The sequence below is a fragment of the Rhinopithecus roxellana genome, chromosome 5 (assembly GCF_007565055.1).
Source record: "Rhinopithecus roxellana isolate Shanxi Qingling chromosome 5, ASM756505v1, whole genome shotgun sequence".
In the NCBI taxonomy this organism is placed as follows: Eukaryota; Metazoa; Chordata; class Mammalia; order Primates; family Cercopithecidae; genus Rhinopithecus; species Rhinopithecus roxellana.
Window position 1 is genome coordinate 59,428,502 of NC_044553.1, and position 133,823 is coordinate 59,562,324.

A 133,823-nucleotide genomic window follows, 5' to 3' on the forward strand; every position below is an offset into this window, starting at 1 on the left:
TAATATAATGCAATGTTGAGGCAAAGAAAAAAAATGTATATGTACCATATCTCCAACAATATGATAATAGGTGCACACTTGTTTGTGAGATTAGAAGTGACTGGGTTTTTTTTAATTAATTTTAAAGTTATTACCTTGATTTTTTTACAATAGACATAAGTAAACATAAAACACAAAGGAGCAAAAGACTTTGCTGAAATATCTTCATAGGAGTCCAGAATGTAAACTTAAACAGAGCACATACAGCAGAAAGACCTTCCCAGAAGATTGTGGAAACAGGTCCCCAGAGCAAAAAGTACAGGAGAGACTCATAACTCTCCAGGCCCAGTGCTAGGGGAACCCTTCATGGGAGCAGCTGAAATGAGGCCTGGAAACTGGACACTGCTGAGCCCTGACATCCAGGCTTCAATGCCCTGACTCAGCCCATGGCAGTGACCCCTTCAAATAAGCTCCATGTGGGCCTGTAATCAGGAAAGACTAGAGCATCCAGCAGTGGAGATTTGATTCTGAGATGCTGGGAGTTGTTCCCGGTGCTTGCTCCTGTCTGGCTGGTGCTAAGAGCCAAAAGTGGGGAGTTGTGTGAGCTTTCTCGTTCAGTGCTAGAGGCTTCACCCAACCCATGAGAAGGGGATGCCCCAGGTTTGCCCAACACAAGCACTGGCCAACTTGAGTCCCCTCTGCTGAGGGAAACAGAAAGAAGCCAACACTGCTCAAGTCAAAACACGCTGCTGGTCAGGCCCAGTAGTGTGGGTCTGTAATCCTAGATACACAGGAGGCCAAGGCAGGAAGATGGCTTGAGCCCAGGATTTTGAGGCTACAGTGAGCTGTGATTGTGCCACTGTATTCCAGCCTGGGCAACAGAGCGAGACTCTGTCTCTAAAGACAAAAAAAGCAAAAAACAACTCCATAAAAACACTGAATACTGACTACATGTCAATATACAGCACAATATATGTAATTAAAGGGTGTGTCAGTATGAAGGTTCTAAGGCAAGCCTGGTTTTTCTGGGAAAAGCCCTGGACTTTTCCTCTTCTCCTTTTGAATATCCCAAGACTAAGCACTCCCCACGCAAACCATCTGAGGCTGCCCTTCTGTGCACTGGATCTCTCAGCCTGCCAGGCCAGAGAGAGACAGAGAAAAAGCTCATAGATCTCTCTCTAGATTACATGATTTGTGGCTGGGGTTATTATTTAGTGAGTCTATGTTTTGGATTAGATGATGAAAGGCTTCTGTCCTCACTCAACTTTTCAACACTTTCAATTTGTTTGGATGGTTTAAGTGTTTGGGTGTTTTGCTGTTGTTTTTGTTACGTGGCTTTAGTGCAATTAAATGCTCCCACTCCCCAGAAGAGGAGTTGGCAGCATTACTTTGGGTTCATTTTCTCATCAATAATATCATTAGGTAGGGGTAGCCAGGAAGCTAAGATCTTTGTTAATTTTCATGGTAGTTTTCCTGATGAAAATCTTCTCTGATTTTCATCTAGTATATGACCATATCTTTGCTGGGCCCCCTGGCTCTGAAAAGTGCACCGTGACCAGCTGTGAATTTTCTGTAATCAACCCCACCTCAGGCTCTGAAATAATCACACTGACCTGTTCTTTGGTCCTTTATCTTCAAATGGCCTTTCTGTCACATCCCAGTAGTAGCCGATGGCACAATCACACAGGGTAATGTGGGGAAAGTTCAACAGAGGGAATATTTGCAAAAGAAACAGAGTTACAGGAAACCAGTAGGGCATGGTGATGTGCCCCAGAGCTAGCAAGAGTGAGAAGCCACCACTGCCTAGCAGCAGGAAGGGGCCTGGAGAAGAAGTGGTTCTTGAAACCTGGGAAGAGAGTTGAAGTTCTACCTCTATGGTGCCAGTTGCAGCTATAAGGCAGGAGCTGTGGGCTGCAATAGAGGAAGGACCCACAGCCAACTGGTGGTCTGGCAGGAAGAGACTGTGTGAACAAATTCCATCACCTCACTCTCCTCCTGCCTCCACCTCCTGCCAGTGCTTCCACTGGCCAACTCCAACTGCCAGCCAGAGCACAGAATGGCTTTTGAAGTCACCCACAAAAGTAGGACCCAGAGCAGGGTGAGGAGCTGTCCTGGAGGGGTAAGTGGAGAATAATGACCTGGAGCCTTTTTCCTGCCAGATCCCAGTCCTGAGGTAACCTTCCTTACAGTCCTTTGGCCTGTTCTCCTCTCCCGTGCCTTTGGTTGAAGTCCTAAAATAAGCTATACCCCTTCTATCCAAGGAGGTTCCTCAACTCTTCCTCTTCAAGGACAGAAGAAAAAGGAAAAAGTCAAATCACTGAGCCTTAGATATTCTCAAGCTTTCTCTAAAATAATTTTTGGTAAAGAAAAACAAGCAGGCCAAAAACTATACTGTTATGTCTCCAGTTCCTGGAGATAGGAAATGTTCTTTTTTGAAGTCACACCCCTCAAGAGGGAGTCTTCCAATCCCTATGTAACAGAGGCCACCAAGGGGGTCGGAGGTATTGCAGGAGCCAGAGAAACATCTTTTGATCACTCCGTAACAATTAACTCCTAACCCTGGCTCCTAGGAACAAGGATGTAACCTGGATCCCACCATCCTTTCACAGAGAGGGAACCCTCACCTACACAAGGAGACATGGAGTGACACTCATCAAAGCTCAGCCAACAGCTTCAGGAGAGCAAACATTTGACATCTCTTCTGCCTTGTGTGTTGCCCCTATTTGTATACCATTTTATAAATATTTTCTTTAGTTTCTCACTGCCCCAGTTGCATCTGAGAGAACTGGTGACTTTGGGTCCTTCCATTACACTTCATCTGACCTTCAGAAGATACTGTTCCAATCCTTTGCCAAAGGAACCTACAAAATATGCAGCACTTTTGAGGGGTCTTGTGTATAGGATCTGAGCTGGTACTAATACTAGGGAACCCAAAATATGTTGTGGTCCATCTGTTAGAGTTGCACTTGAAAGGCGCCAAATGATAAAAGCAGCCCTATCCTAAATCCATCCCACAGTGGGCCAGTTGGGTCCTTGAACCTACCCTTTGGTAAATACCATGGTCCCTGAGTGCATACTTTTAATGTATAGGCAGCACTTAAACACTGATGGAACTCTCATGATTCCCTGACTTATAAAATAAGAGGTATTATGGTAACAAAAAAAAACAAAAGTTGTAGTTGTCCACAACCTACCCAACATGACAAATCAGAAACAATACAACATTCTGGGTAAAATGGCAGAATTTGGTGGTAGCCTCAAAGATTTAAATGATGCAGATATGGTCACCTGGAAAACCAAATACACCCTGGCAGATAATAGCAGACTACTCTACCAAGTGGTGGCCCAGCGGTTACTGCAGTTTTGTATGTTGTGTCTTCACTAGAATAGAGCAACACAGCCTCTAGTATTTGATATGTGACTTTTGATAAGGCAAATATGTTCTTTTAGTTCCCATCAGGAGGAAGGATCAGAACAGTTTGCATTCACCCAGGATGGAAAGCAGTCTCATCTCAGCACTATATTAAACCTCTGGTTCTCTCTCAACACAGTCCAGAGACCTTTGCATCTGGACATTCTACAGAACATCAGACAGATCCACTATATTGATGACATGGACCACAAAGAGGCGCAGTGCCAGGCAGGCCTCTTTGGATTTTGCAGATAACATATAACACTCTTGGGAATACTGCTCCAGCCCATTTATTGGGTTTCTCAGAAGGCTGCTGTCAGCATTTTAGAGGATCTCCCAAAACAAGAGAGTCCTGCAGCACGTTCAGACTGCTGTATGAGTAGCCCTGGCACTTAATCATATGACCCAGCAGATTTCATGGGTGCTAAAGGTAGCCATGACAGATAAGGGTGGGCACCTGTGAAATGACTGAGAAGCCCTCATAAATGAATTATAGCACAGACCTCTAGGGTTCCATAGTAAGGTTATCCCATATGTAGCAGAGAACTATTTACCCTATTTACCAGAGAACTGGGCCCTAGCAGACAATGAGTATCTGATCATGGGACATAAGGGTGACTGTGTGATCACAGCTGTCCATCATGAGCTGAATCATATCAGAACCACCAAGTCATAGTATAAGGCAAGCACTCCTATTGACCAACCTGGTGAGTTTGGCTTTTCTGTCCCCACAACTTTAGGTGCCACTTAATTAAAGGTCCTTGTTTCCAATCACAGAGTGGGGGATTTGCTTTCACCAGGGCCAGGAATACAATAACGGTTTCACTAAAAAATAGAGTTATGGCTGCCAACTGTCATGTCAAGCTTCCCTTGACAGTAGATCTCTAGGCAACAGTGAAGTTACCAAATGACCCTGGTTACCATGAAGAGATCAAGTTGTTGCCGCACAACAATGCAATCATGGCCCAGGAAGCAGTACAAGACACTTCTTGATGCTTCTACCCAGTGATAACTATAACACACAATTGCAGCAATCCTACTTTAACAATGGCATGTTAACCTTAGAGATAAAGATCTGAGTTGCCTTATTGAATAAACAACCTAAACCATCAGAAGTGCTTGCCAGGGAGTTAGGGTGGGGAAAGCAGAAAATGTGCTAAAGGAAGATAATGACTGTTAATAATGACCTCAGGACTGACTGTAAAAGTATGGACTGTAGTGAATGGAAGAAAATGTTTGCAATCTACCCATCTGACAAAGAGCTAATATCCAGAATCTACAAAGAACTTAAACAAATTTACAAGAAAAAAACAAACAACCCCATCAAAAAAGTGGGCAAAGGATATGAACAGACACTTCTCAAAAGAAGACATTTATGCAGTCAACACATGAAAAAATATTCATCATCACTGGTCATCAGAAAAATGCAAATCAAAACCACAATGAGATTCCATCTCGCACCAATTAGAATGGCAATCATTAAAAAGTCAGGAAACAACAGATGCTAGAGAGGATGTGGAGAAATAGGAACGCCTTTACACTGTTGGTGGGAGCCAAAACTAGTTCAACCTTTGTGGAAGATAGTGTGGCGATTCCTCAAGGATCTAGAACTAGAAATACCATTTGACCCAGTGATCCCATTACTGGGTATATACCCAAAGGATTATGAATCATGCTACTATAAAGACACATGCACACGTGTGTTTATTGCAGCACTTCATAATAGCAAAAACTTGGAACCAATCCAAATGTCCATCAATGATAGACTGAATTAAGAAAATGTGGCATGTATACACCATGGAACACTACGCAGCCATAAAAAAGGATGAGTTCGTGTCCTTTTGCAGGGACATGGATGAAGCTGGAAACCGTCATTCTCAGCAAACTATCACAAGGACAGAAAACCAAACACCGCATGTTCTCACTCATAGGTGGGAATTGAACAATGAGAACACCTGGACACAGGGCAGGGAACATCACACACGGGGGCCTGTCATGGGGTGAGGAGCATGGGGAGGGATAGGATTAGGAGAAATAACTAATGTAAATGACCAATTAATTGGTGCAGCAAACCAACATGGCACATGTATACCTACGTAACAAACCTACACATTGCGCACATGTACCCTAGAACTTAAAGTATAATAAAAATAAAATAAAATTATGAAAAACAGTATGGACTATAGCTTGTCCCTATAAAAATATTTTAAGAGGTTATTAATATTTGTATGACATTTTCATTTTTAAATTTTGCTATTGATATAAAATTATACATATTTATGGAGTACATACATAGTGATGTTTTGATGCATAAAATGTATAGTGATCAGGTCAGGGTAATTAGCATATCCATCATCTAAAACATCATTTCTTTGTGTCGAGGACAGTCAATATCCTCCTTCTAGTTGTTTGAAACTATATATTATTGTTTACTATAGTCATCCTACAGTGCTATAGAACCCTAGAATTCATTCTTGCTATCTAGCTCTAATTTTGTATCCTTTAACAAATCTCCTCCTCTCCCCACCCCCTTCTCTAGTATCTAGTATCCTCTTGTTCTGCTTTTTACTTCTTTGAGATCAACTTTTCTTTAGCTTCCCATATGAGTGAGAACGTGTGGTGTTTAATTTTCTATTCCTGGCTTATTTCACTTAACATAATGTCCTCTAGTTCCATCCATGCCATTGCAAATGAAAGGATTTCATTCTTTGTTATGGCTGAGTGTGGCTGGATGAATTTATTCCATTGTGTACATACACCACATTTTCTTTATCCATTCATCTGTTGTTGGACACCTAGGTTGATTATATATCTTGGCTTATTGTGAATAGTGCTGCAATAAACTTGGGGGTGCACATGTTTCTTCAATATATTGATTTCCTTTCCTTGGATAAATGCCCAGTAGTGAGATTGTTAGATCATGTGGTAGTTCTGTTTGTAGTTTCTTGAGGAACCTCCATACTTTTCTCCATAGTGGCTGTACTAGTTCACATTCCCACCGACAGTGTATATGAGTTCCCTTTTCTCCACATCCTCACCAGCATTTGTTAGTTTTTGTCTTTTTGGTAATAGCCATTCTAACTGGGGTGAGATGATACCTCTTTGTGGTTTTGATTTGCCTTTCCCTGGTGACCAGTAATGTTGACTATTTTTTAAATATTTGTTGACCATTTGTTTGTCTTCTTTTAAGAAATGTCTGTTCAGATCATTTGCCCATGTTTTAATCATTTTTGAGTGGGTTTTTTTTTTATGCTGTTGAGCTTTTTAGTTCCTTGTATATTCTGGATATTACTTCTCTGTCAGATGAATTGTTTACAAAAATTTCCCCCCATGCTGTAGGATGTATTTTTATTCTGTTGTCTTTTCCTTTTGTGTAGGATTCCCTTTGCTGTACAGAAGCTTTTTAGTTTGATATAATCCCACTTGTTTATTTTGCTTTTGTTGTCTGTGCTTTTGAGGTCTTATTCATAAAATCTTTTCACAGACCAATGTCCTGAAGTGTTTCCACTATGTTTTCTTCTAGTAGTTTTGCAGTTTCATGTCTTATATTTAGATCTTTGATCCACTCTGAGTTGATTTTTTTTTTTTTTTTTTTTTTTTTTTTTTTTTGAGACGGAGTCTTGCTCTGCCACCCAGGCTGGAGTGCAGTGGCCGGATCTCAGCTCACTGCAAGCTCCGCCTCCCGGGTTCACGCCATTCTCCTGTCTCAGCCTCCCGAGTAGCTGGGACTACAGGCGCCCGCCTCGTCGCCCGGCTAGTTTTTTTTTGTATTTTTTAGTAGAGACGGGGTTTCACCGTATTAGCCAGGATGGTCTCGATCTCCTGACCTCGTGATCCGCCCGTCTCGGCCTCCCAAAGTGCTGGGATTACAGGCTTGAGCCACCGCGCCCGGCCTCTGAGTTGATTTTTATATAGGGTGAGAGGTGGGAGTCTATTTTCATTCTTCTGCATATGGATATTGGGTTTTTTGAGCACCATTTATTGAAGAGGTTGTCCTTTCACTAATGAGTGTTCTTGATGCCTTTGTCAAAAATTAGTTGGCTGTAGTTATGTGGATTAATTTCTTGGCTCTCATTGCTGTTCCATCAGTCAATGTGTCTGTTGTTTATGCCAGTACCATGCTATTTTGGTTGCTTCAACTTTGCAGTATATTTTGAAGTCTAGTAGTGTGATGCCTCCACCTTTGTGCTTTTGTTCAGGATTACTTTGGCTATTTGAGGTCTTTTGTGGTTCCATACAAATTTTAGGATTTTTTTCTATTTGTGTGAAAAATGTCACTGGCATTTTTGTAGGGATTGCATTGAAACTGTGTGATTAACATTTAAATTGGTAGACTTTAAGTAAAGCAAATTATCCTCCAAAATGTAAACGGGCCTTATCCAATCAGTTGAGGACCTGAAAAGCAAAGACTGAGGTTCCCCAAAGTAGAAAGAATTCTCCTCAAGACTGCAACATAGAAATACTTCCTGAGTTTCCAGCCTGCTGCCCTGAGCTATTCAGACTCAAGACTCCAGCATCAACTCTTGAACTCTTATCTGAATTTCCAACCTGCTGGTTTGCCCTACAGATTTCAGACTTGCTAGCTTTTACAGCATGAGCCAATTCTTTAATCTCTCTCTCTTCCTCTCTCTCTCTCTCTCTCTCTCTCTCTCTCTCTCCTCTCTCTCCTCTCTCTCTCTCTCTCTCTCAGTCTCTCTGTCTCTCAATTACAAATAATATCTATCTTATTGGGTCGGTTTCTCTAGAGAACCTGAGTAATACACTTCCCTTTATAAGACTTTTTTATTATAAATTGAAATGGCTACTCCCTTGAACGATCAGTGACAAGATGAAATGAACTCAATGTGAGGTACTGGATCAGACCATTTTAAAAGGTGGAGGGTAGCTGATACTGTTGGTGTCCTGCCAATGCATCATCAATGCTCACCAAAGTGAGCCTCTACAGAAGGCTGCTTATGCCAATCATCCACAACTCTCCCCAAAAGCTTTCTCAGACCACAGGAGCATGCTTAGCCAGAGTACAACAGTAGACCAGAAACGTCAGGGAGTTAATGACTCTAAAGTTGCCTTAACCCATTGTGGATGAGAATTGCTGGATAAATAACCCAGTTTCATTATTTCATTCATGTTCCTTCTGGTGGAACAGTGCTGAGACATGTACCACACCATCTTCCAAAAGTCCTGGATGAGATAAATCCCCAGGTGCCCACAGAGGTAATTTGCTCATTAAAACACCCTGTATTTTCTTTCCTTCTTTCCTTCTCTGTTTCACTTCTTCACTCACCCATCAGTGCTTCCAGGAATCACTTCACAAATAAACTATTTGCACTCAAATTTTTGTATCAGGGTCTGTTTCTGAGGAAATCCAGTCAAGATACTCCCGTGATGATAAATTACTTAATGGGTACAATGTAGGTTATTAGGGTACTGGATACCCTAAAAGCTCTGAGTTGGCCATTATGCAATTTATGCATGCAATGAAATGCACTTGCACCCCAGACATTTATATAAATGTTTTAAAGACCAAAAAAAGATACTTTCAGATACCAAGATTTATTTAAAACTACTATAATCAGTAAAATATGGTGTGAATGCAAACACAATCAATTAAAGCAATACAACAGAATAGAGATCAGAAACAAACACCTTTATCCACAAACACTTGGTTTATGACAAAGGAGGAACTGTAGAGAAGTGGGAAGGATGGTCATTTCAATCAATATTGCTGGGTCAAGTGAATATCTGGAAGGAAAAATGAAATTTGACCCCTATCTCATAGACACACAAAAATTAATTCCAGGTGATACACATGGGAAAGGCAAAACAATAAAACTTTGAGATGATACAACAGAAAAATATATTTAATACTTTGGAGTTTAGATAGATTTCTTCAAGGCACATAAAAAAGCACTAATTTTAAAGCAAGCTTCTCAACCTCGCATTATTGACATTTCAAACTGAATACAATTTTGGTGTGGGGAGCTGTTCTGTGCATTGTAGGATGTTCAGCAGCATCTCTGACCTCTACCCACGAGATGTCAATAGATTCCCCACCACCACTCTCCAGTTATGACAACCAAAGTTTCTGCAATACATTCTCCAATGTGCCCTGGGGGTATGGTTACCAGATTTAGGAGGAAAAAAGCAAGATGCCAAATTCAATTAGAATCTCAGATAAACAACAAGGAAAAAACCATATAAATAGATAGATATCTTAGATAGATTAGATAGATAGGCAGATATCATAGATAGATAGATGATAGATACTCAGTATGTCCCAAATACTGCCTGAAAAATACTCACCCCATCGTTGAGAATCATTGCCTTGAAGGAAAAATGATTTTAAAAATGAGACTACAAGAAGGACTTTTGCTCATGAAAAGACACCTTAAAGAGAGCGAAAAAGGCAAACCGTAGAATGAGAGAAGATCCTTGCATCACATATATCAACAAAGGGCTCACAGGCAGAACTTACAAGTTGTGCCTATCAATCAATAAGAAAAAAAATTCAGACAACTTAATGAAACACAGATAAGAGACTTGAACAGAAAGTTAACAAAAGTAAGATAACCAACTGACCTATAAATATATGAAAGGTACTAACCTCATTAGTAACTAGAAAAATATAAATTAAAACCACAGAGCAAGAGCAGCATGCACTCATTAGAATAGCTAAAATTAGAAAGATTGATAATATCAAATATTGACAAGCAGAGCAACTGGAACTCGCCTACACTATTAGAGGAAGTGCCAGTTAACAGCTCCATCACTTTTCACTTTCTCAGTATCAGCTGAGAAACTGAAAATGCACATATCCTATGACATCAATTCAATGCCTAAGAATACACTCAAAAGAAATCTCTGCATCATAAAGCATGAACAAGAATGTTCATTACAACGTGATATGTGAAACAGCCCAAAAGTCCTTCAACAGCAGAATGAATAAATACAATTATGGAACAGTCATACAATGGGATACTCCCCAGCAACGAAAATTAACTGCTATTACAATGACACCGATGAATCTCACAAGCATAATGTTAAGGGGAGCAAAAGCTAAATTTAAAAAGAGACCTATTGTGTCAGTACACCTATAAAAAGAACAGAAACAAACAAAACCAATCTTTGGTGTTAAAAGTCAAGATGGCAGTCACATTTGGTGAGGGTGGAGATGGTAAGAATTAGGATAAGGCACGTGGTTGTTGGGGGGGCCTCTGAAGTGTTGGTGATGTCCTATTTCCTGATTAGGGTGGTGGTAACAAGGACATGTTCGCTTTGTGATTGCTGAGTTATATTAGTAGAGCACCATGCTGCAATTAAAAGTTTGGTTTGGGCTGGGCATGGTAGCTCATGCCCGGAGTTCCAGCACCTTGCCAGGCCGAAGAGGATAGATTGTTTGAGACCAGGTGTTTGAGACCAGCCTGGGCAACATGGTGAAACCCCATCTCTACAAAAAAAAAATACAAAAATTAGCCGGCCATGCTGGGGTGCATCTGTAGTCCCAGGCACTCAGAAGGCTGAGGTGGGAGGGTCGACTGAGCCCAGGAGGTCAAGGTTGCAGTGAGCTGTGATCTTGCCACTGCACTCTAGCCTAGGCAATAGAGACCTTGTCTCAAAAAAAATAAAAATAAAAAAGTTTGGTATGTTGGGTCTGTTTTTGTTTTAAGTTGGCTTTCAGTCCCTGTGAGAACTTTTGGTTTCCTAATTTACAATTAACACTTTTCAGTGACCTCATTTTTTCCTCACCTTCTCAATTTTACCATATATTAGGAGGCATATTTTTATCCATAACAGCCTCTTTGATTACGCTATTAATCACCAAGGAAAAAATATTAAATACACGAAAATACTGATCCAGAAATTGTTATTTCTTGAACTTCCACTGTGTCTCTAATTTTCCTGGCTCTTAGGGGTTATTACCTTTTCATATTCTATCTTTCAATTTTTCACTAACTAATTTTCCTATTTTATCTCCGTTTTCTCCCTTTTCCCATGAGGATATTGAATTTAATTGGGCATAAACACTATTGCTAAAAGAATTATAGCCAGGCAGGGCGCGGTGGCTCACGCCTGTAATCCCAGTACTTTGGAAGGCTGAGGCGGGTGGATCACGAGGTCAGGCGATCGAGAGCATCCTGGCTGACACAGTGAAACCCTGTCTCTACTAAAAATACAAAAAAATTAGCCGGGCGCGGTGGTGGTGGGTGCCTGTAGTCCCAGCTACTCGGGAGGCTGAGGCAGGAGAATGGCCTGAACCCGGGAGGCGGAGCTTGCAGTGAGCCGAGATTGCGCCACTGCACTCCAGCCTGGGCTACAGAGCGAGACTCCGTCTCAAAAAAAAAAAAAAAAAAAAAAAAAAAAAAAAAGAATTATAGCCAACACCTGACCTGGTTTATATGCCAGTCTATTTTTATATCCCCAAATCTTAAAAACATCACCTTTAATTTCCATCATAATAAGGCATTTTCCACCATTTGTTTCATCAAGTAGTACTGTTTGTATTCAATTAACAGCTTCTAAAATCTCATTTTTTACTCAGTCTTTTGGACAAGTCAGGTGATCTACAAGAAGGAGTACCTCTACTTTCTGTTCACCACGTGTGAAAAAGAAAAAGGAAAAAAAAAGATACATATATATGAAGAGAAAAAAGAAAAAAAGAGTGCCTCCACTTTTTTACACTCATGTTTCACTGTTTTATCCATTCAATCTTGAAAAATAAAAGTATACTTTACCACCCCATTCACTCACTCAGTGGTTCCCAAAAAGGATGCGAAATATGTTCTAGTAAGCCAATAAATACATAAGTTTAATTCATCCGACAATCTGCCTTTTCAAGCAACCTCCAAGAGTATATTGCATCATAAAGTCACAAATGTTTTATTATATGTGAGTGTGATTTTCAGATTCACATGAAAATGTAATTTCCTCCCATAGATATTTTATAAAGTTTTGCTTTAAAATTACTTGTGCCTTCCTCACATACGGGACCACTTTACCCTCATCTGCCTGTTCACATATCTTTCTTTTACTCTGGAATTGCGTTCCAGTCATCTTCTCCCCATTAAACCCCTGCTGATCAGATATGCTGTTAAGGGTTTCAAATCTCCTGTTTAGTAATCCGTGACCCAGCAATGAAATAGGACCACTTCTCGCACCTGCTTTTGTGTGGCTTTCTTGCCTGTTATCTATTTGCTACACTGTTGACTGGTCTCTTGACAGTTGAACCTGTGTACCCTATTGCTGTTGCTGCACTACAAACTGCTCCATAATTTAGTGCCATAAAACAACCATAGGATTATTCTCATGGATTGCCTGGTCCAGGAATTTCAGAGCACAGCAGAGACACCTGGTCTATGCTCCATGAAGCCTGGTGCTTCATGTGGGAATACTTGAAGACTGCGGGGGACTCAACAGGGACTGAAGTCATCTAGAGGTATCTTCATTCACACATCTGGCAATTGTTGCTGGCTGTTAGCAAGGACCTCAGCTGGGCTATCAGCAGGAACACCCATATGGCCTCTCTATGTAGTCTGTCTACATGAGCTAGTTTGGACTTTCTCATAGCATGATGGGTGGTTCTAAAAGTGAACATTTCAAGAAAATAAGGTTGAAGTGTGTGGCATTTTTATAACCTAGTCTTGGAAGTTACATCACTTGAGGCAGTCATAAATACCCATCTGGACTTGAAGGGAAAGTACATACACTCTACCTTTTGATGGGGAGTGAAAACTTTCCAGAATAGCATGTGAAACTGAGATATTGTTGCGGCCATCTCTGAAAAATACAATCTGCCACACAAAGCTTCCACCAATCCCATCCGTATGTTCCGCATCCTCTCACTTCTCCCAGATTTTCAAAATTCTGTCTTTTCTTATATTTCTAACGCCCCAGCTAATAATTTCATGTGATGATGATGATGATGATGATGATGATGATCTATCAGATCTATGTGCTGTGGACTGATCTGAGATTTAAATGTATTAACTTAGTCTTCACAGCAATTATATGAGGCAGGTACTTGTTATCCTCAATTACTGTAAGGAAACTAAGGTACAGAGAGGTTAAGAAACTTCCCCAAAGTCATACAGTTGTTAAAGAGAAGATCTGGAATTTGAACTCAGGGAACCTTTTTCCAGGACCTGCACTCTCAACCACATTGTTTCATTTACTCAATAAATACTAATTGAGCATCTACAAAATGAAGGTACTCTCCAAAATTCAGGGGTGAAGAGTGAATAAAGCAGATAAAATCCCTGCTCTTGTGGAGTCTGAATTCTAGTGAGAGGAGACAGGTGAGAAACAAACAAGTAAATATACAATACATCAGATGGTAATAAGTGATATGAAACATAAGACAGGATGAAGGCAAAAGGAAGTTCCCAAGGTGAGGAAGAAAACTGATTTTAAATATGCTGGTGAAATAATGTCTAATAAGACATTTGATTCGTGACCTGAAGGAAGTGAGGTCTGGGAGAGCCATGTGGCTATTTGGAGGCATGGCATTTCAAGCAGGGGACTAGCAAAGAGGCCCTGGGGCAGAAGCAAGTTTGTCGCTATACTGAAAAGCCAGTGTGACTTGGGCAGGACAGGCAGGAGGTGAAGTCATATAGACAAGTGAGAACCAAATCGCTGGGGGTCTCAACGGTCCCCAAGATCTTGAAAGATCTTTGGTTTTTACTCTGAAACCAGAATCCATTGGAAGACTTTGAGCAGAGGAGTGGCATGATTGATTTAAGTTTTTATAGGGATAACTCCATCTACCAAGTGAAGAATAAATTGTAAGGGAGTAAGAATTAGAGCAGAAAAACCAGTAAGGAGGCCCTTATGATGATCCAGACAAAGATGAAATTAACTTGAACCAGATGGTAGCTGTGGTGGATATGGTGAGATACCTAATTATGGGTTTATTGCATGTATGGATTTCTTCTAGAGATAAATCCAACCATTCCTGCTCATGGATTAGGGGAGTTAATGATGACTTCAAGTTTTTTATTTTGCCCTGAGCAAATGGGAAAACTACACTGCCATTAGATGAGACTGGGAGAACCAGCAAAGGGACAAGTTTGGGGCCATGGAAATCAAGAGAGTGGTATGGGGCGTGTTAAGTTTAGATGGCTGTTAGTCATCCACATACAAACATTGAGTAGGTAGTTTGATATTTAAACCTAGAATTCAGGAAAAATGTTCAGGCTGGAGTCAGAAACTTGGGATTCATTAGATACTATTCAAAAACCTGAGATTCATACTAAGGAGACAGCCTACATGGAGAAGAGGCCCAAAGACAAAGATTGCAGTGTGCCAATGTTCAGAGATTAGGTGACAGTCAAAGCCAGCCAAAGGGACTGAGCAGTGGCTAGTGAGGTAAGAGGAGGACAAATCATGTCCTGGAAACCAGTGGAGAAAGTGTTTTCACTGACACAAATGTTGCAGAGAGGCAAAGTATGTGGTGATCTGAGATCAGTGAATTTAGCAACATAGAGGTCACTGACAGGAGCTGTTTCAACAGAATGGAGAAGAGGCACTAAGCCATGCTGCCTCTGTAGATGGAACCTAGCTTCTTTTCAGAGATTTTATTTCCCCTCAAAGTTCTTCAATCTCAAAAAAATGAAGTCCCCATGCTGTGTAACAGCATTTCATCTAAGAATCAATACTCTGGCCTTTGCCTGGATGTGGAGTCCTGTGAACAGTCCATAAAAGATCCTAGTTGTAACCTTCTTCCCCACAATCCACACCAGGCACACTGAACCTCTCAACTCCACCTTCAAGCCAGTAGTTACATCTTCAACTTCAGTGCCCTAGGGATCCTACACAGATCTAAACTGGATACTGAGCCCAGGGCTGTCTCTTAATTATTTAGAGTCTAAGCTTTGGGGACACCCTCTGAGTCCTCTCTCTTCCTCTGTTGTCATGGCCACCTCTTTCTCTTCTCCTGTCATCTTTCTTTCTTCTCCATCATCTCCTCTATCTAATCAAGTCTTCAGTGAGATACCTCAGTGACATAGTGACCTTCTCTCTAAACTCAGTAAAAATTCCATGTTGGTTATGGTCGAGCCTCCTGTAGCTGGGTCTGGCCTATGTTGATCCATGGAGGAGAAGATAGACTAGCCTACATCTCCCTCCCTAGAAACCCCTCAGGTTGCCAACTGCTGAACTGTATAACGAAATGTGAGCTGAATGGGCAGAAGATGCATGAGCACAAAGATAAAGCCAGCTCTGGTGATCACTGCCTCAACCCCCCAGGGCCACAGACAACAGACTTTATCCTGTATCCTCATGACACACACACGCATCCACATGCACATGTGCCTGAGGATTTCCAAGCTGCCTGGTCTCTACATTTACTACCATGAGTGTCTTATTTAATAGGTCCTAGTGACAACACCTTTATTATATCAGAGTGCAGGGAGAAAAGCAGGCCCAGCCCTCATCATCTCTGCTGTGCAGAGGGGTATGAGAAGTAGCATTCTGCCAGCACAGAGCTATCCAGCACCTGGGAGGCCCTCTAATTGAGTGTCTGCCATGAGAAAGGAGTTGGAGAAAACTGACCTTCCCTGCAAGTACCTTATCATGTCTCCCTGGGTCCCTTCCCCAGGGCCCAGCCTCCCACTACCCCCATCTCATGTAGTGCTGAGTAGACTGTAGGGAAAGGGCCACAGCCACACTGGAGATGGGGAAATACATTCTCCATAGATTAATTTCAGAGGGGCCTGTGCTGGGGCCAGGGGAAAACAGACCCAGGAGAAGCCTCCCAATGGCCATTTTACAGCACAGAGCCAGACAGTGGCAAGAGCCTGCAGCCAGTAGCCCTTCCTCTGAGTGAGTAGGAAATGGAATTTCTGGGCTGGTGAAGCCTCTGGTGGTGCAAGAAGAGCTGCTCATGCTAAATAGTTCCCCTCAGGTCTGGCCTCGCCAAAAACTAACATCATTCTCTATCTATCTATCAATCTATCCATCTATCTTTCTCTACCCAGCACTGTCAAAGTGTGTAAGAGGGTATTTCTCATTCACTGCCCTGGAAACTAAGAGCAGAGAGATCTCAAGGGACTTGTTCTCCATAGCAGGTCCTGGCCAACAATGGAGGGTATGGAGCTGATGCTGGAGGCTGGTCAGCTCCTACAAAAGGTCCCACTGGGAACAGATGTCTGGTTAGGGTTCAGACTAGCGATGGGGGCATCTAAAAGTCTTAGCGGAAGGGAGAAAGGAGAAGACAAGGTGCAGCCCCTGGAGCAGACCTGGCATCTCCACAGATGCCGAGGCTCAGGAATGTTGTTCCTATGGCCCCAGACCCTGAGGTCAGAACAGAGTATCTTATAAAAAGGAAGGGAGAGTTTTAGGATCCTTTATCTAATGTGTCTCCAGAATTAGGACTTTGGTCTGTTGGTTGGTTGGTTGGTTGGTTCTACCATGTAGTAATAGAAACATATAAAATGGTTATGTGAATAGCATTTAGCAAGTAACATCTCAGAGCCTGAGAGAAGTCACAAAAATCTATTCAAACAAAATGAAGCAGGGAACATTCACACAGGTGGCATTGGGAAGGAGCAGGGCACTTGTCACCAGCAAATCCCCCATCCCGCTCTGCCTCTGCCTAAGCTGAGGAAGCAGCCAGGATCCCTCTCTGACTTTTTATCCTGCCCTGCAGGGCTGGCCGGATGTCCCAGACATTGACTGAGCTCAGCTCCTTTTGTTGTTTCAGGAAGCAGCTGTGAGGAAAACAGTCCTGTTTCAATGAACAAAGTCCTTGTGATTGCTGCAGACCCAGGAAGAAGTCTTTTCTTCCCAAAGGGAAAGCCAGCTGCACTCACCCCTATGCCCAGATGTGCAGATGAAAATTTCTCATGTCTTGTTGTCTAAGGTTTGAATGTTTTACCTCCAAAGTGACAGATGAACTCTGAGAGCTGCAAAAAGTTTAACTAAAATAGTTCAGTTGCTAAAGGAGATGCTGAGGAGGATAAGAGAAGTTGACCCACCTATCCCCAGAACCCAGAAGAACAACAACTTTAAGGAGGCTGGAGGGAAAGATGGAACACACTCAGACAGAGCCTACTCTCCATCAGCCTCCCTGGAGATGAGGGTCTGGCTGCTGCAATCAGAGCTCTGCCCCTATGTACCTCCTCTTCACAAGAGGTGTAAAGCTCTGCAGGAGGTTTCCATCTCATCTCCTTGAGGATATTGATGGACATCCACCCTCCTAAATCTATACACTAAAAGGTATCTAATTTAGTGGAACCCTCCCACTCACCTCTCACCTTCTATACTGCAACCCTCAGCTCACTGGAAGGAAAGACATAGCCAGGAGAGAAAGGAAGGATTGTCAACGTTGTTGAAGAGATGAGGAGTTCCTTAACACCTCAGGGGCTCAGCTGGGTTTCCACAGTGGAGGACAGTGAGTGGGGCTACCCCACCCCTGGTCCAGCAGTAGACACATGACTCAGGCCTGGCCAGGCAGAACACTCCACACTTGGTCACAATAGTTGGTTCAGAGATGGCACAAGACCCATAACAGTCCAAGGAGAGTTAGTTCTGATATTCTTTATGGAACTAAGAGAAACAGTTTTTCTGCTGGAAATAGAAGCCAAGAATTCATCCTCACTCTAAAAGGAGAAAATCTTCCTAAGAATGAAGTCAACCATCAAAAAATAAAAGCTGAGAATTAAAAAGATGTGGATTCTTGATGACATTATGTAAGCACCTGGATCTAGCCATGTATGAAGCCAGTTTGCTTTGCAGTATTACCCAATGTATTTTCCCTCTCAGTACTTCCTTTTCTCTTTGCTGTGTAAGGGAACAAATCCAGCAAGCCTTAGTTTTGACTCTCAAAAGCAAGTTGTTTTATTACATATCTAATAGCCTGGAAAGGAGGAAATTCAAGAGCAAGGGTTTTGTTCAGAGAAGTCCAAGCATGGAATTTGTTCTATAAATCAGAGGGTAGGAAAGAAACTGGCTATGATGTCAGAGCAGTTGCCCATTACCTAGCTTTCCCTGGGCTTAGGGAAGAAGCTAAAAGATTTGGAGAGAACATAACTAGATTATAAATGCTGCCTGAACCCTCTGAGAAGGAGCCTATTTAGGCAGGTAAGGAGAGATGCTTGAAAACCTAGAGAGGTAAAAGAGGCATCTGAAAATAACAGGGATCGTACCACAATTCCCAGGCACAATTGAGAGAGTCTACAAGGATCTCAGAGAAGCCACCCTAAATTCAACACAGAGCTTGTGTTGGTTTTAAAATGTGCAAACAAATTATTTGACTCTCTTCCCTTTAAAAGTTTTAGAGCTAAATTTCTCTCCCCTTGGACTCAGTGACTCACATATAACAAATAGATTGTGATAAAATTAACTGTATGTTACACTGAGATTAGATTAGTCATTAAAGGTATTGAAGCTTTCTCCTCCTTCTCACTCTCTTGAATCACTCACTCCAGGGAAGTCAGCTGCCATGTCATAAGGATACTCAAGCAGCAATGTGAAGAGGTCCACATGGCAAGAAACAATCAGCAAGGAATGAAGCCTCCTGCAACAGTGTGTATGAGCCTTCTTGAAAGAGAATCTTCCAGCCCCAGTCTTCAGATGATTGCAGCCCTAGGTGATATCTTGAGCATAACCTCAGGAGAGACCCTGAGCCACACCCCACAATCACCGAGCTAAACTGCTACCATATTCCGAACCCACAAGACTGTATAAGATAATAAACACTATTGAGGTTTTCAAACCACTAAGTTTTAAGATAATTTGTTAACAGCAACATATAACTGACTCAGTGCTAGATCACAATAAGGTGATTGAGCAGTAAGGACTGTGAAAAATTACCAAGAGATGAGCCTGAAGGGACACTCAGCAAGGCCCATGCATTCCATTCTGTTGGCCAGGGGCAAGCCAAGTGTTTCTTCATCCTCCAGCAGATGCTGTGGAACCCTGATATCAAGGCAAGAGCCATGGGTATCAGAAGCAGTGACCAAAATACTGCCCAGAGGTCTGGCCTAACCAGCTGCACCTTAGCCGATCTCAGGAGGCAAGATCCAAAGGCCAAAAGAGATGAGACCCTTCCAAGCAGGCAATGAGGACTAGATAATAGTGCCTGCCAAAGGGCCTGCTACACCCGGATGTCTAGCTAGGAGAAGGAAAGGAGAAAAGGGACAAGGCACGCTGAAAGACTAAGAATTTATCCAAAGAAAATTGAGTATGTGAGCAGTTTTAAACTAGAAATGATAATTAATTTTGTTGGGTGAGTTTAAGTTTATACCACTTCCAAGGAGAAATGTTTATGAGCAAGTTCTGTTCAATTACAGAAAATAGTTATCTTTCCATACATCTGAAATATGACAGCACGTCTTAAATCCACTACACATTTTTGTATATTGTAAAATATTTCAGATATACAAAAGATAAAATGAATACAGCCTAAGAAATAAGAAGTTAAATTTCCCTGGGTACTCCTCCCTGATCACAGTACTTTTATCATCATCATTCCCTTGCATTTCTTTTTACTTTAACTGCAAATATATTTAGCCCCTCAATGTAAAAAAAGTATTATTTTGCATACTTTTAATCTGTAGGTAAATAGCATTGCATTGTAGGTACTTTTCTGCAACTTCTTTTTTGTTTAACATTATAGTTGTGAGATTCGCTTCTCTTGAAATTTGTAATTCCAGTTACATCTAGTTAATTTAATTTCTTACTCCATTTAAATTTATTATGGTTACTGATTATTTCTATTATCTTATTTTGGCCTTTCTAGTTTTTTCTAAGCATCCTCTTTTTATCTTTTCCTAATAACTTTTAAATTGATTAGATTATCTTATTCAATTGTTTCCCTCTACTGATTTAGAAGTGCACACTTTACTTCTAATATGCAAGATTTAGCCTTTTTAAATTTACATTTAACAAAGTTTAACATTATTCAGTATTGCTATATTTTTCATAACAATTCAACTCCAATCAAATATTTCTCTTACTACCTATTACTTGTGACTAATATTTTTAATTTTTACCCACAAATTAAACATTTTTGTTGTTGCTTAACATAGTAAATATTTATATTTATCAACTTTATCAATGCCTTTGATCACTATTTTCCTGTATCTTACATTTTCCTTTTGAGATCCTTTTTTCCTGACAAGGTATATTAAGTCTGATGATGGCAGATGCTCTCAGTTTTTGCTTGTCTAAAAAGTATCCTTGTTTTACCTTCATGTTGGGAACAAGCTTCCAAATCATCATAAACAGTTCATGATGGCCATGACACCCACGCTGCAGGTTGTGGGTTTACCGGAATTAGGGCAAGGAACCCCTGGCCCACCCAGGGCAGAAAACCGCTTAAAGGCATTCCTAAACCACAAAAAATAGCATGAGCGATCTGTGCCTTAAGGACATGTTTCTGCTGCATAACTAGCTAGACAGCTAGCCAGAGCCCATCTCTTTGTTTCAGCCCATCCCTTTGTTTCCCATAAGGAATACTTTTAGTAAATCTATAATCTATAGAAACAATGCTTATCACTGGCTTGTTGTCAATAAATATGAGGGTAAATCTCTGTTCAGGGCTCTCAGCTCTGAAGGCTGTGAGACCCCTGATTTCCCACTATTTCTGTGTGTGTGTCTTTAATTCCTCTAGTGCCCGCTGGGTTAGGGTCTCCATGACCCAGCTGGTTCCAACACCTTCACTCTTGAATAATTTGTTGATAAGCAGTTCTAGGTTGGTAATTATTTTCTGTTCACGCTTGAGATATTATTCCACTAGATTGTGTTGTTGCAGCTGAGGTGTCAGGTGTCTTTCTAATGGTCATTTCTTAGGTCGGGCACAGTAGCTCACGCCTATAACCTCAGCACTTTGGAAGGCCAAGGTGGGTGGACCAATTGAGGTCAGGAGTTGGAGACCATACTGGCCAACATGGCAAAACCCATCTCTACTAAAAATATAAAAATTAGCTGGCTGTGGTGGCACACGCCCATAATCCCAGGTACTCAGGAAGCTGAGGCAGGAGAATCTCTTGAATCCAGGAGGTGGAGGTTGCAGTGAGCTGAGATCCTGCCACTGCACTCCACCCTAAGCGACAGAGAGACTCCATCTTAAAAAAAAAAAAAAAAAAAAAAAAAAAAAGGCATTTCTTTATAGATAATCTGTCTTCTTTCTGACTACTTTTAATAGTTCTCTTTGTTTTTCTAGTTTTACTATGATGAAACTAGGTATAGTTTTGTTTTTATTTATCCTACTTGAAACTCATTTTGTTTACTGAATCTGAGGATTCATATCTTTCTTTAATTCTAGAAAACAATCAGCTATTGTTTCATCAAATATTTTCTCTGTCCTCTTCTCTGACTCCTCTCTTCTGGGACACTAGAATCTACAAAGAACTAAAACAAATTTACAAGAAAAAAAACAACCCCACCAAAAAGTGGGCGAAGGATATAAACAGACGCTTCTCAAAAGAATACATTTATGCAGCCAACAGACCCATGAAAAAATGCTCATCATCACTGGCCATCAGAGAAATGCAAATCAAAACCACAATGAGATACCATCTCACACCAGTTAGAATGGCGATCATTAAAAAGTCAGGAAACCACAGATGCTGGAGAGGATGTGGAGAAATAGGAACACTTTTACACTGTTGGTGGGAGTGTAAACTAGTTCAATCATTGTAGAAAACAGTGTGGTGATTCCTCAAGGATCTAGAACTAGAAATACCATGTGACCCAGCCATCCCATTACTAGGTATATACCCAAAGAATTATAAATCATGCTACTATAAAGACACATGCACACGTATGTTTATTGCAGCACTATTCACAATAGCAAAAACTTGGAACCAACCCAAATGTCCATCAACAATAGACTGGATTAAGAAAATGTGGCATGGCCAGGCGCAGTGGTTCATGCCTGTAATCCCAGCACTTTGGGAAGCTGACACAGGCAGATCATGAGGTCAGGAGATCAAGACCATCCTGGCTAACACGGTGAAACACTGTCTCTACTAAAAATACAATAAATTAGCCAGGCATAGTGGCGGGTGCCTGTAGTCCCAGCTACATGGGAGGCTGAGGCAGGAGAATGGTATGAGCCCAGGGGACAGAGTTTGCAGTGAGCCGAGATCACGCCACTGCACTCCAACCTGGGCGACAGTGTGAGACTCTGTCTCAAAAAAAATAAAGAGAAAAAAAAAAGAAAATATGGCACACATACACCATGGAATACTATGCAGCCATAAAAAAGGATGAGTACATGTCCTTTGTAGGGACATGGATGAAGCTGGTAACCATCATTCTGAGCAAACTACTGCAAGGACAGAAAACCAAACACCGCATGTTCTCACTCATAGGTAGGAACTGAACAATGAGAACACTTGGACACAGGGTGGGGAACATCACACACCAGGGCCTGTCATGGAGTGGGGGGAGGGGAGAGGGATAGCATTAGAAGGAATACCTAATGTAAATGATGAGTTAATGGGTGCAGCACCCCAACATGGCACTTGTATACATATGTAACAAACCTGCACGTTATGCTCACGTACTCTAGAACTTGAAGTATAATAAAAAAATTTGAATTGTCACATTTTTATTTTTCAAAGTTCAGGTTGGTTCTTTATCAATTCTGCTGGTATTTTTTGATAGCATCTTGTCCCTTTCTCATGTTTTTAATTTCTTCTCTTTCTTAAACATTTGAAACTTAGTAATTTTATATTCTATATCTCTAAATTCTAACATTTTAAATCCTTGATTGTGTAATTCTGCTGTTTGTTGTTGTTGTTGTTTTGACACTTCTTCAGAGTGCTTTGTTTACTTGTGTGTTTTGTAATTTTGGATTGTATGTTTATGTTTGACAGGACTTTATCTATTGAAATCCTGTGAAACCAAACCAAGGGAAGATTTATGTCTTCTATCTGGGACACTTAATTTAAATTTTTGGGTTAGAGCCTCCTAGGCCAAGTAGGTAACAATTAATGCAAACCACAAATATGATGGAGGAGAGGAAATAGATAAAACTTCTCATAGAATAGTAATTTTTTTTTTACAACCAATCCTAGACAAGAGCAAAGCCTAGAGAAACAAGTTTCCAGGCCATGTTCTTTGATACCAGGTGGACTTCTAAAGTTTACTTTTTCTCTGAGAACACAGCCCAAGGGCTTTACGCAAGGGCCTCAGTCCCAAATTTGCTTCAATCTCAGGCATTGTCTCCTGCCACCCAAGCCTCTGGGTTACTGAAATTAAAAGCCACAAAATACCTGTTAAAGACAATTATTCAGTGACATTTCATAGAGTAAGGTAAGGAAGATTTTCCATCACAATAAGTATAGGTACCACTACAATGTGGTCTTGCAGTGGGAGAGATTGGGCTCAACTCTGTAGATGAACAATAAATAAGAGAAAAATATCAAGGGTAAGAGTGATTCTGGCTAACCCAAACTAATAGGATTCATGTGAAGATTGTGAAGATAGGCCAAGGTGATCAGACATCACCTAGGGGATGGTGAAGGATGAGGGACCTGATCAGAGATTGAGAATGATCAGATATCAAGGGTGAGGGGGTTCTTGCTAAACTGACTTAGCAAGGCTCTTTGCGAAAACTGGATTTTACAAAGAGGTGTACAAATAAGCCTAGAAGGTTCAGAAGCCTGACTAAAGTTTGGCCAAGCAAATAATCTTTGTCTTAACCTCAGTCCCAAGACACATTTCATTTTTTGGCCTCTGGGATTTTTTTATTTTTCTAGCTAAATTGGCAATACATTTAAATGGAGGTATGTTTAATTTTATCCAGCATATCCAGGAATTTTAAACTGGGAGTTTTTTAAACTATATGTGCCACTATAATGTTCCCCTCATATGGTTTTCAAAGGTCACTCAGCTTGCAATGTGTGAAATAGTTTGGAAAGGAGAAACATGCAAAAGCAGGACGACCTACTAGGAGACTATTGCAGATATTTACACAAGACAGAATAACTCATAAGAGGATTGTGATGGCAGAGACAGAGGGAAATATGAGGAAATTTCAAAATGTTTGTGGAAAAAATGAATTAAAAGATAAAAAATATAAAATATAAACTATTTCTCAACATAAGTTCCACCAAGTTCAAGACACTTTTGTAAGAAATGACACCAGCCATTTAGTACACCCTAAAGAACTGAGAGTCCTGGAGACTTAACCATGTCAATACAGTCCTTTTTACATTATTAACTGAAGAAAACTGTGTGCCCTTCACAGATGTTTTTAAGATTAGGAAACAAAAAGAAGTCAGAAGGGGCCAAATCAGGTGGATGCCTAATGATTTCCCATTGAAACACTAACAAAATTGTTCTTGTTTGATGAGAGACATGAGCAGAAGCATTGTCACAGTGGAGAAGAACTGTCTGGTGAAGCTTTCTCAGGTGTTTTTCTGCTAAAGCTTTGGCTAACTTTCTCAAAACACTCTCAATAGGCAAATTAATGTTATCATTCTTTGGTCCTCCACAAAGTCAACAAGAAAAATACCTTGACTATCCCAAAAAAAACTGTTGCCACTACCTTTGCTCTTGACTGGTCTGCTTTGCTTTGACTTCCTCCTCTTGATAGCCATTGCTTTGCTTGCGCTTTTTCTTCAGGATCATACTAGTGAAGCTATGTTTCATCTCCTGCTACAATTCTTTGATGAAATGCTTCAGGATTGTATTAGTCTGTTTTCACACTGCTATAAAGAACTGCCAGGAACTGAGTAATTTATAAACAAAATAGGTTTAATTGAGTCACGGTTCTGCATGTCTCAGGAGGCCTCAGGAAACTTAAAATCATGGTGGAAGGCAAAGGGGAAGCAAAGCCCTTCTTCACATGGTGGTAGCAAAGAGTGAGTGAAAAGCCCAGAGGAAACTGCTGTTTATAAAACCATCAGATCTCATGGGAACACCCTCACTATCATGAAGACAGCATGGGGGAAACTGCCCCGATGATCCAATCAGCTCCCACCAGGTCTTTCCCTCAATAGCTGGGGATTACAATTAAAGATGAGATTTGGGTGAGATCACAAAGTCATATCAAGGATCTTGACCCCACTTGTTTAAACTTTCCACTGAAAGCTCTGCTCTTATCTGTAGCAGATCTGAGTACAACAGTTTTGTCACCCATCGAGTGGAAAGTTTGCTCCACTGTAATTTTTCAGTCAGGATTGTGTAAACTGAACCAAATGAGATGTTTCTTGTGCTGGCTATTGTTTCTGCTGTTCTCTTCAATTAGGGCACAAACAAGATGAATTTTTTTCCTCACAAAGTGATGTGGATACTCTGCCACTATCTATATCTTCAACATCATCTCCTCCCCATTTTGTTGAGATGGGGTCTCACTCTGTTGCCCAGGCTGGACCACAGTGGCTCAATCATAGCTCACTGCAACCTTGAACTGCTGGGCTCAAGCAATCCTCCTGCCTCAGCCTCCCAAGACACTGGGACTACAGGTGTACACCACCACACCTGGCTAATTTTTAAATTTTTAGTACAGATGAGGTCTTGCTATGTTACCCAGGCTGGTCTCAAACTCCTGGACTTGAGAGAGCCTCATGCATAATCCTCCCAAAGTGCTGGGATTACAGGCATGAGCCACCATGCTTGGACGTCTCCTCGTTTCTTAAAATGAGTTATGCACTTGTAGACTGCTGATTTATTTGGGGCATTGTCCTCATAAATTTTTCATAAAGCATCAATTTCATCATTCTTCACCACAAATTCCGTGTTTGTTCTTGCTTCAATCTTGGCAGAATTCAGATTGCTTTAATAGGGGCTCTTTTCAAACTGTCTTAACCGTCTTAGTGCCTCAGATCCTGTTCAGACATGTTATATAACAAGTCAATACAAGTTTATTTTGGTGTACAAAAATTTGGAAACCTATGTAGTTTTTAGCATAATACACATTTTCCATGAACTTTTCAAAGACCCCTCTTAGATAAACCTGGGAGAGATTCCGTATTTAAAATCAATAGGGTTTCAGATGTCCAAGAAGAGATGTGTAGTGAAAAGTTTTTATAGGGGTTAGGAGCTCAGATGAGAGATCCGAGTTGCATAGGAGATTTGGGATGTCTTCTGTTAAAGCCTGGTAACTGAATTCAAGGCATAGATGCCTGGTGTAAAGTGCGGAGTGGGAAGAGAAGGTCCTAGGACCCAGCTCTGAGGAATACCAATATTTTAAGAACTTAGCAGAGGTGGAGCAAGCATCAGAGACTGAAAAAAGGTAGGAGAAAGACCCAGAAGAGAATGTCTTTCACCGAGGCCAAACATTTTCAAAGGGAGGACAGAATCATCAGCTGCCCAATGATACAGAGAGGTCAAGAAAACTAACTGAAAACTAGGGATTAGATTTGTTGACACATGGGAAACTTGTTCTTGGAGAGTGAGGAAATGAATGATAAAGGCACAAACCCTATAGGAGTGAAGTAAGAAGTAGAAAATGGCAACCACACTTTTGGGAAGTTTGGCTATGAAGGCAAAAAAAAAAAAAAAAAGAGTATTAGCTGGAGGAAAAACAGGTCTGGAGAAGGGTTATTTTAATATGAAGGGACCTTTGGAATGTTTAAATGCGGATAGAAAGGAGCCAGCGGGAAGAGAGAGAAGAAAAAACTGGCCGAGTGGAAAGAAATCCAGACTACCAGTGGAAGGGTTCTCTTGCATTACCGACCCGCCAACTTAATAGACATCCAGAATTCTGAGGTCTGGGTAGCTTCGGGTTTTAAGTGAAGGGTTTTGTTGGTTGAGTTTGGTTTGGCTAGTTTTCTACACTAAAGCCTTTCCTCCTCCGCCCTTTCTGGGTCCATCGGTCTAATCCCTCCCACCTCGCTTGCTAGAGAAACACACAGCCTATATTTACAAGTTTTACCAGGTCGCCGAGAAGGGCCACGCACTGGATTGCGACCTCGATTGGAACCCGCTTCCCGAAAGGCACATGCGCAGAGAGGTCGTAGTCGCGTTTGAAGTGAGGTAAACTCTAAACCTTACGCAGGCGCGTTAGGTCCTAGTCGCTATGCGTGTGCTTGTGGGTGAGGGACCACAGAAAGGGAGAGTGCCGGGCGGGCTTAGTCGGAGATTGAGGGCTGGAAATCCGCTTCCGGGAGGGCACTGTCTAGTGCACTGGTAACCTGGCCTTGGCCTCCTAGCCCGAGAAGCCGAATCTCCCTAATCCCTGTGACCTGTGTCACCTCTGCATCGCGGGGAGGGGGAGAAGTGGGGAGCAGTCTGGTGTCAGATGGGCTGGCGCCGGAAGAGGGGGGCCACACCCTCTTCGAAAGGCATCCCCACCCCGACTTCCCGGGAATGTAAGCAATTTGTATTTTCCGATCAGGTGGCGGGACTGGCTTCATTGGGACAGCCCTAAGCCAGCTGCTGAATGCCAGAGGCCACGAAGTGACGTTGGTCTCCCGACAGCCTGGGCCCGGCCGGATCACGTGGGTAAGTCCATCCTCTGGAAGCGGGTGGGAGGGCAGAGTTGGGCGGTGCAGGGCGGGGCAGGGGCACTGTGTGCTCTCTCCAACAGGATGAGCTCGCTGCATCTGGGCTGCCGAGCTGCGATGCCGCCGTCAACCTGGCCGGAGAGAACATCCTCAACCCTCTCCGAAGGTCAGCCTGGGCCTAAAGCTGATACCCACTAGAGCACAGGGAGGACAGTGTACCACTGATGAGAATCTGTGAGCTAGGGGTAATGGAGCTCCCAGATTCTGAACTAAACCGATATCCCAGACTACTCATTCTGCTCCACTCTTCCACCCAGTCAGCCAATTGGCTTAAGTCCTCAGGTATAACTCAGGATGCCCAGAAAATGTATGCCCTTTCCCTCTATAGGAGACATTGACTGTTTCTGTTAAGCCAAAATTCAGGGCTTTACTAGAAATGGGTATGAAATAGTTCCCAGGAAAAGATAGAGGGATATGTGCACCTATGTATTTAGCGGCTTTTTATTTCCCATGTTTCTCCTGCAGATGGAATGAAACCTTCCAAAAAGAGGTTCTCCGCAGCCGCCTAGAGACCACCCAATTGCTGGCTAAAGCCATCACCAAAGCCCTACAACCCCCCAAGGCGTGGGTCTTAGTCACAGGTGTAGGTATGCCCCCTAAATCACCAGCCCCTCATATTAGCTATGGGAAGGGGGTAACTCAGACCTCTGTAGCTGTGCACACACCAGAGCACTGGTCTTTTCCAGGCAAAATGACTTCCTAGTCCCTTAATCCATGCATGTTTCTCCTAACCTTTGTGTACTTTCACTAAGAAACTGAGACCCTGAAAAAGAGTGAGGAGTGGCATCACTCTTAGTGCCAGGGAAGAGTCCACCTATTCCAAAGTCCCTTACTTCTCACACCATAGTTCTTTAGGAACAGAGTTCCTGGTCACCTCTGGGACCAAGTAATTGCAAACAATTATAATGCCCACACCAACCACTATTTGAAGTGTTTTATGCTTATTATGATTTATTCCTTACAACAACCCTATGAGGTAGGTACTATTATTCCCATTTTAAAGATGTGAAAATTCTATACAGAGAGGTTAAGTAACTTGCATCAAGTCACAGAGTTAATAAATGAGGGAGGTGATTAAAACTCAGGCAGTCTGGTACCCAAGTTCCTGTTCTTAACCACTACACTCTAGCAGCCTCTAAGTTTAGCCCTGCAACCAGAGTTCCTCCAGGGAAGGAACACTTCAGGTCCTGGAGAAGTTCAAGGGGGAAATATCCAAATGGCTCTGTCTCCAAATGGGGAGATCCTAAGGGCCAAAGAAGGTGAGGCCAAGGGAAGCCTCCACTACAGAGAGCCAGGCAGGACCAAGGACACCCAGGGCAAATGAGTGTGTTTCACCGGCAGCTTACTACCAGCCCAGTCTGACTGCAGAGTATGATGAAGACAGCCCAGGAGGGGACTTTGACTTTTTCTCCAACCTCGTAACCAAATGGGAAGCTGCAGCCAGGCTTCCTGGAGATTCTACACGCCAGGTGGTGGTGCGCTCGGGTGAGAAACAGGGGCCTGTGTATCAGACAGGGTTGGAATGTCTTCTCTGGGCTGAGGAAGTGATGGGATTAGGAGAGCTGATGGGATTAGGAGAGCTGAGATTACAGAGTGAGAGGATGCCACGACTTCTAGCCAACCTGCAGATGAGAAGGTGTGAAGTCTTAGACAGCCATACCACTCACTTCTGTTACAGAGCCAAGTCAGCATGGGGAGAGTGGGAAAGGGGAAACAGAAATCAGGAGGAGCAGTGGGGCTGCTTCAAGGCTGAGAGGACCTCTGTACCTTCCCTCTTGCCTGCTGTAGGGGTTGTACTGGGCCGTGGGGGTGGTGCCATCGGCCACATGCTGCTGCCCTTTCGGCTGGGCCTGGGGGGCCCCATCGGCTCAGGCCACCAATTCTTCCCCTGGATACACATCGGGGACCTGGCAGGAATCCTGACCCATGCCCTTGAAGCAAACCACGTGCACGGGGTCCTGAATGGAGTGGCTCCATCCTCCGCCACTAATGCTGAGTTTGCCCAGACGTTGGGTGCTGCCCTGGGCCACCGAGCCTTCATCCCTCTCCCCAGCACTATGGTGCAAGCTGTCTTTGGGCGAGAGCGTGCCATCATGCTGTTGGAGGGCCAGAAGGTGATCCCACGACGAACACTGGCTACTGGCTACCAGTACTCCTTCCCAGAGCTAGGGGCTGCCTTAAAGGAAATTGTAGCCTAAGTAGGTCATGGCAAGGGCCTGAGGCCTGTCCCTCATAGGCTTCCAGGTTAGGCACTGTGAATAGGCTCAGCTCCTCTAGAGAGCTGAAGCCATCTGGTTCTTAGATTCCTCCCCCAGTCCTCTTTCCCATTGTTCTGTTGCTCCACCTTATTGTCTCAAGGCTGTAATCTCATCAGGTTGGGACATTAATCTTTTCAACTCCTTGTAAGATTTCCCAGTTGAGTTTCTCTACATGTCCTGCAGCTGCCCCACTTCTCCTTTATGCTGTGTAGAAAATGCTCTGCAGTTTAGGCAATAAAGATAAATTATCTCACTAACCTTGGCTCATCTCTCTGGCCTAGATTCTCCTACGATTTACTTCAAGGAATGTCACCCTAGATGATTCTTCCCCCAAGACGGGGTTTTGAAAGTTATAATGCGCAGTCTCTCTCATCACCTTCTCCCTTCTTGGTCCTTCAGTTTCCAAAAGAATTTGTCACAAGTTTGGGACATCAGGTTATGATAAAGGTAGGCACTAGAAGAGAGAATGATGATCCACTTCCAGTGGGCCCTGTAGTCACCCTGGATGCTGTCCAAGTGCCATTAGAATGCCAATAGAGGAAGAGGTGAGGCCCAGGTGTAGGACAGACTTCAGTCTGTGTCACCAAATGGCAAGTGCATTACTAACCATACAGTGGTCCCAGTTTATCAGGCTGCAGCAGAACAAAGCCAACATCCCTGTCTATAAGAAGCTTAGGACTTGCCTCTCATCTGACTGGGGCCACTCAGTCAACCAGGGCCGTTAGCACAAAAGGGCAGAAGTTACTTTTGGTCTACTGTACACCCACCATCACTGAAAGTGAAAAGGGCAAGATACCAATCAAGAACTATAAACAACCCTATCTGGAAAAAAATAAAACTCCCAAGTTTTCATCTAGGACCCTTTTTACCTACCTAAAGCTGTGACATCCGCCATAACTTAATCAGATACAGTTCCCCCAGCCACCAGTTCAGGCCATATTAACCAGTCTCTTCTTCTCAGGGACTCTGGGTTATCTCTGAATCATTGTCACCTCCTTGACCAGCCTGTCTCCAACACACCTGCCCCCAGCCTGGGTCAGTATGGTACAGTGGTGTAAATCACCAAAAAGGGAGGGGTGAGGACACAAGGACCCAAGGACCCTCCCCGTCATCATTACATTCTCCATGCAGTATTCAACTCCCTGTGCCATTCAGAGGGAGGCAAAAGTCAGGGCCTGGAAAAGATCTTAACCAGAGACTCACCACAGGGCCCACATAGAACAGAATCCAGGGGCACATGTCCTACTTCTTTATCTGGTCTTGGATTCCAGGAAGTTGACTGGCTCTGTATTGTTCCTGGGGGTATGACCAGCCTCAAAGGTAGACGTAACAGAAAAGCATACTTTAGGCTGCACTAAAAGAAGGAGTACTGATTAATACCATCTACACAGGGAATGTGCTACCTTGGAGATAGTAAATTCCCTGGCACAAGAGGACTTCAAGCAGACCCAGGGCAATGACCTGTAGGAATCAGGGTGGAGAGAGCATGTTAGTGACAGCAGAGTTGGTCTGGTGGCCAGTCAAGTGCCTTCCAACTCTGGTTCTTTCATTTTCCAGATAATTGGTTCATCTAGAACCAACTGGTTCAACTTCCGTTAAGTCCTCCCATCCCCATACACACATACATAAAGCAGAAGTGTGCCTCGCTTTATGCAACATATGTCTTCCATAGAGAAAATGTTAGGGTTGGATCACATTAATATTGTCATTGCAGAGCATGGCTTCATCGATTTGGTGAAAAATCGATGTGTTCATCTCAACACCAGCAAGTGCATCTAACCAGGGATTTGCCAACAAATTTGTTAGTCTGTAAACAAACACTTGAATACAACAGGAGAGCTGCCATTTATAGGAACCCTGAGAGTATTCTGATAATGCAGTCATCCCTAATTTACCTATTGTGTAAATGTGGATTTTGGAGGTTGCTCAAAAGGGATGCAGCCATTATAGGGCATGTTATAGTGAGAATGCAGTGTTAAAATCTAGGGTGTGGACCCTGAAGACAAAGGACCCACATCTCTCTGAAAATGAGGTTTTGGTTAGAGAGCCTGTGCAGCCACAGGCAGACACACCTGAGACTTGGTCCAAGCACCTTTTCTCCAAGAAGCTTTCCTCTATGTTCTCATTTCTCCTCCCAACAGGTATTTTTACCACTGATTTGTAGGCGGAAGTAAAGCCCAAGCAACTCAATCAAGGTCACAAACAGGCATAGCTGAGACCAGAAGCCAAGTCTCCCTCTGCCTTCTTCACTAGCTCACTCCATCCTATCGTGGCCCCATCCACATAACGCTGTGACCCTTCCAGGGCCCAGCGTCTCCTTCCACACTCCCAGGAGCTCAGCCAGGGAGTATCTTGTCCTCTGGCCATCCACAGCAGCAGCCAGAGAGAGGAACAGCTTAACTTCCTGTCAGTTCCCGCCCACCCTGCCCTCCACCCCAGCTCAGCTTGGAGGTGGAGCCAACAGTCTCAGTCTCCAGAACTAATCCTCTCCAGCAGCCCCTACTCCCTATAGAAACCCTGTGCTAAGGCAAAGTTGAGAAGTTAAGGCTGAGCAGAACCTCTTGAGAGCTGGCTGAGGTCCTGACTCGGTAAGATCAGGTCACTTTATGGACCTGTCCCAAAGTGGCTTCCCTGATCCAAAGCATCAACTCAGGGTGCCTCTGGATCAGAGTGTGAGCAGCAGAGGGACTCTCACAGAAAGGGCTGCGCTGGAGGCGGCTGGAGCTGACAGGGCGGCAACCACTCAAGCAGGTGAGGCTCAAAAGTTAAGACTGAGCAGGGCCTCAGACAGTTGGTTAATGTCCCGGCAGTATGGCTCCCGCTGCAGGATGAAGTCCACCTTGTGATCCTGACCCCAAAACACCTCCAGCAGCTGCCGCCGGAGCCGCTCTGTTTCCCGGGTCTTCCGAATGCCACCACTACCTTTTTCCTCTTCTCTCCCGTGCTGCTGTTTACCATGTTCTGCAAAGCTCCTGGAAGGATGCTGAGCCTTAGAAGACCCCTGCGTCCTAGGAAGAAACAGATCAAAAAGAGCCGATGAGCATCCTGGGGGGGAAATTAGATCTTAGTGGGCTACCCCTCTCTTAATTATCGTCCTGCGTATTCTTGGCTTTGGGGGAGAAACCCTGAAGTTCCTGAAGCTGACCACTGAGTGGCAGTATCAACCCACTTCTGAAGGGGAGCTGGGCCGTTCTTTTGGAACCAGGGTGAACTCTGCCACTATTATGATCTAGTTCTAGTCCTAAATGAATCGCTTATGTAATGGTCAGTAGAAGGCATGCTGAATACAACTGGCTCTCAGTATAAGCAACCGTTTTCCAAATAACTCCATCAAACATGCTGATTAAGAGAAACAGGAAGCAGGTGTTTCCCTCCCAGCAAGGAGGTTCTATGTCAGGATCCCCTGGGAAGCTTATAAAGGCCAAGGCAACTCAAACCACTGCAAAATTAAGATCACACTTAATTTTGCCCAAACTGAGATCACACTTCCACCCAAGTCTCTGGGCCTGCTGAGAGAGGGCCAGGGGTGGGGGCTGCCTGCAAGTAGTCTAGGGGAAGGATTACCTGGCTGGCTTCTTCAGAAATTCATCCAGGGTGGGGCCGTTTCGTCCCAGTGGGTCATCAGGTACCATGAAGAGGTTTCCCACAAAGGTAAAGGGCAGCAGGCTGGATGGCGAAAGATATGTGGTCACAGAGGGGGCCCTGGCCTACCTCCCAGACAACTGAGACCAGTATCACCAGAAGCTGCTGGCTCCATCCTTCAAGAAAACTTCACCTCCTTCCCAGAGTTTTCACCCCATGGCCAGAGCAGAGCTGGCTTTAGAAAAACATCTGCATCTGTGCCCAATTCTCAGCAGGAGGGCTCCCTCACCGTTCTCTGATGATTGCCATCCACTTCTCAGACTCTTCCGCCAGGTCCCGGAACTGGTCATTGGAGACAATTATCCCATCTGTCTCTTCAGCCAGCTTCACCATGAACCTGTCTCCAAAACCACAGCAACCGAGAGAGGGTTGAAAAATTACCTACTGGGTACAATGTTCACTATTTGGATCATGGTTACATTAAAAGCCTAGACTTTACCACTATGCATTGTATCCATGTAGCAAAACTGTACTGGTATCCCCCAAATCTATAAAAATAAGAGTAAAAACCACAGCAACCATTTGAGACTCTCCAAGGCCCCAACCCCAGAAGTTTTACTGACTCCCATGAGTCACTTCTGATGGTGGAGATCTGGCCCCCTACCTCACTTGACCCAGCTACAGGCAACTGACTAGATATAACTGCCACGGGCTAGAGAGGAAACAAAGACGACTCCAAGGTGGTCTCCCAGTAGTATCCTATCTGCTCACCATAGTCCTTTACCCAACACTTTGTGCCTCATTAGTAAACAGTAAGATCTAGCTCTGACTGTCTTCCACCCTGCCCAACCAATCCCTCGCAAATCCAACATGCCCTTCCTTTGAAAAGCCTTTGTGCTCTGCTCCCTTCCTTCCCAGGCCCACCATTACCACCCTAGTAATTCAAATATTGCAACTGAGATCATGCATCACTTCCTAACAAGGGGGTCCCCGCCTCTGACCACTCACCCACCCTCGAGTCTCCCCTGCCCTGCCACAAGAAAGCATGCTTATCCCCTACACAAAACTCTTCCACACTTGCCCTTTATTTACCAAATAAAGTCTACACGCCCAGGCCTGGTAGCTAAGGCCTTCTACAGGCCAGCTCAAATCACCCTTACAGACTTCTCTCTCCCAATATTCCCTAATCCACTCCCAACTCCAGCTAAAATCAATAATCAGATTACACTCTGCTCTCCACATATGTCTTATGCTGACTTCCATATTTCTCCAACTATTTCCTCTATCTGGAAGGCACTTCCCAAGACTTGCTGAGGAAAAGAATCACCAAGGGAACTCTTTAAAAAAATGCCTGGGCTCCACTTCAGTAATTTTGATTCCACAAGACAGGATAGGACTCACGAGGTGGTGGGTGGTGGTCTTTTTAACAGATTTAGAAACCAAGAGATCCAAACCATCCCAGTCTTCTCAACACAAAAACTCAAAAATCTCTCCTTTCCCACAAAACTCCAGCCGGAAGGGAGCATTCCTGTAGTGTTTGGTTTATGGTTTCTTTCGGCTCTCTAGTCAAGAATCAGATCTTGTTCCCAGTGTTCCCACCTCCTCCTGCAGGCCATGCACCTAGTACTAAGTGAGCAGTCAGTATTTGAAAGATAGTGTGGTATAGGGGGAACTGGGAGTCAGGATTAGATATGACAGATATCAGGCTCTGAGCTTCTGTCTGGGAAACAAATTCAGGGAATGACATATAAATGTCTATGGTACACTTGACCGGACTTGGTGGCTCATGCCTGTAATCCCAGCACTTTGGGAGGCCGAGGTGGGCAGATCACGAGGTCAGGAAATCAAGACCACCCTGGCCAACATGGTGAAACCCCATCTCTACTAAAATGCTAAAAATTAGCCAGGCATGGTGGCATGCACCTGAAGTCCCAGCTACTCGGGAGGCTGAGGTAGGGGAATCACTTGAACCCAGGAGGCGGAGGTTGCAGTGAGCCGAGATCATGCCACTGCACTCCAGCATGGGGACAGAGCAAGGCTCTGTCTCAAAAAAAAAAAAAAAAAAAAGTATATGGTACACTTATGGTATGCAAATGGTATTTTCCAGTTAAGCATATTTTACTATGATCGAATTACAGAGTATGTTGTTCAGCAACATTCGTTCAGTATGCCTGTGCTGTGCACCACTGTGTTTATTCACTGTTATTGGGCAAATTCCCAATTTATATTATGTTATCTGCCAACCAGGTCCCACACAACTGGGCAGACACATGCTTTTAACATTCATTAAAACAAACTCAATCTTCAGTTTCAATTCTGTTTCAATGCAGGTGTGGAAAGAAGGTTCCATATCTTGGGTAATCTGTGAAATCTAGACATAAATAGAATAACATTGGGAGAAAGTAAACTGCTTTTTTGTAGAATACCATTTACTTGTTAAGGAATAGAAGGTAAGTGTTTGAAAAGACAAAGTATATATCACTATGGTTTGGAAACTAATTTTTAAAAACTGAATAATGCCCTAGAGAATAAAGAACTTGTAAATTTTTTAACTTGGCTTTCTAAAATCTGCTCATTTCTCACACCACCTATGCAGACTATGGTAGAAGTGTGCCTTGTATTTTCATTCAAACCATCTGGCAGCTTTGAGGTCTAATTTCCCTTTGCTAAGACAGGTAACCACTCTGACGCTCTGCCTCCACAACTGTAGATTGGAGATATACCCGCTGCTACACTTGAGTAGGTCTGTGCAAAGTTACGAGGGAACTCCACTGTACTCTTACCCAGGACCTTGAGCAAGGCAAGCACAAACCTCATCTTTTTCGTACATTCACAAGGAGGGTAAATGAATGGAGAAGGACCCTGAGACAAAGAGGTTAATTCACCAAGAAAAGTTCCACAGTCAAAGTCAATGAGTAGTGCTACATGAGGCTCAAATTCAGATCTTCCAATTCTAAATCCAGTGATCTTTCTATTACACCATGTTTTGTACAGTCCTATTATTCGTGGGTTGTTTCTTCATTTTACTTGTTATTTTGATCTTTACTCTGGTTTTTCCAGAATGTTAGGGAAGTTTCTCTGCATGTTTGGAAATTCAGGTAATAAGAAGACATCTGTCAGCTATTTATGTAACCAGCTTTCCCACCTTTCCACTAAACCAGTATTTTCTAGACAGTAAGGCACTATATAAATACGAGGTATCATTTTGTTTGATGAATGATGAATAGGCAAACATGGTTGTCTACAGTTCATCTCATCACACCTGCAGGGCAGGTTTACCTACCCGATCATAAGGCACACAGAGGAGTAACTGGCCCTTACCCACCACCAAGGCTTGGAAACAGTGTAAACCACCAAGAGCTTTTCTCTCTCCCTCAATCTTCCACACGGCTCCTTGAATATCAAGACTGGGGCCAGGAGAGGAGCAAGTACCTGTCATCATAGGAGGAGATCCTCTTGCCATCCATGACTCGTGAGGGTGTGAGGGAGAGCAGGCTGAGGGAATATAGCTTTTGCAGGAAGTGACTCTCTATTAAAAAAAGAACATAATAGGGTTCTCCTCAAGGTGGAAACAGAGCCTGCCCTGGGACACTGAAGACCAGGCCCAACTCACCTCTGACTTTGGAATCCTTACTGAAGCGCCACTGAGGCACAAAGACAGTTATGTCTCGGTGGCCACGGTCCCAGAAGTACTGCACAGCAATGGCAATGCCCCGGCTGGAGAAGTAGTGCTGAAGGCCATGCCTGCAGTGGGAGGGGGTTGGCCAGAGGGGGAGCTTGGCACCCTGGCTACAATGCCAGCCCCACAGGACATATCCTCCCTCCCCCAGGCCCTTAGCCCCACCAGGTACTCACACCATGGCCACGTTGCTGCCGTCAATGACAATATGGCGGAGGTCTGGCTGGCCAGGCACATTGGCAAGGCACAGTGTGAAAGGATCCTGCAGGGCCTCCTTGAAACGCTGTGTTCCAGTCACCAAGTTGCCCCCTCGGGCACCTCGTTTCCATTGAGGCCCCCGACCCCGTGCCATGCCCTGCTGCTTGTCTCCCCTGTCCCCACCGTCTCCCCGGTCTCCCCAGTCACCCCGGTCTCCACAGTGCCATGGGGGTTCCGGTGCAGGCGGAGGGCTGGGCACCCTTGGAGGAGAGGCATTCCCATTATGGAGCCGCTGGAGGAGGGAGGCTCCTCGGGACTGAGCTGCCCTGTGACAGGAGCCATGGGCACCAGGAGGCTCACGGTGGACACAGAGCCCTCCTCCTCCCTGAGTTACCTCCTCCTTCCCCAGGGCCTTCCCTTTCAGGAGTGCTGACTCCCTTAACCCTCCACCCACTGACTGTGGCCTGAGGGCCACTTCTCTCTCCCAGGCCTCTTCCCCAGGCAACTCCTTCCACCCCAAATCCATCTCCCTGGGACCACCCTGTTTCCCTCCCTCCTTCCCCACAGCATAATTGTCTCCCCTTGCTCCCCTGGAATCTCTGGGTCCCACAGATCCAGTGTCCAGGGACTCCCTGCCGTCACTAGGGGGAGCTCTCTCTTCTTGGCACTGAGCACCCAGCAAGCCTGAGCTCCGCCCCTCCCAAGAAGCCAGAGCTCCTGGCCCCTGCCCACTGGACGCCTCCTGCACCAGACTCAGCAGCTCCTCCTGGACAGCCAGGGGCAACTGCAGCAGAGCCTCTCTATGGGCATCCCCCGGCGACTGAAGCAGGGCAGAGAAGTCTCTCAGCACTCCAGTACACTGAGAGGCTCCGGAAGACGGTCCTGGCATGAAGTCCCAGTTCAGCCGCTCTGTCAGCTCTTCTACCCGGCTCTGAGCCATGACAAAAGCCTCAGTCAGGCCACTGATCATCAGTGAGCCGGGCGCCCTGGGCACCAGATGGGCTGATGTGCTCCAGGCCAGACAGTCAAGGAAGAAGCCCTGGGCTCCCAGAAAGATGCAGTGCAGTTTGGGCGGGTAGTGGATTTCATCCTGCAGTTCTGGGCTGCAGAGGCCCTTCAGGTACTCCTGGTTGGGAGGAAGGGAAGGTCAGGAAAAGTAAACTGCTGGAATCCTAACTGGCCTGGGTCACCTCTCCTGGCTCCTTGCTCGCTCCTGAGCTCCAGGATGTCTGAAGTATCCACATGATGTTATTCCCATTTTAGAAATAAGGAAACTGAGACTCCCATCACAAAACTGAGCCATCCTGGAACCCCAGCCTAATCCCAAAGGAAGCAATGTGGCCCAGCCTCCCACCCCACAGTGCATTCCTTGGTGGGGCCAACTTGTTCAGCCAGATATCTCTACTCTATCAACGAGCACAGAATGATTTTTGCGAGCCTGGGCTATCACAGAAGAAATTAAGCTGAAACTGAAAACAAATATACAGTTGGAAAGTCCCTCAAAACTCAGGGGCACTGAGGTTGCCAGTGAGACAACCAAGAAAATCGAGATCCTCCCCAGGCCCCTCCTCTTCCCTGCTCTCCTCCGCCCTGGGGGAAAGCGTCCTTGGTGCCTGGAGGGATGGGGGAGAGAAGGAGTTCACCTTGGCTCTGCTGGCGTTTTCCTTAGGGCCCTCCAGCTGCAGCCAGATGTGGGGGTTGTCCGGACAGTCCTTCGGAAGGACACTCACCCCCACGCTGAAGATGCGCTTCACATGAGGCTGCTGTTCCCGAACCTTGTTCTCAGCCTCCGCAGACACTGCAAAGCGGTCTGGGGACGCGGGGCGGGCCTCCCAGGTAGGCATGGCTGCTGCCCCCAGCCCTGGAAGGGGAGAAGGCAGCTCAGAGCCTCACTGCACCCTCAATCCAAATCCTGGTTTCTGGGACTACACCAGCTATCAACAGGTCGCACCTAGTTAAGGCTCTGGTAAACAGCCCCAGTAGGTGACAAGCATCTGAGTCCACTGGAGGTAGGGAGGGAGTATGTCATGCAGGCCTTTCCGGAGAGGAAGTCCCGGTAAACAAGGCTGTCTATCGAGAGTGGGCGTCTGGGCTTTGGAAAACGAAGACCACAGTCCTGAGCAAGAAGGGTGGGGGGCTTCAGCTCTCGGCCTGGAGGCCAGAAGGAGTCTCCTGGGGGACTCTGCAGCTTCTTAAAGACGAATCCTCAGCAGGGGTTTGAACTAGGCTGTCCTCTGGGGGCCCTGGTCTGCCATTTCCAAGGTTCAAGCCACTCCCACCCCTCCCCCAGCCGTCTGCTGCCCCTCTCCGTCACGCCACGAGCGCCGCCCAGGGCCCAGGGGCCGGGCCGGGCCCGCCCACCGAGGACTGGGACAGCCACCCTGGGCCAGGCCTACTCCGCACCATGGCCCCCGCTCCCCTCTCCCGGGCGCGGGGGAGGGGCGCGCCTACCGCCTCCGCCGCCCGCGCCGGCCTCGGGTCCTCTCAGCGCCCGCCGGGCCCCCGCCTTGCCCGCGCCCCTAGCCTAGGGGACAAGGGCAGGGGGCCCGAATCTGGGCGGTCCTTCCCGGGTTCCTCACCCAGCGGGGACCTCTCTTGTCCACATCGCACGCAAACTGTTTCTTGAGTCACTTCCTGGCCTGGGGCGGAGTCAGCCCAGCTCCTCCCGGCTGCGCGCCCTCCTCCCAAGCCCGCCGCCTCGCCCAGCGGCCCCGACGGGCCCGCTCGGCCTAGTCCCTTCGGCGGCTCCAGGGCTCGCTCTTCGCTCTTCTCCAGTCTGTCTCCCGGCCCTCGGGGTGCTCGCGCATTCTGCGCAGTTATTTCTCGGAAAGTGGAACCATGCGTTCAAAGTTGTTTCCCGCGAATAAAGATGTGGCCAACCAAAGAGGCAGCGTGACTGGCTCCACTGGTGCTCTAGGCCCAAGCACTTTCTACCAAAGCAATCGTGGCGGAGGCGAGGGAGGGGGATACCCCGGGTGGAATACCCCTTTCTTCCAACAAATGGAAAGATGCCACGAAAAAGGGCTGTTGATTTGTGGGGGATTTTGAAGAGAGGAGGAATGGGAGGAAGGGGTTGAGGGGCTGCCTCTGGCATATGCACACACGCACACATTCTCTCGCACCCCTCACACACAAACATACCGTGTTCTCCATCCCCCCAGGTCCAGCCTTCAGTGCAGTCCCGTCCAGCAGGGCTGCCCTGAAGCTCTGGCTGCAGCCCTCCCGTCCAGCGGGCTGGCGGCTTCATCCCTCCTCTCTCTCCCAAAGCCCAACTGCTGTCACTGCATGCTCTGCCAAGGAGGAGGGAACTGCAGTGACAGCAGGAGTAAGAGTGGGAGCCAGGACAGAGCCGGGACACAGGTATGGAGAGGGGGTGTAGCGAGCCTAGAGAGGGCAGATGATCAGGGTGCTGGTGGTGAGAGTCCAGGGAGAGGAGCGGAAACAGAAGAGGAACAGAAGACAGGGGCACTTGTGGGTTGCAGAGCCCCTCAGCCATGTTGGGAGCCAAGCCACACTGGCTACCAGGTCCCCTACACAGTCCTGGGCTTCCCTTGGCTCTGATGCTTCTGGCCCTGGGGGCCGGGTGGGCCCAGGAGGGGTCAGAGCCCGTCTTGCTGGAGGGGGAGTGCCTTGTGGTCTGTGAGCCTGGGCGAGCTGCCGCAGGGGGGCCCGGAGGAGCAGCCCTGGGAGAGGCGCCCCCTGGGCGAGTGGCATTTGCTGCGGTCAGAAGCCACCACCATGAGCCAGCAGGGGAAACCGGCAATGGCACCAGTGGGGCCATCTACTTTGACCAGGTAATCCCCCGACCCCTGTCCATGGGACCTGGAAGGACCCTGCAAGGACCTGGAAGCAACTGTCCAAGCCCACTTTGCTGTCCCTGAGGCTTTAAGAAAACAGCTTCCTACATCTTTGCCTAATCTGGCCTGTTGCCGCTTCACCCCACCGATGGTTTCCCCTCCCTCCACCCATACGCAGCCCCTCCTTGCCCCTTCTCACCATTTCTTTTGAATCTGTTCATGCCTATTAACTCCTACTTGCCACTCCTTCTATTCATTACTCACTGCCCCTGCCCAGTCCCCATGGTACCCCTGTGCCATGGGCATTTCCTGAGCCCCACTCAGCAGGCTCTGCTTCCCCCAGGTCCTGGTGAACGAGGGCGGTGGCTTTGACCGGGCCTCCGGCTCCTTCGTAGCCCCTGTCCGGGGTGTCTACAGCTTCCGGTTCCATGTGGTGAAGGTGTACAACCGCCAAACTGTCCAGGTGACCTCAGCACTGGCCCCCATCCCTGGCTCAGGAGGGGAGGGAGGGGGAAGAAGTGGAGCCCAGCTGACCTCCAGGTGGACCCTCCATGGACATGTGTCCTGGAGGCCAGGACCAGGGGAGGAATGGGCCTGCCTTGCATTGAATGTGGAGGATGTGCAGAGTCCAATGCTGGCCACCCCTCAGCCCCCCGGGGAGAGCCCATTAAGACCCAGCTTCCCAAGAGGAAGCCCCTAGGAAAGTGGGGGTCCTGAGCTAAGGACTGGGGAATGGAGGCTAACTGGGCTCCCCTCCCCAGGTGAGCCTGATGCTGAACACGTGGCCTGTCATCTCAGCCTTTGCCAATGACCCTGATGTGACCCGGGAGGCAGCCACCAGCTCTGTGCTACTGCCCTTGGACCCCGGGGACCGAGTGTCTCTGCGCCTGCGTCGGGGGAATCTACTGGGTGGCTGGAAATACTCAAGTTTCTCTGGCTTCCTCATTTTCCCTCTCTGAGGACCCAAGCCTTTCAAGCACAAGAATCCAGCCCCTGGCAACTTTCTTCTGCCCTCTCTTGCCCCAGAAACAGCAGAGACAGGAGAGAGACCCCCCTCTCGCTGCCTAGATCCCACCTCCTTGCATGGGACCCTGTGCCAAACACCCAAGTTTAAGAGAAGAGTAGAGCTGTGGCATCTCCAGACCTGGTCTTTCCACCTACCCACCACCAGTTCCCCTCCCAGCCACCTGCTGCATCTGTTCCTGCCTGCAGCCCTAGAATCAGGGCAAGGTTTGGCAAGAAGGAAGATCTGCACTACTTTGCAGCCTCTGCTCCTCCTGTTCTCCCACCCCAGCTTCCTGCTCAATGCTGTTCAGGAACAGGTGGCACAGGTGAGCCTCACAGGCCCCCACAGGAGCCCAGATGGACAAGCCTCAGCATACCCTGCAGGCTTCTTCCTGTGAGGAATGCCAGCATCAGAGATCTCAGCCAGCACCGTCAGAAGCTGAACCAGCACCGTATGGGCTAGGGTGGGAAGCTCAGCCACAGGCAGAAGTGTGGGAAGAGCCTGGAGTCTGTAGCTGGTGAGGAAGGAAGGAGGGTGTATTGTCTAGTCTGAACATGGTACACATTCTGCATGTATAGCAGAGCAGCCAGCAGGCAGCAATCCTGGATGTCCTTCTATGCCAGATCCCAGATAGACTCTGGCCCTTACCTCCCCACCTGAGACTAGGGTGAGTGTGTTTGCTCTGGCTGAGAGCAGAGCTGAGAGCAGGTATACAGAGCTGGAGGTGGACCATGGAAAACATCGATAACCATGCATCCTCTTGCTTGGCCACCTCCTGAAACTGCTCCATCTTTGAAGTTTGAACGTCAGTCCCTCCACACTCTGACTGCTGCCTCCTTCCTCCCAGCTCTCTCACTGAGTTATCTTCACTGTACCTGTTCCAGCCTATCTACACCATCTCTCTTTCTCCTGATCTGTGCTGTCTTATTCTCCTCCTTAGGCCTCCTATTACCTGGGATTCCATGATTCATTCCTTCAGACCCTCTCCTGCCAGTATGCTAAACCCTCCCTCTCTGTTTCTTATCCTGCTGTCCCATTGGCCCAGCCTGGATAAATCTATCAATAAAACAACTAGAGAATGGTGGTCAGTGAGACACTATAGGATCACTAAAGAGAAGATGCCTCTGGAGTTTGGATCGGGTGTTACAGGTACAAGTAGGTATGTTGCAGAGGAAAATAAATATTAAACTGTATACTAAAGTTACATTTTAAAAGTTGAATAATGTTCGAGTTAAGGAAATACCAAGGTGAATTTGTGGTTTTAAAAAGAAATAACTTTGTGAACTGTCACTGATACTAAAAACGACATCAAGAACAATCTGATATCCATTCTTAGAAACTGGATCTTTGCTTCAAATATTAGTCACCATTAAAAAAAAAAATACCAAAAAACCCTCAGGTTCCTTGAAGAATAGCTGCACACCTTAAGTAACTCCAGGCCCAGAAAATGTTGTTGATGACAGAAAGCAAAGATACTTTTTAAATGTATAAAGTAAAGCTGAAAAGGCAAAGGAATCAATTTAAAGAGACTCCCACTTAACATGCTTTGACAATTTGATTATCAAAAGGAAAATAATATAGCTAATTGGAACAAGGTGAATTTTTTAAAATCCATGCATCTATAATGATATTCAAAAAGAAAGAAGTCACTATAAAGTGTGCCAAAAGGTAGTTAATATACTGAGTGAAAAAGAGTGAACATAATAGGCTATTTTTAGTGAGTCGCGATAAGTAGAACATAAATATAGTAGACATTTTGCCTATTTGCAAGGTACGTTTGTTTTTCTTTATCTGTGTAAGTAGGGAGGGGTGAGTACAGAGAACTGTGAGTAATTCCAGGAAGATCTGGCACTGTGCCAAGAATGAAAGATACTATTTGGGCATATTTTGCAACTAAGAAGAAAAACAGTCTAATGGTGTGTTATAAGACAATGGATTAGTCAAATGTCCAAGACAACTGTTCACTGCTCAGGCTTGATTGTTCATCTCCCGGAAAATGGATCCTCTGTATTACCCCACTCATTATAATGAGATATTAATTAGGCAAAATGATTAAGAGTAGGTTTGGCTGTAACAGTAAAACCCAAAATAAGAATAGCTTAAACAAAATAGGAAATCATTTCTGTCTCACATAGAAGAATCTGTAAATAAAAGTCCAGGGATGGATGGCAGCCTTATGATCATTTGAAAGCCCAGTCTCCTGTCTTGCTGTTCTACCATCCTTAGCTTGCCACCTCATGACCCAAGACGGCTCCCTGAGCTCCAGCCATTACATCAGCCTAACAGGAAGGAGGAAGGAAGAAACAGCACATCTCTTTCCTTGAAAGAAGCTTTCTGAAAGGTGCACCAATATGTCTGATTGTGTCTCAGCAGAATTTAGTCACCTGGGCTCACCAAGCCAGGGAGAGAGGCTAGGAGCTATAGGGTTTATTCCAGGCAGCCATGTCCAGCTAGAAGTTGGGAGTTTTATAATAAAGAAGAAGGGGAGATTAGCTATCGAGGAAGACAACTAGCAGTTGTTCTTTGTTGTTGTTTTTTGAGACAGAGTCACGCTCTGTCAACCAGGCCAGAGTGCAGTGGCGCAATTTCAGCTCACTGCAACCTCCGCCTCCTGGATTCAAGCAATTATCATGCCTTAGCCTCATGAGTAGCTGGGATTACAGTTGTGCGCCACCAGGCCCAGCTAATTTTTTGTATTGTCAGTAAAGATGGGGTTTTGCCATGTTGTCCAGGCTGGTCTCAAACTCCTGGCCTCACGTGATCCAATTACAGGTGTGAGCTACCACATCTGGCCACAAAGTACTACCAACTTGGTGGCTTAAAGCAACTATTTATTACCCTGGCTTCTCTGCTCAGGGTTTCACAAGGTCAAAAGCAAAGTATAAGCAGGGTGGCCTTCTTTACTGGAGGGGAGGAATTCACTTCTAAACTCATTTAAAGTTCAGTTCCTTATGGTTGTAGGACTTAGGTCCTGGCCCCCTCCATTCTCAAGCCAACAATGGCAAGCCAGGTGCTTCTCACACTTTGAATCTCTCAGGCCTACCTTTCTACCATCTCTCTCTGACTTCAGTGGACAAAGTTCTCTAAGTTAAAGGACTCATGTGATTAGATTGGGCCCACCCAGATAAGCCAGGATAATCTCCCTATTTTGAGGTCCACAACCTGAATTGCATATTTGAAGTTTGTTTTGCCATGTAACATAACATATTCATAGGTTCCAGGGATTAAGGTATGGACATCTTCGGGACATCTGCATATCAGAGTCACTAAACTTAAAGATGGCATCATGTAGAGAAAAGGCATCCAGCTACAATACCGCTGCATGGAAAACGTATGGGCTTGAAAATTTCCCATGATATATACAAGATAAATATCAGTTCAGATTTTAATCATTTTAGAAAGTGAACCAATTCCCAGGTCCCAACCAAAAATTCATTGATTAATAATCCAAAACTTGATCTACATTGAGATATATTTTTATTTTAGATATCTAAATTCAAAAATTGGCCTGAGCTGAGATAATGTCTCTCAGGTCTACAGCCCATTTTTATAGTGGATTTAAGCATAGATATCATAAACTTTATAATCCTTATAATGGTGTGTGTCCTTTATCAAAATGAAGCTTTTAGAGAAACTGATGTTAGTGATTCAATTGAAATATTTAGGAGGATTTGATTGTTTTTAATCAATGTTTAAATAATTTTACTTGTTAAATGTAGAGATTTTGATTTGCTGGTTATAGAAATTGTGTTCAAATATTTAGACCATTTTTCCTCCAGTAGGTTTGTGAATAGATTAAACAATAAATAAAGCACAGGTGATGGTGAGTGATCCTCTTCAGGTACCAAAAGCTCCTCAGACTTTAAGGATCCTAACAGCAGACTCCAACTGTTCACCTTCCCTATGTCCATGGCCTGGCAGCTGATTCCTACAGAGAAGTCCCACTGAGGAAGGATTCAACGTGGATCTAAATCCATGGCCTCCAGCCACATCTGGTCCTCAATCCTGTAATCCTCAGTCCTCTGACTCTACTGGTTTCCTTTGCCCGCTGCCCCTCATCTTCCCCAGAATCCACTGCCAGCTTCTGTTCACTCCTTAAGCCTTTTGCCCCACCGGTTCTGCTCCTATGGCCCATGGTCAGTGGCAGACAGCCTCACTTTTCACCTCACTGAGCACACAGAAACTCCAAGCAGGACCCTGACCACCACCACACTTATAAACTCACCTTCCTCACCATCTCTGCTTCCTCCTGTCTGTCTTGATGGGAGACGAGTTCTTCCTCCTGTCAAGGCTGCTATCCTTATCCACCAGTCTTGGATCCAGTTTCCTGCAGACATCCTGCCATCTATCACTCTCCTTTCTACTCACTCCTTCCCTTCAGCAGCTTTAAAGTTTAAGAGCTCAAGTCTCTTAAATCTAAAAGAGAAAATAGGCATGGAGTAGTTGTAGATCTAGATATAGCTATCCTCAGCTCTATCTATTCCTGCAGGTAGTTAGCATCAGCTAATCTCCTCTTTAAAGCAAAATATCATAGTACAAATGCCTACACTCTCCATTACACCTCGTAATCACCAGTGAACTATGGCCTCCACTGCTCCACCTGAACTGCCCTCAGCCATGGCTCATAACTTCCGTGTTACTGAAGCTGGTGAACACTTCCTAGTCCTCCTGTCACTCAGACTCTCCCTAACTTGACCCTGCTGACTATGCCCTCCTTCTAAAAGCACTCTCTGCCCTGACTTCCCTGACTGTGCACTCCCTGGTTTTCCTCCACCTCTCTTCCTGTGCCCTGCGACTCTTAAGTGTTGATTTTCGTCAAGGTTCTGCCCTAGCATTCTTTGGTCCTAAGACACTCTCAAAGGCACAAATGACCATCCATATGCTGACAATGTTGTCTCTATCCAGGATCGCCCTTTCTAAAACTCAGACTCATACATTGAATATTCCACTTTCAAGTCTACATACTGAAACCTGAAATTATAGTCTTTCCTCCCTAAATCTGTTCTCTTGCCCTTGTTTTCTATATCTGTAAATGGAACTTCCCTGTTGCCCAAACCAAAAATGGCCATTATCCTTAATTCTTCCCTTTCCCATAACCCTCATATCTAGTCATTCACATCCATCAGTTCCATTCATTTCTTTCCATCTGCCCTGGCTCAAACTAACAATCTTTTAGCTAGATTTCTATGAAAGCCTCTTAACTGGTCCTGTGGTCTCTGGTTTTTCCCTTCAATTCTCCAGACTGCGGTTGCCTTAGTGATCTGTGTAAATAAACTTCACTGTCTAAGGCCCTTTGGGGGCTCCAGGTGGGCCTCAGAATGAAATCCATATTTCTTACCATGGTTTTCGAGATCCCTCGCAATTCATCTCCCAGAATCTCCACTACTTCATTTTTCACCATCTACAAGAATGTACAGAGCTAAGAAATAGTGCCACTTATTAGCTGAGGGGAAACGGCCCTCTTTGGAAAAAGAGAGTACAGCATTTCAGTCAAAACTTATCAGGACCAAGAGAATAGTTCTTGGACTCAACGGAGGTAAATCCGCTTTAGTTTATGAATCATCTTACTGAGGACCAAACTTTAATGGAGGCATCTTAGCGGACACTATGTAGTGCATTAATAACAGATGGAGAGACCATAAATTAAGTGAAGGGAGACTAATTCTAACAACAAAATGAATGTACTTGTGTCAGAGGCAGTAGTATAGTGGTTAAGATGGTGAGCACAGAGGCCGGGCACGGTGGCTCATGCCTGTAATCTCAGCACTTTGGGAGACCGAGGCAGGTGGATCACCTGAGGTCAGGAGTTCGAGACCAGCCTGGCCAACATGGTGAAACCCCGTCTCTAATAAAAGTACAAAAATTAGCCGGGCATGGTGGCAAGCGCCTGTAATCCCAACTACTCGGGAGGCTGAGGCATGAGAATCGCTTGAACCCGGGAGGTGGAGGTTGCAGTGAGCCGAGATCGCACCATTGCACTCCAGCCTGGGCAACATGAGCAAAACTCTGTTGCAAAAAAAAGGAAAGAAAAAGATGGTCAGCACAGGGGTCAGTGCTCAAATCCAGCCTCTCAGTGGCTGTACATGACTTTCAGTGAGTTGCTTCACCCCTCCGCGCCTCATTTTCTTCATCTATAAAATGGAGATATTAATTGTACGCACCCCACAGGGTTGGAAAGCATTTAGAACGGTACCCAACACAAAGCAAGTACTCAGTATATGTAAGTTACTGTTACCAGACGACTTAGTAAACAAGTTAAAACTTGGGCCTGTCCCAGGGATTCTTGGACAATCTTTTAAAAGCAGGTAGGATTTTTGATTTATTGTAGCCATTTACCTGTTACAAGGATTTTGTCTTCCAGGTGTGTTCACTTTCATTCACAAACACATGGACTTAGTAAATAGTTGCTAGGAAAACATGGTATAGCAAGTCTTAGGTGGTCCCAACCTCACCAGATAGTTTATGTAAGTTTTAACAAGGGCAGGAGATAGGGATATTCTTTATTTTTATTGTTTGCTTATGTCATGGGATTGTCTGGATACTGGCAACTTCGTAATTTCTCTGTTAGAGACTTAGGGAAGCCCTCCTGCCAGGGCCCAAATAAGAAGGAATAATTGTGATGGTGTAAACCAGAGAAGCACTGACTGGTTGCCTAGAGTGTCTATGGTTCTTTACTATGGACAAAACTCTTTAATTCACCCCTCCAAAAATAGGAGGAATCTCAAACTTCTGTTCAGACCTGGTAGATTGTTGAACAGCAAAGAAGAAAAACCTCACTGTCAGAGGACTTAGAAGTCAGTGTGAGTAAAATCTAATTCTTGCTTAAAGTCATCTAGAGTAAAAAATAATAGGATTTTGCCAAGCCACCTTTCCAGTCAGCCTTCCACTTTAGAGTGCTGACCCTTTCCCTTGCTGACCTGTGCTGCAAACAATTTATTACTTTTGACGAAGGGGCTCAGGCAAGACCTCTCTGACTGTCATGTGGGCTGAAGACCCCAGACCCCTGCACCATGGGCTCCTAAGCCACATTGTTTCCCTTACCACCCTGAACTGTATTTGTTTGTTGGATTGTCTGTCTCCCTCACCTGACTGTAGGCTGCAAAGAGGCAGAGACCGTGTCACTCCTGTTACCTGTTAGTCATCCCACACCTAGGCAGAGCCTGGCATATAGTAGGTGTCCTATAAATACTGAATGAACAATGGTATGCACATGAGCTGGGGAGTTCTCCGGAAGGATGGTTCCCACCCCCACCCATATGCCAGCCAGTGCTAAGCAGAACCCTGGGCAGGTGAGAAAGGCAGCAAAAAGCAAAGGCCTAAAGTCACAAAGCTTGGCCTGGGTTAAGAAGGTCTCTGACCCTAAGGGGAGAGAACAGCAAGAGTTCCCAGGGCAGCAAGAAGAGTAATGTTAGCTACATGTGATGAATGCTATTCCATCCCAAGCCATACTAGCCTCTTCAAACAGATTATTTCATGTAATCCTTGAACCATCTCATAAATTAGGAATTCTTAACCCTGCGTTTTACAGATGGGGAAACTGAGGCCCCAGGAAACAGCCTGCCATAGGTAGCAAATATAGACACAAACCTAGGTCTATAATTTTTCCAGCACAATGAAGCTGTTTCAGCACTAACACCATTCTCTCATCATTCATTTATAAATTTTCTTTTCATCTTTTCTTTTCTTTTTGAGACGGAGTCTCGCTGGAGTGCAGTGGTGTGATCTCGGCTCACTGCAACCTCTGCCTCCTGGGTTCAAGCAATTCTCCTGCCTCAGCCTCCCAAGTAGCTGGGATTACAGACGCCTGATAACACACCCAGCTGATTTTTGTATTTTTAGTAGAGACGGATTTCGCCACATTGGCCAGGCTGGTCTTGAACTCCTGGCCTCAAGCGATCCACCCGCCTTGGCCTCCCAAAGTGCTAGGATAACAGGCATGAGCCACCGTGCCCTGCCTCATCATTTGTTTTCATTCCCACCCTGCCCACTTCCAAGATATTAACTGCCAAGGGTACCAGCTTGGAAGGCCAAAGGTGGGACTCTCCTTCTATCCCTGCCATGAACCAGCTATGGGGCCTTAAGCATATCACACTCTGGGCCCTGGTCTCCTCATCTGTACAGTAGGAGCTTAGGGCAGATGATCTGGAAAAGGTACTATCCAGGTCTTCAAATCTGCAAGTCTATCCGGGAAAAATATAGCAGCCATACCCCATGACTGCCCCTGCACTCCTCATTCCCACAATTGAGACTGAAGCTAAACAAAAAACTGGACATCAGCTCCAGTTTGATTCGTTTATTGACAAATCAAATGAAAAAAAAAATTCACTTAAAAGAAGGGTATGTGATCACAAATGTAGCTAACAGGGGGAACGCATACAGCACCAGGGAGGGAGAGTGAGGCTGGACATACCATCACAGAGAGGAGGAAGAGAAACAATGGCACGGGGAGCGGAGGAAAGAGAGCACCTGCCAAAAATCCCACACTTTCCACTTCTCAGCTATCACTCAATCATTTTTCTGGACAGGGTTAACAGCTAGAAATGGTTTAAGGCAACATCCAGGTAGTTTGTCTGGAAGATCAGAGAGATGAGGAGTTGCAGCAAACGTGGGTGTAGGATTTTGAAGGATTCTCCAGCTTGAACCTATTACCAGAACCCTTTTCATGGTGAACTGGGAGTCAGGAAGCTTAATCCTGGTCTCAGCTCAGTCATGAACTCGCTGTGTGACTTTGGGTGAATCACTTTCCCTCTGTGATCCTCTTTCCTCTGCTGTAAAACAATCAAGTCGGCAAGTTCTGTACTGGCTCTAGCACTCTGCAACACCAAGCCTTCTGGCAACCTGGGCTAGACCAGGAGACTGGCTCAGCTTCCAGAGAAATGAAACTACTCAGAAGGCCAGCCAGAGTGACGTGGCACTGGCCTTCACCTGGAGCCCACTTCCTTGGCAGTGGCAGCAATTCAGAGGGTGAGTGTACGCGCACACACCTGCGAGGAACTCACTCTTACTGCAAGGGTGCTCTCTGCAAAGAATGGCTGTGAGGGAGCCTGGGTTTTACTCTACACAGAAGGCAAGTCCACATGACTGGGGGGTGATACAGATGAAGTAATCACACAATCTGTAGGGTCTGGGATGCAGGGTACAGTGGAGGTGGAAGGAGCAGAGGGCTGTGGGCTTTGGGATGGGGTTGGGAGAGGTTGGGAGGTAGAGCCACGCCAGCACTTCGCCGTGTGCCACTCTCGTTGCAGACACCCTTCTCGATTAAACCAGAGGCCGGGGCCCCTGGGTCTAACAGAAGCAGCTCTTCAGGTAGAGTTGCCACACTTGGCATCAATATCCTTGATTCCTGTGGGGTCAACACCATCAAAGCAGGGGTCAGGAATTGTCTCCATTGGCTGGAGTCAAATGAGGTAGGCCAACCCATTTCCCTCTTGCCCTTCCCGTGCTGACAAGCCGGTGGCTTGTGGCTGGCCATTCTCCCACTCCATGACACTGTCCTTGAGGCCTGGGAGGATGGCCAGCTCTGCCCTAACAGCTGAGTAGGCCACACCTGGCTTAAGAAAGCTGACTGTGGGCCGGGTGCGGTGGCTCAAGCCTATAATCCCAGCACTTTGGGAGGCCGAGACGGGCGGATCACGAGGTCAGGAGATCGAGACCATCCTGGCTAACACGGTGAAACCCCGTCTCTACTAAAGAAATACAAAAACTTAGCCGGGCGATGTGGCGGGCGCCTGTAGTCCCAGCTACTCGGGAGGCTGAGGCTAGAGAATGGCGTAAACCCGGGAGGAGGAGCTTGCAGTGAGCTGAGATCCGGCCACTGCACTCCAGCCTGGGAGACAGAGCAAGACTCCGTCTCAAAAAAAAAAAAAAAAAAAGAAAGCTGACTGTGAGGCTAGGAGGCAGCAGCCTCCCCACAGCCTGCCCAGGTTTATGTCAGCTGTGACAGCTCTAAGGGTAAAGGGTTCCCAAAAGAACAGGTTGGAGGGAGGAGCCCTCATTTGGGGTTTCCGTATGGGAAAGGACTGTGGTTCCAATTCTGAGGCCCACAGCCACAGTTTCATGGCCAAGATAGTAAGATTCTGGGGTGAGTGTGTATGCACACCACCACACACCGACATGTGAAGGGGAAAGAGGATACTTGGGGAAAAGACACGGAGCCTGGTATATCCTAGAGGAGCACTCTACTTCCCAGTGTAAAACTGCCAGGGACTCATATCTGACAGCCTTTGGCAAATTCTCCAAGTACCCCAAACTAGGGATGTTTCCATGGGGATGCTGGTCCCTAGTTCAAGGCAATTCAGCAAAGCTTTATGAAGCAACTTCTCTACAAAAGGCACAACTGAGGGCTCCCAGTGGACTGAGAGAACTGCTGGGACGGGGGAGGCCTAGCAGCAGAAACCCAGGGCCCTGGGGCAGGGGGCACCCCCACTGTTCCCGCTCACTGCTCCAAGACCTTGAAGGACAGGGGGGTGCCACTCTTGGCAAAGGCCTTCATCAGACTGCTGGGATAGATGCACCCCAGCTTCTCTGGAGTTGGGAAGCCCCATATCCTATAGAGTGACAGGCTCAGACGGTCCCCAATATAGAAGGGACCCACCCATTTGGCACTGCTGCCATTCCTGGGGAGGGACAGCAAAAGCACCTGGTCACCCACATTCCACTCCTTCTCCTGGCTCTCCCGCTTGAAACGCCTGTTCTCGGCCTTTTCACTTGCCTTGTCAGCCACCCTCCAATGGAGGTCCAGCAGCTCCCCTACCAGCTGTAGCAGGAAGACGTCCATCTTGAGCCCTTCAATGTTTGCAGAGCTCATCTCCCACCATAGGGGCTCTGTGAGCCTTGACTCACCCCCAGTCAGGACCTTGAATGGTGTGGCGTCAGTGGAGGAGGCCCTAAAGGCCAGGTGCAGCAAGGGCAGGGAGGCCGCCCACTTCTTCCCATGCAGGAAGATGAACTCCTTGAGGGCCCTCTTGAATTCCCAGTAGGCCCCTGAGCTCGTCAGGCAGGGGAACTGGAGGTCCCTACTCAGGGAGGCTACTTGGGCTCCCAGGGCCAGCCCACAGCTCACAAGGACGTGCCGGGCAAACTGGGGCCCCTGGGCTGCCTCCAGCCTCACAGGAACACCCCACCTTGCAAACACATGCTGAAGCAGCACCTGGGCCACAGCTGTGTGTGTGTAGGGCTTCAGGGGGAATGCCTCCACCCACCTGGTGTTCGGGTCTGCCACAATAAGCACATGCTTATGGCCCTCCTCACTTATGGTGACCGGGCCCACCACCTCGATCTGCAGGTTCGACCAGGGGGCGGTCGACCTGAGTGGCCATGGAGACTCAATAACCTTCAACTCGCTGCCTATGAGATTTCGAGGGATGCAGAACAAGCAGCTCCTGCAGTAATCTCTCACATGCTCCTGCATCCCGGGCCACCACCCCAGCAAACGCAACTTCTTGTAGGTCTCTTCGGGCCTCTGGTGGGCCCCCAAGGGAATGTCATGCACAGAGAAAATCAGATCCCTCCGGAGTTGCGTCGGGACTACCCAGACCCTGGGCTTCTTATCTCCCTTGAACATAAGCAGGCCACTCTCCTTGTCGAGGCTGAGTGAGTTAAAGGCAGAACTAAACGGTGAGGAGCCGGACAGTTTCTGCCCAGCCTGCAGCCTGGCAATGATATCGGCCAGGGTGCTGTCGCTCAGCTGTAATGCCAGCAAATTGGGCCTCTTGCCCATGGCATGGGGAGTCACTATAGGGGCTGGCACATCCTTTGGCAAACTCCACCACTGCCCACCCCCCTGGGCACCCTGCTTGGCCAGGGTGTCCACTGTCACAGCAAACAGAGAGCCCCGGTAGGAGGTTCGGTAGATAAACGGAAGGGATAAGAGGCCAGAGGTGAGGGATATAATGTAGGAGAGCAGGCTTGGGTGAGGGAGTGGAGCCCCATCGGAGGACAGGAAGCCCCGAGCCCTCCAGAGGGGCAGAAGCTCCCACAGAAGGCTGAAGATCCAGTTGCAGTGAGTGAGGAAAACTACTGGGAGTGGGGACTGGCCAAAGCGTTCCAGGCCACAGGCCACGGCTGCCAGGTGGGCATAGGTTGGTGTGTAAGGGGAGCAGGAGAAGGAAAGGGAGACAGGGGGACTGGTGGGTGATAGAACATAGAGACCAAAGCCAGCACACCACTCATCCTCACGGTAGAAGCAGTAGCCCGACATGTGGATGCAGACAAACGTGGACAGGTCAGAGAAAGGCGGCAGAACCTGGAAGAAGCGAGGCATGGAAGCCGCAGGGGTCAGCAGGCGATTCTCCCCCAGCAGGCCCTGGAGGAGGGCCAATTCCAGGGCCCTCTTGCCTTTGTCCTGAACCAAGAGGGACCATCGGATCAACCAAGCTTTGGAAACCCTGCGGCCCTCCCGCACCTCAGGGTCCACAGTGGTCCGGGAGGCATAGGAAAGGTCCAAGACCACAGGGGTGTCTCCGATGCAGCGGGAAAAATGCTTGAGGGCCCAGGCCACGGCATAGGGGCTGTCTCCCCCTGACTGGGGGCCCTGGCTGTCCTCGTCAGGGAGGAGGGGTTTTGAGGTATAGGCTATGGGGTGCTTCCTCCCTGAGTGCTCCTGATGGAGGATGGCCGTCAGGGCCACATGGCTAACGGTCACCTCCAGGCGGAAGGGCAGCTGGGAGTTGGGGGCCGTCAGGCAGAGGGCAGACACCAGGGCTCGCTTCAGGGCCAGGAAGGCCTCCTCATGCTCCTGGTCCCACTGCCAGTCAGGCTTCTGCTTGAGGAGCCTGTGCAGGGGGCCCACAAGGGCTTCATAGTCAGGGATGGCATCCCTGTGGGAGTCCATGAAGCCCATGAAGAAGGAGAGTGCGGTGAAGTTGCTGGGGATGGTGAGCTGGGCCAGGTGGGCAAGAACCTGCTGGCAGGGAGCCTTTCCATCCCAGGGGATGCCCAGGTAGGGAGAAGCTGCCCCCGGCAGGAGGTCAATGTCCAGGGCCCCATCAGGGGGATCATGAAGGCTGAGGCACCGCAGGATCTCCTCTGAAAGGGATGGGCACTCCACTCTGAACACTGATGCCAGCGAAGAGTCAAGGTCGTCCTCCTCAGCCGCCTTCTGCGTGCCCTGCCCCTGTCTCTGCTCCTCATCCTGCCTCTCCTCCTTCTCTTCCCTGACTTCTTCCATATTCGGCGGACTCTCCAGGGGCCCAGAGTCAGCGTCATCACTCAGCTCAGTGACACTGGCTGAGCTGGGAGGAAGGGTCTTCCACACCTTCAGGAAGTTGCCAATGTCAGTGTCCAACCTACACCAAAACAGATGGAAGAGGGAGGGCAGCCCCATTCTGAGCAATCCTCCAAAGGGAAAGCACCTCTGTGGAAACCCCATTCCAAAGTGTCCTGAGGCTGGGCCAAGTGCCAACAACTTGCATGGCATAGGCACAATTGGGCCCCTGCCTATAAACACTTCCTCTACCTCCTGCATGGGCCAGACCCCCAATATTAGAAGTTCATCTGTGCCTTAAAGGCTCATCCAATCAAAACTTCACTGACCAAGTAACATTTAAACTAGCTGTAAGCCAACGGTTTGGTAAGAGATGACTGGTGGCTTCCAGCCTAACCCAGGATGAGCAATCCTGGAAAAGGTGGGGGAGTGGAGGGGTCACCAAAGTAAAGGAGAGCCTGACAAGGGACTTGTGAGGACACAGCAGACAAACCTCATCCACATCACTTTTTCCAAACTGGCAAAGTGAGACTGGGGGATCTGGCCCCAGGAAGCAGTGCTCTGCCCAGAAGATTCTGACCAAGGTCCCCTGCCGGGCCTAGGGAACTGGCAGGTGGGCAGCTGAGGATCCAAGTTACTGCAAACCAGTTCTGCTGGCATCAGCAACGTGACCTTGGAAAAGTCACTTGAGTCACAGATTCCTCATCTATAAAATGAGGACAGTGGTCATTTATGTATAACTCAAGTTGTGTGGATTGAATGAGATAATAAACATAGAAAAAATCCTACTTGGTGAATATTCTAGACACAGTTTCCCTTGGATACAAAGAATAAGAGCAAGGCTATTCACTGCAGCCTTGGACCCAACAGCATATAATGGAAATGGCCAAATGGCCCTCAACAAGAAAACAGAAAAATCTATTGGGTACTCATGTAATGGAATACTATATGACCATTAAACAGAGCTACATGAATTAGCATAGGATTCATCTGAAAAAACTAATAAATCATTGAGTACAAATGCCAGTTTGGAAAGATACATATAGTATTAAAGGATGCATATAGAATGTTAAAACTACATTCTACATATGTGCGTTCATGTCTGTATTAAAACCTACTGTAAGTGGTTTATGAACACATAAATGTGGCACAAGTATAAAGACATGAAAAAGTCCGATCACTCCGATCATTATTACACACTAGATGTTGGCCAACACTAAGGGGAAGTTTCTGATCAGCCCCAGGAGGGCCTGGGAGGCTGGGGAGGCCTGACCCATTACCTGTTTGGCTTCTTCAGAAATTCATCCAAGGTGGGGCCATCACGGCCCAGGGGGTCATCAGGCACCATGAAGAGATTCCCCGCAAAGGTGAAAGGCAGCAAGCTGGGCCCAGGAGGAGAAGAGGCACAGTCACTGTGAGCCCTTGACCCACCCACACCCTGTTGTCGCCTGGCTTCTCCACGGGGCTGAGACCCACATCCTGGCAGGTGCTGGTGGGCACTACTCCAAGGCCTCTCTTCCTGCCCTAACCTCTCCCATGCCAGGGGCTGCCTGACATCCAAGGGGAAGGAATGGCTTAAGTCTCTGGGGAGCCATCTTACCGATCTTTGACCATCAGTTTCTTGGAATTATTCATCAGGATGTGAATCTGCTCATTGGTAACAATGATGCCATCTGTCTCCTCTGCCAGCTTTACCATGAACCTGCAGGGAGAGGGGGAGTCACTAATGATCCAGTAACTAGCCCCTTTACTTACTGGGTCATCTGGGAAAATGAACTTGCAGCTTCACATTGAGGTGTGTCAGACAAAGGCACTGCCCTCCTTACTCAGAAATCCAGGACCCCCCAGCCCATCCCCTCCTCTATGCAGCCATGTGAGATCACTGATAGGGATCGAGGTCATCCAAGGGTGACCTTGGATGCACACACTCCCAGCTGTATATACAAACACGCACCCGTTATACACATAGGCACATATGTACACATGCACAGACACAGAAACTCACATTCATCCACATTCACACATGTATTTTTACTTCTTCCATTTTTGCATCTGTAAAACAGAGACCCCCGTCTCTACTAAAAATACAAAAAATTAGCTGGGCGTGGTGGTGGGCGCCTGTAGTCCCAGCTACTCGGGAGGCTGAGGCAGGAGAATGGTGTGAACCCGGGAGGTGGAGCTTGCAGTGAGAGGAGATTGTGCCATTGCACTCCAGCCTGGGCAACAGAGAGAGACTCCGTCTCAAAAAAAAAAAAAAAAAAAAAAAAGACAAAATACCTACCACATGCTGCTGTGAGGATTAAACTGAACGAGATAATGCTTTTAAGTGTCTAGGTAAGTGCCCGCCACACAGCAAACACACACATATTCCATTATAATGCTTCACCAATGCACAATATTCATATACATGCCAAGACATACATACATATATACGCTAACACATATAAGCACACATACCTGAATAAACAAATCCACTTTTCCAAGGATCACCTGTCCTCTAAAGAGGGCTGTGACCAGTAAAGAAAGCAAAGGCTACCTACTTCTCAGTATTCCCTGAAACTTTCCATTCCTGCTTCCCAGAGCATGCTATTCCACAAGTGCCCAGCAGAGGGACTGTCTGCACAAAAGGCATCTTCCCTCAAACCTACGCCTGAACTTAGAGGTACTTAAAGACTAGGGAGGGGACTAGCTCTACAAGGAGGGATGCGCCAGGCTCTCTGCCCAGCCCTTCCCAGGCCTGGTTGGGTGCCATGTCTTGGGAAAAGTGTGGAGAAACAGAACTTCTCCCTGCCTGGCGTGAGAGTTGACTATGTGAAACCAAGGTCTCTGTCTGCCCAGCATCAACTCCAACCCAGGACCAGTGACTATGCCAGGGCCTTCCCTGCCCTAAGAGAGGTGGGGTCACAGGCTTCCCCTGAATACAGTGGTCCTGCAGCCATGCCGAAGAGTGGGCACTTAGGATTGACAAGCAGGCAAGTATTCGGGGTTTATGCATTCAGGGCTTTCCTTTTTCAGAGCCCTGCCCAGGGCTCTATCCACATCAGCCATGCATAGACCTCCACCAGTGCCAGGGCTCCGAGGGAGGAAAAGACTAAAGCAGTCTGGAGACATAAGCCTCAACCGAAACGGGCACCCAAAACCCTGGGGAACCTCTGATGTTCACAGGTCATGGGGGAAGAATGGCTGTTAGCTAAGGCAGATGGACTCCAGAGTCCCAAAGTCAGGAACAACTCCGGGCTTGGAGAGAACCAACCTCCAGCCCTTTCCTCACTGTGACCATCCCTCTGCCAACAGGGGCCCGTGCTCCACCCCACCCTCTGCACGACCTGCACCCCCAACATATTTGCCTCCACTTCCCCAGAGGAGACAGGCGGGACTCCACCTGACACACCAGCCAGGCCCAACTCCCTGAGCCCAGGAGGGCAGGCCTGGGGACCGGCACACCTGTAATCGTAGGTGGTGATTTTCTTGCCGTTCTCCAGCTGGGAGGGCGTGATTGAAAGCATCTTGAGCGAGTGTAGCTTCGTCAGAAAGTGGCTTTCTGGGGACAAAAGGCAGAAGACAGAAATGGTCAAGGGAGGGCTAAGTGGAAATAGTCACTCTGGAGTGGTGGAGGGTGGGGGCAGCAAGGCAGAGAGAAGAAAGCCTAGTGACACTGCGGAAGTTGGGCAGGCAGGGGACACCTCACCTCTCACCCTCCGGTTCTTCTTCAGCTGCCAGGTGGGTACAAACACAGTGACCTCTCGGTGTCCCCGGTTCCAAAAAAACTGCACTGCCATGGCAATGCCTCGGCAGGAGAAGAAGTGCTGGAGGCCGTGCCTGTGGGGTCGTGGGACAAGGAAACACCCTGCCTCACCACTCCTCCCTCAGAGCCAGCCCTGGGGCAGCAAGCAGGCAATGCCAGCACCAAGGACACTAATGATGCCCTCTCCCCTTCCCCTCCATACTCAGACATTCTCTGAGCACCTACTGGGTGCGGGGCACTGCCAGAAACTCTATGTGTGTGTGCACACATGTGTGTGTGTGCATGTGTGTGTGTGCATATACTTGTGTGCATGTACTTGTGTGCAAGCATGTGTGTAGGGACATTGAGGGCAAGAGGAAGAAGGCAGCCCCTCCACTCAGAGAGCTCAGTTGAGAGCTTAAAGCAAACGAAAATTCCCTGGCCACCGACTGTGTGCTGGGAGTGTGCTCTGCACAGATAACTACTCTATCATGTGGCAAATTAAGTGGCATGCACGTGTTTATGCTAACACCTCTACAGCAGTAAGTGCTGTGCAGGAAGGGCAATCGCTAAGGGCCAGCAAGGTCAGGAAAAGCTTCACACCAGAGGTCTATGCTGGGCCTTGAAGTTTGGGCTAAAAGTTTAAAAGCTGGCCCAGGAAGGGCATAGACCTTGGCAGTGGACACATTTGAGCCAAAAGGCCAGCTGGACCCCTTGCTGGCTCAGGGACCTTGGGCAGGATTTCCCACCTCTGAGCCTGTTTCAGCATCTATCAGAGAGGGAAACCAGAAACCTGCCCTTGAGGGCTGCGGTGAGGATTCCACGCACACTGCCTGGTATGCAGGAGCCATTCAACATGGACCACTTCCCTCCCATTTCTTCCCCATGTCACCCATCAGAAAGATGGGAGGGGATGCCCACATTCTGTCCCCCCGGGATGTCCTGCCCCAGCTCCACAGCATCCCCAGCCCACCCCATGCCCATGACTACTCACACCATGGCCACGCTGCTGCCATCAATGACCACTCGCCGCAACCCTTGGTTTCCAGGTTCCCCTGACAGGTTCAGCTCGAAGGGTGTATTCAGGGCCTCGTGGTACCTCTGGAAGCTGGTCACTGTGTTGTTCGCTTGCAGGTGGCGAGGCGGCTGCCTTGGGGCCCCCTCCCAAGCCCCCAGGAGCCCCTCCATCTGAAACTGGTGCTTACTGCTGAGGGCCAAGGTGCCGCTGGGCTGGGGACCCTGCCTTCCAGCCTGCCCCTGGCCCTTCGGTAAGGAGGCACTAGCCCTTGATGTAGGTTGGACCTCACTCAGAAGTTTGGCTACATCCAAGGTTGGCCCTGCATCCATGGGCACCTTCTGAGCTGCAGGCGTTTTGGGAGCTCTGGAAACTTTGGGGGTCACAGGTACTTTGGGAGCTGCAGGTGCTTTGGAAGCTGCAGGTGCTTTGGAAACTGTAGCTGCAGGCCCGGCTTGAGCTTTGGGTGTTTTGGGACCTGCAGGTGATGTTTTCGCTACAGGCATCTTCTGAGCCTGGGGAGTTTTTGGAGTTGTGGGTTCCACTTGAGCTGCCAACACTGGTTGATTCACAACTGTTTTTTGAGCTGTGGCCATCAATTGAGCTGCTGGCTTCGTAGGAGCCGAAGGCACTTTGGGAGCTGCAGACTCTGTGTGCACTGCCGGCATCATTTGGGATGTAGGCACTTTGGGAGCTGCAGGTGGCACTTGAGTTCTGGGGGGATTTTCAGCTTTGGGCACTGCTGCAGCCATGGGCACTTTGAGAGTTTCAGGCACTGTTTGAGCTCCAGGTACTGACTGATCTGTCAGTCCCCCTTGAGCCATGGGCTTCCCTTGCCCTGTTGGCAGCACTGGAGCGGGTCCCTCTTCCAGTCCCTTACAATCCAACTGTATATTCCCTTGATCTCCCGACTCACCTCCAGCCTGTACTTGGGATGTAGAGGTCAAGGGTGGCCCTATCTGTGGAAGATCTGAGCTGACTTTGTCTTTTACATCTGAACTCCCAGGGACCACCAATAAACTCGTAACTTTTGGGGGAATCTCTGGCCTTGGGCAATTCTGCAGGGCTGCTTCTCCTCCCAGCCCCCCATCTGGTCTACCAGCTGGGCTTTCTGCACTGGGCAGAGGAGCCAGCTCCTTCTGCTTCCACTCCAGATTTAAGGGCAAAGGATTCTGCCCTGGCAGCTTCAACTGAATGGGGCCCAGAGGCCTCTGCCAGAAGGGGAAATTGAAGCATGCCTGGGACAGGAGCCAGGCCAGATGGAGAGAATGCAGCTCATTGATCCTCCAGAAGGTTGCAGCAATAGCCCCCGGCCACAATGGCCCAAAGGCTGGCCCCGGGGTCCAGGCCTTCCAGGATGGGCACACACCCAGGGCTGATACTGCAGGTTGGAAGAGGAGTTTATCTTCTATCCTCTGGACCTGCTTTTGCTTCAACAAGGCTTGTGTGTGGTTCGTGGAGTCCTGGCTGCTGGTGGCTTGCACTGGCCCTTCCTCTTGAGCACTGTCCATACCACCTTGGCTGTTGGAACCGACCCTGGAGGAAGCCCAAGTTCATTGAAAAGGTGGAAGGCCAGTTTGGTCCCAAACTACTACTATTTCCTTGGGGTAGGGGAGCAGGGGTAGGATCAGAGAAGTCAGGCTCATTCTCCAGAACTTACCGTACCAGCTGGTTTGCTGCCTCCTGCGATGTACTCTGGGCTGGGATCAGGGACCCAGTGGCTCCCAGGCTAGATAATCTCTTTGAATTTTCTGGGACCCTGTTCTGGAGGGTCCCCATGTCCACAAAGGGTCCAGGACTCTCTCCCACAGACACCAGGGCTGGGGCTGCCTTCTGCTGCTGGGGAGGGCAGATTAGAACCTCCGGATCAGAGTGGGAGTCAGATATGCCGAAGCGGCTGAGCCACTCGATGATGTCTTCCTTGCCTGCAGCATCCCGCACCAGGCTCAGCAGTAGCTCCTGGACTGCTGGAGGCAGCTGCAGTAGGTCCCCTGCATGCTGGTCACCACGAATCCAAACCAGGGCCCCAAAGGCCCGGGTCACCTCAGCCTCCCAGATCCCCCGGGGTGTCAGCAGAGGGGCAGGGCCCCAGCGCAGTCGCCCCACCAGCTCCTCCAGCCAGTTCTGTGTCATGATGAAAGACTCAGTCAGCCCGCCTACCATCAGAGAGCCAGGGGGGCCAGGCACCAGGTAGGCCAGGGTGCTCCAGCAGAGGCAGTCCAGGAAGAGGCCTTGGGCCCCAAGGAAGGCACAGTGCAGGATCGGTGGGTAGCGAACCTCCTTCCACAGCTCCGGGTTGCACAGGCCCTTCAGGTATTCCTGGGCACAGTGGGGAGAACACAATGAAGTCAGCCCGTTAGGGGTCTGTTCTGGGATCTGCCCTCGCCACCCAAAAGGCCAGTCCCTCACTAACCATGTGGCCCCACCACTACCACGCCCCATCCATCATGAGCCAAATGACTCCACCATGGCCAGCCACTCTTTCCCTGGTCCTGCACCCTCACACACCCATTTCTTTCCAGGGAACACCAACAGAACAGGGAAGCCTGAGAGGGAGGAGGGAAAGAACCCAGGTTGCAGCTCCAGCTCAACTTCAACTGATTAGGTTAATTGTGGGGCATTTATCACCTTCTCAGCATCTCAGTCTCTTCACCGAGAAAAAGGAAGATTGAACTGGATGCTCCTGAGGTCTAGTCCCAGTCTGGCATTCCTGAATAGTGTGACAGCTGGGGGGAAAGTGGCTGCACACTTCTGAGCACCCTCCATAAGCTAGGAACTGATGCAATGTGGGGCCAGTTATTAATCACACAACATGCCTGCCCCCATGCCTGCGGTTCCTCATCTGTAAAATGGGAACAGTAATAGTTCCTGCCTCACTGGGCCACTGTGAAGCTTCAGTGAATTAATATGCAGAAAGTACTGAGGATGACACCTGGCACAGCCTGTTCCCATTTTGCAGGCTAAGAAGAACTATGCAGCTTATCCAAGGGCACATAGCTAGAGGCTCTGATACCAGAGTTTTTTCTACCTCCTCTGGCTGACCACAGTGACTACAGGGTAATCATGTGAGACTCAAGCTTCATCCCCCTCCAGAATGCCTCTAGCACAACCTGTACCCCTAATCATAGTAACTGTGTTGCCCAGAGGGGACAGAGGAGGAGATAAGCCACTGGGCCAGTGTCCAGGGGAACCCCTGCACCCGCACATACACGCAATAGCTAACCAGAAGGAAGACCTCTGGCTTTCTGGGCAGACCAAGTCCTAGAGTTCAGAGAGCTCACAGGGCACACACTCGCCATCTTTAGCAGTGGCTGGGTGGGTGAGGTTGGGGTTCCTCCACTCTGGCTGAGTTCCATCAGTGTGGTCCCATGAGCTCTCTCTCCGATCAGCCACCCCATGTGGACTTCATATGCCCCCATGCCCCTCCACATCTCCTTTCTTTGACAGTCATCCCTCTCATCCCTCTTCCTGCTTTCCCCTGACAGTCCCATACTCCATTTTAGATCTCCAACAGCCATCCTGAAGACCACCCAGGTGCCTCTCCTCAGTTCCCGGGCCATCCTTCCCTGCCCGGGTCTACGTGTCCCTCTTCCACCTGGCCAAGGCCACAGACCTGCAACGTCTTCCTCAGAGCCTGAAATACATGTCTAATCCCTTTTCAGTCAGTCCAAAACCAGCTCAAAACCTGATGGACATACCAAGCCAACCCCTCCTATCCCAACCTCATCTGGTCCCACTGCCTAGCAAGGTTAAATCTGAGCAGGTGTGGGCTGTCTCAGACCTTAACAAATATTCCCCACCCCATGCACCCCCATTTCAATGACCTGAAAACAACATGAAACATGGAGAGATGTGCTGGGGAAGAAGATTATAGGAGGCTTCTTTCTCTTTCTGCAGAGAGCTTAGAATAGTTATGGTTCCATCAACTGTTCAATATTTCATTTTATTTTATTTTATTTTATTTTATTTTATTTTATTTTATTTTATTTTTTGAGACAGAGTCTCACTCTGTCACCCAGGCTGGAGTACAGTGGCACGATCTTGGCTCACTGCAGCCTCTGCCTCCCAGGTTCAAGCAATTCTCCTGCCTCAGCCTCCCGAGTAGCTGGGACTACAGACGTGCACCACCACACCCTGCTAATTTTTGTATTTTTAGTAGAGATGGGGTTTCGCCATGTTGGTCAGGCTGGTCTCGAACTCCTGGCCTCATGTGATCCACCCTCCTCGGCCTCCTAAAGTGCTGGGATTACAAGTGTGAGCCACTGTGCCGGGCCCGATATTTTAAAATTAAGAAATATATAGAAACTGTGATAATTTTTAAAATAATAAATCTGAACTAATATTTAGTGAGAGCTTATTATGTGTCAGGCACTTTGCACACATTATCTTATTTATTCCTCTTTCTGCCCTTTAAGGAAACACTATTATCCCCATTTTAGATGAGCAAGGAAGGCCATATGTCCAAGATCACACAGTTAGTAGGCTGGGATACTCAGGCACTCTAGCTCCACAGTCGGGGGTCTTCACCATGATGCCGTCTATACTGTAGAGGGAGAGAAGATAAGGAAACAACAGGCATTTACAGCCTGAAAATACCTGAACAGCTTTCCTGCCTAAAGCCAACCCAGACCGTCTTCCTCCAAGAGGAGAAAAAGTAGAGAAGAAGAGGCAGGAACAACTAACAACTAGGTAGAAAGATGATACGGATGAATAGAAAAGGGCACAGAAAAAGTGCACTGTATTTGTAAGAATATATTGTCCAATACCGGCAGGTCGTTAGTCAACTTGTAAGTTAAATAAAAGCATTTATATGACCTATTTTAATACTATTCTATACTTGTCAAGGTGCTTTATTACTTAACACCTAACTTAGGGTTCTCCTTTCTCATAAGTCAGTTATCATTCACTGTCTACTTTCCAGAACCACCCCAATTTACACTGCAGGATACTCAAAAGACTCAGAAAAAACAACAAGAAACTCTGGAATTGGAAGTGAAGGGGAACATGAAAAACCAGGTTCTTTGAGGAGCAGTTAGACCTGGGAGCCCAACCACTCCCAACACACACACACACACACACACACACACACATTCACACACACTGACATTCACACACACACACACACACACACATAGGCTTGGCAAGTACCTTCCCGCTCACTGGAGGGCTGTTCTCCAGGGAGTGCAAAACAAGGTCTTAGGAGTAGAGGTTGATCAGCATAATCAACGGTGTGAGTATCACACAAAAAACATGGAGGGACTGAGGACGGCCAAAGATTGATGTATACAATGCAAGCTAAATGCAGAGACACTCATTCTGCCCACTCAGAGATTCACTTGGCAGCCAGACCCTGACCCTCCAGGCCAGAGAAGAGAGGCATACATTCTGGAAAACCTGGCCAGCCCAAGAGCAAAGACTTAAAGATCACAAAACAGGGGTCCCTAACCGACAGCACCTGCAAATCTCTGTACAATCAAGTTCAAAATCAACAAGTCTTGCCCACAGCCTCCACTCCCAATCAGCTTTTTGTCCTTCACTCTTTATCATGCAAGGATTATCAGGCTTATGAGAAAAACTTCTAAGGTGAAACACAGGGACCAAACCATACAGGAGAAAAAAAAAAAAAGCAACCTGAAAGAAGAGAAACTAGGTGGGGAGAAGAAAACTTCAAAAAGCTTACTGCCATTTCTCTCCTCAGAGAGATAACAGAGAATATGGTACACGCTAAACAAGAATAGAATACATAAGTTTCAAATTTTATTTAAAAAGCATAGGATACTGCTTTTTAACAGACAGAATATAAGTGACTTCTAGATGTTAAAAATTTGATGGCAGAAATGAAAGACCCAAGAAAAGGCTTCAAAGATAAAAATAAGGAAATCTTCAGAAAGCAGAACAAGAAGTTGATAAAGAGGAGAAAACATAAGAAAAGTAGAGGACTTCCAGAAAGAGAAGACAGAGACAGCACAGGAGAGGAAATCATCCACTAAATATTTCCCCCACATTTCCCGGATCTGAGGAACATGAGTGTCCAGATAGAAGGCCCCCTAAGTACAACAAGAGTGCCTGACAATGGAGGAAAACAGACCCACACAAAGGGGCCTCACTGGGAGACTGCAGAACACCGGGGAAAACTGACAACTTCCAGAGAGAAAAAAACATCTCACGCAAATGACCAGGGACCAGAATAGCTTCAGGCTCCTCCAAATGGAGCACAACCCTCACATTTCTGAAGGAAAATAATTTTCCTTTTATAATTCGATATCAGCCAAGCTATCAATCAAGTATCCTTTGGCTATGCAACGTAGACATGCAACCTCAGCATTTTTCCTTCTGTAACACCTTTCCCAGGAAGCCACTGGAGAGCAGTTTTCCAGCAAACCAAATAGGAAAGAAGCAAAGACCATCTCCAGGATGACGGTGAAGAGAAATCTCAGAATTTATTCATCCATTTGATAAATCATTCTTCACTACATGCCAGGCACTGTTTTAGGGTGACAATGGTCACTACACAGGACAACTAGTTCAGATTGGAGGGTATCAATCAAGAAACAGGCATGTTGAAAGCAGGTATGTTGAAAGCTGGCATCTGCGTACACTTTGCTGCTGCACCATCTTTTTAACTTGAGGCTACAGATGGATGTGTTCCATCAACCCAAGAAAGAAAAAGTTTCAAGGTCCAGGACATGAGTATTTAGCAAAGAAAAAAGGCAAAGGATGCCAAGAACGACAGCTGTGTCAGCCTGGAAAGCAACTGACCAGACAGGAGAGATGGCGCCAAGAAAACATTTAGAACCAAAAGAACACCTTGAACTGATAGACTGACCTTGTAGAAAACTGTACTGAGAGGCTACTGGAAGTGGTAAGAATTAACAATAGGTACAAAGAAAGGCAAATTGAAAAACAAGGAGTACTTAACCTCAATGACCTCAGTGAAACCAAAAAGTAAGAAGGAAAACAAAATCATAGTACACTTCAGTGCTTCAATGTGAACGCTATGTGCACAGGCATAATGAGGCAATGCTAAATGTAGATTTAGCAGATAATTGAAACAGAACTATCTTGAGAAAAGGGATTGGCAGGGAAAGGGAGCTAAATCCTCACATACAATAATGGGACCAAAAAAAGATAACACCAAAAATTGATTAATTAAAAGACAACAGTGCCTACATATTCTTTTAGAAATGTGGAGATGCATAAATGCCAGAGCAAATACTGTCAATGGGGATGGTTGTTGAAGGAGGAATTGGGAGGGCCAGGGCAGGGAACCACTGTGTGCTCTTCTAAGCCTTTTGGTAATAATTGGACTTTCCAAATGTGTATTACTTTGATAAAAGAAAATTTAAGTTTAAAGAAAAAGAAGCATTCAGTGCCCAAACACAAGTAGGTGTCCTGGTAAATGTTTAACAATCAGCTGGGGGTGGGGGGTAACCTTGATTTGTCACATTTGCCAATTTTTATGGCATAAATATTCCCACCATGGCTGTAAATACTCCTCCACTCCCTTGCACAATTCCCGAAATTTTAACAGTGGGTCCATAGGAGCCAACTGCAGGCACTGACCACAACCAACTCTCAGGGTACTTCTCACAGTTAGTGTGCAGCAAAGATAGTTCAACTTCCATCTGACAGCCAAGCCAAATGTCAGCAGGCCACACCCTGTCCCAGAGCTCCAGAACCCAGTCTCCAGAAGGTACTCTTGCCCACTACCACTGCCTTTAGGCTCCCTCCCCATCACCTCCTGCGGTGGTCACCTCTCTTCTCTGCCGCCCACCCCATCCTCACCTCATTGCCAAAGGGCAGAAGGGCGGAGCAGGGCTTGTCCTGGGCCTCTTCTGATCATTACTAAAACCCGCCTCCCCACTCACTGATTTCACCTCACAGAGTACTCCCCAGTGTTTGTTTTGCTGCCTGGGAATGTGTTTCACAGTAATGTCTTCAATGTTTTTTAATCCCACCAAACAAAACAATTTAAAGCACTCAAGTTTTACAGAGATTTTCCTGAGAAACCAACCACGTAGAAACACACTCAGGCCCTTCTCCAGATGAGCCTGTATCCTCGATCCCTCCTCCCCTTAGACCCCAGCAAGCCACCCTCACCGTCAGCCCTCCCAGCATCCTGCAACCTGTGATCTCCCAGAGTCCTCTCTGCCTGTTGGCCTATGTTCAGTAGGCCATTAACAAAGTGCATAATTCTGAGACCCTACAGCTGAGATTGGGGCCAGCCATACTACCTCCCTATGAGAACCACAAGAGATCCTTACACTTGGGAAATGTTCATGTGTCAGATCGCTGGACCTTAGATAGCATTTAATCCAAGACTTCCACTTTACAAACAGGGAGATCAAGACTCAGAGAGGGAAAAGGACTTGCTCAAAGTCATGCAGCTAGTTAAAAACAATAGTAGCTAACATCTATACTCTATAGCTCTCCACATTTTATGAAAGTACTGTAACATGCATGATTTCCGCAGACTGTCACAACCTCTTCATGAATCAGGTATTATAGTCTGTTCCACAGATAAGGGAAATGGCTCAAGAGAGGATAAATTATTTGATCTGGTCACCCAGCTAACAGGTAGCAAACCCCAGTCTCATACTCTCCTCACCATACCCTTCCTATGTTGGTTGTAACTTGGTGACAGCATATCAAACCCAGATCCCCTAACCCCTGAGACAAAACTTTATCCCCCCCACCTTCCCTTCGTCCTCCTCCAAATTGCCGACAAAGTTTCCCTTCTGCTCATTGTGTACAATACGTCAGGGAGCTACCCAGAATCCCCACATGCTGGGTTCCCACTTTTCAACAATGCCTTTCCCAAAGGGAAGACAAAAGGAAGTGGAGGAACAGGGCTAGGAATCAAGGGAGCCACTGACTCCATTAGCAGGGCCTAGAGTGGGAGCCTGAGGTGTGAGATCTGTGGCCTGAAGAACCCTGAAGCAGCAGAGGGAGACGGAGCAGGTAGGCCTGGAGAAGCCAATCCAGGATTTGAGCAAGGAGGGGGTTGTGGGGCACCTCCGAAAGTGTGAGTCCTGGCCTAGAACAGTGTTTCATGCCTGTAATCCCAGCACTTTGGGAGGCCAAGACAGGTGGATCACCTGAGGTCAAGAGTTCAAGACCAGCCTGGCCAACATGGTGAAATCTCATCTCTACTAAAATACAAAAATTAGCTGGTGATGGTGGCAGGTGCCTGTAATCCCAGCTACTCGGGAGGCTGAGGCAGGAGAATCACTTGAACATGAGAGGTGGAGGTAGAGGTTGCAGTGAGCCAAAACCACACCATTGCACTTCAGCCTGGGCAACAGAGTGAAAAAGAAGAAAGAAAGGAAAGAAAGGAAAGAAAGGAAAGGAAAGGAAGAAAAAGAAAGAAAGAAAGAAAGAAAGAAAGAAAGAAAGAAAGAAAGAAAGAAAGAAAGAAAGAAAGAAAGAAAGAAAGAAAGAAAGAAAGAGAGAAAAGAAAGAGAGAGAGAGAAAGAAGGAAGGAAAGAAGGAAGGAAGAAAGGAAGGAAGAAAAGAGGGAGGGAGGGAGGGAGGGAAGGAAGGAAGGAAGGAAGGAAGGAAGGAAGGAAGGAAGGAAGGAAGGAAGGAAGGAAGGAAGGAAAAGAAAGAGAAAAAGAAAGTGCGGGTCCCCTAAGAGGGTGAGCTGCTGCCTTTCAAAGTAACAAAGAGATTAAGAACCCAAAGAACCCAAAACGCTCCTCTTGTTAGCGTACCCTACACAGGCTTCTGAAACATCTTCCTCTCAAGGCCTCCTGCACATCTGTTCTCTGGGAAGACACCCACCCTGAACTTCCCTCTCCTAGCACCTCTGTCAAAATTGGAAAAACTGCTGACCCAGCAGCTGCACAGAGGGGTTAAGGGAGGAACTTCCCAGCCTGCATGCCTACCAGCCTGGCTAGCCGAGTTCTGGGCCTCTCTACCCAAGGCCTTGACCAATTAAGATATAGGTATAGACCCAGCTGCAGTAGGTGTGTGTGTTGAAGGGGAAGGTGGTGGTGGTCTGGGGCAGAGGGAGACTGTCGCATTTCTACAAAGAAGTAAGATAAAGGAATCTAAGGGAAGAGGTAAACCTTGGGGGACAGGGGAATCTAACAGGCCCAAGGGGAGGAAAAGCTTGTGAGAAGCCAGGGAGATTGCAAGAGAAGCGCACTGTGATCTGGCCTGTCCAAGATCCAGCCCCACATAGCAAGCCCTTTCATCTGAAAGCCCACAGCCCTCCTCCCAGATTTCCACCCATCTCCAAGGGCTGGGAATCTGGGAAGAGGGCTGCACCTCACTCAGGACCCCTGCAAGAGGCTAAGTGGCATCAAGAGTGTGGGGTAAGGAGCCCAGAGCCCTGGCTTCTGGTCCAACCCCCACCACCTCACCTACCTGACTCTGAGCACTCAGCCAGACCCCTTACCCTCTCTGGCCACCAGTACCTCATCTGTAAAATGCCAGTATCACTCTAGAAGGATCTCTAAAGGCCCCTCCAGTCCTAGTACTCAGAGGCTCCAAGGGGCCGCCCAGGATTTAATGAGACTTAAGAGGAGACAGAAGGACCTGGGCCTTTCAGTCCTGGTGGAGAACAAAGAGGTGTGTTGCAGAGGCCACAGAAATACAGCGCCTTGAGTTGCTGCCCAGATGGAAAAGTGGGGCTGCGGATGCTGGGGCCCTAGCCAGGGAAGTCTCATGGGGGGACACACACCGAGGAGGTGCTCTCAGTGCACTTGAGGGACAGAGGTGACACGTAGGGAAGGGGTGGGGCAGGAAAGGAAGGAACCAGAGGGAAAGAGAGGGTATGGAAGGAGCGCAAGCTGATCTGGCGAGGCAGGAGGAAGGCCCAGTACCTGCCCGCCACACTGCCAAATCCAGGCGGGTGCAGGGTGGGTGGTGCCTCTGAGGACCACCACTTCCCCAGGGGAAGGGGAGAGAGTGATCTGGGTGGAAGAGATGGGTGGGGGTGGGGAGAAGCTGTTTACCTTGGCTTTGCCCATGTTCTCTCGGGGCCCCTCGAGCTGTAGCCAGAAGTAGGGGGTGTCCGGGCGGCTCTGGAAGGCGTTCAGCTTGACCCTAAAGATGCGCTGCACTTGCAGCCGCTGCCGCTGCACCCGAGACTTCGATTTTGTCTGCACCATGAACCATTCCTGCGCCGGAGGATCGCCCCCAGACAGGAGCATGGCTGCCCCGCCTGCTCCTGGAACTAACGAGACGATAGTGTCACCCGGGTCTCGGCGCGGCAGGCGCCCCAGCCCCCAGTCCCAGGCGCCTAAGCCACGCCCCCTCCTCCCGCGGCGCGCCCCCCGCACGGCCTCCTTCCTCCAGGCTGCCGGACCCACCCGGCACGGCTCGGGCGCCCGCCCTCTGGAGCTTGGTCCCCTTCGACCGCCGCTCGCGCGACGAGCTCTTCCTGCCCGGGGTTGTAGGAGGGGTGGGACCGGTCGGGCTCCTGCCGCCCTTCCCTCCTCCCCCAGCCTTCCCCCTCCAGCACTCCGCCAGCCCCTCCTGGATCAACTCTGTCTCCGTCTGCTAGATAGCTTAAAGGGGAGCGGAGAAGAGGGAGGGGTAGCCGGGGCGGGGAGGAGGGGGCGGGGAGGGTCCCGGAGGCCTCTGCCTTCCACCCAAGTTTTGGGCCCACAGCCAGAATCCAGGGGTCAAAGTTAGTTTCCTTCCACGTTCCCCTCTTGCTAGTGGAAGGACGGGGGAAGAGGAAGGAGGGGAAGATTGGTTTCCGGGACCCTTTTTTGAGATTTGGAACAGGGATCTCTCCCTTTTACCCTCACCTTCTCCCCCGAACCCCCAACCGCCTCTCCCAGGCGTCCCAAGAGAACGGGGACCTCGGCCACTCCTTCCCTGGGAGGAAAGGGTTAAGGTAGAGTAGGGTGGGGAGCCCAGGGAGGCCGGGGCCTAAGGAAACTCTGGGCTGGAGACCAAGCAGGAAGGAAAGGGTAACAGCACTGACTCCCCACCCCCCACTGAAGTCTAGGGACAGCCTGGAGCTGGCGGGCAGCCCAGACCCTCCTGAAGCCCCCCAGGGCTGGAGGGGCGGGAAAGCTGCCAGAGTTTTCAGACTTGAGTTGTTTATGAAAGCCCTTTTTAGCACGTTTGAGTTATGCTGTGAGGGGAAGGAGATAGAGGGTCTAGGCAGTAATGTAACCTCCGAGGTCTCCTGCAACACCTGACCAGCCAGCCAATTGGCATGAGTGCTCTGGGAGTAGCCCTGGGCTAGGGGGCCACCTTCAACACCCAGGCTCTGGTCACATCCCCAGCACAAAGAACACCTTATACAGCCCTAGGCCTGAACAGAACCTGGCCCTATGGAGGGCAGGGCCTATGTTTCAGCCTCAGTGACCTTATTTTCCAGATTAAAACGAAGAGCCACAGTCTGATAGACACAAGTATACCTATGGGGTCAAAAGGCATCAGACTTTAAATTAGGCCTGCCCTGGAACATCTGGGCTGCAGGGTCATCATATGTTTGTGTGCAGGCAAGGGAGCAGGAGCACCCCACTGCAAGGAAGGGGCCCAACTTGGGGCAGGGAGGGGCTCATGCTACTCCTGGTCTGGACTGGACTCAGCCCACCACACCCCGCTTCATCCCTGATTCTCCTCCCTAGATCGGAATCCAGAAAAGGAAAAAGTCATCTGTGTTACTTCTGGCTCCAAAGCCTTCTGCTCCGTCCTGCCTGGTCCCCCTGTCCTGCCCCTCTACAGTACCTTGAAGCAGAAGGCCTTTGGGGTGAATCTCCATCTCTGGTCCTCTTTCCACCTCTGACTGCTCTCCTTTTATCAAAAGAGGCTCCTGCCTTATTGTGCTTCAGTTTCTGTTACAAAGCAAGGTGAGAGTTACATACCCCTCTTCCCTGCACTTTCCCTGAATGAATACTTAACTCTTGTTGCCCTCCTCTATCTGATTGTGAACCCCAAGCATGGTGGCCATCTTCATGGAGAACTCCTGGGTTTAATTCTATGTTTAAAGAGGCCATGTTGAGGGTCAGAAGAGGTCAAGCTTAAGAGTCAAGTTATGTATAAATGGACAAAAGCAGACAATTTATTTAAACTCTTGCATCCCTATTTCTTTAACTCATGAAAACTGGGATGATGATAATACATACAGCAGAGGGTAGAAATCAGACCACACAGGAGAGCTGGCACAGAGTAGATACCCAATATATGTTAGTTCCCCCCTTCAAGAGCTTATCTCTTCTCCCCAACCTCAGTTCTAGCCAATGTGTCACACCCAGGCTCTGGTCACATCCCCAGCACAAAGGCTTCAGCACACCTTCATAGAAATCCTCTCCTCACCCTTCCTACTAACCCATCCCCTAGCTCCTCCCTCTCCTGGGGGTAGAAATTTGGTTAGGTCTTTGGGAGGCCGAGACGGGCGGATCACGAGGTCAGGAGATGGAGACCATCCTGGCTAACACGGTGAAACCCCGTCTCTACTAAAAAAAAAAAAATACAAAAAACTAGCCGGGCGAGGTGGCGGGCGCCTGTAGTCCCAGCTACTCGGGAGGCTGAGGCAGGAGAATGGCGTAAACCCGGGAGGCGGAGCTTGCAGTGAGCTGAGATCTGGCCACTGCACTCCAGCCTGGGCGACAGAGCTAGACTCCGTCTCAAAAAAAAAAAAAAAAAAAAGAAAGAAAAGTTTGGTTAGGTAGCCTGGTTTTAATCCCAGCTATGCTCAGTTCTGGATGAGTTAATGAGTTAATGTGGACCCAGGCAGGTCACTAACTCCCTTGAACTCTCTGGGCTCCCTCATCTAAATTCACTCATAGGACCAAATTCATTCACTCATTCAACAAATTTAACACGTATTCACTGAGTATCTACTATAAGCCATGCCCTAAGAGTATGGCATTGAGTAAGATGGAGATCTCCTTGCCCCCCATGGAATATGGAAAAAGAAGAAGGAAAGAGTGTGATTTCAGAGAAAGAGAACTATTCTCCAGGAAATAAGGCAATGTACCGTGATGGAGAATGCCTCCATGAGGCCTCTCTGCTGAGGGGATGTTTCAACTAGAGGGAGAGCAAGAATATGGGCACCGAGATGGCAACCAAGCTAAGCTCTTAGCAGTTCTTGATCCAAGGCTCTCCTTATCTCAAATACATTCAGTGATTCCTTGCCTACAATATTAGGTTAAAACTGGTTTGATGTGTTGGAGGCCTTCTGCAACCTGGCCCTCATTTACTCTCCTAACCTTATATAAAAGGATCCCAGCTTAAGTGTAAGTAGAATTCGATATGTCTAGGCATGTCTGGCAACAGGGGAGCACACCCTGTCACGAGTCTGTTTGCATGAGGAGTGAAAAACCTCCAAGAAGAAAGCTCATCTTGCTTAAAGGAAGGGCCTGCCCTGTGAGCCTGACAGAGTAATAGATCCTTATCCCTCCATAGCTCCAGAGAGAGAGGCAGTTCTGTCACTCAAATACCTGGCCCAGATCCACACCTATCCAAGTCCTGGAGATGGGGCAGGGAGCCCTGGAACCCAGGCAGCCCTGCTTGGGACCTTTGTGTAGGAGTAGCCCAGAGAGGAGACAGGCTTCTCCCTGACTTTGCCATTGTCCCTTAGCAACTTGCATTCCTTCAGAGCCGCAAAGCAGAATTGCCCTCCCAGAGGCATTTGGAATGGTCAGGACTTAAGGTGGCTCCAAATAAGCACTGAGGGCTAGAGTCAAGGAAACCAGAGTTACTCTCTGTGTGTCACGCAATATGGTCCCCAGAGTGGTCAGGATCTCAGTAGGAAACACGGTACTTGCAAATGAGAGGACTGAGGGAAATTTAAAGAATGGCTCTTTCATGGGGATTTGAGTGGGGTTAAGGAAAACCAGTAAGAGATGGGTGCAGTTCTTGAGGGCTAGGTATCAGCAGGAAGCTGTTACCACCAGTAGGCCTGAAAGGGAAAAGGCAGAAGTGGTTACTGCAACCACTGGGCAAGAGCTGGAGCCATAGGCCACAAGACAGAAGCTATCGGCCTGGGTAACGATCGCAGCCACCAGCAGGCTGCCACCCAGCATGGAGGGAGCCACCTTCCTGCGGCTTGCAAATGCCCAGCAGTGGACAAACCCAACCAGAAGCCAAATGGCAAGGCCTTGGAAGGCTAAGCTGTCCCTTGAGGTCAACCTCCTGAACACAGAGCAGGATGGAGAAGAGTGAAGAGTACATATAGAATATTCAGTACACTCCATCTCTTAATGCCTACAGGCTGGGGAGGATTAAGGAAACTAAGTTATACTAATTTCCCCTACTCTTCCCCTCATAAACACTCTCTTAGGAACAGAAATGAATAATCCTGTGCTCCCATTCAGAACACAGGACTCAGAGTCAAAGACTTGGGTTAAAATCCCAGCTCTGTCACTATAGCAGTTTCCTAGGCTGCTGTCATAAGTTACCACAAACTGAGTGGCATAAAATAAGAGAAATTTATTCTTGCCCAGTTCTAGAGGCTAGAGGCCCCAAAATCAAAACATATGTTAAAGGTACTGTGAACAATTGGTGCATAAATAAACTGTTCAATGGAACAGACTAAAAATCTAGAAAATAAGACCAACTATATACTGAAATTTAGTATATGACCAAGATCGTTTTTGTTTGTTTTTTGCCAGGAGGTATTCTCCTCTAATCAAGATAGTTTTTTAATCAGTGGAGATAACATCTATTTTTCAATAAATGATATTGGGACAATAGGGTAGCCTTCTGAGATAAAATAAAATATTCATAGCTAACACCGCACAGAAAAACAAATTTCTGAAAGATCAAACACTTAAATACTAAAAATGAAATCATAAAAATACTACAATAAACCATGGAATAATTTTTATATTATTACAGTTGGGATTGGCAGGCCTTTCTAAGAATGATACCCATATCAGAAGTCATTTTAAAACTGTTTAATACTTTTAGTTACATAAATATAGAATGATTTCCCATGGAAACATAAGCACCATAAACAGAGTCAACAGATACATAAAAGCTAGGAGAATATATTTGCCAATTATACCACAGATGAATAGCTAATTTCCTAAGTATTTAAACAACTCTTACAAATAAAGAAAAAGAAGATTAACCCATAGAAAAATGGACAAAGTATAAAAAGAGTCCACAAAAAGGAAACTGTATATGGTTCTTAAAATATAAAAGCATGTGCCACTTCACTTTTAATAAGAGAAATGCGGATTAAAACTACAGCAAAGTACTATTTTTTTAACCTACAGAGGTAAAAAAAAAAATGCTGCAAGAATCAGCAATGTTTGCTAACACACAATCTTGCCCACTCTCACACCCTGCTGGCATGTTCTCACAACCTCCAAGGACAGCAACTGACAATATCTATCAAAATTTTAACTAGACATACTCTGTGACCCAGCAATCACACTTCTGAGATGTATTTTACAGATATATTCTCACAAATGCTAAATATCCATTTGAGCAAGGATATTCTTTGCAGCATTATTCACTATGGCAGGTTGGAAATTATCTAAATGTGGATGTTCATACAATGGAATACTATCACTCAAAAGAAGTGGGGGAGCAGGGTAGAATTAGGCACCTCTATTTGTCCTAATATGGGACTATCTCTAAGACATGTAAAGGTAAACTTGAAGCCAAGTGTGAGGAGGGAGAGCTGGAGGAAACTCTCTGCTGCTAGCTGCCCCTATTCATGCCACAGCACCCACATCCCCAGGCACAGTGTCTGCTAAGGAGGCTAAAGTTTCAGGTCACTTGCAGAGGCCCCTGCCAAGACCCTGGGAGGGGACCCAGCAGTGTGTTCACATGGTCCTGTGCTTTTGTAGAATTTGCAAAAGATATTTTAATCACAGTTGTTCAAGATGACAGTGTCTTTCTCTTCCAACTTCCGCTCTGTCACATATCACCTTGCGTCAAGTGACACTGGAGCAGCCACAGGCTTTTCTGGGACCTAGCTGTAGGGAAGGTAGGTTAGAGACACATTCACTGTGGGTTCAGTGGGATGTGTTCACATGGTTTGCAGTAACTTCCATGCATACTTATTGTTTGCCATCCTGTGCTGAAAAGCCTCTCAGATATATTCCTGTTGTCCACTGTGCCACCTCACCTGGGATGGCCACACAAAGGTAGAGGTCACAAAAACTGCATGTCGGGAAGTTTATTAATTTTTTTTTAAATACCGTGTTATTTTTCTGGAATTTAGGGTATTTTTGGTACTTATCAGTTTTTTTTTTTTTTTTTAATGTGTAACTTGGTTTGTTTTTTTTTTTTTCTTTTTTTTTGAGACGAAGTCTTGCTCTTGTCCCCCAGGCTGGAGTGCGATGGCACAATCTCGGCTCACTGCAACCTCCACCTCCTGGGTTCAAGTGATTCTCCTCAGGGCCTCAGCCTCTCGAGTAGCTGGGATTACAGGCACCTGCCACCATGCCTGGCTAATTTTTGCATTTTTAGTAGAGACGGGGTTTCACCATGTTGGCCAGGTTGGTCTCAAACTCCTGACCTCAGGTGATCCACCCACCTCAGCCTCCCAAAGTGCTGGGATTACAGGTGTGAGCCACTGTGCCCAGCTGATTTTTCTATTTTTTATATGAAAAATTAAAAAGCAAAATGGAGAATACCATGTTAACCTTTGTCTTTAAAAAAAAAAAAAAAAGACCTGACACAGTGACTCATGCACATAATCGAGCACTTTGGGAGGCCAAGGTGGGACCTGGGCAACATAGCAAGACCTCATCTCTATAAAACAGAGAGAGAGAGAAAAGGAGGAGGAGAAGGAGAACAACAACAGCTACTACCACTGTCAGGAGTGTCCTTCCGATTGTTTTAGATCACTGGAGTCCAGGTTAGAGGACAGGTAACCTGATACTACCCTGTTTGCCCCCTCAAAAGGGAAACTTTTGTTGGTAGAAAACTCATGTTCAGTACTTTATAGTGGCCTTTTGTCTCCCCTACAGAGTCCTGGAAGTCAGTTTCTCATATATACCTTAGTGACTGGCTTCTCATCTCTCTTCAATTATATTAAAATGGACAGATTGTCTCTAGTGTTTCACTACTGGCAAACAATCCTATCATGAACATTTATGTACATACAGTGTTTCACGCTAGTGTCAGGTGTTTCTGTAGGACAGATTCCTAGAAGCAGAATAATTGCATTAAAGGCTGTGCACACTTAGATTGTTCTCCAGCATTGTGGTTCACCCATACCATGGTAAATTATGTGGCCAATAAAAATCATGAAGTAGAGGATAGAGCAATTCCTAAAGGAGGGGGGTGGTGAGGAGCACAAGGGCACAGGCTGCAAAACAAGATATATGGCATGCCTTTAAGATGAGAGTGAGTAGGGAGTACAAGAGGAGGCTTCCACCTCCTGCTTCAGAGTCCTTTATTTTTTCCAGAATTTTTAAAATAAGCAGATACTATCATTATAATTTTTTAATATTAACAGAAAGAAGGTACACCTGTTGTTACACAACTATATCAATACTTACAGGGGAAATTCTTCTTCTGTTATCAGAAATGTTCTAACTTTACATGAAAAGGCTGGTCCCACCTCTCTCTGGGACTTGCTTCTGAAACAAACATTATCCCCGGGACTTTAGAATTACTGTTTATCTTGGCTTGAGCTGGCAAAGAGAGTCTGCCCCTGACATCACACCAGATACAGTGATTTCTGCCTTGCCTCAGTGTTGGCATATTTCCAGCCCTTCTTAAAACAAGCCTTGGGGCAGGTTCAGGAGGATCTACTCCTTGGCTGCCCAAGGACACCAGAGGACCCTGGTGGTTCCCACACTTACCCATATTTACTACGATGAGGCACTGCTGTGCTTTAGGTGATTCATGAAGAGAAAAACAGGAGCAACAAGGTTTCAGAGCTCGAAGAGTGTTGGGCTGGGCTTCCAAGCTGTGTAAGGGACATTTTGGGGGAGTATCTGCAGGAGGCTGGAAGTCTGAAGGCGGGTCAGTGAGCACAGTGGATGAAGGGCACATGCCTAGGAGCCACTGATGGCAGGATGAGGGCAAAAGCTGGTCCCGTGGAGGCTGAGGGGTCTCAGGCCATTAGTAGTCAAGCAGAGAAGGACAGGGAGTGGGAGTTCTGCGGGGTCTCTAGCAAGGGTATGACTAACCAAAGCCACTCTGAAGCTAACCGCCCCCCACTTCTCTCAGCCAGTCAATCATTAAGTCCTGTGAGTTGATTGTTTCTCCCTTCTTCCTTGTACTAAGAAGTGTCCACCATGTGCCAAGCCATTCTAGGTGCTGGCGATACATCAATAAGTATGTGCCCTGCTGTCACAGAGCCTATGTCTAAAGTTGAAAAAAGCAATTGCATAATTATGTTTTGTGATTATATTGTAATGAAGTAAAAGCAATGCTGTAAGTCCTGCAGTTTTTTTAAAAATCAACTTTACTTACCTGAGTTTCCTAAACTTACCTCAGAAATCCTCCTCCTCCTCCATTTTTCGTGTATATAGAATTTATTTCTAAAGTGGTTTTTTTTGTTGTTGTTGTTGTTGAGACGGAGTCTCGCTCTGTCGCCCAGGCTGGAGTGCAGTGGCCGGATCTCAGCTCACTGCAAGCTCCGCCTCCTGGGTTTACGCCATTCTCCTGCCTCAGCCTCCCAAGTAGCTGGGACTGCAGGCGCCCACCACCTCGCCCGGCTAGCTTTTTGCATTTTTTTTTAGAGACGGGGTTTCACTGTGTTAGCCAGGATGGTCTCGATCTCCTGACCTTGTGATCCGCCCGTCTCGGCCTCCCAAAGTGCTGGGATTACAGGCTTGAGCCACCGCGCCCAGCCTCTAAAGTGGTTTTAAGTTTACAGGAAAGCTGAGTGTAAAGGAGACTTCCCATATGCCTCTAGTGCCCACATGTGCACAGCCTCCCCCACTATCAACATCCTACACCAATGTGATACTTTTGTTAGAATAGATGAACCAACGTTGACACAACATTAACAACCAAAGTCACAGCTTACATTATGGGCCTCTTTTTTTTTTTTTTTTTTTTAACATAACAATGTGTTACCACTGAGACTGGCAGGTATAGGCAGGAGGGAGCCTACAGAGTTTCTCAGAGGGAAGTGGCACACTTGGATTAGTATTCTCTACACAACCAGTTCACTCATTTCTCCTTGTCTGACCCAAGAATGTGTCCTTATCTTCTGAGTTTCATTTGGTTCAGATGCTACAGACACCTCCCTGGCCCAGGCTACTGAAATGACTTTCAAACTGATCTAGCAGCCACCAGACCATTCGCCTCCCTCACCCCTATTCAGCTCTGTATCCAGAGCCCTAGTTAATTGAAGAGCATCACTTGTTCTGTGACATGAGCTTACTCAAACTTTTTCAGTAACTCCCCACCAGTGGTTTCCCGTGTAATTATCCATAGAGCCCATTTGGTGATGGCAGTTGAATATAGTGGTTAAAAACATAGGCTCTGATATCAGTAGCCCAAAGACTACTACATCCTAGCCCTGGAAATCCCAATTTCCTCACCTTTAAAAAGTGGTAGAGGGGGCCGGGCACGGTGGCTCACGCTTGTAATCCCAGCACTTTGGGAGGCCAAGCCAGGCAGATCACGAGGTCAAGAGACTGAGACCATCCTGGCCAACAAGGTGAAACTCTGTCTGTACTAAAAATACCAAAATTAGCTGAGTGTGGTGGTTCATGCCTGTAGTCCCAGCTACTCAGGAGGCTGAGGCAGGAGAATCACTTGAACCCGGGAGGTGGAGGTTGCAGTGAGCTGAGATCGCACCACTACACTCCAGCCTGGGCAACAGAGCAAGATTCCATCTTTAAAAAATAAATAAATAAAGCAGTAGTGGGGAGGCCAAGGCAGGAGGATATTACTTGAGGTCATGAATTCAAGACCAGCCTGGAAAACAAAGCAAAACTCACCTCTACCAAAAAAAAAAAAAAAAAATAGCTGAAGTGGTGTGTGCCTGTAATCCCAGATACTTTGAAGGCTGAGGCTGGAGGATCATTTGAGCCTAGGCGGTTGAGACTTTGGTGAGTCATGATCATGCCAGTGCACTCCAGCCTGGACAACAGAACAAGAACCCAACTCTTTAAAAAAGAAGTGGTAGAGACTACGATGGAATAGAGATAGAATGTCCAGTCTAAATGGCACAGCAGTTACTCAGCTCCAGTGGCTTGTTGCCAAATCTCCCCACTGTTAAGGAAAAAACATTGTAAACTTGATGTTTATGTGAAATCTAATTTTGTTTTGCTGTAGCAGCTGTAGTAGAGTGCAACATATGACCACAAATTCCTCCCATCTCTATCTGCCCACCCTTTACAATGTGACATTGCTGCTCCCCCATCAGAGATTAATTCTGTTCCTCCTCCTCCCAATTCTAGCTGGGCCTTGTGACTTGTGTTGGCCAATAAGATGCAGCGGGCGTAGCATTTGTAACACTGAGTTGAGACCTCAAAAAGTCTTGAAACTTTGGCTTTGACCCTCTTGGAATGCTCTGCTCTTCTGTAGAGAGGCCCAGGATAGCCGGAAGGAAGGAAATTGAGATACTGGCAGAAAGAAGTCACATGGGCAGACAGAAGCAAACTCTTCTCAGCCATTCCAGCCGCCCCAGCTGAGGCTTCACACTTGGGAATGAGGCTGTCTAGGACCAACTAGCTAAACTGCCAACTGAATGCAACCACATGAGTGTGCCCAGGTGAGACCAGGAGGAGAATCATCAGGTTAAGCCATAGAATTGTGAGGAAAAGTAAATCATTGTGGTTTTAAGCCACTAAGTTGGGGTGATTTGTTACACAGCCATAGATAACAGACAGAAATGAGCCACAGATAACAGACAGAAATGATTAATGCATCTTTCCAACCAAACAACTCCAGTCACCAGTTAGTGATCTCTTAGGTGTGAACTGCTTGAGGACAGGAATCATATCTTGTTGATCTTGGTATCCTGAGTGCCTACCATTGCCTGATAATTAATACATAGTAAATCCGTTGTGAACAAATAAATGGAGCTATAAGACAATCTCCTATCACAGCTGCAACAGCCTTGAGGATAGGGCTTTATCATATGCGCCTTTCCAATCCCAATAGGCACTAACATTTTCTCCTACAGTTTCTATAATCCTGTGTTAGGGTTCTCCAAAGAGACAGAACCAATAGGAGAAACAGAGAGAGAGAGAGAGAGAGAGAGAGAGAGAGATTGATTATGGGAATTGGCTCATGTGATTATGGAGGTCAGGAAGCCCCACAATCTGCTGACTGCAAGCTAGAGAACAAGGGAAGTCAGTAGTGTAATTCAGTCCAAGTTTGAAAGTCATTTCAGTAGCCTGGGGAAGGGCGGTGTCTGTAGCATCTGAATCAAATGAACCTCAAAAGATACGGACACATTCATGGGTCAGACAAGCAGAAGTGAGTGAACTGATTGTGCAGAAAACACTAATCTACGTGTGCCCTTCCCTCAAGAACCTGCAGCTCTGATGTTCGAGGGTAAAAGAAGATGGATGACTGGGCTCAAATAGAGAGAATTTGCCCTTCCTCTACTTTTTTGTTCTATTCAAGTCCTCAAGGTATTGGGTGATGTGGACCCACATTGATGAGGGAAGATCTTCATTTAGTCTACCAATTCAAATGCTAATCGCTTCCAGAAACACTCTCACAGACATACCCAGAAATAATATTTTACCAGTTATCTGGGCATCACTTAGCCCAGTCAAATTGACACATAAAATTAACCATCACAAATCCTTATTAAAAAGAAGCGTGTTCAGTGATAAAGTAGTGCAGATAGAATAACAAAATGGAGTGACTAATGAACAATGGAGCCAAAAAGAATTGTGACATTTTGCTACATCTTGGGAGAACAAGAGAATTGTTTGCCTTGACCTAATACAACCTCAAAGAAACAATAGGGAGTCTTGATGGAGGCAGAAAATGAAGTGGAGCCAGATCCACCCCAAATTGGGAAACCCCAAACCAGGCAGGACTATGAGCAGTAGCCAATGGGTGCTAAGTTAGCAAGTGTCTGAATTTTGAGAATGGAGAAAATAATACAAACACAACACAAGATAAAATTGAGGCTGGGCACAGCAGTTCATGCCTGTAATCCCAGAACTTTAGGAGGCCAAGGTGGGCTGATCACCTGAGGTCAGGAGTTCAAGACCAGCCTGGCCAACATGGTGAAACCCCGTCTCTACTAAAAATACCAAAAAAAATTAGCCAGGCATGGTGGCATGCACCTGTAGTCCCAGCTACTAGGGAGGCTGAGGCAGGAGAATCACTTGAACCCGGGAGGCAGAGGTTGCAGTGAGCTGAGATTGTGCCACTGCACTCCAGCTTGGGCAACAGAGTGAGACTCTGTGTCAAAAAAAAAAAAAAAAAATTGAAATTTACCTACTCTGTCTTGGAAAAATCTTTCATGCTAGGGACTGGGGGTTGACAAAGTACCAAGCCTGATGGAGCCCTTGGGCATCTGTCTTCCTCTGCCCTTTGCCATCATGGATGAAGAAGACTTCACTCGAAGGCTGAGCAGCATCTTTCAAAAAAAAAAAAAAAAAGAATGCAATAGGGAAAGGGAGTGCGTGGGGGCTAAAAACCAGCCTCATTCTACGAATACTCAGCCCATATTCCTCTCCCTGACTCTAACTTTTGCAGAGAGGGCTGGGGGTGGGACATGCATGTCCTATATTCTATCAGGCCACCCTGAGTGGGAGGGGTCCCCTTCTGCAGGCTCCTCTGCAGGCTGTTCTTTTGAACATAAACTCCTAAGTGTTAGAATTGGAAGGGATCTTAGACACTGTTTGGATCAATCCAACCCCATTCATTTTACTACTTAAGAAGTAAACAGTGTCCAACTGGGAGCATGAATCCCAGAACCTTTGGTTAAAAGTCTGAAGTTCGATCTCTGGCCTGTCTGGCTGCCTCATTTGAAGACCGCTCTGGATGTTTACTTTTCATCTGATTTCACCCATGTGATAAGGAATTGGCTGCAGTGTTGTGGAAAAGATCGCCGGACCTGGAGTTAGGAAATAGACCTTCAAATCCTAGTTCTATCTCTGGCAAGCTGTGAAACTCCAGACATTACTTACGCCCTCCGTGCCTCAGTTTCCTGACCTGTGAGATGGTAATAATAACGGGACAGACTTTTCAGGATTGTTGGGAGATGATTAAATAAGATGAGCTGTATGTATGTAAAGGGCTTGTCAAGCCTCCTGGAGCAGATAATACTCCTTAACGTGTTTTCTTTCTTTGTTGTTTTGTTTTTGTTTTTTTGAGGTGGAGTCTCTCTTTGTCATCCAGGCTGGAGTGCAGTGGCATGATCTCAGCTCACTGCAACCTCCGCCTCCCGGGTTCAAGTGATTCTCCTGCCTCAGCCTCCCGAGTAGCTGGGATTACAGGTGCCTGCCACCATGCCCAGCTAATTTTTGTATTTTAGTGGAGATGGGGTTTCACCATGTTGGTCAGGCTGGTCTCAAACTCCTGACCTCAAGTGATCCACCCACCTCGGCCTCCCAAAGTGCTGAGATTACAGGCGTGAGCCCCAATGCCCGGCCTCCTTAACGTGTTTTCTTCTTCTGCTGCTGCTGCTGCTGCTGCTATTTTTAATCAATTGCTCTGAGCCTTGGTTTAGGAATGCAGCAAATGTAGAATTAAAACATGTAAAGTGGGTGGGCCATAGTAGCTCACACCTGTAATCCCAGCACTTTGAAGGTGAGGTGGGTGAATCACTTGAGTTTAGGGGTTTGAGACCAGCCTAGGCAACATGGCAAAACACTGTCTCTACAAAAAATACAAAAATAATCCAGGCGTGGTGGTGCACACCTGTAGTCCCAGCTACTTGGAGGCTGAGGTGGAAGGATTGCTAGAGCCTGGGAGGCCAAGGCTGCAGTGAGCAATGATCATGCCACTGCACTCCAGCCTGGGCAACAGAGTAAGACCCTATTTAAGAAAAAAACATTTCTTTAATTTAAATTTCAACACTTTTTAAGACTCATGGTTAAGTATTTTGTAGAATGTCCCCCAATCTGGGATTGTCTGGTGTTTTCTCATGAATAGACTAAGGTTGTCGATTTTGGCAGGCGTAGCACAAAGGTGATGTGCCCTTCTCGTTGTGGTATATGGGGGCACATGATGTCAACATGATTTATTGCTGGTGATCTTCATCTTGACCATTCGGTTCAGGTGGTGTTTGTGAGGTTTCTCTACTGCAAGGTTACTCTTTTTCTCTCTCCATAGTCTGTAAGAAGCAGGTCCCCGAGTCCAGAGCACATTCAAGGCAACAGGAAATCAGCTGCACCTCCTGGAGAAAGGGAAATCAAAGAATTTGTGATAGTATGTGAAAACCACTCAGGTATTCGTGTATTTGGGGGCAGATACTTGAAGGTTTTGCAAATGTCCTGTTTTTCCTTAAAGTATTATCTTCTGCCTTTAGTATTCATCAATGGATCTTGCCTGTAGCAATTATTATTGTGATGATCTAATCGTGATTTTGTATTTTCCTTATTCCTTATACATTTATAATTAGAATTCTTTTGCAAGTAAGATTTATCCCTTCTCTCTCATTCAGTTATTTATTCAATACTTTATTTACATCACTATGGATTCATAAAGGTTTATTTTACTCTTGGAGTTATAATCCAATATTATTATCTATTACCATTGCTCAAACTGTTCCAGATTTGGCCATTGGGAGCTCTTTCAAGTTGGCTCCTGTGTCCTTTTGATATGCCCCTTACCGCCCTTTTTTTTTTTTTTTTTTTAGCACTTCTTTATTTTCTGGCACTACATGTTGTTCCAGGATCATCTTATGTGTTCCCTGTCCCAGCTCAAGAATTAACCATTTTTCCAAGGAACCCTGGTTCATTTATTGGAGAATGTTATTTAGAAACCAAGGTCTGGATGCTGAGTATTCTTATTGCTAATGGGGTATCACTTCTTTTAGGCCTTCTTTGCAGACAAAACTAACAAATATATGTATATATATTAACATATATATATGTGTGTGTATGTATGTACAATATCTATATTTCTCTGTGTGTACATACATACACATATAGACATCTATGGATTACAAATCTATATAAAGATCTTAGATAAAGATACCTATATGGATCTATTAAAGATATTCTATACTATTAAGTGTACATATATGTATTAAAATGCACATGAATTCATACTGATATCTCCAGCTCAAATCCAGCACCACCACCATCCTAACACCCCTCTTCTTTCGGTGACAGTGGGAAACCTGCTTCCCACTAGCGACAATTTATTTACTTATTTGTTCAACACTGGTATGCATAGAAAGCAGTTGTGGAATTGCTGACCTGTAACAGGTTCTTGACAACCCCAAAGGTGGCTTGTACTCAATGTGAACAAAACTGAGTTCTTCCTTTTATAACCAACCCAAACCTCTCTTACTCCTTTTCTCCACTCCTTTCTCTCCCCATCTATACTCTATTGCTGTGATTCACTCCAGAAACATGGATGCCATCACTGGCATCTCTGTGCCTCCCCTCCCACAGTCAATTACCCCATCTAGCCTTATCTTTCACCTCTTCTCCCCACCCCGCGTGCATGGGCAGGCACACACATGCATGAGCACACACATAACACATATACACACATAATATGCTCCTGCTGCTTTCGTTCTCCAACTGTATCAAGCTTTGGGGCATTGTACATGCTGTTCCATCTGCTTGCAACACTTTTCCTCTTCCCACTCCTCCTTTAATTGGCTAACTTCACGCGTCTACCTCTTTCAGGAAACCATCTCTGACCACTCTCCAAGCCTATGTCAGGACACCTCATTCCCTTGATATTGTGAGTTTCTCTCCTGTTTTAGCATTTATCTTTTTTTTTTTTTTTTTTTTTTTTTTTTTTTTTTTTTTGAAACAGGGCCTCACTCTGTCACCCAGGCTAGAGTGCAGTTTCACCATCTTGGCTCACTACAACCTCTACCTCCCAGGCTCAAGTGATCCCCCTACCTCAGCCTCCCAAGTAGCTGGGACTACAGACGTGCACTACCACACCTGGCAAAGTTTTGTATTTTTTGTAGGGACAGGGTTTTGCCATGTTGCCCAGACTGGTCTCAAACTCCTGGGCTCAAACAATCTGCCCATCTTGGCCTCCAAAAGTGATGGGATTACAGGCGTGAGCCACCGCACCTGGCCACATTTATCATTCTGTATTTGCAATTCTCACTTACTCTTCCAAATACCTGTGAAGCAGCACTTCCCAAATTGTCTCAAGCACTGAATGAAGTATCACTAGAATGTGAGCTCCATGGAGACAAGTGTGTGTCTATTGTGTTCATTGTTGTATCCTCGGTGTCTAGAACGGTGTCTGGCACTCGTACATACTAGTTAATATTTGTTGAGTGAATTAATTAATGTAGCAACTCGGCCTCCAAGATGGCCCCATATGACCTTCACCTTCTGGTGTCCCCACACTGAATTAGGGCTGGTCTGTGTGATTAATAGGGTATGGTGGAGGTGACAGTTCCTTCCAAGGGAAGGTTATGAAGTTTCCACCTTGGCTTCTTGGGTAGCTCACGGTGGGGTAAGCCCCAACTGCCATGTCATGAGGACACACAAGCAGCCCTGTGGAGAGCCCAGAAGGTGAAGAACTGAGGCCTCCCACCAGCAGCCAACACCCACTTGCCAGCCCTGTGACTGAGCCACCTAAAATATGGATCCTCCAGTTCTAGCGACACTTCCAATGACTGTAGTCTCATGAAAGACACCAAGCCAAAACTGCTCAGCCAAGCTACTTCCAAGTTTCTGATCCCCAGAAACTTTAAGAAATAGCTTTTCATTGTTGTTTTAAGCCACTACATTTTTGGGGTAATGTGTTACATGGGAGTAATTAATGAATTACATGGGAGTAGGACAGTACTGTCCTACAGAAAAGAGCAACATGATTAAGTAAGTTTGGGAAACACTGGATTAAATAGCTGAAGGGATTTCTCAGAGGACTCCTCAGAGCTTTTAATATACAATACTCATGGAGAATCCCATCCTCATGTAATGACTTGCTTCTTTTTCATCTTATTAACTCTTTCCAGTTTGGAAATGTAGTTGTAAGTAAACCTACAATCGGCCAGCATCCCAAATAAAATAACACCAAGATTGTCTAAGGGCAGCAGGACAGGAAGAATCTCTTGAGGCTTTGGGCCGGAAATTCCTACTTTTTCCTCCTTCAAAAGTCACCTTTCCCCTGGGAATCCCATGAATTATGGCTGCATCCACCAAGCTGGAATCACAAGACAATATTCTCCCCTTCACCACTTGGATGGACCCAAACACGGGCACTTTTACTTAACCTTCCATAGCAAAACTGAGATCATAATGACTGACAAAACTTTGCAGGAAACCCAGTGTAGGGAATTGAATTGGGTCCCCAGAATTCCCAAACATATCCCCAAAAGAGATATGTTCAAGTCCTAACTTCCAGTACCTGTAAATGTGACATTATTTGGAAACATGGTCTTTCCAGATGTATTCAAGTTAAGACGAGCTCAGAGTAGATTAGGGTGGGCCCTAAATCCAATGATTAGTGTCTTTTATAAGAGAAAGGAGGTTTATTTGGACACAGAGACACAGAGGAGCCATAGGGAACAGCCATGTTACAACAGAGGCCAAGATTGGAGTGATGCTTCGACAAGCCGAGGAACATCAAAGCCTGCCAGCAACCATCAGGAACTAAGAGACAGGCATGGAACAGATCCTCCCTCAGGGCCTACACAAGAAACCAACCCTGCCAACAGCTCGATTTCAGTCTGCTGGCCTCCTGAACTGTGAGACAATAAATTTCTGTTGTTTTATGCCACCCAGTTTGTGATGCTTTGGTTCAGCAGCCCTAGGAAAGTAAGACATCCAGGAAGAACTGAAAGGAATTGCTCAGAGGAGCATAAAAGTGGAGTGCCACCCAGCAATGGAGCTGCCTCCTTGCCCCTTGGCCCTTGGCTCCCAGCCCTGCCAGGATTCTGCCTCACCAAGGTGGGGGCTACTTGGGAACAGCCTGGCCTAACTAATGCCCTCAGGGTTCAGGTCCAGGAGAGAGAAGTACAGAGAGATGCTTCCTCTAACTCTACCCAAGGCCTCAGTAACAAATCCCCATTTCCTGACTCAGACACTCTTTATTCCAGTAGAATGGACATTGGGAACATCTGTTCCTTTCAGAGAATGTAATGTTCCCACCATAAGGGATGGACTCATGGGTTATCTCAAAACGTAATTGTCTACTGTTACTACAAGAGATACACAAGCAGCGAGAGAGGACAGACTCAGTGCCCTTTCTCTGACATCCCAAAGCCGCAGGGACTTCCCCACCATTACTCATTGCTCTGTTCACCTCAATCTCTAGGCAGGAAGGTCTCTCTCATTAGTGATGAGATTGTCTGCTCCTTCAGGTCAAGGCTGCAGTGAGATGCATGTCCCTGGAGCCTAGCACAAAGCTCGGCACAGAGCAGGGGCCCTGCAGCACTTTGTGGGGAATTGGCTACCTGAACAATCAAGACACTGAGGCCATTAAAACAGGCTCCTATAAAAGCAGCCAAACCCCTGTGCACTTTCTGCATCTGGAATTTCCAGGAGTTCCTCTCCATGACAATTTAGAAAGTCCAGTAGTGGGTTCCAAGGCATCACAGAACTCAATCCAAGCAGATCCCAAACCCCAACGGAAAGCTACGCAACACGCCGCTCCCCAAGCATCGTGGAGGCCCAGAGTTCCAGCCAAAGAAGGAGACTCAGTAAGTTCTGAGGGGCAGATGCTCCTGTACCAGGACTGCAGGCTGTGCCTGAGACTGTCCTCACATTCTCTAACTAGCAGGACAGAGCCAGGTGAGGGGAAGGATGAACTGCAATGAGAGGACTGTGTGTGCCTGTCTCCTCCTCGTCACCAGGTGACTCTCTACCCAGGGCAGCCTAGACAAGATTTAGATAGCAGGGCAGTGGGCTATTTTGGAATCTGGAATGGGAAGGAATGACAACTGGCAGGTGACTCTAGTACTTGAAATTTCCTGTGCTGAAGAATCACCGAAGGTATTCTTTAATACGCAGATACCTGGGTCCAGCCCTCCTTCCCAAGTAGGTTAAGGGTTGCTTAGGAATCTGTATTAAAAACAAAACAAAAACAAAAACCTCCTTAGTGGTTCAAACACAAGTAATCCTCAGACCTGGGCCAAGAAGGTCTTTTCTGACACCATCTGGAGACCCAGCCTCGTTTTTCTCTCTCCTAACTACAGCCCCAGGAAGCTACATGTCTATAGAGAGCCTGGGAGGAGACAATGACCCCAGTCTCAGAGCGACTACACGTAAAGGCGCCAGGAGGCCTACCCACATCAGGATTCCAAAGAGAAGAGGGGTTAGGCCTGAAGAGTGTGGGCCCGGAGGGCATAACGAGCCCTTTACAGAGCGGTCACAAGGAAGCAGACGTGAGCTCAAGGTGAGGAAGGACTTTATGGCAAATCTATTACATCACTCACAGCTGAAGGCCTACAGTCTAGTGGGAGAATGCCCATCATCCTTAGAAAACTCTAAATACCCTGGCAGGCTATAAGGTCCTTCAGAATTCAGCCTGGCTTCCCTCTGCAATCCCTTCTTATAGCCCCTGACTTCCAGAACTTCACCTGCCTTCCCACCCTCGAAGGAGAACCTTTCGGAGTTCTCCAGGTATACCAGGCCCTGAAGATCTGTCTGTCTTTCTTACTTGCCGCTCCCCTCCAGGACTTTGCCTCTTCTGGTCCCTCTGCCTGGCCTGCCCTTCCCCTATTCTTAGCTTGGTTAATTACTAGTCATTCTTCAGGTCCCAGTTTAGAAGTCACCCCCTGAAGTTCCCTGTAACCCCTACAGCTGGACGGAATGCCTCTCCTCTGTTCCCTCTACATCTCATATTTAAATTGTTCACTGTGGGACGGAGTGACATGGGGTTGTGTGCCTTGGTAGGGAGTCCACTACCCGGGAGGAGGGTGGTGGATGAAGGAGCAAGCAGGGAAAGAAAAAAGTTGTTCACTGAAGGCAGGCACAGTGGTTCATGCCTATAATCCCAGCACTTTGGGAGGCTAATGCCAGAGGATAACTTGAGCCCAGCAATTTGAGGCTGCAATGAGCTGTGATCCTGCCACTGCACTCCAGCCTGGACACTAGAGCAAGACCCTATCTCTCTCTCTGTCTCTCTTTCTGACACACACACACACACACACACACACACACACACACACACACACACTGTTCACTGACTCCTCAAGGTCTAATGTACTCTCTGCAAAAAATATTTAGTTTGAATTGTTATGAGCCGTTTATTTACTTTTGCCCCATGAGGCTACAGATTCCTCCAGGACCCACTGGCTGGCACTTTGCAGCTGTTTAATAAATATCTTGACAATGCATGAATGGCAGCGTCCTGGCAGAAAACAGAACAGTCCACCTTGAGAGGCAACAAGTCCTAACAGCTTTTTGTTTACACAGAGGCTGACCCACCCTCTGTCAGAGATCTTAGAGGTGGTGCTGAAGATTGCTAAATAGGACACGAATGCCCTAGGGTTCCTTCTGACATGGTGATTATGGGACAATGACTCTGGCAAGGGGCTGAAGGGGATCTTTGAAAAGCAACCAAGGCCCAGGAGCTAATCACTTGATGTCAATTTTGTTCACAGCAGCTTGTGTTCCATGAAGGTAAAGGAAATTCATTGCAAAGCAGCAACAGGTGAGGAGTTACTCTGGTTCTGTTGTCCCCAATCCACAGCCAGCCTCTGTCACACCCACCCCTGCTCTCCTGAGTACTTGCTAGGACTGCCTGGACTCATTGGGCATAGACAGGCCCCACCAGCCTGAAGGTGAGGCAAGTTTCCCAAGTGCAAACACCCTGAATGTCTTTTAGGCATGTCCCCCTGCAGCCAAGCCTAGCCAACTCAAGGTATTTGTACTCAGTACCTACTGTGTGTCAGGTTCCAGGTGAACAAGACAGACAAAGTGACTTTCCCCAGCCCAATGGGACTTGGCCTCTCGTAGGCCATCAAGACAGGGGACAAACCAGGTTTCCAGCCCAGGCCCATCAGTGGTGATGGATGTACCAGCTATTTAGAAGGCCAGCATGGGTATATTTGCAGGATAGGCCAGGAACTCATACAGTGCTGTGATTCCCAGGGCAGGTGACATTCAGAGCTGCTGGGTAGACTGTTTACTTTCTGCAGTCTACCTCTGAAGCACAAATCTTTCCAGAATGTCTTCATAATCCCCAGGAGTGGAGGATCCAGAGGGAGAGCTTGTGCTAGCTCTCCCTCACCTCCACCCTCACTCCAGGGAGAGAAGCCTTAGAGGCTTGGACCTCCTGAGTCAGCGTGTCTGAATGAGGGCGGGGGACAGGAGCCCAGGAGTGCAGGAGTGCAGTTCAACATGCTGCTGATTATCTACGTGACCTCATTATCTAAGATTCCCTCTCTGAACCTTAGAATCCTCCTTTGTAAATGAGAGAGATCAACTATATCAGTGTGTCCTCTTCTTGGCTATGGATCAGAATCATCTGTGTGGTGGCAAGACTAAGGAGCTTGAAAAATGCAGCCTCCTGGGCCCCATCCCAAAGTTCCTAAGGAATCTGGACCCCTAAGGAGGAGAGTGGAGAGGCCTACTCAAGCCCTGGCCCCCAATCCTGGCCCCAGTCAAGGAGCCTCCTAGCCCCCTCATGCCTTCCCCAGCCTCCTCCACTGAGCTCTTTGGGATGCAATGTTCCCAGCCACATTCCATCTCTTTCCAACTTCTGGGCCTCCTTGGGCCAGGGCTGGAGTAAGCTGCCCCAACCCGTCTCTCCAAAGAGCTCTGGAGCCTGAAACACTGGTCATTGAGCAGTTTATTACCATCAACGTGTCCCCAGCTTCCCAGCACAACAGCCTGCCCACACTCTAGCCATGCCTTCACTCCAGTCCATTCTGGCACCTAGCCTCAGTCTCACCCTCCTCCCTCCTCCACAGCTACTTCCCCCAGCCCTCCAAGGCAGCACCAGGCCTGGGGGCCACACCTCAGCTGGGGGAGGGGAGGGAAGACAGTGAGACAAACAGAAGCTGGGGAAAGAGGAGCCAGGATTGGCCCCAAGCTTCTGTAGCCACCACTCCAGGAAGGAGGAAAAGGGGGTAGGGCTGAGGCTGGGGCTGGGGTTGCCGTTTGATGACAGTTCAGGTGGTTCAAGCAGGAGGCTCATCTCCAGGAGGTGCAGGGAAGCCACTCAGGTCTCGGCCAATGATCTCACTCACTGTAAAGGAGGGGCAGTTGAGAGACTGGGCTAGAGGTGGGTCCCCTCCTTTTCCAAAGACCCACCCCCAATCCATTCCAGGCAGGCCTTAATCTAGGAGGCCTCTAGATTCCTCCTCTACTGGCTTCTCTTCCACTGGGCCTCAGTTTCCCCAACGTGTCTTGACACCTGCTTCGAATCAAATCTTGCCCAACTCCCTCCATGTGGGCTCCCAGGCGCCTGTCCTAGCCCTTTCCTGCTGGCTTAGCCTGAAATGTCAGGGGAATCGGTATCAGTAGGGCCAGAGATGGGTATAGCCAATGGGAGGAAGGAGAGGCAAAACAGGAAAGCTCCTCCTCACCAACCCTGACCACAGACACCATGTTTAGGGGAAAGCTGAGGCAATGCAAGTGTGTTTGGGACCTCAGCAAGCTACCACCCCTCTCTGGAACTCAGTGCCTGAACTTGCAAATTGAGTGAGCTGGATAGAATGATCTTGAAAGTACTTCTAGCTCTAAGATTTTATGATTTGGAGCAGAGGACAGAGGCAGAGGCAGAAGAAAGGCTGAGACAGTTACCCCATGCACCCTTCAGAATTCAGTTAATTGGATTCAGGCAGCCACAGGTATCAAGAACATGCCACCTGGGAACCTCCAACTGGCCCTGAGAGACCAGGGATGCCCAATCTCTGAAAAGCCCAGCTCCAGCCCTCAGCAAACATGCACAGCAATCTCTTGCACACACTCATACTCACAGCCCCCAGTCCCACACCCACCTTCCTCCAGCGTGATACCCTGGATAGGGACACTGTCTCGGAAGCCGCTGCTGTAGCCACCCCTGGATTTCTCCTGCTCCGGAGCCCCCTCCCCAGGGCCATAGCCTGGCCCTACCTTATTGTATCCCTCAGCAGGTAGGGGATGCACATCACTCTGGGAAGGGAAGGGGCCTTCAAGCGGTGGGGATGCAGGAAGAGGAGGCCGAAAGGGGGCTGGAGGAGAGAATGGCAGCCCCAGGGGAAAAGAGGAGCCCCGCCCTCCATAGGGGTCACTAGGGAAGGGGCGGGGAAGGAAGGAGACTGGAGGTGGTTGGGCACAACCTGTGGTACCCCTAGTCTCAGGGAACATCCGCAGGCCCGGTCTGTAGGATGGTGGGGGCCCCGTCTGGGGGTACAGAGGGGGCATGCCATAGCCGAAGCCTTCTGATAGGTAAGGAGTTTCGTAAGCAGGGTCTTCATGGGGATAGGAGGGGTAGGGGGGCCTGGGTGGTGAGAAGTCCATGTCAGTGCCAAAGGGGGGTGCCGATGCTGAAGGGAAGCCCCGCAGAGATGAGTCCGGTAGGGGCTCCTCTTTGCAGATCACTGGGAAGACAAGAAGTGGGAGGACATGCTGGTGAGAGGTCTGGTAGTCTCCACACTGTACACCTTCCAGGTGCCTGCTCCTCCCAGGTTCCATTCACCCCTTGGCCCCTCATGATGGACACTGCTTCCCTCTGCCCCTGCTCCAGCTCGCCATATCCCTATACCCCCACCATGGGCTGTCCCAGAGCGCACCAGGCAGAAACTTGAAACTTTGGGTAGGACTGCGTTTCCTCCGCCCATTGGAGACGTAAAAGTAGACCTGAACTGGCCGGGACACCCTCTTGTTGCTGTACTCAGGGACAGTCAAGGTCAGCGTCACCTAGGGAAGAGTAAAAATGAGGCAGGGAGCCTTCAGGCATCTGGGCTTAGCCCAGCCTTTCCAGGGACCCAGACTCCACCTCCTAGCTTTCTCCATTTCCTAAGACGCAAAGTTCATTCCCTAGAGATGCACCTGCTTACAGAATGGCCAGTCTACCTCTTCCAGAAAAGTCCACTCCCATGAACAAGAGGACCCAGCTGAGAATCCCCTGCCTTCTCCCACCCCGCCCCCCCGGGAGGTATCCTAGTGACACTGGTACCTCGTTGCTCTGCAGTCGGTTCACTGTGGCCTCCTCCTCCCATTGCAGCTTCCCATCTGTCCAGAGGGAACAGAGAGCTACAGCCCAACTCCAGCGCCCCTGCCCCCTGCCCTAGTTCTCTGCCATTTCCCCTCCTGTTAGAGCCAAGGCCAAATTCAGAAGGCCCTAGAAGATCTGACACACAGAGGAGCTCACTGCATGTTAACTTAATATGAGTAGAAGAGGTAGGGTTTTAAACTGTCCTCAAGGTACAGGGAAGCAAACTGAGACCAAGGGAAATGGCAGGACCAGCCCAGAAACTAGAGGGAGTCAGTAACAGAAGCAACTCTTGAGCCCTCCCACCCAACTCCAAACATTCTTTCCCATGATAATGCCGAGAAGAAAGACCAAAGGTAGGCAAGGGTCCTAGCTTGACAGAAGGCAATGAGACCTTCAAGTATCATGACCCAGAATCTCTAGAGAAGCTCTGACATGGTCCTAGGATGCTAAATTTGGATATAGGGGCCAGATGCAGTGGCTCATGCCTATAAATCACACCACCCACCACTCCCACCTTGGGAGGCCAAGGTGGAAAGATCACTTGAGTCCAGGAGTTTGAGCCTGGGCAACATGGGGAGACCCTATCTCTACACAAATATTTTTGGAGGATTGCTTGAGCCCAGGAGGTTGAGGCTGCAGTGAGCTGTGATTGCATCACTGCACTCCCCTGGGTGACAAAGTGAGACCCTGCTACAAAAAAAAAAAATAGGATGTAGGGACTGATGCTCTTGGTGAGCAGTGTTTGGAGAGGGCAAAGGCCTCAGGTTGGTGCCGGCAACTTGAACCCTCAGTCTTCCCTTCCTCCACTCCTGCAGCTCCATCTCGGGGCACCTAACAGGCTCTGTTAATCACTGCCCATAACTCAAGAGGGGCCCAGCGGGGAGCCTATCTACATGGGGTAAATTATCTCAAAGCAGACTCCTCTTTAATAGACAGAATGTGCATCGCTTCCATTTGTTCAGCATGCTCAATATTTTAGATTGTTGTCATATGCATCCCACATGGAAAGCAGACAGTATAATAGAAAGGGTAGTCTGTCTGTCCCATTTTACAAATAAAAAAACTGAGGCTCCACTGGCTAGTTTAGTGACAATGCCAGAGATATTTCACCTGCCACTCCCAAGCTCTCCCTGCCTGCCCTCCCCTCCCCAGCAGGTACTCACCAGGACCCCTCTCAATGAACACCACCTTGGAGTCCGGCAGGAAGTTCGAGCCAGTCAGTACTAGTTCCTCACCTCCTCTCACAGAGCAGGCACTAGGGCTGTAGGCCTCCACCTGGGGCAGCTCCTGAGCTGAGCGCTGGGCTGCAGAGCAGTGCAAGGAAGAGGACTGTCTGGGCTGGGCATGGAGAGGTGGCCTCCTCTACCCCCACCCACTTTGGAAAAACTGCCACAGGGTTCTGAGGGAGCCCTCCTCAGCAGTAGACACACAAATAAACCAGTAATATCCATGGAGTCACACACACCATGTAAGGGGCCACTCCCAGAGCAGAGAGAGGGTTAAGCAGGGTAGACCAGGGAGTTTCCCAAACAAGGGCACAGGGCACCCGAGGAACAGATAGGGTCCAGGGTCACTCTGGGCCACCCCAGAGACAGAGTCTGTTGCAGGGGCAAACTAGCATAGCAATAAAGCCTGAGTCCTCTATAGGGCTACCCAGGACAGACAGGGCACAGGACGCTGCAGAGGGAATGGGCAGACAGACACACACACACAGACAACAGTTGCAAGAGACAGAGAGATGGCCCAGGGCCTCTTTGCTCACAGCACTCGATGGGCACCGACGCTGCCTGTACCGAGACGACCTTCCCGCCGCCCTGGGGCACGTGTACCCGGAACACCAGTCGCACACGTGTATTTTTGCGCCCGATGTCCGTCTCACCCTTCCGAAGCTCAATGTCTGAATTCCGAAGCTTCAGGATTCCCGCACAGTCAATGCTGGAGGCAAAGGATGGATGGCAAGCCCTCCTAGCTGAAGCCAGAATGGTGATACATCCCTAAAGAGGGAAGTTCCCGCCCACCATCCAAAGCCCTGAATGACTTTCAATGAGTGCCTAGGAGGTTATTTTCTAACCCAGAGATGGCCTCTCTGGGGTACCCCCGCATCCCCAAAAGTCCTCTTCCAGATGGTGGGTAGGCCTGAAGCCAGCTCCTAGGAATAAGGTCTACCTCTTCTGGGAAAAGGAAGAAGTGGGCTAGCATAGGCCCAATGGAGAAAGCTAGTATAAAGCCTGCAGACTGAGGGGAAATTGCATGGGACTTACTTGGCCGCCATGTTGTTCTCAGGCAGCAGAGTCATCTCCAACACCTTGGTGCCACTGACTACGGCTTCATAGCTGGCTGTGGCCACCATCTTGCCTGTGATACGGTGCACCTGATAGAAGGCATGAGGCCGCAGGTTCCTTTCATCTGCAGTGCCGATGAACATCTGTAGGGTCAGTGGCTTCTCACTGTAGCCTAGGAGCTGGCAGAGGGAGAGAGGGGCCACTTCACTGAAATCCCTACCACCTCACCCTTTATTCATCCCTAGATTTTCAGTCCACAATGGGATGAGAATGGTGAAAGATAAAGGATATCCTGCAAGGGAATCCCTTGGGGAACTGGGCACCCGTTGTGGAGAAAACATGGCCTGGAGTTCACAGTGTTTTTCTTGGAATAAAGCCCAAAGTGGGCTGGGCAAAGGCAGAAGAGCCTCCAAAGAGACTGGCCCAACTCAATATAGAGAAAACTTAACTCCCAGTGACTTTTGGCCTCAGCCTAAACCCTCCCCCATATCTGGCAGGCCACCATTTTCCAGAGTAGACATGAGGCTGATGTCCCATGGGATGAGCTGAGTGGGGGTGGAAGAACAGAGGAGTAGAAAGTATATCCGGGTCCTTGCACCCCTCCTCCCCCAACTCCAGCCCCTCCCCCAGGCTGCCTGCAGGGTCAGAGCTGAGAAGGAGTGTGGGAAAGGGCAGTGCCATGTGTCTGCATAGCTGGAACCCATCTGGGAGAGGAGAAAGGATATCAGGCCTGCTCTCTGTCCTTTACCTTGACTACGGGGTGACCGCCAGGGGCAGCTTTGACAGCTCCACGGCTGCCTTCTGTCTCATAGTGGGCCCGGTGGTGGGCTCTTGGCTGTACCTCGATCCTCAGCTCCAGCTGCTCATATTGGCTGGGCAGAGGCCAGTCCAGTGGGGGTAGGGCAGAGGTCCTGGGTGGGAGAGAAGAGCATTGATCATGTGCAGCCTCAGACCCCAGTCAGGCCCGCACTGGATCTGTGAGGGAGGAGGGCGTACGGGTCTGAGAGAAAAGAAAGCACAGACGAAATAAAGAAGTACATCAACACTTGCGAAAAGAAGGGAAAAGAGAATTTTTTTAAAACTATAAAAAGTACAAAGAAATGAAGAAATCCAAAAGTCCAGAAGCAAGGGGAAGTAGGGGACAGAGCCTCTTGAAGTGTGAAAGGTGACAACAGGCCTAAAACTCCCTTCTTCCCAGCTCTGAGCCCAGGGGTTGGGGTGGGAAGGCTTCACTTGGATACCGAGAATTCTCAAGCCCATCTCAATCCCTAGACCTGGATGGAAGGAACAAAGAATTGCTGCTTCAGACCAGAAAAGGCCTCAGATATGAACCCTTTGTTTTACAAATTAAAAAATTGAGGCACGTTGGCTCACACCTATAATCCCAGCACTTTGAGAGGTCAAGGCAGGGGTGGGGGCGTTGTGAATATGGCTTGAGCCCAGGAGTTTGAGACCAGCCTGGGCAACATGGTGAAACCCCGTCTCTACAAAAAATGCAAAAAGTAGCCGGGCGCGTTGGTGCTCCTGTAGTCCCAGCTACTCCTGCTGAGGCAGGAGGATTGCTTGAGCCCAGGAGGTCGAGGCTGAGATCACACCACTGCACTCCAGTCTTGGTGACAGAGCAAGACACTGTCTCAAAGAAAAAAAAAAAAAAAAGAAACTGAAGCCAGCATCTACTGACAGAACTAGGACTGAGTACATTCTGCTTCCAAGCCAGCTCCCTTTCCACTAGTTGGGGCTTGATAGGTGGAGTTCCAGGGAGCTAAGGGTTTCAGATGGGACAACTTATCCTGTATTGTGCTCCCTGATACCCTAGGACATTGGATCTCAACTGGTAATTGCCCCCCAAGTAATTGCCCAGATATTTGGCAATGTCTGAAGACATTTTTGGTTTTCCCAACTAGGGGAGTGGGTGCTACTAGTATCTAATGAGTAGAGGCCAGGGATGCTGCTAAACCATCCTACAATGTCCAGTACACCCCCACACAACAAAGAATTACCCTGCTCAAAATAGTAATGCTGAATTAATAGTGCTAAGGTTGAGAAACTTTGCCCTGTGGGAAACCCAGGGGTACCAGTGTTAACATTTCTTTCCACTAGAAACGTTTCTGGACAGAACCAGCTCAAGATTTAGGATTATTGAAATGGGCAAGATTCTCTGAGAGTAGAAGGAAGAGAACTGCAAGTTTTAATATGAATTATTTGACTTGCAAATATCTGCTATTTTATTCAAGTTAGCAGCTCTACTTTTAAGCCGCTAGGTCAGGCTCTAGAAATTGAGGAATGGAGAAGGGGAATTTCCTGCAACAGAGTGAAAATCTGCTTAGGTCTGGCACCTATTGAAAGGGCCAGAGTGGAAGGCTGAAATCCAGCCCAAGTTCCACACTCAGCCACATGCCAGTGCAGAGCTTGGTCTTGGGAGCACTCTATAGGCTATAGGAACACCTCCTTAACCTAGTTGATCCTCCTACAATAGCTGGGGGTGGGAGGGTTGATGGGCTTTTTCTAATTGGCCCACAGGGAACTGTTGCCCTTTTGTAAATCATCCAGAGGTGCACTTTTTTTCTAATTCTCTTTAAAACCAGGTAGTTGGCAGCTGCTAAGGTGGTTGCAGATTCTCTTTTGAAATTCAGAAGGCATAAAACTAATGTCTTCAAATCCATCCCTTGACCCTCCTGCTCCCCAAGTGGAATGGCTGGAGACAGCGGTGGTGCCAGGCGCAACCCTCACCTGAATATAGGGCTGTGTCCCCCAATCCGGGCCTTGGACCAAGCGAGTGGGGAGGGCACTGCCAGGTAGTCCATGCCAGCCACCTCCTTCCGGGGACCTCCTGGAGGAGCCACAGACTCCTCTGCTCCCAAGGGCAGCTTCCCATTGCATGGGGCAGGCTCCTCAGACCGAGGCAGAGCCACCGCCTGCTCGCTGGAAGTCCGCCGGGTCTTCTGAGGGATGCTCTCAGCTGGTGGGGCCCCCACATAGTCAAAGGGACCAGGGGAGCCAGGATCCCGGGCCAGAGGCAATGGGGGTGGTGGAGGTGGCTCAGACCCCTCTTCCCCCAGGCTGCCACGGCGGGACAGAGCTGGGGAGGCTGAAGATGGGGTTCCCGAGCTGGAATAGCGCCGCTTGCCACATGGAGAGGCAGGCCTGGGGGAGGCTGGGGTGGGCCCAGGAGCACTGAGGAGTAGCCAGTTATCCTCTGGCCCTCGGCCTCCGGGGCTTGGACCATACAGGCTCCAGGGATCTTCGGGGGTCCATGGCCGAGGGGAGGCCCTGGGCGAGGGCAGCGGGGAGCCCAGGCCAAAGCGGGAGGCCGCCTCATTTAGCTCAGACTCCACCTCGTCGCAGGCTGCATACAGGGCTGCCTCGTCAGAGGCATCGGAGAAGAAGCTCCAGGAGGACAGGCTGCTGCTGCCAGGGCTTGGGCTGAAGAAGGCCCCCCCACCCTGGCCCCCTGCCTCTCGGTAGCCTCCAAAGCCTTCTGGTGGGGGGTAATCTCTAGGAGAGCCGTCCCCCCAGGTATCAGGGTTGTCCTCCAGCGCCGCCGGCGGCTCCGGCGTGGGAGAGATGGAGGTGATGCGGATGCTGGGACACTCGAGAACACGGCCACCCCCAGCACCCCCAGTACCCCCTCCTGGTCCTCCCAGCCTCACCGACCGGGCGGGCTGGCTCTCCCAGGTACCAGGTGAGGGGGCTGGGCGCGGCGGTGGTGAATGCATGCCAGGCCGAGGGGGTGGAGGTCGGGGAATACCGATAGGTGCAGCGCCATAGGGAGGGGGCTCTCCCAAGGCCAGACGGCAGCATGGCGGGGCATCCTCTGAGTCCAGTTCTGTCAAAATGGAAAGAGGAGCAGAGGGAGAGGGGAAAAGAGAGAAGCAGGTGAGATGGCTAGGTTCCTTAAGTGGTCAGGCCCCAGGCCCCAAGTCCTTCTATGCTCAGCAAGGAGACCTTCTGAGCCACAAGACAAAAGCAGAGTTGGACCTGGGAAGATGGAGGAGATTGAAGCAGGCATGCCAGGCCTTTGCCCACTGGCCCCTGGATCCTGGGAACGAGGGTACTCGATCTGGTGGGTCTTAAGGTGAGAGAGGTGGGTCCAGAGGGGCTGGAGCTGGGGCTGGGCCTGGAGGCGTGTTTCTTGAGGCACTGGGCTGGACTGGGGGCGACTCACACATGAACCCAATTAGCAGCGGTTCCCAAACCCCTAAACGGCGCTGGCAGGAGCCCCAGTTGCCATCGCAACCGTGGCCAGAGGGGAGGGGGGCGTCAGGGCTGTGGTGACGAGGGGAGGTGGCTCCTCCTTCTCTCCCCGCCATCTGGGGGCGGAGGTGCAGCCGAGGGGGTGATGCGTGCCGGGCCCAGCCGGGGGAAGGGGGGCAGCGGGCAGCGCGGATTCGTGCGAGCGGCAGCCCCCGCCCCCGGCTCGGTCCCCGCCATCTGCCTCTCATTGCGGCCAGACGGGGGAGGGGGAGGGGCGCCCCGGCGAGGCCTGACAGTGCCCCCAGCCCCGGGCGTCCAGTCGGCCGGGCCAGGGCTCAGGCTGCCAGCCGCCAGCTCCAGCGCCGAACCTCCCCTTTCCCTGGCGGCGCCTGGTGCTCTTGGGGCCGCCGTTCCCGCCCGCCCCCCAGTTCAGTGACAGGCGGCCCAGCCGGGAGGCGGCGCACAGCCAACAGCACCCCCACCCCCACCCCAGTCACGACCTAAAAAGGAGAAAGTGGTGCCCGGGCCCCCAGCCTCACTTCCGCAGGCCAACAAGCTCCTCAGACTCCCTTCGACCTCTGACTCCCTCACCCCCCACCCTAGGCTCCCTGCCTTAAATTCCCCAGACTCAGGATCCCCGGCCCTCCTCTCACTGACCCCAAGACCCCTTCCCAGCCCCGCACTAACCTTCCCCCAATCCCCCCGCGCCCAGCGGGGGGGCCTCCTTTTCCTCCCCGAACACCAGCTTAAATTCCAGCTCCTCATCCTCGCAGCTGGCCGCCCCCATGGATCCGGCAGGAGCCCCCAGGTCCCGGCCTGGGTGGGAGGGGGGAGCTCAGGAGGCTGCTGTATCTTCACCCGGGTGGCTCCCTCCCTCCCTTTCTCTGAGAAGCCCCCTCCTTCGTCGCTGCCACCTCCCTCCAGAAGCCCCCTCGTTATTATAGAAACTTTTCCAAACTTTTTTCCCCCAAACTTCTTCAAAGCGGCCCCCCCAGCCTGTCCCTGATTGGCTGCCGGGGATGCTCCAGCCCCTCCTCCAGGGATGAGATGGGAAAACCACGCGCCCCTCGTCCTCCCCCACCCGCCCTCCCTCTGTCCGCTCTTCAGTCCCTCCTCCTCAAAAAAAAAAAAAAAAAAAAAAAAAAAACTGAATTGGAAAACGGTCCTTCAAGAGTGATACTAATGTTGCCTATTGGTCCGCCGTTGTGACAATCATTTCCCTTAGGGAGCCCAGCCCCCACCTCCCATAGTCTCAGTTCAAGGTTCTGGGTCCGAGAGCTTTAAAGGGGCCACATCCTGGGCCCTCAGGGTAGAGAGCCCATGGAAGACCCTTTTTTAAGTTCTGAAGACTGTGTAGATAGCACCTAGCAAGGCGGAACCACTTATCCTCCCCTTTCCCTCCAAGCCTGGCGCCAGGAGGGTCCTGGGGCAGAGTGGCACCGAACTGCTCGGAAGAGGAAAAAGCTATTCTTCCAGGTCCCTTGCCTGGGGCTACTCTGCCCGGGCCTTCTGGAAGTCTTTTGCCCTGCCGAATCAGCGCCTCCATTAGCCATTCCTCAAGGACCCCCAAAGATGAAGAACGCTTAGCCAGCCTGGATGCCTCTGGGAGCAGTCCGACCCAAAGAGTCTTTGAGAACTGTCCCTAGGCCCACAGCCCTTGATGGGCGTAGATCCAGGCCAGGCTTTGCCGCTGCCCTTGTCCCAGCCACCCAGAGGGGCCATGAATTAGCCTCCACGGGAAGTTGACTCCCTCCTCCCTAGAACTGTAGTTTGGAATGAATCTCTGACCCAATAGCATCCCACTCCGGCTCTTCTAAAAATCCTTGCCAGGTTTACTAGGGGCCTGAAACCTCGGGACCCTGTGGGCTCCCCCCTCCCCCGCTCCCCCCGCCCCGGGCTGGACACCTGTCACCTGGGCTGGAGGAGGAAGGAAGACCCGGACTGGAGTTTCCGGGAAAGTCAGGCTTGGAGAGGCCTGGGTTGTGTGAGAGGGAGTTAGGAGATTCGTGACTCGGTGGGAGATACTGGCAAGGCTGGTGGGTAGGAGGGATGGGAGGGTGGTTATCATTTTCTCCCACACAGTTTCAAACCTCTCTAAGAAGCGGCAGCGTCTCCAGTCTCTAAATCCCTCCGGTTCAGGGCCGCACCCCCAACCCCGCCCCATTCCAGCAACAAAACAGTTAAGCTACGGCCCCGGGTCAGACGTTTACAAACACTCAGAAGCCGGGCGGGGACCGCGCCCGTTACTCTAATGAGAAACAGGCTCTACGGGACTGGGTAAAGAAGGGAGGGCTCGCCCGACGGGCCGGAGCTCCGCTGCAGCCGAGGCGGCTTCCCTTCCTCCCCTCGGTCCTCCCTCGGGCCCGCCCAAGGGACCCCCCCAACCCCCGGGGACCCCAGTGACGTGCGGAGCTGCCCCGGCTCCGAGCCCAGGGCCGCAACACAGGAGGGGCGGGGAGAATAGGCCAGGCCGGCGGGGAGAGAAGAATGTTCCGAGGCCGAGCGGGAGGCGGCCTGGTTTGATTTTCTTCTTCTTTTTTTTTTTTTTTTCCTTTGGTTGGTCTCCTCAGGTTACATTTCCCTTCCAGCTTCATCTCGGAAATAAAGGAAGGAGAAACACACGGGGAGGGAGGACAAGGAACACCTCGACCCATCAACCAGCCTGTACCTAAGAGGACAAGGGAGGTGGGAAGCGGAGGCGAGAAAGGCAGGGATAGAGACCCCGAGGCCCAGCCCCTGTTCCCCCAGACTCTGCCCCTCCCCGGGCCCCCTCCCCGCCCGCACAGCACATGCAGACGCGCACATTCTTTTCAAATGTCATATTTCCTTTGATCCTGGGCAGCGTTTCTCCATGTGTCTGGCTCAGCTTCTGCCCAGCCAACCGCCTTCCCCTCTCACCCCCCTTTGTTTTCCTGGAGAACCCTCCTCCTCCTAGCATCTGGAAGGCCCTGAGGGCTGGCGTCGGCCCTGGTTCCCCTGATGACTCTGGCCTCTCCTCCCAGTGACTCAATTTCCCCTCCATGGGTGTTGGGGGATAGGGAAGGGAGGAGCAGAGGGGAGAGTGGTTGAGATTGCTCAGTGTGCCAAGCTTCTCTGAGGCGGGGGGCGGGGGGGCATCCCCTTGACTCTGAAAACCCTCCAATCTGTCTCGGCTGCGGCAGAGAGATGGAACTTATGACTTCTGAAATGTTCGGCCTGGCGTTGGAGCCTGGGCAACAGCGGGTAGTTGCAGATTTAGGTTGCCCTGCACTTCTGCCCCCTGGCGACTACAAAGACCCAGCCGCCCTTCCTTGGTTCGCGGTTTCTTGCGCCGCCTGGCCTGGCTCTTAGCTCCGCTGCCTCCTAGCGCACATACAGGACCACAGCTTGGCTTTCTTACCTTGGTTGGTGGCTTCTGCTCTGCACTTTAACAAGCATCATTCAACTTCCTTGGAGGTGGACGTTATTTATTTCTTTTTTTAATTACACAAGATGCAGTCTTCTCTTTTTCCCCGGAGGTCTAAATAAAGCTAACTAATATGCATTCTTCTTGCAAACAATTCAAGCTATACAAAAATATGTAGTAAACCGTGATGGTCCACCATTTTCTATGCCTTTATTAACATATACACACACACACACGCTCTTTTTATGCGCGTGACAAACATTTTTCTTGCTTTTCCAGTTATCAAACGGTTTGAAGATCCTCTCCCATAATACCACCTGAAAATGATGATGAAAATGCCCACCTCTTCAGTAGATAAAGTGACTTTTACAAATCAGGTAACAGAGTTGATTTGGAACCCAGGCCTGCCAGGTCCTTGTCAAGTTTGCTAATTCATTCCATCACATTTTACACATGAATCTGTCTTAGGCTTGGCTCCTCCAGTAAGTAAAGCCTGAGACAAGAACTGGATGCAGGTAGTTTATAGTGAAAAGCAATCACAAGGAACAGAAAGAGAAGAATGGAAAAAGTGAAACTGGAAAGAAGAAAAGCCAATCCAAGGGTGTGCTACAGAACAGGTCACCACTCTGAGCAGCTGGAATATTATCCTACTGAGACCGTCTGTGGAGCCATAGAGAATGTAATAGAAGAGAAGAGGCCAGCCTTGTCTCTACTAAAAATAATTTTAAAAGGCCAGGCACAGTGGCTCACTCCTGTAATCCCAGCACTTTGGGAGGCTGAGGCATGTGGATGGCCTGAGGTCATAGACACAGATATGCTACATACTATGCTATATAGCACATACACAGATATACTACATATATATGTATATGTATACATATATATCTGTACATCTGTATATATGTATACACAGATATACATGTATATAAAGTATATATACAGTGTGTATATATATACAGTCATATAGTATATATGTATACACAGTATATACACAGTGTGTATATACAGTATGTATGTATACACAGTATATATATATACACACACAAAATTTCTTTACTGTGTGTATATACACATATGCACACAGTAAAGAAGGGGAAAAGCAATGGGTTAATAATTTCAGTTATATTAACATACTTTTGGGGATTTTTTTTTGAGATGGAGTTTGGCTTTGTTGCCCAGGCTAGAGTGCAGTGGCATGATCTTGGCTCACTGCAACCTCTGCCTCCCAGGTTCAAGTGATTCTCCTGCCTCAGCCTCCCAAGTAGCTGGGTTTAAGGCATCTGTAATCCCACGCCCAGCTAATTTTTGTATTTTTAGTAGAGACAGGGTTTCAGCATGTTGTCCAGTCTGGTTTCAAACTCCTGACTTCAAGTGATCCACTCATCTCAGCCTCCCGAAGTGCTGGGATTACAGGTGTGAGCCACTGAGCCCAGCCTACTTTTTGCTTTTAAAAAAGGAAAGACATATCTTATATTGGTTGATCACAGGGATGAAAAATAATATTACAAATTCTGTTTTGAGTCTTAACTTTTACAAAGTTGTCAATGACCTTATCAAAATTTATCTTTAGCACTTTGGGAGGCCAAGCACAGATCAACTTGAGGCCAGGAGTTCAAGACCAGCCTGGCCAACATGGTGAAACCTTGTCTCTACTAAAAATGCAAAAAATTAGCTAGTCTTGGTGGCACGTGCCTGAAATTTCAGCTACTAAGGAGGTTGAGACCCAAGAATTGCTTGAGCCTGGGAGGTGGAGGTTGCAGTTAACTGAGATTGAACCACTGCACTCCCACCTGGGAGACAGAGCAAGACTGTCACAAAAAAAGGTCTTCATGTATATATCTTCAGTAGACCGTATAGACAGATTAGTGGATCTCTCTCACTCCTAGTTGATCAAAGAAAACTTAGCAATTTTAATTTTTACCAAGATACCTTTCACATACCATAAAATTGACTCTTAAGTGTACAATTCAGTGGGTTTTAGTATATTCACCAAGTTGTGCAATCATCACCATATCTAATTCTAAGACATTTTCATCATCCCAAAAGGAAATCTTACACCTATTAGTTAGTGGTCACTCTGCATTCTCCCTTTCCTCCAGCCCCTAAACATCACGAATCTACTTTCTGTCTCTATGGATTTGCCTGTTCTCGACATTTCATGTAAGTGGAATTATACAATACGTGGCCTTTCGTGTCTGGCTTCTTTCACTTAGCATAATGTTTCCAGGGTTCATCCATATTGTTTTATGTATCAGTACTTTATTCCTTTTTATGACTGAAAGCTAATTTTAATTTTGAAAATTTTTTCCCATGAAGTAACAGATATATAAATTTCTAGAAAAAAAATATATATATATATTTTGAGACAACATCTTGTTCTGTGGCCCAGGTTGGAGTGCAGCGACACAATTATAGCTCACTGTAACCTTGAACTCCTGGGCTCAAGTGATCCTCCTGCCTCAGCCTTTTGAGAAACTAGGACTATAGGTGTGTCTTAATTTTTGTTGAGTCAGTCTCCCTGTACTGTCCCGGCTGTCTTGAACTCCTGGCCTCAAGCAATCCTCTGGCTTCAGCCTCCCAAAGTGCTGGAATTACATGTGTGAGCCACTGTGCCTGGCCTTAGGGGAAAACAATCTTAAACCTAAGGATAGGATTGATGAGATTCATAAAAGCCCCATTTCACAATAAATTCCAGAAATTGCAATGTGTCTTTTTTTCTCCAGGATTGAAGCTAATAGCTTTCAAGTGTCTCAGTTGAAAAATTTTAATCACAAACATTCCAAGTTATCACATAATGTATTATTTATTGCTTCATAACATATCACTTCCAAAACTTTATAGCTTTAAACCACAATGATCATTGTCTCTCATGGTTTCTCTGAGTAAAAAATACAGATGGTGCAGTGAGCAAGGCTTCTATCTGCTCAGCAATGTCTGGTGGAGAACTTGAAGGCTGAGAGCTAGTATCACCATGTCTAGCAGTTGATGCTGTTGACTGAGACTTTGGCTAGGGCAACTGGCTGTACCATGTAAATGTGACTGCTCCATGAGGCTTGGGCTTCCTTACAACATGGCAAGTATCAAGAAAAAGAGAGAGAGCTCCAAGCAGAATCTACCTCCTTTTTATGACCTAGCCTTGAAAGTCACATAGCTGGACTCCATTGGTCAGACAACAGCCCCTGGCCAGAATGGAGGGGTGAGAACATACACTCCCACCTCTAGGTGGAGGCAGTATCAGATATACTGTACGAAGAGCGTGGATAATGGGGTATACACTTGTGACCATCTTTGGGAAACACAATCTATCACAGTCTGCCCTCTGGTCAGAACAGTTCACATTCCTCCCATACTCATCCCCACCCTACGAGACCCTGAAGCCTCATCCCACTGTGGTAACAAACTCAGGCTCAAAAACCTAGATCTCATCACATAGATCCTGGAACTCAAGTGTGAACAAGTGCTGTATAACAAATCACCCCCAAAATTTAGTGGCTCCATTAAGATACATACTATCTAATTGGGAGATAAGACATAAACACATGAAAAGTTTTATGATAATAAAAGAGTTTAACAAAAATAAGTCAAGAGATGTAACACAGCAATTCTATCAATAGGAGATGTTTGCTTGGAAGCAACACAAACTGACTTCTTGTAACTTAAGCAAAAGAAGAATATTATGAAGGCAGACCTCACAGAACCAAAGAAAAGGAGAATCAGTCGGGCTTCAGGACGAATGAGAACCAGAGTGGTTCTAGGGAACTAGTCAACAGGACCTGATGCACAGCCTTTGCATGGTACTGGGCTTTTTCAGTTCCTGGTAGGTACCAAGTTCTTCCTGCTTCCAGTACTTAGCAGATGCTGTTTTTCCTGCCCAGATCTCTCTTTCTACCCAACCCCCTTTGCCTGACTACCTTTTACTCATCTCTGTATCTCAACTACCATCTCAGATCTTCATAACACACATCCCAGTTATGATAAGATAACTGCATAGGCTGAGCACGGTGGCTCACACTGTAATCCCAGAACTTTGGGAGGCTGAGGCAGGCAGATCACCTGAGCTCAGGAGTTTGAGACCAGCCTGGGCAATGTGGCAAAACTCTATCTCTACAAAAAATATAAAAATTAGCCAGGTGTGGTGGTGCACACATGTAGTCCCAGCTACTTGGGAAGTTGAGGCAGGTGATCACTTGAGCCCAGGAGGCAGAGGTTACAGTGAGCTGAGGTCATGCCATTGCACTCCAGCCTGGGTAACAGAGTGAGCCTCTGTCTCAAAACAAACAAACAAACAAATAAATAACTGTGTACTTATTTAATGTCTGAGTACCCAACTAGAGTGTAAATTCTCTAATGAGAGGTACCTTGTCTTATTTCTCTACCTACATCTTTACTTTTTGATTGATCTAATTAGCAAATACTTGTGGAAATAAATGAAAGCTAACCAATGAAAACAGGCAAATACTATTTATTCAGAGCTCTCTATCACAAGTGAGTCAGCCACCATCACTTGCATTTTGGCAGAGACTCAAAAGCAGGCAGAGGAGCGGGAAAGCTTTATAGTGGGCAAAGGGAAGGCTTCAGGTATGCCCTGACTGGAGGCTGTGGCATGGGGTAGCCATGGATGGCCTAACTAGAAGTGGGGCATCATTTCATCCGCAAAATGGAGTAAAGAAAAAAATATTAGAAGTGATGCATCATATATGATGGGTTAGGGATGCATAGCTGTCAGTTATTAATCAAGTCCTGGCTGTTTGGAGCAGATTTTTTGCAAGGTTTATTGTTTGGATTCCTGGGCTGGTTGCTAGAGATAGTGATCTGATTTTTCACAAGTCTGACTTTTTTTTTTTTTTTTTTTTTTTTTTGAGACAGAGTCTGGCTTTGTCACCCAGGCTGAATTGCAGTGGCACAATCTTGGCTTACTGCAACCTCTGCCTCCTGGGTTCAAGCAATTCTCCTGTTTCAGCCTCCTGAGTAGCTGGGACTACAGGTGCATGCCACCACTCCCAGCTAATTTCTTGTATTTTTAGTAGAGTCAGGGTTTCACCATGTTGGCCAGGCTGGTCTCGAACTCCTGACTTCAGGTGATCTGGCCACCTCGGCCTCCCAAAGGGCCGGGATTATAGGCATGACTTTAAGTCAGCTGGCTTCCTGGGCTGGTCAAGATAGATAATGGGTTAGTTTCTTGGACTAATTGTGGCAGATTGTGGGTCAGGATTCTGTTTTTATACATGGCCATTTTCCATTTGTATATTCAGTCTCTTACATTTATTGAACATCTATTATGTGCCATGCTAGGCTCTGGGATACAAAGATTGATAAAGATCATGATTAGATGATTGAAAAGTTGATAAGAGATGGTGTTTAAATAACTAGATGCGTCCATTAGAATAGACTTGGCTAGGTAATGAGATAAAAACCTGAAATTTCAGTGGCTTAAATGAGGTAGTTTTTTTCTCATTCATGTAAAGGCTCTGTAGCTCAGCACTCAAGGCCTGGGATGGTGGCTCCACAACCAACAGGCCCCCAGGCTCCTCCTGTCTTACTGCTGCACCATCCTTAGCATCCCACTGCATGGGAGAGGACCACTTACGGTGCAGCCGTCACCTCCATGTTTAAATGAACAAGAAGAGAAAAAGCAGAAAAATGCAAACTCTCTTCCCCCACACACCATATTTACTATCAGTTGGCCAGAAGTTAGTCACATGGCCACATATAGCTGCAATAGAGGCCAGAAAATGTATTTATTCCAAGTGGACATATGTCTGGCTAAAAAATGACAGGTTCTATTACTAAGGAAGATGGGGAGAAAGGTTGTTGGACTCAACTAGCAGCCTCTGCAAACTAGGTAAATGGGGTTTGGGGATTACCCATAGATTCCAGTTACCAATGTTTTCTCTTTTGTCTCTTTCTTCTACTATAGGATATTCTTTTTTCTTCTTCTTTTTTTTTTTTTTTAATAATTTTAATGTTTATTTTAGATTTAGGAAATACATGTGCAGGCTTGTTACGTGTACTACAGGATATTCTTGACCTACTAAGTAATTACCCTCATTATGCATTACACAGAACAAAACAAGTTCTTTTCAAAGTTAAAAAGAAACAGCTCTGTGAGATTCGCTGTTATTCTATTTTAAAGATGTTGTTTATCGTTATCTACGGCAACTACTCAGAGTGCTCACTCTGTGATAAGGGACACTTTTTCTCTTAGGTCTTTTTTTTTTTTTTGAGACGGAGTCTCACTCTGTAGCCCAGGCTGGAGTGCAGTGGCGCAATCTCGGCTCACTGCAAGCTCCGCCTCCCGGGTTTACGCCATTCTCCTGCCTCAGCCTCCGGAGTAGCTGGGACTACAGGCGCCCGCCATCTCGCCTGGCTAGTTTTTTGTATTTTTTAGTAGAGATGGGGTTTCACCGTGTAGGCCAGGATGGTCTCGATCTCCTGACCTCGTGATCCACCCGTCTCGGCCTCCCAAAGTGCTGGGATTACAGGCTTGAGCCACCGCGCCCGGCCTCTCTTATATCTTAGTGTCAGCAATAACTATGCTTCTCCTGGATCATCAGGCAAAAGGCAAGACCATTGAGTTTTTTTATTTTTATTATTTATTTATTTATTTTTATTTATTTATTTATTTTGGAGATGGAGTCTCATTCTGTGGCCCAGGCTGGAGTGCATTGGTGCGATCTTGGCTCACCGCAACCTCTGTCTCGCAGGTTCAAACGATTTTCCTGCCTCAGTCTCCCAAGTAGTTGGGATTACAGGTGTGTGCTACCATGCCCAGCTAATTTTTTTATTTTTAGTAGAGTTGAGGTTTCGCCATTTTGGCCAGGCTGGTCTCGAACTCCTGACCTCAAGTGATCCGCCCTCCTCGGCCTCCTAAAGTGCTGGGATTACAAGTGTGAGCCACCACACCCGGCCCCATTGAGACTTTTAAAAGGGCAGATGTTGAGCTTTGCTGTGGGCCAAGCACTTGAAATATACATTGCACTGTATACAAAAATATAGTGCAATTAATTTGGTCCACTCTAAAATTATGTTCTGTCTTTTTGGATAAAATCCATGATCCAATTAGATTCATGACCTCGTACATTCATGTTCATGGTCATATAGAAGTCTCCAGACTTTGCCTTAGAAAATTCCCACGGCTCCTTCTGGGCATCATTCCTGTTTATTTTGATGTTTTTGCTTCCTACCTTCTAGTTCATCCTAGTCAGAGGATGAGCCTAAGAAATTGAGCTATAAAAGCAAAGCAGATTTTGCTCTCTCCTCTGCAAGAAGAAAACAGTGAAAATTGTTTCAACGGGGACTATGTTTATTGTCTCACTCTGTTGCCCAGGCTGGAGTGCAGGGGCACGATCTCAGCTCACTGTAACCTCTGCCTCCCGGGTTCAAGCAATTCTCTGCCTCAGCTTCCCAAGTAGCTGGGATTACAGGTGCCCGCCACCATGCCCAGCTAATTTTTTGTATTTTTAGGAAAGACGGGGTTTCACCTCTCGGCCAAGCTGGTCTTGAACTCCTGACCTTGTGATCCACCCGCCTCGGCCTCCCAAAGCGCTGGGATTACAGGCGTGAGCCCCGCGCCTGGTGCTGGATCATTATTCTTACCTTCACTGCAAAAAACTGGTGAGGTTGTAAACTTCGCTGCAATTCAGCAACTTGCAAGATCAATAATTTCTTTTTTTTTTTTTTTTTTTTTTGAGACGGAGTCTGGCTGTGTCACCCAGGCTGGATGCAGTGGTACAATCTCGGCTCACTGCAGCCTCTGCCTCCTGGGTTCAAGCAATCCTCCTGCCTCAGCCTCCTGAGTAGCTGGGGCTATAGGCACCTGCCACCATGCCCGGCTGAATTTTATATTTGTAATAGAGATGGGGTTTCACCATGTTGGCCAGGCTGGTCTCAAACTCCTGACCTCAAGTGTTCCTCCTGCCTCAGCATCCCAAAGTGCTGAAATTGAGTACAAGATCAATTTCTGAATTCAGTTTTTAGCTGATATCTGCAGAGAGAAGGATGCCAGGCAATGGTGCTTTATTTTCTTCTGGGCTTTGAGGTGGATATTCTTTGTTTAACATTTTTATTCTCTCACCTTTAGCTATCCAATGCCGTTGGAAACAAAAATTCAACCCTAGAATCCCACATTCCTCATCATCTTTAAAGTGTTCTATAGGAACTGCTACCTGGTCCTTCGGGATCTCATCTAGCTTTCCTTGATGGAATGTGGAAGGAGTCTCATTGGGCAAAAGCTCAATCTTTTCCCCATATCCAATTCCAAATGCCCCATATATCCTCTGATATTTGGTGCATACAGTCCTACCTATAGAGTGGCAAAATTGAGTAATCATTTAATTTACCATCAGGGAGATACTATACCAAGGTTAAATGTGCATTGCACTTTCATCTAGTGACTAATATATATGATTGTTTAACCAATACCAGAATACGTGGTTCTAAGAAATAAGATTTGGCAGACAAAATAATGGCCCACCCCCAACCCCCAATTATTAGATATTCATGTTTTATTTCCCAAAAACCTATAAATATGTCGTCTTACATGGCAAAAGGAACTTTGGTAGATGTGATTAAGTTAAGGGCCTTGAGATGGGGGATTATCTTGAGCTATCTGGATGGGCCTAATATAATCACAAGTGTCCTAAAAAGTACAAGGGGAAACTGGGTGCTCATGTCTGTAATCCCAACTACTCAGGAGGTCAGGGCAGGAGGATTGTTTGGGACCAGGAGTTCAAGACCAGCCTAGTCGACATAGCACGACCTCATCTCTTTTAAAAAAAAAAAAAAAAAAAAAAAAAAAAAAAAAGATAGACGGGGGACGGTGGCTCACACCTATAATCCCAGCCCTTTGGGAGGCCGAGGCAGGTGAATCATTTGAGGTCATGAGATCAAGACCAGCCTGGCAAACATAGTGAAACCCCATCTCTACCCAAAATACAAAAATTAATCAGGCGTAGTGATTCGTGCCTATAGTCCCAGCTACTTGGGAGTCTGAGGCAAGAGAATCGCTTGAACCTGGAAGGCAGAAGCTGCAGTGAGCAGAGATCGTGCCACTGTGCTACAGCCTGGAGACTCCATCTCCAAAAAAAAAAAAAAAAAAAAAAAAAGATAGTGAATGGGAGGCAACAGAGAGTCAGGGGGAGCTGTGTCTGTGGGAAAAAAAAGTCACAGAGAGATGCAGAGTTGCTGGCTTTGAAAATCTAGGAAGAGGCCATGAGCGAAGGAATCTGGGTAGCTTCTAAGAGCTGGAAAGACAAGGAAACAGGTTCTTGGCTAAAGCCTCCAGAAGGAACACAGCCCTGTCAATGCCTGTGAGGCCCAGTGAGGCCAGTGTTGAACTTCTGTCCTACAGAACTGTAAGATAATATATTTGTGTTGTTTTAAGCCACTAAGTTTGTGGTTATTTGTTACAGCAGCAACAGGAAAGGAATACACAAGAGGTGGTCTCATCTCTACAAATGCTCTCACTCACCCAATCTCCACAGTTTTGCTTCTAATCCCTATGACTCTCTAGAGATTTTACAATTCAAGGAATAACTGCTTCCACAGGGGACTCAAGAGTGATTCCCCTACTACTGCCCATTTTAAGCCTTGTGCCATTAAAGGAACCGGCAGGCCAGGTATGCTGGTGCATGCCTGTAATCCTAGCACTTTGTGAGGCTGAAGTGGGAGGATCATTTGAGCCCAGGATTTCAAGACCAGCCTGGGCAACGTAGTGAGACCCTGTCTCTACAAAATATTTTCTTTTTAAATTAGCCAGACGTGGTGGCACATGCCTGTAGTCCCAGCTACTTGGGAGGCTCAGGCAGAAGGATTGCCTCAGCCAGGAGGCTGAGGCTGCAGTGAGCCATGGTAATGCCACCACCCTCCAGCCTGGGCAACAGCAAGACCCCGTCTCAAAATAAATAAATAAAATTAAAAATAAATAAATAAATTTGATTAAATAATTAAGTAACTGGCAAAACAACAAAAACAAAAATATGTCATAGTATTGTTTAGGTCTACTGTGATCGACCCCAACCATCATGGGAAAAAAGGTTACTACTAAGCAGTAGAGCCCAAAAGGGTAAGCCTGAAACTCCAGGCACTCCCCTGAGTGCTTCCCACAATGCCCACTGCTGAGGGTTAGCAGAAGATTGCTACAAGCCTACATAGGAAGGACTATCAAGTGCTCAAAACACTCCAGAATGAAGATGGGCCACCCCGCTAAGTACAGCAACAACAAAACACAACAGTCAGCTAAGAGGCTGGTCAAAGACAAGGTATAAGATAACAAAACAGAAGCAAACTACCAGTTACCAACCTGTCCAATGGCTGGCATGAGGGTGGTGTCTTTCGTTCTATTTTCTGTTTGAATGTCCAATGAATAAAGCATTACCTCCTTCCCTTACATTTCCTCTTCCTGCTTATTTATTTATTTATTGAGACAGAATCTCACTCTGTTGCCCTGGCTGGAGTACAGTGGCATAATCTTGGCTCACTGCAACCTCCACCTCCTGGGCTCAAGAAATCCTCCTACCTGGCCATCTGGAAAGCCTGCAATCCCAGCACTTTGGGAGGCTGAGGTGGGTGAATTACCTAAGGTCAGGAGTTCGAGACCAGCCTGGCCAACATGGTGAAACCCCGTCTCTACTAAAAATACAAAAATTAGCTGGATATGGTGGTGCATGCCTGTAATCTCTGAGGATTAGAGAATTGGGAGGCTGAGGCAGGAGAATTGCTTCAACCCAGGAGGCGGAGGTTGCAGTGAGCTGAGATCGCGCCATTGCACTGCAGCCTGGGTGACAGAGTGAGACTCTATCTCAAAAAAAAGAGAAAGAAAGAAAGAAAAGAAAAGAAAAAAGAGAGAGAGAGATCCTCCCACCTCAGCCTCCTGAGTAGCTGGGATTACAGGTGTGTGCCACCATGCTGGGCTAATTTTTTTGTACGCTTTAGCAGAGACAGGGCTTCCCCATGTTGGCCAGGCTGGTCTCGAACTCCTGACCTCAGGTAATCCACCCACCTCAGCCTCCCAAAGTGCTGGGATTATAGGCATGAGCCACCACACCCGGCCTCCTCTTCTTGTTTCAAATAGAAATAATCATAACTTTTGTTCTTTCTCCTATTTTCTCCCCATTATAAAGAGTTAATTAGTGTGGCTTCCTTAAAGAAAGGTAGATTCCCACAGAGATTCACATCATGTGAATTAATAGATATAAAGGAAGCTTACAAACTAAACAAGCAAAAGAGGTTATGTCTTTAAAACAAAATCATGTCACCCCTCAGAATGTAAACTAAGGGCAGAATCCATTTCTGATTCATCTGTGTCTTTCCCTATTGCATAACAGAGTGCCTTGCACTTTGCATGTGGTTAGTAAATATTTGCTGAATGAGGGAGGAGGGAAGGAGGAAGCAAGGAAGCTACGGAGGGAGGGAGGGAGGGGGTCTATTCCTCCTTTATAGCTCATATTAACATGCTTCCTTCTCCCGCATGATTTGCCATCAGTGCAGCCTGTTGTCTTCTCTGCTCCATCCCTACTTCTCCCCAGGAACAATCTCAACCTCTTACCTTGCCCCTTCTAATTGTGGGTCCCTGGCCGGGCGCGGTGGCTCAAGCCTGTAATCCCAGCACTTTGGGAGGCCGAGACGGGCGGATCACGAGGTCAGGAGATCGAGACCATCCTGGCTAACACAGTGAAACCCCGTCTCTACTAAAAAATACAAAAAACTAGCCGGGCGAGGTGGCGGGCGCCTGTAGTCCCAGCTACTCGGGAGGCTGAGGCAGGAGAATGGCATAAACCCGGGAGGCGGAGTTTGCAGTGAGCTGAGATCCGGCCACTGCACTCCAGCCTGGGCCACAGAGCGAGACTCCGTCTCAAAAAAAAAAAAAAAAAAAAAAAAAAAAAAAAAATTGTGGGTCCCTATTCTATTGGTGTAACTTCTTGTTTCTTCAAACCTTTCACTCAAAACTTTCTCCCTCTCACCTTACCTGAGACCTGGACATTCTCTCATAACCTTTGCACAGACAGGCCGTCCTTCCACATATCAGAGAAGAAAGTGGAGTTTTCCTCTCCATGGCCTCATAGCAGCTTTCAGAATCACTCTTGATCATTTTCACTTAGAAACTCCTCTGAAGGCTGTGCCATTCATTTCATTCATTCATGCCACCCTGTTACTATCTGAATCATGGCCACCTGACAACCTAAAGGAATTCTCTGGTGGACTTTGGCACCTGGCTCAGGGTGCCTCTCTTCCTCATCCCTACCAGCCACCTGGGGACTAAGGCTATTCCAATACTCCAGGTTATGTTCCTCAATCTAATGACCCTTACATCAATAATTTAAATATGCAACACACTGTCCACTTACCAGGGTTTAGGAATGCTCCATTCCCTACTACCAAACTCTGAAATTACACGCTTTTTTTTTTTTTTTTTTTGAGATAGAGTCTCGCTTTGTCACCGAGGCTGGGGTGCAGTGGTATGATCTTGGCTCACTGCAACCTCTGCCTCCTGGGTTCAAGCAATTCTCTACCTCAGCCTCCCGAGTGCTGGGATTACAGGCATGTGCCACCACGCCCGGCTAATTTTGGTATTTTTAGTAGAGATGGGGTTTCACCATCTTGGCCAGGCTAGTCGTGAACTTCTGACCTCATGATCCACCCACATCGGCCTCCCAAAGTCCTGAGATTACAGGCGTGAGCCACCATGCCCAGCCTTGAAATTCCCCTTTTTGTCCCAAACCTTGAGTTTCTGTGCCCTGCTCTCTCCTCACCAATTCTGATTTCCATTACTTTGTTGTTCTCCTAGACTAACAACCCCCTATTCCAGCTTTAGTGCTCTGCCTGTCCAACCTGGGATCCATGTGAGCCATTTCAAAAGTGTTTTCACAAGCAATCAAGATTTCCTCAGCCCTTAACTTTCCATCACTTCCCAAACCGAGGTAAGCCAAGCATGCATTTCTCTGCCTCCTGGTCTGGAGAAAGTTTCACAATCATGATGATTGATTCCATAATAAATCACTGCTTTCTACCTTCAGCTGCACCCTTGCTGCTGCTCCACAAACATTTTATCCATCTGTAATTATCTCTATCCGACTTCACCATGATCAACTAATTTGCATCAGATCAACCCTCTGAGAGCACCTACAAAAGCTGGGTACAATTATTTAAAAAGTTTTTATTTCAGCAGCTTTGGGGGTACAAGTGGTTTTTGGTTACATGAATGAATTGTATAATTGTGAAGTCTGAGATTTTAGTGCACCTGTCACCTAAATAGTGTACAATGTACCCAATATGTAGCTTTTTATTCCTCGTCCCCCTCCCACCCTTCCCACATCTGAGTCTCTGAAATCCATTATAGCACTCTGTATGCCTTTGCATAGCTGGGTACAAATTTTTTAAAATATGTTTGAAGACACTGGAAATTCATCAAGGCAGGAGGCTCTGAAGGGCCAAGGTCCCAGATGAAAGGGAAGCATGTTGAGGTGAGGCCAACATTCTTCATGGTCTGTCCCATGGAGGATATTTACTGACTTGTGAGAGGCAGCCAGACTCAGTAGGAGATAGTGCCTAAGAGATAGGAGGCTGAGAAGAACTTTCAGTAGTCTACAGTTCTGAGGAAACAAAGGAATTTAGAGCCTGTTAAGGAGGAAGGGCCTGTTAAACAACACAGAATGTTATTAGGGTCCCTGAAGAACTATATTCTAGGACTAAAGCTGTACTGATCAGGGTTTAATCAGGAAACAGAAACCACAGTCATTTGAAACGGGATCATTTAATATAAATAAGTATTGTGCTCACTTTGGCAACACATGTACTAAAATGATACAGAGAAGATTAGCATGGCCCCTGCACAAGGATAACATGCAAATTCATGGAGTGTCCCGTATTTTTATTTGCAAAAATAAAATAAAGAAGCATTAACTCTAACAGGGTATTGGCATACTAAGGGATTAGCTAGTAAGAAGAAATGAGAATTCTAAAGGACACAGGACCAGCAAATATAAGAAAACCCCACTACTCCTAGGACTGAAATAGCTGTGAAGTTGGCCAAGCAGATGCCAAAGCAAGTTATTCATGGGGAGGTGCCTTAGCAGTTGCAACAGGCTGAGAAGCCACCCAGAAAGGTGCCAGGGGAAGCTTTTGGCTGCTAGGCACTGCTGACCACTTTGCACTGCCTGAGTGTACACTGAAGAAGTTACACATGCTGCCGGAGTAAGGCAAAGGAGCAAACCAAAACCAGGAAGATGGACTTCTTCCTCCTCCCATGTTCCTCCAACACCCACTACTGACAGTGCTTAACACTATGCCAGCTGGCAAAAGAGATCTCTCTATTCCCTCTTATCTGCAGGGATATGCTCCACCCCCAGTGGAGACTCGAAACCACAGATAGCACCAAACCCCAGCCAAAGAACGCCAAAGTTACATTTTCTTTTCTTTTATTAGACAGGGTCTCACTCTGCCACCCAGACTGGAGGGCAGTGGTGGGATCACAGCTCCTTGTAGCTTTGATCTCCTGGGTTCAAGTGATCCTCCCACCTCAGCCTCCCAAGCAGCTGGGACCACAGGTGTATGCCACCACACCCAGCTAACACGTTTTCACTTAAAGCAGCACTTTATAGTTTCTTTTTCTTTTCTTTTTTTTTTTTTTTTGAGACGGAGTCTCGCTCTGTCACCCGGACTGGAGTGCAGTGGCCGGATCTCAGCTCACTGCAAGCTCCGCCTCCCGGGTTTACGCCATTCTCCTGCCTCAGCCTCCGGAGTAGCTGGGACTACAGGCGCCTGCCACCTCGCCCGGCTAGTTTTTGTATTTTTAGTAGAGATGGGGGTTTCACTGTGTTAGCAAGGATGGTCTCGATCTCCTGACCTCGTGATCCGCCCGTCTCGGCCTCCCAAAGTGCTGGGATTACAGGCTTGAGCCACCGCGCCCGGCCTATGGTTTCTTATTGGCATATCCAAATTGCTAGCATCACTATTCTTTGCTTTGGGACCATTATTAGGTAAAATAAAGATTACTTGAACACAAGCACTGACATACCTGGACAGTTGATCTGATAACCAATATCACCACTAAGTGACTAACAGGCAGGTATTGTAGACAGCATGGATAATTCCCTTGATCACTCTTTATACTTCACCTAACATCCATCTCTTTCTCTCCCTTCACTACTAAACCTCTTCTTTTTTTATTTGTTTATATTTATTTTTGCAGAATCAGAGTCTCCCTATGTGACCCAGGCTAGTCTCGAACTTCTGGGCTCAAGCAGTCTTCCTGCCTCAGCCTCCCAAAGTGCTGGAATTACAGTCATGAGCCACAGCACATGGCCTAAAGTTCACTTTTTTTTTTTTTTTTCTTTTCTGAGACAGAGTCTTGCTCTGTCGCCCAGTGGCACCATCTCGGTTCGCTGCAACCTCCACCTCCCGGGTTGAAGCAGTTCTCCTGCCTCAGCCTCCCGAGTAGCTGGGATTGCAGGTGCCAGCCACCACGCCCAGCTAATTTTTGTATTTTTAGTAGAGATGGGGTTTCACCATGTTGGCCAGGCTGGTCTTGAACTCCTGACCTTGTGGTCTGCCTGCCTCAGCCTCCCAAAGTTCTGGGATTACAGACATGAGCCACCGCGCCCGGCCTAAAGTTCACTTTTTAAGATGTTAAATCTCATCCAAAAGCACCCTCCAAGCAGACCCATAAAATGTAACCATCACAAGGTCCTTCTGCCATACAATGGGAGCTTGCTCACCACCCCTCTCCTTTCCAGCTCCAATGCAAACACAGCCAAGAAGTGCAAGAGAGTTAGTGCCTCCAGATGAAATCCTCAACCAATGAGTGCAGACACTGGCAGATGAATGTTCCAGCCTCCCATCCTTCATATGGACAATTCTGGGAGGCATTCTTTAAATTTGGAGTCTCTACTGGAAAGGAGCCTCCATTGCCTACAATAACAATCTCAATAAAACATCCTCATATTGGCTTTCTTGCCTTCCCTAGTTCACACTCTGTTCCCTCGCTGCTGCTTCTTAGGATTCCCTCCCCAAAACACTACCTCTGTTAAATCCAAGCTCAGGCTCTTCTTTTTGGGAAACCCAAACTTAGACGCCTTCTCAGTAGCAGCTGAGTCTGATGAGTATCTCCTCCCTTGGCTATCCTGGTTCTGCTCCAGCCTCTCTGACCTCAGTTTCTCTCTCTGGTTTCTCCTCTGCTGGTCTGACTTTAGAGATGTAGTGTTTTCTGTCCTCTGCCTTCTTCCCTTCTTCCTCCATAGACTCTCTCGGTTGGTGTCGTTCATTTCAGCATAACTCTCACCACTTCCCTGCTCTGGTCTCCTGTCTTCTCCTGCCTGCTAGGGATCCCTTGAGGCTGCAGCATGTGGCTCTCACACAAATATGTCCACATCCAAATATAGCCCATTCCCACATAATTTATCTCTTCTATGTTCCATACCTCAGTGTCATGGCATTACTATTCTCTCAACTTCCCAGCATAGAAACTTTGAATATTCCTTCCTTCTCATCCCCAGGTTCTTCTACTAATACCTCAGAGTTATTTCTAGGCTGAGTTTCTTCCTCTCCATCCCTGCAGGCATTAACTCGGTTCAGGTCCTCATCACCTCTCACTTGAATTGCTCTAACTATAGCCTGCAGTTTTTCCTGCCTCCAGTTCTCCCCATCTCAATTCATGCCCCATGTAGCCACTGGCTTGAGCCTCCGAAGTCACAGATCTGATCATGTTGCAACATAGCTCAAGACCATTCCATAACTACTGATATTAAAACAAAGCAAAACCTTTTAAGCCACAGTTCCTGGCAGAGAAGAACTTGAGAAGGCATGTATTCAAATGAGAACTGTGATCATTTATGTACCCTTACTGCTCATTTGGGGCACCTCTTTACCTCCACACCAAAGCTGTTTGTGGAGGGCACCTTCTTCCATCCAAAACCTGGTCTAAGTTACACAAATTCCCTGTTGGTAGTTCCCTTATCAAAGGTGAGTCAATCTTACACTTTCAAAATGAACTTTCTTAAAAACTAAAGAAAATCCAAGAAGTATACACACACACACACACACACACACACACACACACACACACACACACACACCATAAGCAGGAATATCTGAACATTTAAAAATGAATAGATCTATTTTTTTAATCATAACAGGTAGAAATATAAAACCCAAACTCTAAAACTTAGAAAGAAGCATAAGAGAAAATCACTGTAACCTTGGATGAAGCAAAACTTTTTTATAGACTACACCAAAAGCATCGTCTATAAAAGAAAAACTTGACAAGTTGGATTTTGTCAAAAGTAAAACTTTTGCTCTTTGAAAGACACTGTTAAGAAAATGAAAAGACAAGCCATAGGGAGGGAGAAAGTATTTTTAAATTATACATCTAAAAAAGAACTTGTATCCAGAATGTATAAAGAACTTTCAAAACTCAGTAATAATAAAACAAACAATCCATTAAAATATGAGCCAAAAATTTGAACAGACACTTCACCTAAGGAGACATATAGATGGTGGTAGGGCGCAGTGGCTCACGCTTGTAATCCCAGCCCTGGGAGACCGAGGTGGGCAGATCACCTGAGGTCAGGAGTTTGAGACCAGCCTGCGCGAACATGGCAAAACTCCGCCTCTACTAAAAGTACAAAAAAATCAGCCAGGCGTGGTGGCATATGCCTGTAGTCCCAGCTACTAAGGAGGCTGAGGCACGAGAATCACTTGAACCTGGACGGTGGAGGTTGCAGTGAGCTGAGATCACGCCACTGCACTCTAGCCTGGGCAACAGAGTGAGATCCTGTCTCAATTAAAAAAATATATATATATATGGATGGCAAGTAGGCACATGAAAACATGCTCATATTATTGGTGAGTGGGGAAATGCAAATTAAAACCACAATGAGCTACCTATCCAAATAGCTAATAGTAACAGGACTTGAACATAACAAATGTTGGCAAAGATATGAAAGAACCGGAGTTCTCATTCATTTCTGGTGAGAATATAAAATACTACAACCACTCTGAAAAACTATTTCACAAATTCTTTTTTTTTGGGTGAGTCTCACTCTGTCTTCCAGGCTGGAGTGTAGTGGTGTGATCTCAGCTCACTTTAGCTTCCACCTCCCGGGTTCAAGCGATTCTCCTGCCTCAGCCTCCCAAGTAGCTCGAATTAAAGGCATACACCACCACACCTGGCTAATTTTTGTGTTTTCAGTAGATACCAGGTTTCAACATGCTGGCCAAGCTAGTCTTGACCTCCTGACCTCAAGTGATCCACCCACCTTGGCCTCCCAAAATGCTGGGATTAAAGGTGTGAGCCACTGCACAGTGGCCTATTTGGTAAATTATGTAAAAGTTAAATATATGCTAATATGGATTGGGTGTGTCCCCAACCAAATCTCATCTTGAATTATAGCTCCCACAATTCTCACATGTCATGGGAGAAACCCGGTGGGAGGTAATTGAATCATGGGGGCAGGTCTTTCTCATGCTGTTCTCATGGTAGTGAGATCTGATGGTTTTAAAAAGGGATGTTTCCCTGCACAAGCTCTCTCTTGACTGCCGCCATGTAAGACATCTCTTGCTCTTCCACCATGATTGTGAGGCCTCCCCAGCCATGTGGAACTGTGAGTCAATTAAACCTCTTTCCTTTACGAATTGCTCAGTCTTAGGTATATCTCTATTAGCAGCATGAGAACAGACTAATACAAATGCTTACCAAATGATTAAACCATTCCACTCCAAGATATTTACCAAGATTGAAAGCCTATGTCATAGACTTTTACATGAATATTCATAGAAGCCTTATTTGTTGCCAAAATACTTTGATCATGAACAAGTAAATGGATGAAGAAATTGTGATGTATCTGTACAATGGAACACTACTCAGCAATAAAAAGGAATGAACTATTGATACACACAATAACACGAATGAATCTCAAAATAATCATGTAGAGTGAAAGAAGTCAAAACAAAAAAGAACACATGCTATCTGATTCCATTTATATAAAATAGAAAATGCAAATCAATCTAAAGTAACAACAGGCAGACTGGTGGTTGCCAAGAAAGAGGGAATAAGTGGCATAGAAGGGCAGAAGGGATGGACTGAAAGCACAAGGAAGCTTTTGGGAGTGACATGATTTGGAAGTTTGTCCCCTCCAAATCTCATGTTGAAATGTGATTCCCAATGTTGGAGGTAGGGCCTTGTGGAAGGTGATTGGATCACGGGAGTGGATCCCTCATGAGTAACTTAACACCACCCTCTTGGTGATGAGTGAGTTCTTTCTAGATTAGTTAGTTTAGGTGAGATCTGCTTGTTTAAAAGAGTCTGGAACTACTCTCCTCTCTTGCTCCCACTCTCACCATGCAATTTGCCTTCTCTCCCTTTGCCTTCTGCCATGATTGTAAGCTTCCTGAGGCCCTCACCAGAGACTGAGCAGATGGGGACGCCATGCTTGTACAGCCTGCAGAACCATGCGCTAATTAAACCTCTTTTCTTTATAAATTACCAAGTCTCAGATATTCCTTTACAGTAACGCAAAAATGGCCTAAAACAGGAGATGAATATGTTCACTACTTTAATTGTGGTGATGATTTTGCGGCTATATGAGTGTGTCAAATTTTACCAAATTGTACACCTTTAATATGTATAGTTTATTGAATGTCAATTCACATCAATAAAACAGTTAAAATATTTAATTAAAAAAACTAATAGTCTTACTTGATTCAAAGTTCTTCTTCTTTCTGATTCTGTCAAAGGACTTTGCCCAAAAAGGAAGGTAGCTAAAAAGAGCATAGATCAGGGTTTAAAACCCTGCTCTGCCACAAAGTCATTGTGTGACCTCAGGTTGGTTATTCTCATGACTTTTTCCATTTCTCATCCGTTGAATGGGGCTAATGATATTCTGCCTCACAGGTTTGTTGCTAAACTTAGAATGAGATGATAGGTGGGAGAGAGTCCCTAGCACATCCTAGGCTCCAGTGTGTACAGATCAGGCCCTATCTCTGAGGAGATTAGATTCCTTTCTGTTCCCCTCCTTTCCCTTCTTTTCCTCTTTCCTTTCAGATCAGGATCCTAGTTACAAAGACATTCAGGGGAGAAACAATGAAGAGGAAAGAGGCCAAAGGGTGTGTCTTGGGTTGTGTTCCCTGAAAACAGTGCCCCTGAGACCTGGACTTGAAACTTCCTGGAAGGGTGACCCCAGGGATCAGAAGGGAGGGAGTAAAAAATATGAGTCAGGGAAGGAGAAAATGCCAATACAAAGGTGCATTTTGAGCTAACTACTGAGGTGGAGCTCAGAGCAGATCCTGAGGAACTGCAGAACCTCAGAAAGAACAGGAGGCTGGGCACTGGCTTGTTCCCTCGAGTGGTTGAGGGTTGCCCTCAGAGCACTGATGCGCCGCTCCTCTCCCACACTTCTCTTGGCTGAGGGAGAAAGGCAGAGACAAATCCTCTTGGATGGGATCCTGGCAGGGTTAAGGGATGGCTCACCACAGCTGCAGCTCAAATCAGAGGCAGCCTGAGGACACACAGCCCAATGCACCCCAAGTGGCTGCCTCAGGCCCAAAGCCCATCCTTGGGTCAACAACATAACCCTCTTAGCCTTGTTGAGCACCTTTGCACCAGGCAACAGACATCCAATACTTCTCAGCAGAGAAACCAGAGACCCTCGGTTAAAGCCCTCTCTCCTCAAGAACACAGGCAGGGAGGGACACACTGCCTTCCTCAGTCACTCCCTCAGAACAGTTGTCTGGGAGAGAAGAGAGAGACCTGAGGGGTGAGTTGTTAAAAAGGTCCTAGGATGAAGGGGTGGGGCTGGAAATTTTCAGGAAAAGGGAGAGGAAGTTATTTCATTGAATAGTAGTTAAATCCATTTTCTCTGCTCTACAAATAAATTGTGAACTAGGTATGTTCCTCAGACTAGAAACATAGCAATGCTTATTGTGATAATACCTATCACCTATTGAGCATATAATATTTGCCTGGAATTATGCTATCTTCTTTTTTTTTTTTTTTTTTTTTTTTGAGACAGATCTCATTGTGTCACCCAGGCTGGAGTGCAGTAGTGCAATCTCGGTTCACTGCAACCTCCGCCTCCCGGGTCCAAGCGATTCTCCTGCCTCAGCTTCCCAAGTAGCTGGGACTACAGCCACCCACCACGCTCAGTTTTTTTGTTTTTGTTTTTTGTTTTTTGTTTTTTGGTTTTGTTTTTTTTTTTTGTATTTTTAGTAGAGACGGGGCTTCAGTATATTGGCCAGGCTGGTCTTGAACTCCCGATCTCGTGATCCACTGCCTCGGCCTCCCAAAGTGCTGGGATTACAGGTATGAGCCACCATGCCCAGCCTCCTGTGGTCTAACCTATTATCATGCTGAGCCTTGCTATGTTCTTTCACCCTCATTTCATTTCATCCTCAGAACAACCCAATCCAGTAGGTGCTATAATTAACCAAAATTCAGAGAGGTTGAGTAACTTGCTAAAGGTCAAACAGCCAGTAATTGACAGAGCAGAAATCATCCCCAGGTAGCCTGACTCCAGAGCTTATACCCTTGACCATTAGGCTATACTTAATTCCCTGTAAATAAACAGCAGGACTCACCTGAGGTCAGGAGCTCGAGACCAGCCTGACCAACATGGAGAAACCCTTTCTCTACTAAATACACACACACACACACACAAAAGCTGGGCATGGTGGCACATTCCTGTAATCCCAGCTACTCAGGAGGTTGAGGCAGGAAGATCCCTTGAACCCGGGAGGTAGAGTTTGCGGTGAGCCGAGATCGCACCATTGCACCCCAGCCTGGGCAACAAGAGTGAAGCTCTGTCAAGAAAGAAAGAGAGAGAGAGAGAGAGAGAGAGAGAGAAAGAGAAGAAGAGGGAAAGAGGGAAAGAAAAGAGAAGGAAGATAAGGAGAGAAGGAAAGAAGGAAGGAAGCAGGAAAGAAGAGAGAAGGAAGGAGGAGAGGAAGGAAGGAAGGCAGTAACGCCGAGCAAGCAAGCGGGGGAGGAGTGCGGGACTCAACGGGCCGAAAGAAAGAAAAGAAGTCACGAAAAAGACAAGAAAGAAAGAAAGAAAGAAAGAAAAAGAAAGGAAGAAAGGAAGAAAGGAAGAAAGGAAGAAAGGAAGAAAGGAAGAAAGGAAGAAAGGAAGAAAGGAAGAAAGGAAGGAAGGAAGGAAGGAAGGGCAGGACACCCAGCTGGGGAAGCAGTATGAAGCAGTGGCCTGCTCCACTGGGGTGAGAGGAGCTGGGAGAGCACAGAAATTATATCTTTGACATTAACTAGACAGTAAGAAGGAGAGAAGGACTCCACACTGACAGAAGGGGCATTATGGTAATAGGTGTGTAGACATTTAACTTATAGCTGCCCAAAATCTTTTTGGTACCACCATGGCAATGTAGAATCAAAATAGTTACCCTGCCCAGCCTCTCTTTCCTTGAGGGTACAGACAAGTACCTTAAGTTCTGCCAAAGAGACGCTCTGGGACGCAGATCCAAAATGCGCTCTGTGAGGAAACAGATGAAGCACGGGGATTCCGTTTTGCTGGGACAGTGAGCACAAGTAGGATAGGAGAGCTAAAGGACGTGGTTCTTTGTGAAAGCATCAGCCCCTCAGCTCTCCTAAGGAAAAACAAGTAAAAGGGGGCTTCTGACCTGCTTGGAATTCTAAAGGAGAAGAGCAATACTTGGGCCCTGGAGGAGGCTCCCCAAAAGAAAGCATCCCAAGGATAGGGAGAGGCAGGCGCCACGGTGGATGGAGTCCCGGTACAAGCGGAAAGTTCTCCCCATTACTCTTCTCTCTTAAACCCTGGGGTTTGTTTTGTGACTTTCCTGAGTTGAGTATAGCTCAGTCCCCAAAAGTGACAGTTCTTTTGCCCATAGTTGCACCTTTTTCCCATGTGTGGAGGGTTTGTTTTCAGCAGCTGGAATAAGAGTTCCCCCATGATCTGGAGCATCCCTGAGTCGGCAGCGGGTGGAGGGAAGAGGGCAGGCGGGAATCCGCACTGCCCCAGTAAAAAAAAAAAAAAAAAAAAAAAAAAAAAAAAAAAAAAAGTTTCTTATCGCCAGGCGCGGTGGCTCACGCCTGTAATCCCAGCATTTGGGGAGGCCGAGGCGGGCAGATCACGAAGTCAGGAGTCCTAGACCAGCCTGACCAACATGGTGAAACCCCGTCACTACTAAAAGTATAAAAATTAACAGGGCGTAGTGGTGCGCGCCTGAAATCTCAACTACTCAGGAGGCTGAGGCAGGAGAATCACTTGAACCTGGGAGGTGGAGGTTGCAGTGAGCCAAGATCACGCCACTGCACTCCAGTCTGGATGACAGAGTGAGACCTTGTCTCAAAAAAAAAAAAAAAAAAGAGAGAGAGGGAGATTTCTTATCACTCTATGTTTGCTATTCACCTCCAGACAAAAAATGAGACCTTTTTATTCTGTAAACCTTAGACAGTAAGTCCAACCTCCCTTGATTGTGAGGATTTACTGTGAAAGTGCTTTGTGAACCATCAAGTGTGGAAAAGACTAGTTTGTATCATTGTTGCCGGTGGGAGCGGGGAGGGAAAGGCCACTCAGCCAGTCTGGCAGTCGGACTCACAAAAATTCACACTGTAGACTTTACCCTTGGCTCAGAACATTATCTCTGAATGGAATCACCTCTATCATGTTATGTCTGTCAAAAATCTTACTCACTATATTGAAACTCCAGGACACAATAACATCCATTAAATACCAAAGTGACCAGCAGGCTACTTACAGTTACAAGAAATCAGGAGGGAGCAGCAAATAATAGATTGACGGGCTAGGGCAGGTGGGAGAGGGAAGCTCCTACATCTCTGGGCGTGTCCTGGGGACGAAGAGGAAGCTAAACTGTAGAATTACTACACTCATTTCATGAACTCATTTCAGGAAAATTAGAAAATGTAGAGAGAAATGAGACTATAAGTACTCACCTCAGCAGCACATACACTAAGAAAAAGATATGAATATAAAATATAAGAAAATAAAAATCACCTGTAAGCCCATCAGCCGGGAATGGTTCCTTTAAACATTTTTCTATTTGTCCATTCATATATTTTTCTAAGCATATATACATATACATACATACTTTCTTTCTTTGCAGTGAAATTTGATGTTAAATCAAACAGCTAAATGTTTATTAATATAAATTTTCATATGTCCCTTTCTAATACTAGAATCAAATTTTTAGCAGATCCTTTTTGTGGTAAAATACACATAGCACAAAATTTATTATTTTAACCATTTAAGAGTACAGTTTTGTGGCATCAGGTACATTGACTTCATTGTATAACCATTACTACATCTCTAGAACCTTTCGTCTTCCCAAACTAAAACTCTGTGTCCACTAAATAGTAACTCTCCATTCTCTTCCCTCAACCCCTACAAACCACCATTCTACTTTCGTCTCTATGAATTTGACTATTCTAGGTACCTCATACAAGTGAAATCATATGATATGTGTCCTTTTGTGACTGGCTCATTTTACTTACCATAATATCTTCAAGATTCATCCACATTACAGCATGTGTCTGAATTTTATTAAGGTCAAATCATATTTTTAAGGCCAAATTATATTGTATGGTACGTATATACAACAGTTTGTATTGGACTGATCCATTCACTTACTGATGGACATTTAGGTTGTTTTCACCTTTTGGCTGTTGCAAATAATGCTGCTATGAACATTGGTGTACAGTTATCTATTTGAATCCATATTTCCTATTCTTTTTTTTTTTTTTGAGACAGAGTCTTGCTCTGTCCCCCAGGCTGGAGTACAGTGGTGTGATCTTCGCTCACTGTAACCTCTGACTCCTGAGTTCAAGCGATTCTCCTGCCTCAGCCTCCTGAGTAGGGGGGATTACACGCACGTGCCACCATGCCCGGCTAATTTTTGTATTTTTAGTAGAGATGGGATTTCAACATGTTGGCCAGGCTGGTCTCAAACTCCTGACCTCAAGTCATCCGCCGGCCTCGGACTTCCAAACTGCTGGGATTACAGGCATCAGCCACTGGGGCCGGCCTCAATTCTTTTAGGATATACTCAGGAGTGGAATTACTGGTAGCAGGTCTTTTCTAAAAAATTAGTCCCGGCCAGGCGCGGTGGCTCACGCCTGTAATCTCAGCCCTTTGGCAGGCCAAGGTGGGCGGATCACCTGAGGTCGGGAATTTGAGACCAGCTTGACCAACATGGAGAAACCCTGTCTCTGCTAAAAATACAAAATTAGCCGAGCGTGGTGGCACATGCCTGTAATCCTAGCTACTAGGGAGGCTGATGCAGGAGAATAGCTTAAACCTGGGAGGCAGAGGTTGCAGAGAGCCGAGATCGTGCCATTGCACTCCAGCCTGAGCAACAAGAGCCAAATTCCGTCTCAAAAAAAAAAAAAAAAAAATTAGTCCCAGCATTTTGGGAGGCCAAAGTGGGCGGCTCACCTGAGGTCAGGAGTTCGAGACCAGCCTCGCCAATATGGTGAAACCCCGTCTCTACTAAAAACACAAAAAAATTAGCTGGGTGTGATGGCGGGCGCCTGTCATCTCAGCTACTCGGGAGGCTGAGACAGGAGATTGGCTTGAACCCGGGAGGCGGAGGTTTCGGTGAGCCGAGATTGCGCCGTTGCACTCCAGCCTGGGCAACAAGAGCGAAACTCAAAAAAAAAAAAAACTTTTTCTCAAAAGAAAAAAGAAAAGAAAAAGAAAAGAAAAGAAAAGAAAAATTAGTGAGCCACCCTCTCTCATTTCTAAGGGTCTGATACGATGTTAATTAGTTTCATGGTTAACCTTACTGGGAAATTGCTGTTTCTTCCTGCGTCTCACGCGTTCCTTCCGGGATAATTTTTTTTTTTTTTTAATCTTCTTTGTGCACATCCATTAAAAACTTCTTTAGGAAAGAGTCTGTTCGTGGTAAACTCAGTTTTCATTTATTTGAAAATGTCTTTTTTTCTTTTTTTTACCTGTCTGTAAACATGAAATTGTATACACACCAAAATTATCTTTTTCAGGAACACTTTTCCTGTCTTTGAGCACCTTGAATTATTTCAACGTCTTCTGGTTTTTACTTGGCTGTTGAGAAGTGTATTTCCAGTTTAGTTACTGCTGCTTTGTAGATGATCTATGCTTTCTTTTTAACCTTTAATATTGTTTATTTGTGTTCACTGTTCTGCAGTTTCACTGAGGTATAACTAGAGTGAATTTCTTTATATTTATCCTTTTTGGCACAAATTATGCTTCCTATATTTGTGTATATTTGACTTTCTATATTTGCTTATTTATTTATTTAGAAACAGGGTCTTGCTCTGTTGCCCAGGCCGGAGTGCAATGGTGCAATCATAACTTACCATAACCTCCCACTCCTGAGCTCAAGCAATCCTCCCAGCTCAGCCTCCCAAGTAACTAAGATTACCAGAACTGGCAACCTTTTATTTTAATTTTTATGTTGTAGAGATGGGGGTCTCACTATGTTGCTCAAGCTGGTCTTGAACTCCTGTCCTCCAGTTATCCTCCCACCTTGGCCTCCCAAAGCACTGGAATTACAGGTGTCAGCCACTGTGCCCAGATGGATCCTTGTCTTTTCATCAGTTATTGAAAATTGTCAGTCATTTTCTCCTTAAATATTGCCTTGCCCCATTTTTAATTTTTCGCTTCTCTTCTCATGGGATTCCAATTTAACATGTTAGACCTACTCATTCTTTGTCTCTTAACTTTTCTATTTGCTCGTCTTTGCTGCATTCTGGAGAATGTCTGCAGATTCATCTTTCAGTACACTAATTCGTTCTTCAGCTATATCTTATGTTTAACCAAAATCTACAATTTCAATTTTAATGGTTACATACATTTTTTGTTTCTTGATGTTTTATTTTTTGTAAGTATATCTGGACATTGTTTATGATCTCTTATCCCTTGCTCTTTTATTTCTCTACTCTATTTTTATTTCTTTAAACATTTTACAATAGCTTCTTTAATTTCTTTATCTGATTATTCCAAACCCTGAGTTTCCAAATTCCAAGAATCAACCTCTGCCTAGGTCCACCCCCACACCCCCTTGCTGGAAGCTGAGGGTCCTGTTAGGCATTTACTCTAAGATTCTTCTCCCTGCTCTTCCTTCTTTTAAAGGGGCTGTTTATTTTGAGTCAAAAAGTTGTATAAGCCCTGAGACCACACCCAACTTTGTGCTTCACAGTGGTTTATCCCTGATTCTCAGGGTCTAGTACCAATCTGAAGAAACCCAGTTATAACACCTTTCCAACTCCTTTTTGCCTGCTCCCTTCAAGTGGAGATACTGAGCCTGGGTTACTCTCTCTAAAAAGAATCACAAAGGGAGTGGCGACCCCTTTTGATGGTTCTCAGCTTCTGACTCTAGGCTTTTCTGAGGACCTGCTACACTTCTTGCCTTCTTGGATTCTGTGTGACACCACCATATCTCTATACTAAAGCCTACTTCAGACGGATTTCATGAACTGTGCAGGTGAGAGCTCTCAGTCCCTATAGGAACCCAATCTCCTCTTTCCTCCTACTGAGTATGGAGCTCCATCTAGGATGATCAGTGCCTTAAGAGAGGCTTAATATTTTTGGTTGTTCATTTATTCATTCAATTCAACAAATATTTATTGGGTATCTGCCATGTATTGGCTTTTAAAGAGACTACGGTTGAACAATTCCCTAAATAGCTCCAAAATAGCATGAGCTGACCCTATCAGAAGCCATGATGTGGCTCTCCAGGAGTTGTTCTAGAAAAAACTGCTGATCACTTCTGCCTCAACCAGAAGAGCCCATGGACCACTGAACAAAATGGAAAGCAAGTACCAAGGTGAGCACCTTTTAGTGAGAGCCAACACACAACCCACAGGGTTGAGTATCCCCGTGAAGGACTGAGTGCCCAGGGCTGGCCCTATCGGGTTCCCATAACCTCCAGTCATGGTCAGATCTCCAAAAGGTAAAATATGGACAGCTTTTCCTGCCCTAAATCTTTAAGACTCTCCATGCTTCTGGGTTATCAAAAGCCTGTGTCCAGAGCATGTGCTTGTCAGGAACATTAATTAGGGTATTTGCATGCAAGAGTTGTCATGCAAGGGAGAGGGCAGGAAAGCTCTGAAATGTTTCCACTGCAGTGTACACCACAACGTCACCAACTCTCTGGATGGGCTGGTATATCTAGCCTTACCACAATGCCCTTGGAGTGGGTTTGGGGTCTGCCAGCTCAAGGAGCTCCTGTTCATAGGGCATATAAGTCCCTATCGATGCCAAGGAATACAAATAGGGATCCTTCACTACATCGTTGGATGCTTCACAACTTTCCCAGCCACCTGCAGGACCAGCTGAGTGGTCCTGCAACCTATGTGAAAACAGGTGAAACCTATGTGAAAACCTATGTGAAAACAGGATAACTTGATGGTTCAGAGCCATTATTTCCATATGGGCTTAGGCAAGGTACTTAAACTCTCAGTGTCTCAGCTTCCTCATCTATAGAAGGGTAATAAAAGCAGTACCTATCCCCTTATGGTCCGTGTGAGAATTAAATAAGCTAATCTATGTACCTGGTGCATGATAAGTTTTATATATGCGTTG

General features: G+C 47.0%; 5 protein-coding genes and 1 pseudogene across 17 annotated transcripts; 3 read left to right on the forward strand and 3 right to left on the reverse strand.

The window, feature by feature from the left end:
- Positions 1-27,330: 27,330 nt before the first annotated feature.
- On the forward strand, positions 27,331-30,364 carry SDR39U1 (short chain dehydrogenase/reductase family 39U member 1). 2 transcript variants are annotated; one of them, XM_010363704.2, is made up of 6 exons: positions 27,331-27,378; positions 27,681-27,787; positions 27,873-27,955; positions 28,315-28,436; positions 29,191-29,334; positions 29,638-30,364. In XM_010363704.2, exons 1-6 carry the CDS (start codon positions 27,363-27,365, stop codon positions 30,045-30,047), a joined length of 882 nt encoding a protein of 293 aa, XP_010362006.1. In that variant the 5' UTR covers positions 27,331-27,362; the 3' UTR covers positions 30,048-30,364. The 2 variants fall into 2 exon arrangements, with proteins under 2 accessions (XP_010362006.1, XP_010362005.1); XM_010363703.2 differs by having other exon boundaries at positions 27,341-27,378; positions 29,191-30,364.
- KHNYN (KH and NYN domain containing) lies at positions 28,774-40,205 on the reverse strand. 6 transcript variants are annotated; one of them, XM_030929932.1, is made up of 9 exons: positions 40,018-40,180; positions 39,518-39,682; positions 39,210-39,427; positions 37,545-38,692; positions 37,303-37,433; positions 37,122-37,218; positions 33,979-34,086; positions 33,672-33,773; positions 28,774-33,115 (listed from the first exon to the last, which is right to left on the reverse strand). In XM_030929932.1, the coding sequence occupies exons 3-9, from the start codon at positions 39,408-39,410 to the stop codon at positions 32,866-32,868; spliced, it is 2,037 nt and encodes a 678-aa protein (XP_030785792.1). In that variant the 5' UTR covers positions 39,411-39,427; positions 39,518-39,682; positions 40,018-40,180; the 3' UTR covers positions 28,774-32,865. The 6 variants fall into 6 exon arrangements, with proteins under 6 accessions (XP_030785792.1, XP_030785795.1, XP_030785790.1 ...); XM_030929935.1 differs by lacking the exon at positions 39,518-39,682 and having other exon boundaries at positions 40,146-40,205; XM_030929930.1 differs by lacking the exon at positions 39,518-39,682 and having other exon boundaries at positions 40,018-40,194.
- A 73-nt stretch (positions 40,206-40,278) lies between these two features.
- Positions 40,279-43,774, forward strand: CBLN3 (cerebellin 3 precursor). The gene is made up of 3 exons (XM_030929937.1): positions 40,279-41,360; positions 41,707-41,826; positions 42,125-43,774. Exons 1-3 carry the CDS (start codon positions 41,061-41,063, stop codon positions 42,320-42,322), a joined length of 618 nt encoding a protein of 205 aa, XP_030785797.1. The 5' UTR covers positions 40,279-41,060; the 3' UTR covers positions 42,323-43,774.
- Positions 43,775-52,162: 8,388 nt separating this feature from the next.
- Positions 52,163-71,700, reverse strand: NYNRIN (NYN domain and retroviral integrase containing). The gene is made up of 9 exons (XM_010363705.2): positions 71,631-71,700; positions 71,274-71,494; positions 61,973-62,631; positions 60,292-61,848; positions 59,262-59,392; positions 59,018-59,114; positions 57,174-57,275; positions 56,854-56,955; positions 52,163-55,655 (listed from the first exon to the last, which is right to left on the reverse strand). The coding sequence occupies exons 2-9, from the start codon at positions 71,469-71,471 to the stop codon at positions 52,805-52,807; spliced, it is 5,697 nt and encodes a 1,898-aa protein (XP_010362007.2). The 5' UTR covers positions 71,472-71,494; positions 71,631-71,700; the 3' UTR covers positions 52,163-52,804.
- A 21,351-nt stretch (positions 71,701-93,051) lies between these two features.
- Positions 93,052-104,107, reverse strand: NFATC4 (nuclear factor of activated T cells 4). 7 transcript variants are annotated; one of them, XM_010363711.2, is made up of 11 exons: positions 103,810-104,107; positions 102,585-102,713; positions 100,434-101,529; positions 98,452-98,614; positions 97,683-97,882; positions 97,184-97,356; positions 96,585-96,725; positions 95,383-95,438; positions 94,997-95,123; positions 94,544-94,804; positions 93,052-93,468 (listed from the first exon to the last, which is right to left on the reverse strand). In XM_010363711.2, the coding sequence occupies exons 2-11, from the start codon at positions 102,682-102,684 to the stop codon at positions 93,401-93,403; spliced, it is 2,385 nt and encodes a 794-aa protein (XP_010362013.1). In that variant the 5' UTR covers positions 102,685-102,713; positions 103,810-104,107; the 3' UTR covers positions 93,052-93,400. The 7 variants fall into 7 exon arrangements, with proteins under 7 accessions (XP_010362013.1, XP_010362009.1, XP_010362008.1 ...); XM_010363707.2 differs by having other exon boundaries at positions 94,223-94,804; XM_010363706.2 differs by lacking the exon at positions 103,810-104,107 and adding an exon at positions 103,383-103,522 and having other exon boundaries at positions 94,223-94,804.
- A 14,943-nt stretch (positions 104,108-119,050) lies between these two features.
- LOC115897795 lies at positions 119,051-119,151 on the forward strand (annotated as a pseudogene).
- The last annotated feature ends 14,672 nt before the right edge of the window (positions 119,152-133,823 follow it).

Bases quoted from the DNA above. Each gene is read 5' to 3' on its own strand.
- SDR39U1 (XM_010363703.2), top strand. The intron at 27,788-27,872 runs GTAAGTCCATCC...TCTCTCCAACAG, and splicing joins GGCCCGGCCGGATCACGTGG to GATGAGCTCGCTGCATCTGG. The intron at 28,437-29,190 runs GTATGCCCCCTA...TTTCACCGGCAG, and splicing joins GGTCTTAGTCACAGGTGTAG to CTTACTACCAGCCCAGTCTG.
- KHNYN (XM_030929935.1), bottom strand. From the start codon at position 39,410: ATGCCTACCTGGGAGGCCCGCCCCGCGTCCCCAGACCGCTTTGCAGTG. The intron at 37,434-37,544 runs GTGAGTACCTGG...CTCCCACTGCAG, and splicing joins GGCAGCAACGTGGCCATGGT to GCATGGCCTTCAGCACTACT. The intron at 33,774-33,978 runs GTGAGGGAGCCC...TTCGCCATCCAG, and splicing joins ATGGCAATCATCAGAGAACG to CCTGCTGCCCTTTACCTTTG.
- CBLN3 (XM_030929937.1), top strand. From the start codon at position 41,061: ATGTTGGGAGCCAAGCCACACTGGCTACCAGGTCCCCTACACAGTCCT. The intron at 41,361-41,706 runs GTAATCCCCCGA...TGCTTCCCCCAG, and splicing joins GGGCCATCTACTTTGACCAG to GTCCTGGTGAACGAGGGCGG. The intron at 41,827-42,124 runs GTGACCTCAGCA...TCCCCTCCCCAG, and splicing joins ACAACCGCCAAACTGTCCAG to GTGAGCCTGATGCTGAACAC.
- NYNRIN (XM_010363705.2), bottom strand. From the start codon at position 71,471: ATGCTCCTGTCTGGGGGCGATCCTCCGGCGCAGGAATGGTTCATGGTG. The intron at 62,632-71,273 runs GTAAACAGCTTC...CACTGTGCCCAG, and splicing joins AGAACATGGGCAAAGCCAAG to GAATACCTGAAGGGCCTGTG. The intron at 57,276-59,017 runs GTGTGCCGGTCC...CTCTCCCTGCAG, and splicing joins ATCACCACCTACGATTACAG to GTTCATGGTAAAGCTGGCAG.
- NFATC4 (XM_010363706.2), bottom strand. From the start codon at position 103,443: ATGGAGGCGCTGATTCGGCAGGGCAAAAGACTTCCAGAAGGCCCGGGC. The intron at 96,726-97,183 runs GTGAGCAAAGAG...ACTGCTCTGCAG, and splicing joins GTCGGTGCCCATCGAGTGCT to CCCAGCGCTCAGCTCAGGAG. The intron at 95,439-96,584 runs GTGAGTACCTGC...CCCTCTGGACAG, and splicing joins GTTCATTGAGAGGGGTCCTG to ATGGGAAGCTGCAATGGGAG.